A 123,205-nucleotide genomic window follows, 5' to 3' on the forward strand; every position below is an offset into this window, starting at 1 on the left:
CAAGTCAAAGATCATTGCTATAGCATGTGTTTAGGAATCTTTTCCAAAGACAGAAGTCAAAGATATTTCCTATAACAGGTCAGCTCTGCCGTTTTTTAGGGATCTGTTGGAGGAAAAACAAGTCAAAGATCATCCCTCAAACATTACAACTCTGTTTTTAAGAAATCTTTTGTAAAGAAACTAGTCAAAGATCATCGCTATAAAAGGACAACTTTGCCGTTTTTTTAGGAATCTGTTAGAAAAAACAAGTCAAAGTCAAAGATCATCTCTCAAACGTTACAACTCTGTTTTTAAGGAATCTTTTGTAAAGAAACTAGTCAAAGATCGTCGCTATAAAAGGACAACTTTGACGTTTTTTAGGAATCTGTTAGAAAAACAAGTCAAAGTTCATCGCTATAACAGGACAACTCTTCTGTTTTTAGGGATCTTTTGGAGGAAAAACAAGTCAAAGATCATCTCTGAAACTTTACAACTCTGTTTTTTAAGGAATCTTTTGTAAAGACACAAGTCAAAGATCATCTACTTAACAATGCAACTCTACTGTTTATAGGAATCTGTTGGAAAAACACTTGTCAAAGATCATAGCTACAACAGGACAACTCTGCCATTTTTTGGAGTCTGTTGGAGGAACACAAGTCAAAGATCCTCTCTATAAACGGAGAACTGTCATTTTTTTAGGAATATTGGAGAAACACAAGTCAAAGATCATTGCTATAACATGTGTTTAGGAATCTTTTCCAAAGACACAAGTCAAAGATATTTCCTATAACAGGTCAGCTCTGCCGTTTTTTAGGGATCTGTTGGAGGAAAAACAAGTCAAAGATCATCTCTCAAATGTTACAACTCTATTTTTAAGAAATCTTTTGTAAAGAAACTAGTCAAAGATCATCGCTATAAAAGGACAACTTTGCCGTTTTTTTAGGAATCTGTTAGAAAAAACAAGTCAAAGTCAAAGATCATCTCTCAAACGTTACAACTCTGTTTTTAGGAAATCTTTTGTAAAGAAACTAGTCAAAGATCATCGCTATAAAAGGACAACTTTGACGTTTTTTAGGAATCTGTTAGAAAAACAAGTCAAAGTTCATCGCTATAACAGGACAACTCTTTTGTTTTTAGGGATCTTTTGGAGGAAAAACAAGTCAAAGATCATCTCTCAAACTTTACAACTCTGTTTTTTAAGGACTCTTTTGTAAAGACACAAGTCAAAGATCATCTACTTAACAATGCAACTCTACTGTTTGTAGGAATCTGTTGGAAAAACACTTGTCAAAGATCATAGCTACAACAGGACAACTCTGCCATTTTTAGGAATCTGTTGGAGGAACACAAGTCAAAGATCCTCTCTATAAACGGAGAACTGTCATTTTTTTAGGAATATTGGAGAAACACAAGTCAAAGATCATTGCTATAGCATGTGTTTAGGAATCTTTTCCAAAGACAGAAGTCAAAGATATTTCCTATAACAGGTCAGCTCTGCCGTTTTTTAGGGATCTGTTGGAGAAAAACAAGTCAAAGATCATCTCTCAAACGTTACAACTCTGTTTTTAAGAAATCTTTTGTAAAGAAACTAGTCAAAGATCATCGCTATAAAAGGACAACTTTGCCATTTTTTTAGGAATCTGTTAGAAAAACAAGTCAAAGTTCATCGCTATAACAGGACAACTCTTCTGTTTTTAGCGATCTTTTGGAGAAAAACAAGTCAAAGATCATCTCTCAAACTTTACAACTCTGTTTTTTAAGGAATCTTTTGTAAAGACACAAGTCAAAGATCATCTACTTAACAATGCAACTCTACTGTTTGTAGGAATCTGTTGGAAAAACACTCGTCAAAGATCATCGCTGAAACAGGACAGCTCTGCTGTTCTTAGGGATCTGTTGGAGGAAAACCAAGTCAAAGATCATCTCTCAAACATTACAACTCTGTTTTTAAGAAATCTTTTGTAAAGAAACTAGTCAAAGATCGTCGCTATAAAAGGACAACTTTGACGTTTTTTAGGAATCTGTTAGAAAAACAAGTCAAAGTTCATCGCTATAACAGGACAACTCTTCTGTTTTTAGGGATCTTTTGGAGGAAAAACAAGTCAAAGATCATCTCTCAAACTTTTCAACTCTGTTTTTTAAGGAATCTTTTGTAAAGACACAAGTCAAAGATCATCTACTTAACAATGCAACTCTAATGTTTGTAGGAATCTGTTGGAAAAACACTCGTCCAAGATCATCGCTGAGACAGGACAACTCTTGCCATTTTTAGGAATCTGTTGGAGGAACACAAGTCAAAGATCCTCTCTATAAACGAAGAACTGTCATGTTTTTAGGAATATTGGAGAAACACAAGTCAAAGATCATTGCTATAACATTTAGGAATCTTTTCCAAAGACAGAAGTCAAAGATATTTTGTATAACAGGTCAGCTCTGTCGTTTTTTAGGGGAACCCAAGTCCACATGGTTGTAATAACCTTGTAATAACCTTGTAATAACCTTGTAATAACGCGAGAAGACTGACAGGATAAAACTCCAAGGAAGAATTCACACTTTTTGAAACCTTTCAAATCCACGTTTCCCACAGCGAAGAGAGGGGGGGGGGGTTATATTCCCGCCTGGTTTATCAGGACGCTCCACACGTTGAGATGGATCCTCTGATGAAAATGTGTGGTGAAAATGTCAGGCAGATATTAACTCCAATGCATCAAAGTTGTCACCCAGATGATTCTCCCAGCCGCCGCCGCCGCCGCCCCTTCAAGTCGGTAATTTTGCGGCGAGTCCGGCCATTTGTCAGCGGGAAGAAGTAAATAAAGACACAAGTCACTTTCTTTCCCAAGATGAAGATCTGAAATGATGCAGAGAGAATTTCATTAGCGCTCAAATGTCATCCTTCATCCTTCACGTGTCACCGTCTCCTTCCACGTGTCATCCTTCAGACGTCACCGTCTCTGGCGCTCATAAGCAAGTTGAGGCTGAGAGGACTTTCATGGACTTTCATGGACTTTCATGGACTTTCATGGACTTTCATGGACTTTCATGGCGTCTTCATTGTGGGAGGAGCTTCTCACAGGAGCCGGACTTGTTTAAGCCAAGTGCTCCTCATTTGCATGCCCCGGATCAAGTCCTTGACTTGGTCTCTGCTGGGAACTTTGCAGAGCAGACAGTTGGTGTAGCAAGACTGGAAGACATTTTATTTTTAATAATCCATCCATCCATCCATCCATCTTCTTCCGCTTATCCGAGGTCGGGTCGTGGGGGGCAGCAGCCTAAGCAGAGAAGCCCAGACTTCCCTCTCCCCAGCCACTTCATTCAGCTCCTCCCGGGTGATCCCGAGGCGTTCCCAGGCCAGCCGGGAGACATAGTCTTCCCAACGTATCCTGGGTCTTCCCCGTGGCCTCCTACCGGTCAGACGTGCCCTAAACACCTCCCTAGGGAGGCGTTCAGGTGGCATCCTGACCAGATGCATGAACCACCTCATCTGGCTCCTCTCCATGTGGAGGAGCAGCGGCTTTACTTTGCGTTCCTCCCGGATGACAGAGCTTCTCACCCTACCTCTAAGGGAGAGACCCGCCACCCGGCAGAGAAAACTCATTTCAGTACCCGTGATCTTGTCCTTTCAATCATAACCCAAAGCTCATGGCCATAGGTGAGGATGGGAACGTAGATCGACTGGTAAATTGAGAGCTTTGCCTTCCGGCTCAGCTCCTTCTTCACCACAACAGATCGATACAGCGTCCGCATTACTGAAGACGCCGCACCGATCTGCCTGTCGATCTCACCATCCACTCTTCCCTCACTCGTGAACAAGACTCCGAGGTGCTTGAACTCCTCCACTTGGGGCAAGATCTCCTCCCCAACCCGGAGATGGCACTCCACCCTTTTCCGGGCGAGAACCATGGACTCGGACTTGGAGGTGCTGATTCTCATCCCAGTCGCTTCACACTCGGCTGCGAACCGATCCAGTGAGAGCTGAAGATCCTGGCCAGATGAAGCCATCAGGACCACATCATCCGCAAAAAGCAGAGACCTAGTCCTGCAGCCACCAAACCGGATCCCCTCAACGCCTTGACTGCGCCTAGAAATTCTGTCCATAAAAGTTATGAACAGAATGGGTGACAAAGGGCAGCTTTGGCGGAGTCCAACCCTCACTGGAAACGTGTCCGACTTACTGCCGGCAATGCGGACCAAGCTCTGACACTGATCATACAGGGAGCGGACCGCCACAATCAGACAGTCCAATACCCCATACTCTCTGAGCACTCCCCACAGGACTTCCCGAGGGACACGGTCGAATGCCTTCTCCAAGTCCACAAAGCACATGTAGACTGGTTGGGCAAACTCCCATGCACCCTCAAGGACCCTGCCCAGAGTATAGAGCTGGTCCACAGTTCCACGACCAGGACTAAAACCACACTGTTCCTCCTGAATCCGAGGTTCGACTATCCGGCGTAGCCTCCTCTCCAGTACACCTGAATAGACCTTACCGGGAAGGCTGAGGAGTGTGATCCCACGATAGTTAGAACACGCCCTCCGGTTCCCCTTCTTAAAGAGAGGAACCACCACCCCGGTCTGCCAATCCAGAGGTACCGCCCCCGATGTCCACGCGATGCTGCGGAGTCTTGTCAACCAAGACAGCCCCTCAGCATCCAGAGCCTTAAGGAACTCCGGGCGGATCTCATCTAAATGTGTCCTAATCATGCTTTGTATGTGTTCCCTTTACACCACACACACACACACACACACACACACACACACACACACACACACACACACACACACTCACACACACTCGCACACACACACACTCGACTTGTCCAACTTCAAGAATGAAAGAGGGCCTAAAATCCGACTCCCAGACCCAAGTCCTTGTCCTAAGAAGGTTAGACCTGAGTCCTTCTCCTAAGAAGATATCAGAGTCCTTGTCCTAAGAAGATATCAGAGTCCTTGTCCTAAGAAGGTCAGACCCAAGTCCTTGTCCTAAGAAGGTCAGACCCAAGTCCTTGTCCTAAGAAGGTCAGACCTGAGTCCTTGTCCTAAGAAGATATCAGAGTCCTTGTCCTAAGAAGATATCAGAGTCCTTGTCCTAAGAAGGTCAGCCCTGAGTCCTTGTCCTAAGAAGATATCAGAGTCCTTGTCCTAAGAAGATATCAGAGTCCTTGTCCTAAGAAGATATCAGAGTCCTTGTCCTAAGAAGGTCAGCCCTGAGTCCTTGTCCTAAGAAGATATCAGAGTCCTTGTCCTAAGAAGGTCAGACCTGAGTCCTTGTCCTAAGAAGATATCAGAGATGGTCCATCCAGAGTCACCTCCTGTATCTCAACTGTATTTGTCTTCTATTATTGGAGTCTTTTCTTAAGTAACCACCTGTGATTAATCATGACTCATGTGATTAATCATGATTCTTGTGATTAATCATGATTCATGTGATTAATCATGATTCTTGTGACTAATCATGACTAATCGGATTAAAAAATGAATAATTTGACAGCCCTTTTCACCTCCAACTCCATTCTTCTTTCAAAGTGCTAGAAGGTGAACTTTGACGACGTTACGACGTCTGTGTCGAGTGAAATGTTGGACCAAGCAGTTTGTATTTTTATTGCTAGTCACACCTTCTGATCTTACTACTGATCTTCTTCTGATCTTAACTACTAAACTTACTACTGATCTTACTACTAATCTTACTACTGAACTTACTACTGAACTTACTACTGAACTTACTACTGAACTTACTACTGATCTTACTACTGAACTTACTACTGATCTTACTACTGATCTTACAACTGATCTTACTTCTGAACTTACTACTGATCTTACTACTGATCTTACTACTGATCTTCTTCTGATCTTACTACTGATCTTCTTCTGATCTTACTACTGAACTTACTACTGATCTTACTACTGAACTTACTACTGATCTTACTACTAAACTTACTACTGATCTTAATACTGGTCTTACTACTGATCTTCTTCTAATCTTACTACTGATCTTCTTCTGATCTTACTACTGAAATGACTACTGAACTTACTACTGAACTTACTACTGATCTTACTACTAAACTTACTACTGATCTTACTACTGAACTTACTACTGAACTTACTACTGATCTTACTACTGATCTTACTACTGATCATACTACTGAACTTACTGCTGATCTTACTACTGATCATACTACTGATCATACTACTGAACTTACTACTGATCTTACTACTGAACTTACTACTGATCTTACTACTGATCTTACTACTGATCTTACTGAACTTACTACTGATCTTACTACTGAACTTACTACTGAACTTACTACTGAACCTACTACTGATCTTACCACTGAACTTACTACTGATCTTACTACTGATCTTACTACTGATCTTACAACTGATCTTACTTCTGAACTTACTACTGATCTTACTACTGAACTTACTACTTATATTACTACTGATCTTACTACTGAACTTACTACTGAACTTACTACTGAACTTACTACTCAACCTACTACTGATCTTACCACTGAACTTACTACTGATCTTGCTACTAAACTTACTACTGATCTTACTACTGATCTTACTACTGAACTTACTTCTGATCTTACTACTGATCTTACTACTGATCTTACTACTGATCTTACTACTGAACTTACTACTGATCTTACTACTGAACTTATAACTGATTTTACTACTGAACTTACTACTCATCTTACTACTGATTTTACTACTGAACTTACTACTGATCCTACTACTGATCTTACTACTGATTTTACTACTGATTTTACTACTGAACGTACTACTGAACTTACTACTGATCTTACTACTGAACTTACTACTGATCATACTACTGATCTTACTACTGAACTTACTTCTGAACTTACTACTGATCCTACTACTGAACTTACTACTGATCTTACTACTGATCTTACTACTGATCTTACTACTGATCTTACTACTGATCATACTACTGAACTTACTACTGATCTTACTACTGAACTTACTACTGATCTTACTACTGATCATACTACTGATCATACTACTGAACTTACTACTGATCTTACTAGTGAACTTACTACTGATCTTACTACTGAACCTACTACTGATCTTACCACAGAACTTACTACTGATCTTACTACTAAACTTACTACTGATCTTACTACTGAACTTACTACTGAACTTACTACTGATCATACTACTGAACTTACTTCTGATCTTACTACTGATTTTACTACTGATCTTACTACTGAACTTACTACTGAAGTTACTACTGAACTTACTACTGAACTTACTACTGAACTTACTACTGATCTTACTACTGAACTTACAACTGATTTTACTACTGAACTTACTACTCATCTTACTACTGAACTTACTACTGATTTTACTACTGATTTTACTACTGAACTTACTACTGAACTTACTACTGAACTTACTACTGATCATACTACTGATCTTACTACTGAACTTACTTCTGAACTTACTACTGATCTTACTACTGAACTTACTACTGAACTTACTACTGATCTTACTACTGAACTTACTACTGAACTTACTACTGATCATACTACTGAACTTACTTCTGATCTTACTACTGATCTTACTACTGATTTTACTACTGATCTTACTACTGAACTTACTACTGAAGTTACTACTGAACTTACTACTGAACTTACTACTGAACTTACTACTGATCTTACTACTGAACTTACAACTGATTTTACTACTGAACTTACTACTGATCCTACTACTGATCTTACTACTGATTTTACTACTGATTTTACTACTGTACTTACTACTGAACTTACTACTGAACTTACTACTGATCATACTACTGATCTTACTACTGAACTTACTTCTGAACTTACTACTGATCTTACTACTGAACTTACTACTGAACTTACTACTGATCTTACTACTGATCTTACTACTGATCTTACTACTGATCATACTACTGATCATACTACTGAACTTACTACTGATCTTACTACTGAACTTACTACTGATCTTACTACTGAACCTACTACTGATCTTACCACAGAACTTACTACTGATCTTACTACTAAACTTACTACTGATCTTACTACTGAACTTACTACTGAACTTACTACTGATCATACTACTGAACTTACTTCTGATCTTACTACTGATCTTACTACTGATTTTACTACTGATCTTACTACTGAACTTACTTCTGATCTTACTACTGATCTTACTACTGATTTTACTACTGATCTTACTACTGAACTTACTACTGAAGTTACTACTGAACTTACTACTGAACTTACTACTGAACTTACTACTGATCTTACTACTGAACTTACTACTGATCTTACTACTGATCTTACTATTGAACGTGCATGGCCAGATGTATGTGACATAAATATTTATGACTATTGTTTACAAAAACATCTTCATGCTTTTATTTGATAGCTTCAGATGTTTGCTCAAAAGTTGAAACTTGCCTTATTTTCCACGTCCTTTGACTCCAACCCTGGTGGTCCACTGCTGGAAGACCTGGGAAGTAACAAGTCCTGGGAAGTAACAAGTCCTGGGATGTAACAAGTCCTTGGATGTAACAAGACCTGGGACAGGATGACTTGTGTCTTTTTCAGGATGACTTGTGTCTTTCTCAGGATGACTTGTGTCTTTCTCAGGATGACTTGTGTCTTTCTCAGGATGACTTGTGTCTTCCTCAGGATGACTTGTGTCTTTCTCAGGATGACTTGTGTCTTTCTCGCATGCTGCTTCAACTTCCAATTATTCCTGGAAAAGGTTGTGGGGTGCAGGTGATTTCCTCCCACATAACTTCCAGTCACTAAGCAAAGGACTAGACTGCTAGTTAGCAGGAAAAAGCTAATTAATAACTAATTAATACTGCAGTGAGAAATAGGAATGTCCTCTGAAATGATGAGATGAGTTGCTAATTGTGCATGAATGAATGAATGAATGAAAGTTGGCCAGTAATGAAGCAGTGATGCCAGGCAGCGTGGAGCCAAGTGACCAGAGACTGATGGAGCGTCACGATGGACTCAATGAACCCACGCACAGACAGCAGGTGATGGAGCTCTGGCACCACCTGCTGTCTGTCTGACGAACTGCAGCACCACCAAATGAAGCTAAATGTTCCTAAAAGTCCTCGTCAGACTCGTTTTTAAAGACTTTGTTACACTTTTTGTCATGTAAGGATTTTTGTTTTGTTTTTAAGACAAATAATAAAAGATGGACAGTTAGTTGATGCTTTTGTTGCTTGGTTGGTGAGTGAGTGAGTGAGTGAGTGAGTGAGTGAGTGAGTGAGTGAGTGAGTGAGTGAGTGAGTGAGTGAGTGAGTGAGTGGGTGAGTGAGTGAGTGGGTGAGTGGGTGAGTGAGTGAGTGAGTGAGTGAGTGAGTGAGTGAGTGAGTGAGTGAGTGGGTGAGTGAGTGAGTGAGTGAGTGAGTGAGTGAGTGAGTGAGTGGGTGAGTGAGTGGGTGAGTGAGTGAGTGTTGTCTTCCCTTGAAATGATGTTGTTGATAACTTTTGCATTGATTCAAGTTCCGTTTGAAACAAAACATCTCAACTCAAAACGAAAAGAAAATAACTTTTTTATAGGTTTTGCATTATTCAGAAAAATATTAGCAAATAACTTCTATGTATATATGCACACATATATATGTATATGTATGTAAATATATATATATACAGTATATATATGTATATATATATATATATATATATATATATGTAAATATATATATATATATATATATATATATATATATGTAAATATATATATATATATATATATATATATATATATATACATGTAAATATACATATATATATATATATATATATATATATATATACATACTGTATTTTCCGCACTATTAGCCGCACCTAAAAACCACAAATTTACTCAAAAGCTGACAGTGCGCCTTATAACCCGGTGCGCTTTATATATGGATTAATATTAAGATTCATTTTCATAAAGTTTCGGTCTCGCAACTACGGTAAACAGCCGCCATCTTTTTTCCCCGTAGAAGAGGAAGTGCTTCTTCTTCTTCTACGCAAGCAACCGCCAAGGTAAGCACCCGCCCCCATAGAACAGGAAGCGCTTCTTCTTCTACTGTAAGCAACCACCCGCCCGCGTAGAAGAAGAAAAAGCGCGCGGATATTACGTTTCATTTCCTTTGTGTGTTTACATCTGTAAAGACCACAAAATGGCTCCTACTAAGCGACAGGTTTCCGGTTCATGAAAAGACGCAATCTCTCCATCCGCACACGGACTACTATTTCACAGCAACTGCCTAAAGACTTTCAAGAAAAGCTGGCTACTTTCCGTGCATATTGTAAAAACAAGATAGCTGAAAAAAAGATCCGGCCAGAGAACATTATCAACATGGACGAGGTTCCACTGACTTTTGATATTCCTGTGAACCGCACTGTGGATACAACGGGAGCACGTACGGTGAATATTCGCACCACAGGGAATGAGAAGTCATCCTTCACTGTGGTTCTAGCTTGCCATGCTAATGGCCAGAAACTTCCACCCATGGTGATATTCAAAAGGAAGACCTTGCCAAAAGAGACCTTTCCAGCCGGCGTCATCATAAAAGCTAACTCGAAGGGATGGATGGATGAAGGAAAGATGAGCGAGTGGTTAAGGTAAGTTTACGCGAAGAGGCCGGGTGGCTTTTTTCACGCAGCTCCGTCCATGTTGATATACGACTCCATGCGCGCCCACATCACGCTGGTTTTTAATATATTATTAAAGTTTGACTGACCTATCTGACTGTTTTTTTGACATTCCTTTAGCGCAGTTAGATGCGGCTTATAACACGGGGCGGCTTATGGTGCGGAAAATACGGTACATATATACATACACATGCATACACGTACATACATGTGTACATACACACATATATATATATATATACAGTATATATATATATATATATATATATATATATATATATATATATATATATATATATATATATATATATATATATATATATATATATATATATATATATATATATATATATACCATTATACACCTATTTAATAATACCACCTTAACATTTGACAACCAAACAATTATACACCTATTTAATAATACCATTGTAGTCCATTGGGTTGAGTTTTTCCTTGCCCTGATGTGGGATCTGAGCTGAGGATGCCGTTGTGGCTTGTGCAGCCCTTTGAGACACTTGTGATTTAGGGCTATATAAATATACTTTCATTGATTGATTGATATGTTCAGTATATATATATATACACACACACATATACACAGTACATGTGTGTGTGTATATGTACTGTGTATGTATATATATATATATATATATATATATATATATATATATATATATATATATATATATATATATATATATATATATATATATGTATATATGTATGTGTGGGAAAAAAAATCACAAGACTATTTCATCTCTACAGGCCTGTTTCATGAGGGGGTTCCCTCAATCATCAGGAGATTTTAATGGGAGCATTCACATACCATGGTTTATATAGGGCACAGAGTGGGTGGGTACAGGCTGGCGTAGGGGCGTGGTGATTGGCTCATGTGTTACCTAGGAGGTGTTTCCGTCTGTGGCGGCATGCTGATACAATTTCGCTGCGCTTGTTGAGGGATGACAGGTCTGGACGGTAAATAATAAACAGTTTCTCTTTCAAGCATAGGTTGCATCTTTTATTACCACTATTGTAAGGTGTGCTGGATGCAAGAATTTGCCATGTTATTGAATATTCAACATTATTGTCTTTGAGGTCCCAAATGTGTTTGCTGAGTTCTGTGGTATTTCGCAGGTTTTTGTTCCTGAAAGAAGCCTTGTGATTGTTCCATCTGGTTTTGAACTCTCCTTCAGTTAATCCTACATATGTGTCGGATGTGTTAATGTCCTTGCGTGTTACCTTAGATTGGTAGACAACTGATGTTTGTAAGCACCCCCCGTTGAGAGGGCAATCAGGTTTCTTTCGACAGTTGCAACCTTTTACCGGAAGAGCATTTTATTCCTGCCTCCCAACACACTCTTGGCTGGCTTATGTCGGTTATTTTGCTTCTTGTTCTTGTTCTGAACTTTAGCTTCTCCCTTTTTGAGTTTTGTTCTCGATATATTAGCACAATCATTCTTCCAACCTGCCTGACGTGAGGTCTGCGTCTTGGAGAAACCACCAGCACATAAACATGTTCTCTTCAATATCACTAAGCTACATGACTATTATTTGTCACTACTTGATGTTATTTCTCATCTTTCATGTTGTTATTGGTCACTATATATAGTTTATAACACAGTGAGACAATGCACCATTGTTCCTTGTCATGTTTAGTTATATTAGTAGTTGTTATTGGTCACTATATACAATAACAATCTCTGTGAACCTTTTCAATCCGGTTTCAGGGCAAATCACTCTACGGAGACAGCCCTCGCAAAAATGACTAATGATCTACTGCTAACGATGGATTCTGATGCGTCATCTATGTTGCTGCTTCTTGATCTTAGCGCTGCTTTCCATACCGTCGATCATAATATTTTATTAGAGCGTATCAAAACACGTATTGGTATGTCAGACTTAGCTTTGTCGTGGTTTAACTCTTATCTTACTGACAGGATGCAATGCGTCTCCCATAACAATGTGACCTCGGACTATGTTAAGGTAACGTGCGGAGTTCCTCAGGGTTCGGTTCTTGGCCCTGCACTCTTTAGTACTTACATGCTGCCGCTAGGCGACATCTTACGCAAATACGGTGTTAGCTTTCATTGTTATGCTGATGACTATTATGTTAGATCCACTATGGACTGGACTCTTACTATTATGTTGGATCCACTATGGACTGGACTCTTACTATTATGTTGGATCCACTATGGACTGGACTCTTACTATTATGTTAGATCCACTATGGACTGGACTCTTACTATTATGTTAGATCCACTATGGACTGGACTCTCACACTATTATGTTAGATCCACTATGGACTGGACTCTCACTATTATGTTGGATCCACTATGGACTGGACTCTCACACTATTATGTTAGATCCACTATGGACTGGACTCTTACTATTATGTTGGATCCACTATGGACTGGACTCTCACTATTATGTTAGATCCACTATGGACTGGACTCTCACACTATTATGTTAGATCCACTATGGACTGGACTCTTACTATTATGTTGGATCCACTGTGGACTGGACTCTTACTATTATGTTGGATCCACTATGGACTGGACTCTTACTATTATGCTGGATCCACTATGGACTGGACTCTCACACTATTATGTTAGATCCACTATGGACTGGACTCTCACTATTATGTTAGATCCACTATGGACTGGACTCTTACTATTATGTTAGATCCACTATGGACTGGACTCTCACACTATTATGTTAGATCCACTATGGACTGGACTCTCACTATTATGTTAGATCCACTATGGACTGGACTCTCACTATTATGTTAGATCCACTATGGACTGGACTCTCACTATTATGTTAGATCCACTATGGACTGGACTCTCACACTATTATGTTAGATCCACTATGGACTGGACTCTCACACTATTATGTTAGATCCACTATGGACTGGACTCTTACTATTATGTTGGATCCACTATGGACTGGACTCTTACTATTATGTTGGATCCACTGTGGACTGGACTCTTACTATTATGTTGGATCCACTATGGACTGGACTCTCACAATATTATGTTAGATCCACTATGGACTGGACTCTCACTATTATGTTAGATCCACTATGGACTGGACTCTCACTATTATGTTAGATCCACTATGGACTGGACTTTTACTATTATGTTGGATCCACTATGGACTGGACTCTCACTATTATGTTAGATCCACTATGGACTGGACTCTCTCACTATTATGTTACATCCACTATGGACTGGACTCTTACTATTATGTTGGGTCCACTATGGACTGGACTCTCACAATATTATGTCAGACCCACTCGACATCCATTGCATTCGGTGTCCCTAGAGGGGGGGGGTTACCCACATATGCGGTCATCTCCAAGGTTTCTCATAGTCATTCACATCGACGTCCCACTGGGGTGAGTTTTTCCTTGCCCTTATGTGGGCTTTGTACCGAGGATGTCGTTGTGGCTTGTGCAGCCCTTTGAGACACTTGTGATTTAGGGCTATATAAATAAAGATTGATTGATTGACATATTTGAATGTGATGAGACTAGAAGAAATGATGCATGTCAGGCCAGATGTGGCAGTGATTCGTTAGAGAATAGATTTAATCACACGAGGATTAGTTTAATTGCAAGTCAATGAAGAAAAAAATGACCAATCAATCGATTTGATAATTTATTGTGAGAGGAAGACAAAGTGTGGGACATGATTGTGACAGCAGGATCACTACACTTTATACACTAACTAACTATTATGATGCACACACCTTTGACTGCTTCTCTCTCACCTGCACTGGACCCGAAAGACTCCCTGAACCCTATAGAAGACTCACTGGACCCTAAAGACTCACTGAACCCTATAGAAGACTCACTGGACCCTAAAGACTACGTGGACCCTAAAGACTCCCTGGACCCTATAGACTCACTGGACCCTATAGTAGACTCACTGGACCCTATAGAAGCCTCACTGGACCCTATAGAAGACTCACTGGACCCTATAGACTCACTGGACCCTATAGAAGACTCACTGGACCCTATAGAAGACTCACTGGACCCTATAGAAGACTCACTGGACCCTATAGACTCACTGGACCCTATAGAAGACTCACTGGACCCTATAGACTCACTGGACCCTATAGAAGACTCACTGGACCCTATAGAAGACTCACTGGACCCTATAGACTCACTGGACCCTATAGAAGACTCACTGGACCCTATAGACTCACTGGACCCTATAGAAGACTCACTGGACCCTATAGAAGACTCACTGGACCCTATAGACTCACTGGACCATATAGAAGACTCACTGGACCCTATAGACTCACTGGACCCTATAGAAGACTTACTGGACCCTATAGAAGACTCACTGGACCCTATAGAAGACTCACTGGACCCTATAGACTCACTGGACCCTATAGAAGACTTACTGGACCCTAAAGACTCACAGGACCCTATAGAAGACTCACTGGACCCTAAAGACTCCATGAACCCTAAAGACTCCATGGACCCTATAGAAGACTCACTGGACCCTAAAGACACCCTGGACCCTATAGACTCACTGGACCCTATAGAAGACTCACTGGACCCTATAGAAGACTCACTGGACCCTATAGACTCACTGGACCCTATAGAAGACTTACAGGACCCTATAGACTCACTGGACCCTATAGAAGACTCACTGGACCCTAAAGACTCCTTGGACCCTAAAGACTCCATGGGCCCTAAAGACTCCATGGACCCTATAGAAGACTCACTGGACCCTAAAGACACCCTGGACCCTAAAGACTCACTGGACTGGTGTAAAGGACTGATGTAAGGGACTGGTGTAAAGGACTGGTGTAAAGGACTGGTGTAAGGGACTGGTGTAAAGGACTGGTGTAAGGGACTGGTGTAAAGGACTGGTGTAAGGGACTGGTGTAAGGGACTTGGGTAAAGGACTGGTGTAAGGGACTGGTGTAAGGGACTGGTGTAAAGGACTGGTGTAAGGGACTTGTGTAAAGGACTGGTGTAAGGGACTGGTGTAAAGGACTGGTGTAAGGGACTGGTGTAAAGGACTGGTGTAAGGGCTGGTGTAAGGGCTGGTGTAAAGGACTGGTGTAAGGGGCTGGTGTAAGGGGCTGGTGTAAAGGACTGGTGTAAGGGCTGGTGTAAGGGACTGGTGTAAGGGACTGGTGTAAAGGACTGGTGTAAGGGGCTGGTGTAAAGGACTGGTGTAAAGGACTGGTGTAAGGGACTGGTGTAAAGGACTGGTGTAAGGGACTGGTGTAAGGGACTTGTGTAAAGGACTGGTGTAAAGGACTGGTGTAAGGGACTGGTGTAAAGGACTGGTGTAAAGGACTGGTGTAAGGGACTGGCGTAAAGTACTGGTGTAAGGGACTGGCGTAAAGGACTGGCGTAAAGGACTGGTGTAAGGGACTGGTGTAAGGGACTGGTGTAAAAGACTGGTGTAAGGGACTGGTGTAAGGGACTGGTGTAAGGGGCTGGTGTAAAGGACTGGTGTAAGGGACTGGTGTAAGGGCTGGTGTAAAGGACTGGTGTAAGGGACTGGTGTAAAGGACTGGTGTAAGGGACTGGTGTAAAGGACTGGTGTAAGGGACTGGTGTAAGGGGCTGGTGTAAGGGGCTGGTGTAAAGGACTGGTGTAAGGGCTGGTGTAAGGGCTGGTGTAAGGGCTGGTGTAAAGGACTGGTGTAAGGGACTGGTGTAAGGGACTGGTGTAAGGGACTGATGTAAGGGACTGGTGTAAGGGACTGGTGTAAAGGACTGGTGTAAGGGACTGATGTAAGGGGCTGGTGTAAAGGACTGGTGTAAGGGACTGATGTAAGGGACTGGTGTAAGGGACTGGTGTAAAGGATTGATGTAAGGGACTGGTGTAAGGAAGAGTGCAGGTCTAACTGACATACAGTACGTGGAGCCAGAAAGTGCAATTAAAAAGGAGCATGAGACTAATCAAGCAGGTGTGTGAGGACATTACAGTAGGAACACTGTTGAGGTTAAAGGTCAACACGCCGGGGGCGCGGTCACATGGCCACGGAGGCGTCAGAGTCCCGAGGGAGGCTGTGCACCACGTGTTCCAGCTGCCCGGAGTCCGACACGTCGTAGCTGGTCTTGTACTTGGCCAGGATCTTCATCAGTGGGCGGAGCTTCAGCCACCACTGCTCCTTGGGGATCCTGTGACTGAGAGAAGGCACCTCTTCACTGCACCTGCTCAGTCTACCAACTCCTTGCCTGACCTCCAATGGACCAAGAACAATATTATGTTGTGTCTAAAGAAAACATCCATCTTCTTCCACTTATCCTGAGTGGGCTCGCAGAGAAGCCATAAACTTGGGTCTACTATCAGTCGGTGTGTTGCTAAGACTGCGTGGTGCAGACTGAATGTGGTATGAGACTGAGCACTTCACAATCTGAAGCCCATCCATCCATCCATCCATCTTCTTCCGCTTATCCGAGGTCGGGTCGCGGGGGCAGCAGCCTAAGCAGGGAAGCCCAGACTTCCCTCTCCCCAGCCACTTCGTCCAGCTCTTCCCGGGGGATCCCGAGGCGTTCCCAGGCCAGCCGGGAGACATAGTCTTCCCAACGTGTCCTGGGTCTTCCCCGTGGCCTCCTACCGGTCGGACGTGCCCTAAACTCCACCCGAGGGAGGCGATCGGGTGGCATCCTGACCAGATGCCCAAACCACCTCATCTGGCTCCTCTCGATGTGGAGGGGCAGCGGCTTTACTTTGAGCTCCCCGCGGATGACAGAGCTTCTCACCCTATCTCTAAGGGAGAGCCCCGCCACCCGGCGGAGGAAACTCATTTCGGCCGCTTGTACCCGTGATCTTGTCCTTTCGGTCATAACCCAAAGCTCATGACCATAGGTGAGGATGGGAACGTAGATCGACCGGTAAATTGAGAGCTTTGCCTTCCGGCTCAGCTCCTTCTTCACCACAACGGATCGATACAGCGTCCGCATTACCGAAGATGCCGCACCGATCCGCCTGTCGATCTCACGATCCACTCTTCCCTCACTCGTGAACAAGACTCCGAGGTACTTGAACTCCTCCACTTGGGGCAGGGTCTCCTCCCCAACCCGGAGATGGCACTCCACCCTTTTCCGGGCGAGAACCATGGACTCCGACTTGGAGGTGCTGATTCTCATCCCAGTCGCTTCACACTCGGCTGCGAACCGATCCAGCGAGAGCTGAAGATCCTGGCCAGATGAAGCCATTAGGACCACATCATCTGCAAAAAGCAGAGACCTAATCCTGCAGCCACCAAACTGGATCCCCTCAACGCCTTGACTGTGCCTAGAAATTCTGTCCATAAAAGTTATGAACAGAATCGGTGACAAAGGGCAGCCTTGGCGGAGTCCAACCCTCACTGGAAACGTGTCCGACTTACTGCCGGCAATGCGGACCAAGCTCTGACACCGATCATACAGGGAGCGGACCGCCAAAATCAGACAGTCCGATACCCCATACTCTCTGAGCACTCCCCACAGGACTTCCCGAGGGACACGGTCGAATGCCTTCTCCAAGTCCACAAAGCACATGTAGACTGGTTGGGCAAACTCCCATGCACCCTCAAGGACCCTGCCGAGAGTATAGAGCTGGTCCACAGTTCCACGACCAGGACGAAAACCACACTGTTCCTCCTGAATCCGAGGTTCGACTATCCGGCGTAGCCTCCTCTCCAGTACACCTGAATAGACCTTACCGGGAAGGCTGAGGAGTGTGATCCCACGATAGTTAGAACACACCCTCCGGTTCCCCTTCTTAAAGAGAGGAACCACCACCCCGGTCTGCCAATGCAGAGGTACCGCCCCCGATGACAATCTGAAGCCCTGGTTCAGAAAAGAGTCTGAAGGCATAGACCTAGTACACGCTGGAGCAAGAACAGCTGGGAAGTCTGGGCCTCCATGAGACCCGTAGACCCAGCTAAGTGGAAGAAAAGGATGGATGGATGTACGTAACCTCAAACATCACAACACTGCCAGGAGTTTGCCATCATTGCTAACTTCTGTGAGGACTTCACTGAAGTCTTCCAAGACCTGATGTGAATGTGAGATGAATTCAAGAACTGCATGTGAGCCCAGGTCATACGTACACAAAGTCAGTCCGCTCCTTGAGTTGGACCACCGGCTGGAAGATGAGAGCCCTGCGCCGCATTCCCAGCAAGCAGCAGCTGTCCTCGCTGTTGGCAAACACTCGGCCTGCGGGGGCGTGAACACAGAAGTCAACACCCGGCAGAGGATCCGAGCACAGATCTGAGCACAGATCCAGAAAAGGGAGGTTGACACAACAGGAGATGGGTTGTGGTGCAAAGCCAGATGAAACGTGTTCGTGACACAAACCAGCAAAGATGGGGAGATGTTAGCGCGTGATGCTAACTGGAACAACTGCGTGGCCAAAAAGGACAAGATGGAACAGTTACTGCATGAATAAAACTTCTTCCATCCTGACGACACCTTTGGTCAAATTCTGCAAACTACTAAAAAGTTGTGTTCAGAACGCTGAAGTGAGTGTGAATGCTAAAGTTGTGTGCTAGCATCTTCCAGGTAAAAGTGTGTTGACTTTCCTTCGTCTCAATGACAGTCCAAGGTTTCCTTCAGACGATGTAAGGACAACTGGAGACCAAACAGGAACTATGATGATTAAGACTGGTATGTGATTTCAACTTGATGGAAACAGACTGAGAATAAGCCGGGATCTGGGGGCCGCATGTCATTTAAAGATGTTTTAGTCTTTAAAGAATTAAAGAATGATCAACAGAGTTGACATTAAATACATAACACATTCATCCAAATGAATCACTGTGTCTGTTTCAGTCATTATGTTATTTAGTCACTACACATCCACAGGAACCACATGGGTCAGCCTACTCTATACAGTATTTACAACCTTACTAGTGTTCACTTCACAGCCACAATCTAGAACTAAGAAGTAAATGACAATCTAGAACTAAGAAGTGACAATCTAGAACTAAGAAGTAAGTGACAATCTAGAACTAAGAAGTAAGTGACAATCTAGAACTAAGAAGTAAGTGACAATCTAGAACTAAGAAATAAATGACAATCTAGAACTAAGAAATAAATGACAATCTAGAACTAAGAAGTAACTGACAATCTAGAACTAAGAAGTAAGTGACAATCTAGAATCAAGAAATAAATGACAATCTAGAACTAAGAAGTAAGTGACAATCTAGAACTAAGGAATAAGTGACAATCTAGAACTAAGAAGTAAATGACAATCTAGAACTAAGAAGTAAGTGACAATCTAGAACTAAGAAATAAATGACAATCTAGAACTAAGTAATAAATGACAATCTAGAACTAAGAAGTAAGTGACAATCTAGAACTAAGAAATAAATGCCATCTAGACCTAAGAAGTAAGTGACAATCTAGAACTAGGAAATAAGTGACAATCTAGAACTAAGAAGTAAGTGACAATCTAGGACTAAGAAATAAGTGACAATCTAGAACTAAGAAATAAGTGACAATCTAGACTAAGAAGTAAGTGACAATCTAGAACTAAGAAGTAAGTGACAATCTAGAACTAAGAAGTAAATGACAATCTAGAACTAAGAAATAAGTGACAATCTAGAACTAAGAAATAAGTGACAATCTAGAACTAAGAAATATGTGAGAATCGAGAACTAAGAAATAAGTGACAATCTAGGACTAAGAAATAAATGACAATCTAGAAATAAGGAATAAGTGACAATCTAGAACTAAGAAGTAAATGACAATCTAGAACTAAGAAGTAAGTGACAATCTAGAACTAAGAAATAAATGACAATCTAGAACTAAGAAGTAAGTGACAATCTAGAACTAAGAAATAAATGACAATCTAGAACTAAGAAGTAAGTGACAATCTAGAACTAAGAAATAAGTGACAATCTAGAACTAAGAAGTAAGTGACAACCTAGGACTAAGAAATAAGTGACAATCTAGAACTAAGAAATAAGTGACAATCTAGACTAAGAAGTAAGTGACAATCTAGAACTAAGAAATAAGTGACAATCTAGAACTAAGAAATAAGTGACAATCTAGAACTAAGAAATATGTGAGAATCGAGAACTAAGAAATAAGTGACAATCTAGGACTAAGAAATAAATGACAATCTAGAAATAAGGAATAAGTGACAATCTAGAACTAAGAAGTAAATGACAATCTAGAACTAAGAAATAAGTGACAATCTAGAACTAACAAATAAATGACAATCTAGAACTAAGAAGTAAGTGACAATCTAGAACTAAGAAATATGTGAGAATCGAGAACTAAGAAATAAGTGACAATCTAGAACTAAGAAATAAATGACAATCTAGAAATAAGGAATAAGTGACAATCTAGAACTAAGAAGTAAATGACAATCTAGAACTAAGAAGTAAGTGACAATCTAGAACTAAGAAATAAATGACAATCTAGAACTAAGAAATAAATGACAATCTAGAACTAAGAAGTAAGTGACAATCTAGAACTAAGAAATAATTGACAATCTAGAACTAAGAAGTAAGTGACAATCTAGAACTAAGAAATAAATGACAATCTAGAACTAAGAAGTAAATGACAATCTAGAACTAAGAAGTAAGTGACAATCTAGAACTAAGAAGTAAGTGACAATTTAGAACTAAGAAATAAATGACAATCTAGAACTAAGAAGTGACAATCTAGAACTAAGAAATATGTGAGAATCTAGAACGAAGAAATAAGTTACAAACTAGAACTAAGAAATAAATGACAATCTAGAACTAAGAAGTAAGTGACAATCTAGAACTAAGAAGTATGTGAGAATCGAGAACTAAGAAATAAGTGACAATCTAGAACTAAGAAATAAATGACAATCTAGAACTAAGGAATAAGTGACAATCTTGAACTAACAAGTAAATGACAATCTAGAACTAAGAAGTAAGTGACAATCTAGAACTAAGAAATAAATGACAATCTAGAACTAAGAAATAAATGACAATCTAGAACTATGAAGTAAGTGACAATCTAGAACTAAGAAGTAAGTGACAATTTAGAACTAAGAAATAAATGACAAACTAGAACTAATAAATAAATGACAATCTAGAACTAAGAAGTAAGTGACAATCTAGAACTAAGAAATAAATGACAATCTAGAACTAAGAAATAAATGACAATCTAGAACTAAGAAGTAAGTGACAATCTTGTCAGCATTAGATGTTTTTTTAATCCCTGAGACATAGCAGTGATGTCATTTTAATTGACATATTAATTCATCATGTGATCATACTTTGATGTCATCTGAACGAGGCAACTTGTAGGATTATTGTCATGCAGTCGTTTTTGACGTTTGCAGCATTTATCGACTTTATTTTGCAGAATTGTCCTGTTTCTTGAAACGTTTCTGTGTTTGGAGCGTTGGACTAAGTTTAGCGTGTGAACTGGCGCACACCTCAACTCCGTCACAGCGCTCTCGCAACACCAATACTTGACATTCCTTGGTGGGAACAAGGCGTGTCCAATACATTTTTCATTTTGACCAGGCAGAGCGTCCAGAAACAAGTCAAGCTCGGCTATGGTGGTTGTCATGGCAGCACAGATGAGACAGACAAGGACGTGGAGATGATCATGTAGGCAGCGTGAGAAGTAAAACAAACATTTACCTTCATCTTATGTCATCCATCAAGATACGACATACAAGAAAAAGACATTTGGACTTTAGGTGAAGGCTTCACACGATGCAGTGTCACTTGTTTACAGAAATGGATGTGGTGTTTCTTCCCCCACATACTGTGTGACATATTGCTGAATCATGCAGGGAAATGTTTCATTTCTTGACAGCACGTGATGTCAATGGTCCAGAAATAGAATGTAAATACATCAAGATGCTGGATCCACATCCACCAGCAGAGTGAAAGAAGACATGAGGTCTCACCTTGTCTGAAGGTCTCCAGCAGCTTCTTGGAGACCCACTGCATGGCCTTGGCCGAGATCTTGGTCCCAAAGTTTCGGTCGAATGGAGACGGCGCTCCTCCCTTTTAAAGCACAAGTGTGTTCAAGACACATTTTTATAAAGAAATAAATCACATTTCAGCAAATATTCTCATTCAAGGGTCTTTTCCAGGACAAGGACCCCAAAACTGATGGAGATATGGATCGGGGACCCCAACAACACTTGTCCATCCATCCATCCATCCATCCATCCATCTTCTTCCGCTTATCCGAGGTCGGGTCGCGGGGGCAGCAGCCTAAGCAGGGAAGCCCAGACTTCCCTCTCCCCAGCCACTTCGTCCAGCTCCTCCCGGGGGATCCCGAGGCGTTCCCAGGCCAGCCGGGAGACATAGTCTTCCCAACGTGTCCTGGGTCTTCCTCGTGGCCTCCTACCGGTCGGACATGCCCTAAACACCTCCTTAGGGAGGCGCTCGGGTGGCATCCTGACCAGATGCCCGAACCACCTCATCTGGCTCCTCTCGATGTGGAGGAGCAGCGGCTTTACTTTGAGCTCCCCCCGGATGACGGAGCTTCTCACCCTATCTCTAAGGGAGAGACCCGCCACCCGGCGGAGGAAACTCATTTCGGCCGCTTGTACCCGTGATCTTGTCCTTTCGGTCATAACCCAAAGCTCATGACCATAGGTGAGGATGGGAACGTAGATCGACCGGTAAATTGAGAGCTTTGCCTTCCGGCTCAGCTCCTTCTTCACCACAACGGATCGATACAGCGTCCGCATTACTGAAGACGCCGCACCGATCCGCCTGTCGATCTCACGATCCACTCTTCCCTCACTCGTGAACAAGACTCCGAGGTACTTGAACTCCTCCACTTGGGGCAAGATCTCCTCCCCAACCCGGAGATGGCACTCCACCCTTTTCCGGGCGAGAACCATGGACTCGGACTTGGAGGTGCTGATTCTCATCCCAGTCGCTTCACACTCAGCTGCGAACCGATCCAGTGAGAGCTGAAGATCCTGGCCAGATGAAGCCATCAGGACCAAATCATCTGCAAAAAGCAGAGACCTAATCCCGCAGCCACCAAACCGGATCCCCTCAACGCCTTGACTGCGCCTAGAAATTCTGTCCATAAAAGTTATGAACAGAATCGGTGACAAAGGGCCGCCTTGGCGGAGTCCAACCCTCACCGGAAACGTGTCCGACTTACTGCCGGCAATGCGAACCAAGCTCTGACACTGATCATACAGGGAGCGGACCGCCACAATCAGACAGTCCGTTACCCCATACTCTCTGAGCACTCTCCACAGGACTTCCCGAGGGACACGGTCGAATGCCTTCTCCAAGTCCACAAAGCACATGTAGACTGGTTGGGCAAACTCCCATGCACCCTCAAGGACCCTGCCGAGAGTATAGAGCTGGTCCACAGTTCCACGACCAGGACGAAAACCACACTGTTCCTCCTGAATCCGAGGTTCGACTATCCGGCGTAGCCTCCTCTCCAGTACACCTGAATAGACCTTACCGGGAAGGCTGAGGAGTGTGATCCCACGATAGTTAGAACACACCCTCTGGTTCCCCTTTTTAAAGAGAGGAACCACCACCCCGGTCTGCCAATCCAGAGGTACTGCCCCCGATGTCCACGCAATGCTGCAGAGTCTTGTCAACCAAGACAGCCCTACAGCATCCAGAGCCTTAAGGAACTCCGGGCGGATCTCATCTACCCCCGGGGCCTTGCCACCGAGGAGCTTTTTAACTACCTCAGCAACCTCAGCCCCAGAAATAGGAGAGCCCATCACAGATTCCCCAGGCACTGCTTCCTCATAGGAAGACGTGTTGGTGGGATTGAGGAGGTCTTTGAAGTATTCCCTCCACCGATCCACAACTTCCGCAGTCGAGGTCAGCAGAACACCATCCGCACCATACACGGTGTTGATAGTGCACTGCTTCCCCTTCCTGAGGCGGCGGATGGTGGTCCAGAATCGCTTCGAAGCCGTCCGGAAGTCGTTTTCCATGGCTTCCCCGAACTCCTCCCATGTCCGAGTTTTTGCCTCCGCGACCGCTGAAGCCGCACACCGCTTGGCCTGTCGGTACCTGTCCGCTGCCTCAGGAGTCCCATGAGCCAAAAGAACCCGATAGGACTCCTTCTTCAGCTTGACGGCATCCCTCACCGCTGGTGTCCACCAACGGGTTCTAGGATTACCGCCACGACAGGCACCAACTACCTTGCGGCCACAGCTCCAATCGGCCGCCTTGACAATAGAGGTGCGGAACATGGTCCACTCGGACTCAATGTCCAGCACCTCCCTCGTGACATGTTCAAAGTTCTTCTGGAGGTGGGGAACACTTGTGTTTTGTATCAAACTGGTCCTAAAGACACATTTTAAACCTTTGCTTTTTGAGGAAGAGTGTCGGCTTATTCCTCTTTTTCTGGTGTTTTTTTGTCGTGTTACAAATATATAATTTTTCCGATCCAAACACTTGAACTGTACCGAGGGGTCCAAAGAAGAATGCATGGGGGACACGTTGCTACATTTGGTACGTTGAATATGCCAGGACCAAAAATGCAACGTGCTAAGTTTTTTGACACAACAACATCGTTATTCTGGCTTTTATGTCATAGGTGACAAAGTGATAATTATTAGTGCTGTATGTATAGGTATATACGTGTGTGTGTGTATATATATATATATATATATATATATATATATATATATATATATACCGTATTTTCCGCACTATTAGCCGCACCTAAAAACCACAAATTTACTCAAAAGCTGACAGTGCGGCTTATAACCCGGTGCGCTTTATATATGGATTAATATTAAGATTCATTTTCATAAAGTTTCGGTCTCGCAACTACGGTAAACAGCCGCCATCTTTTTTCCCCGTAGAAGAGGAAGTGCTTCTTCTTCTACGCAAGCAACCGCCAAGGTAAGCACCCGCCCCCATAGAACAGGAAGCGCTTCTTCTTCTACTGTAAGCAACCACCCGCCCGCGTAGAAGAAGAAGAAGCGCGCGGATATTACGTTTCATTTCCTTTGTGTGTTTACATCTGTAAAGACCACAAAATGGCTCCTACTAAGTGACAGGTTTCCGGTTCATGAAAAGACGCAATCTCTCCATCCGCACACGGACTACTATTTCACAGCAACTGCCTAAAGACTTTCAAGAAAAGCTGGCTACTTTCCGTGCATATTGTAAAAACAAGATAGCTGAAAAAAAGATCCGGCCAGAGAACATTATCAACATGGACGAGGTTCCACTGACTTTTGATATTCCTGTGAACCGCACTGTGGATACAACGGGAGCACGTACGGTGAATATTCGCACCACAGGGAATGAGAAGTCATCCTTCACTGTGGTTCTAGCTTGCCATGCTAATGGCCAGAAACTTCCACCCATGGTGATATTCAAAAGGAAGACCTTGCCAAAAGAGACCTTTCCTTTCTCGCTCATCTTTTCTTCATCCATCCATCCCTTCGAGTTAGCTTTTATGATGACGCCGGCTGGAAAGGTCTCTTTTGGCAAGGTCTTCCTTTTGAATATCACCATGGGTGGAAGTTTCTGGCCATTAGCATGGCAAGCTAGAACCACAGTGAAGGACGACTTCTCATTCCCTGTGGTGCGAATATTCACCGTACGTGCTCCCGTTGTATCCACAGTGCGGTTCACAGGAATATCAAAAGTCAGTGGAACCTCGTCCATGTTGATAATGTTCTCTGGCCGGATCTTTTTTTCAGCTATCTTGTTTTTACAATATGCACGGAAAGTAGCCAGCTTTTCTTGAAAGTCTTTAGGCAGTTGCTGTGAAATAGTAGTCCGTGTGCGGATGGAGAGATTGCGTCTTTTCATGAACCGGAAACCTGTCGCTTAGTAGGAGCCATTTTGTGGTCTTTACAGATGTAAACACACAAAGGAAATGAAACGTAATATCCACGCGCTTCTTCTTCTTCTACCGGGGCGGGTGGTTGCTTACAGTAGAAGAAGAAGCGCTTCCTGTTCTATGGGGGCGGGTGCTTACCTTGGCGGTTGCTTGCGTAGAAGAAGAAGCACTTCCTCTTCTACGGGGAAAAAAGATGGCGGCTGTTTACCGTAGTTGCGAGACCGAAACTTTATGAAAATGAATCTTAATATTAATCCATATATAAAGCGCACCGGGTTATAAGCCGCACTGTCAGCTTTTGAGTAAATTTGTGGTTTTTTAGGTGCGGCTAATAGTGCGGAAAATACGGTAGCTAATAATTTGTTGCGCCCTATGGTCCGAAAAATATGGTAGTTACTTTTGCGAGAGATTGTATGCACAAATAGGATGAAAATACTGACTGACTCGTCAAGGTTGGGGGATTGTGTGTTGGATAATGGTCTCTTGGGGTAATTCAAAGAAAATGGAGTGCACCACTTGGCTGCAACCAGCAGGGGCGCTGTAGATTGAGTCTCAGTTAGTTTGTCAGCTAAAGAAGAAGAACATGTCGGCTATGGCTACATCCTCAAAGACATCTTCTGCTGAAAACTACACTGGAGTGGCAACATTAGTTCAGAATATTAAAGGTTAAAACTAAATTCAATCCCTGTCTGTATAGGACTTTACATACACATTAAAACCAACATCAATAAAGTTGAATTAGGTAATGTTGACAAACAATATGTATTTGATGTGTCTAACATTTGAATGTTGAAAGGATGCATCTTCAATGAATAATGACGCTACAGGAACATTCCAGAAGGTACCGATGCAGCAAACTGTCTCCCTGCGCTGCTCTCCATATTCAAATGGTCGTACTTGTCAGTTGCAGCCAAAGTTCCCCAAAGTGCTTTATTATTGACTTTCCTGCACCGCTAGCTTGCTGCCGAGACAAGTCTCCCCGAGGATCACCAAAAGCCTGTTTGATCCACTTTTAGCCCGACTAATCTCATGACGCACAAAAGAAAGCAACACAAATGCAACTAAGCTGAGAGGAATGAAGCAAAGTATTGAAATAGCAGCTGGTGTTTCCCTCAAGAAGCTCCGTTTCAGTCGGTTTTCTTTGACATGGTGTGTCAGATCACAGCAGAGGTCATTTAAGGATACTTTCATCAAGAATATGTTCATATCTTCAGATTGAACAAACTCAAAATCAAACTAACACGCACACACTTGTTAGAGGTGACAACACTGGGCAGTAAAACCCTACTGATTAGTGATCAGAAGCAGGTGAGTCTTCAAAACGCAAATTAATGTTACTAATTAGAGATCAGAAGCAGGTGAGTCTTCAGAACGCAAATTAATGTTACTAATTAGTGATCAGAAGCAGGTGAGTCTTCAGAACGCAAATTAATGTTACTAATTAGTGATCAGAAGCAGGTGAGTCTTCAGAACGCAAATTAGTGTTACTGATTAGTGATCAGAAGCAGGTGAGTCTTCAGAACGCAAATTAGTGTTACTAATTAGTGATCAGAAACAGGTGAGTCGTCAGAACGCAAATTAATGATACTAATTAGTGATCGGATGCAGGTGAGTCTTCAGAACGCAAATTAGTGTTACTGATTAATGATCAGAAGCAAGTGAGTCTTCAGAAGGCAAATTAATGTCACTGATTAGTGATCAGAAGCAGGTGAGTCTTCAGAAGGCAAATTAGTGTTAATGATTAGTGATCAGAAGCAGGTAAGTCTTAAGAAGGCAAATTAGTGTTACTGATTAGTGATCAGAAGCAGGTGAGTATTCAGAACGCAAATTTGTGTTACTGATTAATGATCAGAAGCAGGCGAGTCTTCAGATTGCAAATTAATGTTACTAATTAGTGATCAGAAGCAGGTGAGTCTTCAGAACGCAAATTAATGTTACTAATTAGTGATCAGAAACAGGTGAGTCGTCAGAACGCAAATTAATGATACTAATTAGTGATCAGATGCAGGTGAGTCTTCAGAACGCAAATTTGTGTTACTGATTAGTGATCAGAAACAGGTGAGTCGTCAGAACGCAAATTGATGATACTAATTAGTGATCAGATGCAGGTGAGTCTTCAGAACGCAAATTTGTGTTACTGATTAGTGATCAGAAGCAGGTGAGTCTTCAGAACGCAAATTAGTGTTACTGATTAATGATCAGAAGCAAGTGAGTCTTCAGAACGCAAATTAGTGTTACTGATTAGTGATCAGAAGCAGGTGAGTCTTCAGAACGCATATTAATGTTACTAATTAGTGATCAGAAGCAGGTGAGTCTTCAGAACACAAATTAGTGTTACTGATTAGTGATCAGAAGCAGGTGAGTCTTCAGAACGCAAATTAATGTTACTAATTAGTGATCAGAAACAGGTGAGTCGTCAGAACGCAAATTAATGATACTAATTAGTGATCAGATGCAGGTCTTCAGAACGCAAATTAGTGTTACTGATTAGTGATCAGAAGCAGGTGAGTCTTCAGAACGCAAATTAATGTTACTAATTAGTGATCAGAAGCAGGTGAGTCTTCAGAACGCAAATTAGTGTTACTAATTAGTGATCAGAAACAGGTGAGTCGTCAGAACGCAAATTAATGATACTAATTAGTGATCAGATGCAGGTGAGTCTTCAGAACGCAAATTAATGTTACTAATTAGTGATCAGAAGCAGGTGAGTCTTCAGAACGCAAATTAGTGTTACTAATTAGTGATCAGAAGCAGGTGAGTCGTCAGAAAGCAAATTAATGATACTAATTAGTGATCAGAAGCAGGTGAGTCTTCAGAACACAAATTAGTGTTACTAATTAGTGATCAGAAACAGGTGAGTCGTCAGAACGCAAATTAATGATACTAATTAGTGATCAGATGCAGGTGAGTCTTCAGAAGGCAAATTAGTGTTAATGATTAGTGATCAGAAGCAGGTGAGTCTTCAGAACGCAAATTAATGTTACTAATTAGTGATCAGAAGCAGGTGAGTCTTCAGAACGCAAATTAGTGTTACTAATTAGTGATCAGAAACAGGTGAGTCTTCAGAACGCAAACTAGTGTTACTAATTAGTGATCAGATGCAGGTGAGTCTTCAGAACGCAAATTTGTGTTACTGATTAGTGATCAGAAGCAGGTGAGTCTTCAGAACGCAAATTAGTGTTACTGATTAGTGATCAGAAGCAGGTGAGTCTTCAGAATGCAAATTAGTGTTACTGATTAGTGATCAGAAGCAAGTGAGTCTTCAGAACGCAAATTAATGTTACTAATTAGTGATCGGATGCAGGTGAGTCTTCTGAACACTAATCAGCAGCATGTGTGCAGTAGGATTGAAAAACAAGCAGAAGATAACAAGTTAAAAAAATAATAATAATAATAATAATAAAATAAATAAATAAAAATATTAAAAAAAAAAAAAAAATTATATATATATATATATATATATATATATATATATATATATATATATCTTATTTACATGACAGCATTTATGTTTGGTTATGCTGATGTTTATAATTTCTGTTGCATGTGGATCAGCACCTCCAAGTCCGAGTCCATGGTTCTCGCCCGGAAAAGGGTGGAATGCCATCTTCGGGTTGGGGAGGAGATCTTGCCCCAAGTGGAGGAGTTCAAGTACCTGGGAGTCTTGTTCACGAGTGAGGGAAGAGTGGATCGTGAGATTAACAGGCGGATCGGTGCGGCGTCTTCAGTAATGCGGACGCTGTATCGATCCGTTGTGGTGAAGAAGGAGCTGAGCCGGAAGGCAAAGCTCTCAATTTACCGGTCGATCTACGTTCCCATCCTCACCTATGGTCATGAGCTTTGGGTTATGACCGAAAGGACAAGATCACGGGTACAAGCGGCCCAAATGAGTTTCCTCCGCCGGGTGGCGGGTCTCTCCCTTAGAGATAGGGTGAGAAGCTCTGTCATCCGGGAGGAGCTCAAAGTAAAGCCGCTGCTCCTCCACATGGAGAGGAGCCAGATGAGGTGGTTCGGGCATCTGGTCAGGATGCCACCCGAACGCCTCCCTAGGGAGGTGTTTAGGGCACGTCTGACCGGTAGGAGGCCACGGGGAAGACCCAGGACACGTTGGGAAGACTATGTCTCCCGGCTGGCCTGGGAACGCCTCGGGATCCCCCGGGAGGAGCTGGACGAAGTGGCTGGGGAGAGGGAAGTCTGGGCTTCCCTGCTTAGGCTGCTGCCCCCGCGACCCGACCTCGGATAAGCGGAAGAAGATGGATGGATGGATGGATGGAGGAGCGACCGCATTAATTTAACGGGACGTCTTTATTTGAGCATAATTGATGTTCTTGTATGGATTTTCATGACTGAAGTCTGTGGAAAGTGACTTTGAGAGAGCGATGGTGTCGCTTTGGCCATGCACGCGCTTGATGTTTAGCGCCCTCAGGTGTGTGTTCTTCCTACCTGCTGCATGTGTCCCAGGACATTCTTCCTGCAGTCAAACACACCTTTCCCTTCCTCCGTGTACAGCTGGTAGATGAAGTCCGTGGTGTAGTTGTCATTGCAGTTCTCGTTCCTGCCAGTGGGAAGTCACACCGGGTCATTACCAGGAGGGATGGGCACCCAAACATGGTTCCACTGAAGGAACCAGAGCGAAACACTAGTGCCTCCTCATTATGCACCAGTGATGGTTGCATTCATGAACACTGGGAATAATGGGCATCAAACATGACAACTCAGGTTGAGTCTGGGTTTTTTGATTCAGTTTTACTGTACTTGTAGATTCTATTATTTTGGTTCAATTTATATAATTTGAATATTTAAATGAATAATCTGTTCAGCTTGAATACCACAACACTTCATCAAAATAAAAAGGCATTGCTTTTAAGTAGCGTTGGTACTAGTCTTTAGTTCAAATGTAAACAATAGCCATCCTGAATCATGGCTGACATATTGACTGACAGAATAAAGTGTGAGTGTATCACCTGAGCACCAGGCCTCTTTGAATACTTGTCTTCATTTTCTCTGTCAGGTGCTCAACGTTGGCCTGTGGAAGTAACAACACAACACATGTTGGCACAACGCCATCTAGTGGATGACCGAGAAGGAAGAATAATGACCTTGAAAGGGCCACGTAGACAAGAACAAAAGTGGCATATTGCATGGTTGTGTCTCACGCTACATAATAATACTTAATAACCTTTTAAAGTTGTCACCTTGTGTAAATGGTAAATAAAAAGAGAATACAACAAATCCTTTTCAACTTATATTCAATTGAATAGACTGCAAAGACGAGATATTTAACGTTGGAATTGGTCAACTTTATTTTTTGCAAATATTAGCTCATTTGGAATTTGATGCCTGCAACATCCATCCATCCATCCATCTTCTTCCGCTTATCCGAGGTCGGGTCGCGGGGGCAGCAGCCTAAGCAGGGAAGCCCAGACTTCCCTCTCCCCAGCCACTTCGTCCAGCTCCTCCCGGGGGATCCCGAGGCGTTCCCAGGCCAGCCGGGAGACATAGTCTTCCCAACGTGTCCTGGGTCTTCCCCGTGGCCTCCTACCGGTCGGACGTGCCCTAAACACCGCCCTAGGGAGGCGTTCGGGTGGCATCCTGACCAGATGCCCGAACCACCTCATCTGGCTCCTCTCCATGTGGAGGAGCAGCGGCTTTACTTTGAGCTCCTCCCGGATGACAGAGCTTCTCACCCTATCTCTAAGGGAGAGCCCCGCCACCCGGCGGAGGAAACTCATTTGGGCCGCTTGTACCCGTGATCTTGTCCTTTCGGTCATCACCCAAAGCTCATGACCATAGGTGAGGATGGGAACGTAGATCGACCGGTAAATTGAGAGCTTTGCCTTCCGGCTCAGCTCCTTCTTCACCACAACGGATCGATACAGCGTCCGCATTACTGAAGACGCCGCACCGATCCGCCTGTCGATCTCACGATCCACTCTTCCCTCACTCGTGAACAAGACTCCGAGGTACTTGAACTCCTCCACTTGGGGCAAGATCTCCTCCCCAACCCGGAGATGGCACTCCACCCTTTTCCGGGCGAGAACCATGGACTCGGACTTGGAGGTGCTGATTCTCATCTGCGAACCGATCCAGTGAGAGCTGAAGATCCTGGCCAGATGAAGCCATCAGGACCACATCATCTGCAAATAGCAGAGACCTAATCCTGCAGCCACCAAACCAGATCCCCTCAACGCCTTGACTGCGCCTAGAAATTCTGTCCATAAAAGTTATGAACAGAATGGGTGACAAAGGGCAGCCTTGCCGGAGTCCAACCCTCACTGGAAACGTGTCCGACTTACTACCGGCAATGCGGACCAAGCTCTGACACTGATCATACAGGGAGTGGACCGCCACAATCAGACAGTCTGATACCCCATACTCTCTGAGCACTCCCCACAGGACTTCCCGAGGGACACGGTCGAATGCCTTCTCCAAGTCCACAAAACACATGTAGACTGGTTGGGCAAACTCCCATGCACCCTCAAGGACCCTGCCCAGAGTATAGAGCTGGTCCACAGTTCCACGACCAGGATGAAAACCACACTGTTCCTCCTGAATCCGAGGTTGGACTATCCGGCGTAGCCTCCTCTCCAGTACACCTGAATAGACCTTACCGGGAAGGCTGAGGAGTGTGATCCCACGATAGTTGGAACACACCCTCCGGTTCCCCTTCTTAAAGAGAGGAACCACCACCCCGGTCTGCCAATCCAGTGGTACCGCCCCCGATGTGCACGCGATGCTGCAGAGTCTTGTCAACCAAGACAGCCCCACAGCATCCAGAGCCTTAAGGAACTCCAGGCGGATCTCATCTACCCCCGGGGCCTTGCCACCGAGAAGCTTTTTAACTACCTCAGCAACCTCAGCCCCAGAAATAGGAGAGCCCACCACAGACTCCCGAGGCACTGCTTCCTCATAGGAAGATGTGCAACATGCGCAGCGGTTCTTTGAAGGCTCATAAAATCAAAACCGGAGCAGTTAGAAAAATTATTTCGATAACTTTTATTTGGAAGGGTTCAATCTCTCTCCTGTGTTAGTTTGAAGCTGAAACGACAAACGCGCTCAGAGGAGATAATGTTTGAAGAGAAGTGACCGGTTTATAAAAAAAATTTGTTTTGAAGGGGAAATTGCAAACTTCCTGTTGATTTTTGCTGAGGGTTGTCAATCTATGAAATGTAGGTCTAAGTGAGACCTACATAGAGGTTTTTGTTTCATGTCTCTCCGACCTTCCCGGTGGGAGTTACAGGCAGTTTTGTCATTTTTCTTCTTCCGAGGAGCAGTTTTTTCTCCGTTTTATTCAAAAATTGCTCTAGAGCGCAATTTTTAAATTTGGGGTTAGGTTTTTTTATTAGATCGCAATGTTTGCCAGTCCTTATGTGTGCGTTCAGTTTGGTGAGTTTTGAAGCGTGTTAAGGGGGTCAAATTACAGCTCAAAGAGGCAAAAGTTACTGTTTTTAGTACTTTTTTGTCTTGAAGGGGGAATAGCCAACTTCTTGTTGATTTTTGCCCGAGAATATACTATTATGAAATCTAGGTCTAAGTCACACCTACATAAAGGTTTTTGTTTCACGTCTCTCCGACCTTCCTAGTGGGAGTTACAGGCAGTCTAGTTTTTTTTTTTCTAGGGGGCGCTAGAGCGCAATTTTGAGTTTTGGGGTTTGGTTTTTTGATAAAAAAGTTTTGCCGTTTATTACTGATGTGTGTGGAAAATTTGGTGAGTTTTGAAGCATGCTAAGGGGGTCAAATTACAGCGCAAAGTTGCGGAAGAATAATAATAATAAAGAATAAAACCTTACAAATTCAATAGGTCCTTATGTCCCATTGCATAAGGACTCCCTGTGGGAGTCCTTATGCAATGGGCCATGCGGGCCCTAATACGGGGGTCAAATTACAGCGCAAAGTTGCGGAAGAATAATAATAATAAAGAATAAAACCTTACAAATTCAATAGGTCCTTATGTCCCATTGCATAAGGACTCCCTGTGGGAGTCCTTATGCAATGGGCCATGCGGGCCCTAATAAGGGGGTCAAATTAAAGCGCAAAGTTGCGGAAGAATAATAATAATAAAGAATAAAACCTTACAAATTCAATAGGTCCTTATGTCCCATTGCATAAGGACTCCCTGTGGGAGTCCTTAAGCAATGGGCCATGCGGGCCCTAATAAGGGGGTCAAATTACAGCGCAAGGTTGCGGAAGAATAATAATAATAAAGAATAAAACCTTACAAATTCAATAGGTCCTTATGTCCCATTGCATAAGCACTCCCTGTGGGAGTCCTTATGCAATGGGCCATGCGGGCCCTAATAAGGGGGTCAAATTACAGCGCAAAGTTGCGGAAGAATAATAATAATAAAGAATAAAACCTTACAAATTCAATAGGTCCTTATGTCCCATTGCATAAGGACTCCCTGTGGGAGTCCTTATGCAATGGGCCATGCGGGCCCTAATAATAATACATTTTATTTGGTATAGCGCTTTTAGTGTACTCAAAGACGCTTTACGGGATAAAAAATTAAAATATAAAACAGTTCAAAGTTCATAATGAAGCGTCAAATAGCACAACGGAGACCCCCGGACTGTTGAACAACTTAAGCTGTACATCAAGCAAGAATGGGAAAGAATTCCACCTGAGAAGCTTCAAAAATGTGTCTCCTCAGTTCCCAAACCTTTACTGAGTGTTGTTAAAAGGAAAGGCCATGTAACACACTGGTAAAAATGCCTTTTTTGCAATGTGTTGCTGCCATTAAATTCTAAGTTCATGATTATTTGCAAAAAAATAAGAAAGTTTCTCAGTGTGAACATGAAATATCTTGTCTTTGCAGTCTATTCAATTGAATATACCGTATTTTCCGCACTATTAGCCGCACCTAAAAACCACAAATTTACTCAAAAGTTGACAGTGCGCCTTATAACCCGGTGCGCTTTATATATGGATTAATATTAAGATTCATTTTCATAAAGTTTCGGTCTCGCAACTACGGTAAACAGCCGCCATCTTTTTTCCCCGTAGAAGAGGAAGCGCTTCTTCTTCTACGCAAGCAACCGCCAAGGTAAGCACCCGCCCCCATAGAACAGGAAGCGCTTCTTCTTCTACTGTAAGCAACCACCCGCCCCCATAGAACAGGAAGCGCTTCTTCTTCTACTGTAAGCAACCACCCGCCCCCGTAGAAGAAGAAGAAGCGCGCGGATATTACGTTTCATTTCCTTTGTGTGTTTACATCTGTAAAGACCACAAAATGGCTCCTACTAAGCGACAGGTTTCCGGTTCATGAAAAGACGCAATCTCTCCATCCGCACACGGACTACTATTTCACAGCAACTGCCTAAAGACTTTCAAGAAAAGCTGGCTACTTTCCGTGCATATTGTAAAAACAAGATAGCTGAAAAAAAGATCCGGCCAGAGAACATTATCAACATGGACGAGGTTCCACTGACTTTTGATATTCCTGTGAACCGCACTGTGGATACAACGGGAGCACGTACGGTGAATATTCGCACCACAGGGAATGAGAAGTCATCCTTCACTGTGGTTCTAGCTTGCCATGCTAATGGCCAGAAACTTCCACCCATGGTGATATTCAAAAGGAAGACCTTGCCAAAAGAGACCTTTCCAGCCGGCGTCATCATAAAAGCTAACTCGAAGGGATGGATGGATGAAGAAAAGATGAGCGAGTGGTTAAGGGAAGTTTACGCGAAGAGGCCGGGTGGCTTTTTTCACGCAGCTCCGTCCATGTTGATATACGACTCCATGCGCGCCCACATCACGCTGGTTTTTAATATATTATTAAAGTTTGACTGACCTATCTGACTGTTTTTTTGACATTCCTTTAGCGCAGTTAGATGCGGCTTATAACACGGGGCGGCTTATAGGTGGACAAAGTTTTGAAATATGCCGTTCATTGAAGGCGCGGCTTATAACCCAGGGCGCCTTATGGTGCGGAAAATACGGTAAGTTGAAAAGGATTTGTTGTATTCTCTTTTTATTTACCATTTACACAAGGTGACAACTTCACTGCTTTTGGGTTGTGTACGTTCTTCTCGCTGCTGCACAAGAATTAGACAACATTGTGAAAAAAAGTCTCAAGTTGTAGCATAGAAGATCACCTGCAGGTCTCTGATGTCAAAAGGCTCCTCATAGATGTAGGCGGCGTCGGCCCCGGCCGCCAGGCCAGCCACGGTGGCCAGGTAGCCACAGTAGCCCCCCATGGTCTCGATGATGAACACGCGCCTCTTGGTGCCGCTGGCCGACTGCTTGATGCGGTCGCAGGTCTGACACGGGCACAGATGCAATGTTAGTCCCTCACTTGTCTTCAAGATGTTCGGACTGTTCGTCATGTCGCCATGCCAGCTCGTGAGAAGAGAAGAGTAATGAGGTCCAAATGCTGGATTTCAGCATCATAGCAACAGTAATCTACAGGTAAAAGCCAGTAAATTAGAATATTTTGAAAAACTTGATTTATTTCAGTAATTGCATTCAAAAGGTGTAACTTGTACATTATATTTATTCATTGCACACAGACTGATGCATTCAAATGTTTATTTCATTTAATTTTGATGATTTGAAGTGGCAACAAATGAAAATCCAAAATTCCGTGTGTCACAAAATTAGAATATTACTTAAGGCTAATACAAAAAAGGGATTTTTAGAAATGTTGGCCAACTGAAAAGTATGAAAATGAAAAATATGAGCATATACAATACTCAATACTTGGTTGGAGCTCCTTTTGCCTCAATTACTGCGTTAATGCGGCGTGGCATGGAGTCGATGAGTTTCTGGCACTGCTCAGGTGTTATGAGAGCCCAGGTTGCTCTGATAGTGGCCTTCAACTCTTCTGCGTTTTTGGGTCTGGCATTCTGCATCTTCCTTTTCACAATACCCCACAGATTTTCTATGGGGCTAAGGTCAGGGGAGTTGGCGGGCCAATTTAGAACAGAAATACCATGGTCCATAAACCAGGCACGGGTAGATTTTGCGCTGTGTGCAGGCGCCAAGTCCTGTTGGAACTTGAAATCTCCATCTCCATAGAGCAGGTCAGCAGCAGGAAGCATGAAGTGCTCTAAAACTTGCTGGTAGACGGCTGCGTTGACCCTGGATCTCAGGAAACAGAGTGGACCGACACCAGCAGATGACATGGCACCCCAAACCATCACTGATGGTGGAAACTTTACACTAGACTTCAGGCAACGTGGATCCTGTGCCTCTCCTGTCTTCCTCCAGACTCTGGGACCTCGATTTCCAAAGGAAATGCAAAATGTGCATGGTTGGGTGATGGTTTGGGGTGCCATGTCATCTGCTGGTGTCGGTCCACTCTGTGTCCTGAGATCCAGGGTCAACGCAGCCGTCTACCAGCAAGTTTTAGAGCACTTCATGCTTCCTGCTGCTGACCTGCTCTATGGAGATGGAGATTTCAAGTTCCAACAGGACTTGGCGCCTGCACACAGCGCAAAATCTACCCGTGCCTGGTTTACGGACCATGGTATTTCTGTTCTAAATTGGCCCGCCAACTCCCCTGACCTTAGCCCCATAGAAAATCTGTGGGGTATTGTGAAAAGGAAGATGCAGAATGCCAGACCCAACAACGCAGAAGAGTTGAAGGCCACTATCAGAGCAACCTGGGCTCTCATAACACCTGAGCAGTGCCAGAAACTCATCGACTCCATGCCACGCCGCATTAACGCAGTAATTGAGGCAAAAGGAGCTCCAACCAAGTATTGAGTATTGTACATGCTCATATTTTTCATTTTCATACTTTTCAGTTGGCCAACATTTCTAAAAATCCCTTTTTTGTATTAGCCTTAAGTAATATTCTAATTTTGTGACACACGGAATTTTGGATTTTCATTTGTTGCCACTTCAAATCATCAAAATTAAATGAAATAAACATTTGAATGCATCAGTCTGTGTGCAATGAATAAATATAATGTACAAGTTACACCTTTTGAATGCAATTACTGAAATAAATCAAGTTTTTCAAAATATTCTAATTTACTGGCTTTTACCTGTAGTTGCAACTTTTCACACTGTGATTATTGGGTATTGACTGTAGAATTTTTAAGACAAAATATTTTATTCCATTTTGGAATAAGACTAACAACAAATTGTGGAAAAAGTGAAGTGCTGTGAATACTTTCCGGATGCACTGTACCCGATTGAGTTTAAATGACTTTCTTCTGGTCTCTGATTGGCTGAAATGGCCTTACAGTTGATTGTGCTCACACAGCTTACACATCTACATGTTATTTCAACAACATTGTATACATTTTTGAAGAACTCCTACATTTGATATGTGACAGCTCGTTGGCTGCAGATCATTCTCATGAATAACCACATTGGAGGTTCCACTGCCTTACCTCCACAATGGCATTGAGGGCCGTGTCTGCACCGATGGTTAGATCTGAGCCCGGCACATTGTTACTTATGGTGGCAGGCAGCATACACATGGGGATGCAAAACTCCTGGTAGGTAGCACGTTCCTCATACAGCTGCAGCAGACTCTCAAGCGCCTGAAGCGGCAGTGTTTGAACACAAGTTAGAACCTTGCTCGGTCTTTTGGAGATGGAATCTGCCATTCCGGCTCTTTGTATGTCATCGCAGCTATGGCTTCCCTTTGGCAAAGAGTGGCAATGGTGAATGAAGAACGCAGCGGATGACGGAAAAGTCAAGCGGGTGGCGGTCGCATGTGGAGAAGACGAGGAGGGGCTCAGTAATGCCTTCAGAAACAAGCTGACGGCCATATTTGGTGGCCCGCATACGCATAAAGGAAATGGGCGTGCAAATGTGGCAGATGGGGGGCAAAAAAAAAAGATGGAAAAATGCTTCAAATGTAGCATGAATTGCAAGCGACAGACAACTTCATCAGCATGCTTCAGCCTCCGTTTGAATGCTTCCAACACTAACGGACAGGCAGCCTCAATGTCGTCACTGCACTACTTACCTAAGAGAGAATGGAGTCCTGGGCATAATGATCAGGGGTGTCCAAACTACTGTCTTCAAATTGGACCATGAGACGTCATGGGTTTTGTCAGGAATCTTGCCCGCGGGGGAGACTTCATTCCTTTTAAAAGTCTTAACAAATTTGGTGCTACTATTATGTCGCCATCTAGTGGACAACACAATTTTTCCCCGACTCAATGATCTTTTGTTATGCATTTACAGTGGGGCAAAAAAGTATTTAGTCAGCCACCAATTGTGCAAGTTCTCCCACTTAAAATGATGGCAGAGGTCTGTAATTTTCATCATAGGTACACTTCAAATGTGAGAGACAGAATGTGAAACAAAAATCCAGGAATTCACATTGTAGGATTTTTAAATAATTTATTTGTAAATTATGGTGGAAAATAAGTATTTGGTCAATAACAAAAATTCAACTCAGTATTTTGTAATATAACCTTTGTTGGCAATAACAGAGGTCAAACGATTACTATAGGTCTTTACCAGGTTTGCACACACAGTAGCTGGTAGATGCAGATCTTCTCGAGAGCAGTGATGTTTTGGGGCTGTCGCCGAGCAACACGGACTTTCAACTCCCTCCACAGATTTTCTATGGGGTTGAGGTCTGGAGACTGGCTAGGCCACTCCAGGACTTTCAAATGCTTCTTACGGAGCCACTCCTTCGTTGCCCGGGCGGTGTGTTTGGGATCATTGTCATGCTGGAAGACCCAGCCACGTTTCATCTTCAAAGCTCTCACTGATGGAAGGAGGTTTTGGCTCAAAATCTCACGATACATGGCCCCATTCATTCTTTCCTTAACACGGATCAGTCGGCCTGTCCCCTTAGCAGAGAAACAGCCCCAAAGCATGATGTTTCCACCCCCATGCTTCACAGGAGGTATGGTGTTCTTGGGATGCAACTCAGTATTCTTCTTCCTCCAAACACGACAAGTTGAGTTTATACCAAAAAGTTATATTTTGGTTTCATCTGACCACATGACATTCTCCCAATCTTTGCTGTATCATCCATGTGCTCTCTGGCAAACTTCAGACGGGCCTGGACATGCACTGGCTTAAGCAGGGGGACACGTCTGACACTGCAGGATTTGATTCCCTGTCGGCGTAGTGTGTTACTGATGGTAACCTTTGTTACTTTGGTCCCAGCTCTCTGCAGGTCATTCACCAGGTCCCCCCGTGTGGTTCTGGGATTTTTGCTCACCGTTCTCATGATCATTTTGACCCCACGGGATGAGATCTTGCGTGGAGCCCCAGATCGAGGGAGATTATCAGTGGTCTTGTATGTCTTCCATTTTCTGATAATTGCTCCCACAGTTGGTTTTTTCACACCAAGCTGCTTGCCTATTGTAGATTCACTCTTCACAGTCTGGTGCAGGTCTACAATTCTTTTCCTGGTGTCCTTCGACAGCTCTTTGGTCTTGGCCATAGTGGAGTTTGGAGTCTGACTGTTTGAGGGTGTGGACAGGTGTCTTTTATACAGATAACAAGTTCAAACAGGTGCCATTAACACAGGTAACGAGTGGAGGACAGAAGAGCTTCTTAAAAATGAAGTTACAGGTCTGTGAGAGGCAGAGATCTTCCTTGTTTGAAGTGACCAAATACTTATTTTCCACCACAATTTACAAAGAAATTATTTAAAATTCCTACAATGTGAATTCCTGGATTTTTTTTCACATTCTGTCTCTCACAGTTGAAGTGTACCTATGATGAAAATGACAGACCTCTGTCATCATTTTAAGTGGGAGAACTTGCACAATCGGTGGCTGACTAAATACTTTTTTGCCCCAATGCAAACAACCTTCCCTAGTCATGGTAAAAATTTTAAAAAAATCCAACCAACACAAAATGTGAACAGACATGCTCACTGAACTTTGTGGATTCTATAAAAGTCGTCCGTTCACCATAAAGAAAAAAATCTAAATTACACCCACAAAGCACGATGGGAAAAATGCTAAACATTCTCCACATTTAGCCATGTTTGGCGACTTTTAGCTACCAAAGAGGTTCATTAGGTCTTCAAAAAATGATGCAATTTGTTATTCTTCTAGCCAGAGCTGTGTGTTTACTTCCGTACCTGACGGTTTCAGCTACAACTCTTGTCTTCCTCAGATTGATTATAAAACTTTAAAGAGGTCCTCACACAAGTAAACAAGGTAACTTTCACATCCAATTACATGGTTATTTTACATGCAGTATTTTAGCCCAATGCGGCCTCCAAGTGAAAAAGTTTGGCCACCCCTGATCTAGAGGAATGAGTTCTGTATCCAGGTGGCATGTTGTAGGAACAATCTCCCAGATCAAGGTGTGTGTCTTGTGTGTGGCTCTATTCCGTCTGCCAGGCCGTGACTTACAGTGGTAATGGCATTGAGAGCCGTGTCAGCGCCAATGCTGAGGTCTGAGCCCGACACATTGTTGGAGACCGTGGCCGGGACCATGACCATGGGCACACAGAACTCCTCATACTTCTCGCGCGCCGTTAACAACTCCAGCAGTGACAGGATGGCCTGCAGGTCAGAGTCCAGGGCTTTAGTGGGGTGGGGGGGCGGGGGGGGGGGGGTTTGAGCAGCGCTACTTGCCGCCAGGAAGGGAAAACATAAAAGTGGGAGGTGCCAAAGGGGAGGAGCCAAGCCTATCGCGACGGACAAGAGCAGGAAGGCTGAAACCACTCTACATACATTCTGTCATTGATCACAGCACAGCAAAGACAAGCTGATGAGCACTAATTAGGGATTGCATGACACGGGTTCCAAATGAACAATTATTATCTGTACATCTGCACAGATCAGGGGTCGGCAACCCGCGGCTCCGGCTCTTTGATCACTCTGATGCGGCTCAGCAGCTTACTTGCTGAACCCCCCAATTTTCCCGTGAGACTTCCGGATTTCAGTGCCTCTCGCTGAAAACTCCCGGGATTAATATTCACCGATTTTCACCCTTACATCTATAATAAGGGCCTGCCATGATGGTACAACATTTGGCGCCCTCTACAACCTGTATTAACAGCGTGCCAGCCCATCACTTTTTATACAATATACAGGTAAAAGCCAGTAAATTAGAATATTTTGAAAAACTTGATTTATTTCAGTAATTGCATTCAAAAGGTGTAACTTGTACATTATATTTATTCATTGCACACAGACTGATGCATTCAAATGTTTATTTCATTTAATTTTGATGATTTGAAGTGGCAACAAATGAAAATCCAAAATTCTGTGTGTCACAAAATTAGAATATTACTCAAGGCTAATACAAAAAAGGGATTTTTAGAAATGTTGGCCAACTGAAAAGTATGAAAATGAAAAATATGAGCATGTACAATACTCAATACTTGGTTGGAGCTCCTTTTGCCTCAATTACTGCGTTAATGCGGCGTGGCATGGAGTCGATGAGTTTCTGGCACTGCTCAGGTGTTATGACAGCCCAGGTTGCTCTGATAGTGGCCTTCAACTCTTCTGCGTTTTTGGGTCTGGCATTCTGCATCTTCCTTTTCACAATACCCCACAGATTTTCTATGGGGTTAAGGTCAGGGGAGTTGGCCGGCCAATTTAGAACAGAAATACCATGGTCCGTAAACCAAGCACGGGTAGATTTTGCGCTGTGTGCAGGCGCCAAGTCCTGTTGGAACTTGAAATCTCCATCTCCATAGAGCAGGTCAGCAGCAGGAAGCATGAAGTGCTCTAAAACTTGCTGGTAGACGGCTGCGTTGACCCTGGATCTCAGGAAACAGAGTGGACCGACACCAGCAGATGACATGGCACCCCAAACCATCACTGATGGTGGAAACTTTACACTAGACTTCAGGCAACGTGGATCCTGTGCCTCTCCTGTCTTCCTCCAGACTCTGGGACCTCGATTTCCAAAGGAAATGCAAAATTTGCATGGTTGGGTGATGGTTTGGGGTGCCATGTCATCTGCTGGTGTCGGTCCACTCTGTTTCCTGAGATCCAGGGTCAACGCAGCCGTCTACCAGCAAGTTTTAGAGCACTTCATGCTTCCTGCTGCTGACCTGCTCTATGGAGATGGAGATTTCAAGTTCCAACAGGACTTGGCGCCTGCACACAGCGCAAAATCTACCCGTGCCTGGTTTACGGACCATGGTATTTCTGTTCTAAATTGGCCCGCCAACTCCCCTGACCTTAGCCCCATAGAAAATCTGTGGGGTATTGTGAAAAGGAAGATGCAGAATGCCAGACCCAAAAACGCAGAAGAGTTGAAGGCCACTATCAGAGCAACCTGGGCTCTCATAACACCTGAGCAGTGCCAGAAACTCATCGACTCCATGCCACGCCGCATTAACGCAGTAATCGAGGCAAAAGGAGCTCCAACCAAGTATTGAGTATTGTACATGCTCATATTTTTCATTTTCATACTTTTCAGTTGGCCAACATTTCTAAAAATCCCTTTTTTGTATTAGCCTTAAGTAATATTCTAATTTTGTGACACACGGAATTTTGGATTTTCATTTGTTGCCACTTCAAATCATCAAAATTAAATGAAATAAACATTTGAATGCATCAGTCTGTGTGCAATGAATAAATATAATGTACAAGTTACACCTTTTGAATGCAATTACTGAAATAAATCAAGTTTTTCAAAATATTCTAATTTACTGGCTTTTACCTGTACATCTTCTGCTTGAACACGTAGGTGACAGCAAGGCATACTTGATCAACAAGCACACAGGTTACACTGACGGTGACCGTATAAAACAACTTTAACACACTTTGAACCAAAACCAAACAAGAATGACAAAACACATTTCGGGAGAACATCTGCACCTTAACACAACATAAACACAACAGAACAAACACCCAGAATCCCATGCAGCCCTGACTCTTCCGGGCTACATTATACACCCCTGCTACCACCAAACTCCCCCCCCCCTCTCTGTGCGTCGGTTGAGGTGGGCGGGGTTTGGTAGCGGGGGTGTATAATGTATCCCGGAAGAGTTAGGGCTGCATGGGATTCTGGGTATTTGTCCTGTTGTGTTACGGTGCAGATGTTCTCCCAAAATGTGTTTGTCATTTTGTTTGGTGTGGGTTCACAGTGTGGCGCATTATTAGTAAGAGTGTTCAAGTTTTTTTTTATACCGCCACCGTCAGTGTAACCTGTGTGGTTGTTGACCAAGTATGCCTTGCTGTCACCTACGTGAGCAAAGCGGAAGCCCCATACAACGTGTGGCTGATCAGGCACGCTGGTTGTGGTGGATGCTATATTCTGTACCATCACGCTGACAAGCGCCACCCATTTTAACCCGCGTGCCGCACCAGCTGTCAAGGTCCAAATAAAGGTGTGGGCAGCATATCTGAGATCCCTGGTTTATACATAGTACAAAGCAAAGAAAAAACTTTGTATGCAGTGTTAATTCATTTAAAATTCCCCCAAAAATTTTTGCGGCTCCCATTGTTTTCTATCATTTGTGAAACTGGTCAAAATGGCTCTTTGACTGGTAAAGGTTGCCGACCCCTGGCATAGATCAAAGTATTTCTCTGACAGTTCTATAGCATAATAATATTATAATAATATCAACCACAAATGTTGTCGATGAGTCTAATCCGCCTTTTTGGATTTAGCAGAATAAAGCATCTTTCATCACTATTATAAGGGGTGTCCCAGATATTGGCAAGACGTTTTATACCGGTTGAATTTACACGTGCTGACAGTTACCAGCTTGAGGTGTGTCTTTGCAGTTATTTACAAAAGGTAAAGATGGTCGGCTAATGGAGCTAACAGCTAATATAAACAATAACTATGTAGCATAAAAAGTCTCTGAGGCAGTAGCTTAGAAGGTAGCCAGTAACAAACGTATCCACATCATTCACCCTAAATTCATTCATTATCGTGGCTACGAGTTGCCAAAAAAACAATTACCACTCCACTTCAACCTAAAGACAGCAAACAGTAAATGGGTAAATATGTTAGTGTTTTTCATGTTTGAGTAAATGTATTTGATCAAGCTTTTTCTAACATTCACACTATGACATACCTGCCAACTTTTGAAATCAGAAAAACCTAGTAGCCAGGGTCCAAGGACCGCAGGCCCCGGTAGGTCCAGGACAAAGTCCTGGTGGGGGGTTCAGGCTTCGCCCCCCCGACGCAAAATGATTATTAGCATTCAGACAGGTTAAAATGTTGCTAAAACCATCACTTTTCTATCAGTCACAGTGACTTTTCAAAACAAAAATATTACAGCAAAAATCATATGGGTTGATTGACATGTTTATTCTGTAAGCTAACTTCAATAGTTTGAAATTATTTTGACAGTTAATGCCAGTTATCCTGTCAACCTTTCACAAGACTTCAATTTGTTACCGTATTTTCCGCACTATTAGCCGCACCTAAAAACCACAAATTTACTCAAAAGCTGACAGTGCGGCTTTTAACCCGGTGCGCTTTATATATGGATTAATATTACGATTCATTTTCATAAAGTTTCGATCTCGCAACTTCGGTAAACAGCCGCCATCTTTTTTCCCGGTAGAACAGGAAGCGCTTCTTCTTCTACGCAAGCAACCGCCAAGGTAAGCACCCGCCCCCATAGAACAGGAAGCGCTTCTTCTTCTACTGTAAGCAACCACCCGCCCGCGTAGAAGAAGAAAAAGCGCGCGGATATCACCGTACGTTTCATTTCCTTTGTGTGTTTACATCTGTAAAGACCACAAAATGGCTCCTACTAAGCGACCGGGATCCGGTTCATGAAAAGACGCAATCTCTCCATCCGCACACGGATTATTATTTCACAGCAACTGATATTCCTGTGAACCGCACTGTGGATACAACGGGAGCACGTACGGTGAATATTCGCACCACAGGGAATGAGAAGTCATCCTTCACTGTGGTTCTAGCTTGCCATGCTAATGGCCAGAAACTTCCACCCATGGTGATATTCAAAAGGAAGACCTTGCCAAAAGAGACCTTTCCAGCCGGCGTCATCATAAAAGCTAACTCGAAGGGATGGATGGAGAAAAGATGAGCGAGTGGTTAAGGTAAGTTTAAGTTTACGCGAAGAGGCCGGGTGGCTTTTTTCACGCAGCTCTGTCCATGTTGATATACGTATGTTTGTGATTGCACATTTGCGTACATTTTGGGAGTGAACAGAGTTGTTAGAACGCTGGTTTTTAATATATTATTAAAGTTTGACTGACCTATCTGACTGTTTCTATCACAATTATCATACTGTAAACATGGTAAGCTAACTTCATTAAAATTAATAGTCCTGTCAATAGCATGGAATTACAATTCAAATGTAGTTTTTTTTGTAAGCCTTTCAAAAGAATTCAAAATGAATGAAAATGAATTGAAGCCATCAGACACTTGAAAAGTGGCACATCACATCTCTAATGTAATCATTTGAACTTTTCAACAGAAATAGCACTGCAAAAATATTAAGGACATACTTCTTTTATTTTGGTAGTTATGCTGTCAACATTTAACAAGATTTCTTCAACTTGGACTTGAAAGCATAAATAGTATAAACACTTTTAACAGTATAACAGTACTAAACAATTCCAATAGATAACATTGGTGTCATTACCTTTTTGTGGCTAAAATCCGAAAAACGTTGAAAGTTTTCCACTTGTATCGCTAGCAACGGCATTAGACTTGTGTTTTTTTTGTCCCAACGTGGTCTTTTACATCGATAATTCCTCCGTGTCCGATCGAAAAATCTTGTCTGCACAAGGTGCAATTCGCGTAGTTTTCACCCTTTTTTGGAACGGATAATTATTCCCGGATAGGCTTTTGAATATTCTTCACGGAATGACTGCAGTTTTCTTTTCGGTTTAAGACTCGTATGCGATTTTTCTCCGGCTGATTCCACGATCGTTCGCTCGTTTGGAAACAATGGGCAACTGGTGCCTCGTGCTTGGCAGCGGTGCTATAAATAGCCTCGCGCATGGCATTCGGAATGGCTCGATAGGAAGTTACGGGAAGCAGGGTCGATTGTCAAACTTTAAAAAAAAAAAAAATTTTTAATTAATGAAAAACCGTATTTTTTATCACTGCAACCGTAACCCGGAATAGGTTGATGAAAACCGTACTAATTACGGGAAAACCGGAGTAGTTGGCAGGTATGTAATATGTTGATTAGCCAGGGTGAAAAGGTCGGATTGATCATACTGCAAAAATGATATGGTAACTTTATGATAAGTTTACTTGAAGTGGCATAAAACACTGAAAGTGATTGTTCCTATAACCCCTTAGTTTTAAATGTTTTATGCCACTTCAAGTTGTCAAAGACGTGCTGTTGAAATACAGCCGACAGGATTGCGCACCAAACACGAAGCAAGGCCAAAGTGCATGCATGGTGCAGGAGAACAAAGGACTTCTTTCATTTAAGGTTTGTGATAAACCATCAAACTCATTCGTTAAAAGGACTCTATAGTAATATAAAGTGAGTTTTTCTGGACATTATCATGCAAGAAAAGTTTATTTTTGGGACCGCGATCACCGCGTAATGATTTTTAAAGGTTGCATTACAAACATTTAACTGTCCCATGTGATCAGCCAGTGCGATTGGAAGTCCATGCTCAATTATTGCCTCCGTAAATAAAACTTCGGCATTTATCACATCCAAAGAATCTGTTTGGGCGACGAAAAACGTTGAAAGTTTTCCACTTGTATCGCTAGCAACGGCATTAGACTTGTGTTTTTTTTGTCCCAACGTGGTCTTTTACATCGCTAATTCCTCCGTGTCCGATCGAAAAATCTTGTCTGCACAAGGTGCAATTCGCGTAGTTTTCACCCTTTTTTGGAACGGATCATTATTCCCGGATAGGCTTTTGAATATTCTTCACGGAATGACTGCAGTTTTCTTTTCGGTTTAAGACTCGTATGCGATTTTTCTCCGGCTGATTCCACGATCGTTCGCTCGTTTGGAAACAATGGCAACTGGTGCCTCGTGCTTGGCAGCGGTTTTATAAATAGCCTCGCACATGGCATTCGGAATGGCTCGATAGGAAGTTACGGGAAGCAGTGTCGATTGTCATTGTTGTTACGCGATTTCGTGAATAAAACTTTTTTTTAAAAGAATTTTTTTTTAATTAATGAAAAATCGTATTTTTTATCACTGCAACCGTAACCGCGGTTGATGAAAACCGTACTAATTACGGGAAAACCGGAGTAGTTGGCAGGTATGCTATGATTTTTTTTGTGTTTACTGTTTTAATATGCCTGGTTTTACTTGTGTTGAACTTATTTGTCCTATAAAGCCCTTTGTTGTAAAGTGCTCGACAAATAAACCTTGACAATACAACAATGACGTGCAGAAAGTGTATCCAGTACAAATACCCAAGGCCGCAATATCGGTATCGGGACACCCCTAACTACTATATTGTTTCAACATTGCGAGATAAGTAAAGTTAAGTTTGAGACATACCTCAAATCCCCCAATCACAAGCAGTGCATTTATGTTGTGCGTTCGCATCTGCTCGGCTATTTTGCCCACATGCTTTGCGGGGAGTGTTCTAGGGCAGAAAACATCCGTACGGGTTAATATTAGGTTATTGATGTTAGGACAAATCATTCCATTTGCATTTGCAGTTGGACTTTACCTTTTAGTTCCCAGCAGAGATCCTCCCTGTCCTGTCCACCCTCCAACGTCAGCCCATTTGATCTCCTTGATCTGAGGGGACACAACACATCAATCCACCACTGACTTTCTGACATTCTTGTCTTTCCCATTCATGAGGTTCACTCCACTGATCACACCAAAGCATTTTCTATACAAGGGGAGTCATCTATTACTCTCATTTTCTTTGGTTCAGCCGGTTTTCAGAAAGCACCCAACATGAAAAGGATGTTTCATACACCAAATGTCAGAATTGCTACTGACAGTTTGGTTATGTTTGGGTTTAGAATCACTTCCTGCCCTGGTGCTCTTGTTTTGTCAGTGTTTCCTGTTTGGTCTCTGTGTTTTGAACAATCTTTACTTTCTGTTCCATCTCCAGTCAGCACACCTTAGTTCTATTTAGTTCCACCTGGGTCCCTCCTTCAGTGCTGGATCATTCTTCCTCTGAGACTGATGCTGAGTTTGCTGTTTTTGTTTGTTCCTTGTGAGTAGTGATGGGTTGATGAGGCGTCATGAAGCGTTTCGACACATTGCAAAACTGTATTGATACTGTGTCGATACTGTGTCACTAAATACTGACATCTGCTGGACATTAAAAATCCCTACAGGCAACCTATGGACCGACTCAACTGACACTGATTTGATGCCCTAGTACAGGGGTCACCAACCTTTTTGAAACCAAAAACTACTTCTTGGGTACTGATTAATGCGAAGGGCTACCAGTTTGATACACACTTAAATAAATAAATATATTGTCATTTGTAAGTTACACGTAAGTGTGATTTGAACAAGAATAGCTAAATAAATACATTTATATATATAAAAAAATGGGTATTTCTGTCTGTCATTTTTTTTTTTCCTTTTATGGAAGGTTTCTTGTAGAGAATAAATGATGAAAAAACACTTAATTGAACGGTTTAAAAGAGGAGAAAACACGAAAAAATTTAAAATTAAATTTTGAAACATAGTTTATCTTCAATTTCGACTCTTTAAAATTCAAAATTCAACCGACCAAAAGAAGAGAAAAACTAGCTTTTTTAAATCTTTTTGAAAAAATTAAAAAAAAAAAATTATGGAACATCATTAGTCATTTTTCCTGATTAAGATACATTTTAGAATTTTGATGACATGTTTTAAATTGGTTAAAATCCAATCTGCACTTTGTTAGAATATTTAACAAATTGGACCAAGCTATATTTCTAACAAAGACAAATCAGTATTTCTTCTAGATTTTCCAGAACAACAATTTTAACAGAAATTCAAAATACTTTGAAATAAGATTTAAATTTGATTCTACAGATTTTCTAGATTTGCCAGAATAATTTTTTTGAATTTCAATCATAGTAAGTTTGAAGAAATATTTCACAAATATTCTTCGTAGAAAAAACAGAAGCTAAAATATTTATTATTCTTTACAATAAAAAATAAAAAATTAAATTTACTTGAACATTGATTTAAATTGTCAGGAAAGAAGAGGAAGAAATTTAAAAGGTAAAAAGGTATATTTGTTTAAAAATCCTAAAATCATTTTTAAGGTTGTATTTTTTTCTCTAAAATTGTATTTCTAAAAGTAATAAGAAGCAAAGTAAAAAAATAAATGAATTTATTTAAACAAGTGAAGACCCATCCATCCATCCATTTTCTACCGCTTATTCCAAGTGAAGACCAAGTCTTTAAAATATTTTCTTGGATTTTCAAATTCTATTTGAGTTTTGTCTCTTTTAGAATTAAAAATGTCGAGCAAAGCGAGACCAGCTTGCTAGTAAATAAATAAAATTTAAAAAATAGAGGCAGCTCACTGGTAAGTGCTGCTCTTTGAGCTATTTTTAGAACAGGCCAGCGGGCGACTGATCTGGTCCTTACGGGCTACCTGGTGACCGCGGGCACCGCGTTGGTGACCCCTGCCCTAGTATATACAATAATATAAATATTTCATTTAGGATTATTTCATATCTTCATTTAAATAAAAATATATTTGTATCTTTTTTAGATACAGTCAATAAATAATGTGAACATGTATCATAACATGGAAATCTAAGAGAACGTGTTGTGGATGATTGTGGACTGGGAATTGTTTTAATTTTATTTTTTTACACATTTTTAAATTAAAAAAAAGAAAGTTTTTCCGACGTATTACATTTTAGACGCTTTCTCTTCTTAGTTATTATTTCTCCGGCTGTAGAAAAGAGCCGCTCACAGGGCACAGAGGAGGCGTCAGTGCGACACAGTTGGCGTATCGGTCACGTGACCAAAACAGCTCATGATCGGTCACGTGACTTTCTAAAAGCGGTACGCGCACCGACACAGGGTTTTGCTCTATGAGCTCCACGCATGCGCCGATGCATCGGTGTTGCCGGACCCATCACTAGTTTCATTTCCATTCCAACATAAAAATCTACTGTCAAGTTGGTGATGAGGTCAATTCCACACAAAAATGCAGTCAAGTACTTACCTGACCTTTGTAGAAGCCCTCAAATCCGTCGCTGACAGCAAACATCTTGTGTCCCTCAGAGATGCCCACTCTGACGGCTGAACGAACAGCCGCGTTCATGCCGGCCGCGGGGGCGCCCACGTTCAACACCGCCACGTTGAAGTTGCTCTAAGGGCGTACGAAGCACAGCAAAGAAACATACACGACCACACTTTAGATGAATCACAAACTCAATTCAGCAAAGGGTTGCCTTCTAACGACTGAGGCACTGGAGAATGGATCAATAAAGACGGCATGTTCTGCCCCCCAGGTGCACGCTCCACCTGCCTTGATCATTAGCACACATCCAGGAGATGCAACCCCCTGCTGGGAGCCCCCCAGCACCAGTCCACACTTCACCGATTTCCTGTCTCAGCTGCTCCAACAGTCCACATGAACAAGTCCACCTCTCGGCACAGAACCAAGGGGTCATTGATCCATCGCTGCGGTCAATACCGACCAGGCCTTGGCTTCGAAATGACAAACACAGCGGTGCCTGCCTCGCAACATGAAGGTTCCGGGTTCAAATCTCGGCTTCAAGCTCTCTGGGGTTTGCATGTTCTCCCTGGAAGTTTCCTCCCTCCTTGAACTACTCCCGGGTCTACCTCATCTCTACCAAATGAATGAATGAGGTCCCTGTCAGGTAAGGTTGAAACGACGCGTCGACATAGTCGACGTCATCGGTTACGTAAATACGTCGACGTCATTTTTGTGCGTCGACGCGTCGCATATTTACGTCACACTACCGTCATGGCGGAGCGCAAAGCAGACGATGCGAGGGGTGCGAGCGAGGGGAAAAACACGCCAAAAGTCGTCAAAAGTGTGGGAGTATTTCAATAAACGGCCTAATAATGTTGTTGTATGCACACTGTGTCGAGCGGAAATGGCCTATCATAGCAGCACAACGGCTATGAACGAAATTTTGAAAAGAAAACACCCGACAGCGTTCTTGCCATCACCATCAACTAGTCAATGGTCCGCGTGAGTATACGTTGTCATCATTACACAAAAACATGAATGTGTCATTTGTATCTGCGTTGTAAATTCATAAACTAAAGCACCGTTTCGCTCTGAGAGGCGCGTTTGGCGTGCCTGTTCAGTGTTCACAAAGACGCGCTCCTCTTTAACGCTGTGGAGAGGCGGGGCCGGCGAGCGAGCGGCGAGGCGGGGCGCGCCGGGAGCGACGCCGCAATCGTGCCCAGGTGCGCGATCCGCGCACCTGGGCACGATCATCCAATCTCCTCTCGCTTAAGAAAAGGGGAGCAGCAGAGAGACTGGAAGGAGCCAGAGTGAAGCTGACGTGGAGCGAGAGAGGAGGAGAGACAGAGGACGACGAGCGAGCGAGCGAGCGAGCGAGGAAGAGGAGCTGAAAAGCGAGGAAAGAAAGAGAAAAGAGTTGGAAGAGAAAAGACTTTGTGTAAAATTAAAAGATTGTAAACCCGGCAAAGCCGTCTGGCGTTCAGTCTGTCGGTCCTGAAAGAACCCCACGGCACAAGACGTGTCACAAACGCTAACGTTAACTAGTTGTGCAAATACCTTTTACAACATTAACAGTTACATATACTATGTACAAACCAACAATTAACTTTCACTTTAATCATACTATCATTGTTGTGTTATTAAGAAAAATAAGCAATACTTTTACTTTTGTTGAAATGTTTACACTGTTACAGAATATTTCTGTTTTGCACTTTTTTGTATTGGATGTTTATCATTATTTTTGCACATTTTAAAGCAAAATAAGCAATACTTTTACTTTTGAAATGCTTATACTATTGCAGAATATTAAGATTTGCACTGGATGTTTACTTTTATATTTGCACATTAAAAAGCAAATAAGCTACTTTTAATTTTGTTAAATGTTGAAAGTTTTAAATGTTTACATTGTTACAGAATATTTTGTCATGTTGTTGTCAATGTTGACTGAGTGGCCATACTTTTTTTTTTTGTAAATAAAAGCCATGCCTTTTGAAAAAACTGGCCTACATTTATTTTTTCATCTTCATTTTAAATAAAAATAAAAAAATCGGTAAAAGGAAAAATAATCTATAGATTAACCGATTAATCGAAAAAAATAATCTATAGATTAATCGATAGAAAAATAATCGTTAGCTGCAGCCTTACTGTCAGGACATGTTGTGTAACTCACGTGTGGAAGTTCAGACTCTGGCTTGCGATGAGCCAACAGTTTGTACGTCTTCAGGTTGTTCTGGAAACTCCTGAAGTAGAAACCAACAAAAGAGATCATTATTTACTTGTACTGATACTTCTACCATGACTACTGGGACTTATTGTGCAACTTATTGTCTTGTAATTAATGTACATCAGAGATATTCAAATGTTTGTATTTTTTGTATTTAGTATATTAGATTCAGCAACTAGTGTTTGGATCCCACTGTACGCAATATCTGAAGAGCATTTCACTGTGGTGTACTCTGCATGTGACCAATACAACCTTCAACCTTCAACCTATTCCATGCGACACCAGACTGTCGGGCGTGAGAGGTTAAATAAGGACGCATGAGGCAAGATTGGCAAATTCCTCTTTAGATTGATTTGTATTAGAGATGCGCGGATAGGCAATTATTTCATCCGCAAACGCATCAGAAAGTCGTCAACCATCCGCCATCCACCCGATGTAACATTTGATCAGAACCGCACCCGCCCGTTGTTATATATCTAATATAGACGATGCAAGGCATTAGTGAGGTTATAAAGCTTTTGCCTGTTAAAGAAAGGAGACTGATCCAATGCAGCACAGACATTCGCGTGCCACGCTGTCACGACCCAGACGCACACCAGTGCGCAATCATATGGGAGCCGCGCTGAGCGCACCTCCAAGCGCGTCTCGCTGCCGGCGACGGCCGGGTATGGGCCCGACGCTCCAGCGCCATCCATTTTCAGGGCTAGTTGATTCGGCAGGTGGGTTGTTACACACTCCTTAGCGGGTTCCAACTTCCATGGCCACCGTCCAGCTGTCTATATCAACCAGGGTGAGCCCCACCCCTTTCGTGAGCGCACTGCGCGCGGAGTGACCCCTGTTACGCGCCCCCGACAACAGGGGTGGCGGGCAGGTAAGCTGCGCGGGCGGAGCACGCGGAGTGACCCCTGTTACGAGCCCCCGGCCGGGGGTGGCGGGCAGGTAAGCTGCTTACCTGCTGCGCGTGACGCCGGCCGCGGCGAAGGCGGACGAGGCGGGGTGTCGGTGCGGTGGGCCTGGTGACCCTGGACGTGCGTCGGGTCCTTCTCGCGGATCACCTCAGCTACGGCTCCCGGTGGGGCCCTCTCGGGGGAAGGGGCCTCGGTCCCGGACCCCGGCGAGGCGTCCCTTCTCCGCTCCGTAAAAGTGTCCATCTCTTTTCTTTTTTTTTCTTCTGTTGTGGCATATGCTGCAGGTGCCTGCTCGTTTTTCGTATGTGGGTAACAACATTTAACTATGTATATATATTTACCAATTGGTTTAACTGCCACCCGCCTGAATCTATTTAAAATCTAATTTTTTTTTATTTCAACCGCCCGACCCGACCCGACCCGACCCGACCCGACCCGACCCGCGGATAAAATCTAATTTTTTTTCATTTCATCCGCCCGATCCGCGGATAATCCGCGGACTCCGCGGTTGTGCCCGCAAACCGCGCATCTCTAATTTGTATACAGAGACACCTCAATATACAAACCCTTCATTGTACAAACTTTTCCATTTACGAACCACAGACCGAATGAAATAGGCTTTGGTGTTCAAACCTTGTCTCATATGTTGGGACAATTGGTCCCACCCATTGTGTGTCTCACCAATGTGGGCGGGCTGATTGATGTCCGCTGCCCAATTAGCAGTGTTGTCGTTAGCTACTGTGCTATTGCCACAGTACTTAGTCTAGTTTTAGAAGTAGTTCAGCCTTTTTTCTAGCACGTTTCTAGTTTTGCTCGCTCAAAATGAATTAAAAAAATAAAAAGCGACGGACTGGCCATGTGTGGTTTGAAACATGCAGGAAGTATCCACAGCGTCGTCGACACTGCCTCCTTCCCTTACCTTCTGTTGCACACCGAGATTAACCGACAAGGTTATTTTTCTATGACGAATCATTGGTTGTTTAAGTTAAGGATTTTTTGCGATTTCTAACTGAGTGCACCACAGGGCTAGTGACAGCGTGTGTGCGTGCAGTAGAGATGTAAATCGGGACGATTCGATTCGCATCGCAATACATAGCGATCCAAAAACGATTCATTTATAAAACTGAACGATTCTTTGCGATTTGATTTGGTGTATGAATGATCCGATGTGATTCGATTTTTATGAACGATTCGATACGAGTCAATTTAGTGTATGAACAATTCAATTCTATGGTTAACATTTGTTGATTATTTTCTACACTACAAAAGAACAAAAAGCATTCCTTCCTGCGCATGCGTTCCTCTTTATGTTAGAGGATACACATTTAGGACCATGGCACTTTAAGGGCTCAGACTTGATCCATCTAAGCTAAGTCCTAGTTCAATGATGCCATTTCTGTTTGTCATGTATAATTTTGTCTATTTTGTGTTTATCCTTGAATAAACAGGTCAGTTTCTTGTTACCAACCATTGTGTATTATTCAAACTCCCCTAATTCAGCTGGCTAGTTGTTATCAAGAGTACTAAAACCCTTTTCAACATGATTCTGACAACTAAGTAGGCTAAATAACTTTAAACTTTAATACATGCTCGGATAGGCCAGTATCGGTCAGTATCGGTATCGGATCGGAAGTGCAAAAACCTGGATCGGGACATCCCTAATACAAACCTTGACTAAAATATCAACTTCTGTTGAGGCTGGATGCCAATATTCATGCTTTTTGTGGAGAAATGTTCTTCGAAATATAAACTTTTCTACATACAAAACCCTGTTTAAGAACCAATCAAGTATGTAAATGGAGGTGCTACTTGTACCTGATCTTAACGCAATACCAGACCACTACCCCCATCTATCTATTTGCAATATATAAATTGTTGTCGTACCTTCCGCGGAGCTTCACTGCTTCCTCAAACTTTTTTTCATCCATTGCCTTCTGCACCTCTTGAGTCTGTGGAGAAAGAAGCAGAATGACTATTTGGTACCGTGAAGCTGTGCTGCTGAACAAACTGTAAATGCAATCCACATGTCATTCCATCATTCACTTTTCAATATGAAACTAAAAAAAACAAATGACTAATCGTTTTTTTTCATTTGTTGAGGGACAAATGGTAGAAAAGGAATGGATGGATGGATAATCTAAATGGTAAAAAAAAAATCACTCAAAGTAAAAGTCTGTTAAACGCCTTTGAGTGCAGTTACATAATCATCCACTAGATGGCAGAAAGTAGCCAAGGATGTTAGTCACACAAGATAACTTGTGAATTTAGAATCACCAAAGTATTAGTGACAAAGATAAATCCATCCATCCATCCATCCAATCATCAGGAGAAAAATCTCCTGATGATTGAGGGAACCCCTCATGAAACAGGCCTGTAGAGATGAAGTAGCCTTGTGATTTTTTTCCCACACATACATATATATATATATATATATATATATATATATATATATATATATATATATATATATATATATATATATATATATATATATATATATAAATAGATTTGATTTGTATTGCATTTTACATTTGAATAACAAGTCTCATTGATTTGTGGCATCTGTCCTAGCTCTTAGAGACGAGGATGAATCACATTAGATGTTTGCTAGTTAAATCAACACATAGATGAATAATAAAATGTTTTTCATGAGTGTTTGTGTTTTGGTGGTATTATGTGATAAGGCAGGTTGTGTAATGTTCCTCTGTCACCTTGAGAAAATGGCCTAAAGAGGAAGATGGCAATAGAATGTAACTTGGACCGTTGACTACAACTGAATAAATGTTTTGTTGATATTTTAAAGAGAGAGAGAGATTTAGCTTATGCAATAATACGCCTTTTCCAAATTGATTTATGCACTTAAAGGAGAACTGCACTTTTTTGGAATTTTGATGAAGTTCACAATCATCATGAGAGACAAGAAGACCAAAGTTGTCGGGGTTTTTTTTGCATTCTAACACATAAAAATCGGCTGGTTGTAGGTGGCTAGCAATGCAGCTAATGTTAGCAATCAATTCCACCTCTAAATCACTTTAAAAATGCATTCAAAAACCGTCAACAATACTTAATGTACCTTCTGTAACCTGTATAATAACCAAACTGTAGCAACATTGTTATTGTAAGAGTGAACACTGAGGAACTATTTGTCTAGCGTACGAACACATCAGCGTGCTACGGCGTTAGCTGTAAATTAGCTGGCTACGGCGAGAGGTAAGCTAGCAACGGCGTCAACAACTGAATGGCTTTTGCATTTGTAATGCACAACACTGTGATAGGACACTAACTAATCTGTACTGAGTGAAAAACATGAACAATCATATTACAGTATATGTAAAGTATTATTTCATGTTTTGTTTGCGCACAGCTAGCTAGTCAGCTATGTACTGTAGTGTACGGTGATGTGCTGCATGTATCATGATCAATATTATAGTTACCGTATTTTCCGCACTATTAGCCGCACCTAAAAACCACAAATTTACTCAAAAGCTGACAGTGCGGCTTTTAACCCGGTGCGCTTTATATATGGATTAATATTACGATTCATTTTCATAAAGTTTCGATCTCGCAACTTCGGTAAACAGCCGCCATCTTTTTTCCCGGTAGAACAGGAAGCGCTTCTTCTTCTACGCAAGCAACCGCCAAGGTAAGCACCCGCCCCCATAGAACAGGAAGCGCTTCTTCTTCTACTGTAAGCAACCACCCGCCCGCGTAGAAGAAGAAAAAGCGCGCGGATATTATCATTTCCTTTGTGTGTTTACATCTGTAAAGACCACAAAATGGCTCCTACTAAGCGTCAGGGATCCGGTTCATGAAAAGACGCAATCTCTCCATCCGCACACGGATTACTATTTCACAGCAACTGATATTCCTGTGAACCGCACTGTGGATACAACGGGAGCACGTACGGTGAATATTCGCACCACAGGGAATGAGAAGTCATCCTTCACTGTGGTTCTAGCTTGCCATGCTAATGGCCAGAAACTTCCACCCATGGTGATATTCAAAAGGAAGACCTTGCCAAAAGAGACCTTTCCAGCCGGCGTCATCATAAAAGCTAACTCGAAGGGATGGATGAAGAAAAGATGAGCGAGTGGTTAAGGTAAGTTTAAGTTTACGCGAAGAGGCCGGGTGGCTTTTTTCACGCAGCTCCGTCCATGTTGATATACGTATGTTTGTGATTGCACATTTGCGTACATTTTGGGAGTGAACAGAGTTGTTAGAACGCTGGTTTTTAATATATTATTAAAGTTTGACTGACCTATCTGACTGTTTTTTTGACATTCCTTTAGCGCAGTTAGATGCGGCTTACAACACCGGGCGGCTTATAGGTGGACAAAGTTTTGAAATATGCCGTTCACTGAAGGCGCGGCTTTTAACACAGGGCGCCTTATGGTGCTGAAAATACGGTACTTACACGACTTACAGTTATCCGTTTGGTCAAGCTGGCCGGAGACGTTTCCAGTTGATTTGGGTAAGCCCACCATTAATTTGGCATAGCTTAACTCAAAGTTCCAACATTTGCAGTGTGACCAAGTCACACCGACCTACCTCTCTCGGCTTCCGTCTGCTCCAACCTTTCACTTTCTTTGTGCTGGCTTCTAGAAGTAATAGTTCATTCTCAGTATATTCAGCTTCAAAAATATAAAGTTGTGAATCCTTATAGTCGATTTCGTTGCCTGTTACCAAGTCTGCCATGATTAAAAGACACTCGTGTTTGTTTCCAAAACTAGGAACACACATTTGTTGCCAGAAGTCTGCTATGGAAACGGAAATAAAACGCACCGTAGAAAGAAGTTGCTTAAAATGAGTAAAATACAGTAAATATTGGTACCTACCATCTGTACACATTCCAGCAGAGGCAAGCGCACTGACTGGTTCCCACACAGAGACACCACACAGGCGGGTGTGTTGGCCGTGGTCTCCAGCAGGGCAAGAACGGCCTCCACACCCATGCGACTGGCCTGCACCACCAGACAGAAAGATCATGATCATCACCAACACCTGGACTGGCTTCAATCATTCACACTTTCTTATATTTAGCTCGTGGTTTTCTCCTCCCAGTCTTAAAAACCTGACTTTATACACCTGCTCAACGTACAACCTGGGGCCACTTCTCCTACCGCACCGCGGGAGTTCAGGGGTAATGCCCACGACTGCTTGACTTTCCTCTAAGGAGCTGAATGATTATTAAGTTTCTATTTGTAAGTGGTCACAGGTCCAATGACTGGTTCTGCACCTGGGATGGAGGCAAAATGAAGGAAGGGGGCAGCAACTAAAGCTGCGGACATACCAGGATGCGATCAAAGGCGGATGGGGTCCCTCCTCGCTGCACGTGACCCAGGATTGTCACTCGCGTGTCGAAGCCCAAACGTTTGACAACAAGCTAGAGTGATGAAATTCATAAATAAATCTGTAAGTACCAACATACTGATTTCTGATATGACAGATTCTACTACAATATATATATACATATACAATACACAGACATATATATATATATATATTTATATATATATATATATATGTCTTAATAAGGTTATCCAAAAAATAGTGCTCGATACCGTAGTAGAGCGCAATATATGTATGTGTGGGAAAAAAATCACAAGACTACTTCATCTCTACAGGCCTGTTTCATGAGGGGTTCCCTCAATCATCAGGAGATTTTAATGGAAGCATTCACATACCATGGTTTGTATAGGGCACAGAGTGGGTGGGTACAGGCTGGCGTAGGGGCGTGGTGATTGGCTCATGTGTTACCTAGGAGGTGTTTCCGTCTGTGGCGGCATGCTGATACAATTTCGCTGCGCTTGTTGAGGGATGACAGGTCTGGACGGTAAATAATAAACAGTTTCTCTTTCAAGCATAGGGTGCATCTTTTATTACCACTATTGTAAGGTGTGCTGGATGCAAGAATTTTCCATGTTATTGAATATTCAACATTATTGAAATAACAGCTACCAACCATTCACGAAACCCAACACAACACTCCAATACGTGCACCATGACAGCAACCACCCACCCACCACCACGAAAAGAATACCTACCGGAATCAATAAAAGGCTATCGATGCTGTCATCTAGCAAAGCTGAATTTGACCAAGCAACCCCCCCGTACCAAAAAGCCCTTGATGAAAGCGGATACAATTTCACCCTCACCTATGAAACCAGCCAAAAAAGAACAGAAAACGAAACGACATCATCTGGTACAACCCCCCATACAGCAAAAACGTCTCAACGAACATTGGACACAAATTCCTCAATCTGATTGACAAACACTTTCCCAAAGACAACACCCTAAGAAAAGTATTCAACAAGAACAACATTAAATTGAGCTACAGCTGCATGAACAATATACGACAAATCATCTCAAACCACAACAAAACAATTGCAAATGAGCCGTCGACCCCCAGACAGAGCGACTCCAAAACCAACAAAGGATGTAACTGTCGAAAGAAACCTGATTGCCCTCTCAACGGGGGGTGCTTACAAACATCAGTTGTCTACCAATCTAAGGTAATACGCAAGGACATTAACACATCCGACACATATGTAGGATTAACCGAGGGAGAATTCAAAACCAGATGGAACAATCACAAGGCTTCTTTCAGGAACAAAAACCTGCGAAATACCACAGAACTCAGCAAACACATTTGGGACCTCAAAGACAATAATGTTGAATATTCAATAACATGGCAAATTCTTGCATCCAGCACACCTTACAATAGTGGTAATAAAAGATGCAACCTATGCTTGAAAGAGAAACTGTTTATTATTTACCGTCCAGACCTGTCATCCCTCAACAAGCGCAGCGAAATTGTAACAACATGCCGCCATAGACGGAAACACCTCCTAGGTAACACATGAGCCAATCACCACGCCCCTAGGCCAGCCTGTACCCACCCACTCTGTGCCCTATATAAACCATGGTATGCGAATGCTCCCATTAAAATCTCCTGATGATTGAGGGTACCCCCCCTCATGAAACAGGCCTGTAGAGATGAAATAGTCTTGTGATTTTTTTCCCCACACATACATATATTGCGCTCTACTACGGTATCGAGCACTATTTTTTGGATAACCTTATTAAGACATATATATATATATATATATATATATATATATATATATATATATATATATATATATATATATATATATATATATATATATATATATATACATACACATGTATACATACATACATACACACATATATAATATATATAACACCACAAGTGACAAAACAGACACAAGTAGCACTTTAGAAGACTTCATAGTTTACAATTCAGTAAAACACAGTGGAACCTCTGAATATGAATGCCCATATACAAATATACAATTTAGACTTCCACTATGTTCCATTCAGGACGTGGTAAGACTTCAGCTCACATTACCATTGATGGCAAAGAGGAAATGTGCGATGATGACCACAGAACCAAAAATTGACCTTATTGTGATAGCGGTACACATGTCTCAATGTGCAGTTTGGGTCAAATGACACTGTACACCAGGGGTCCCCAAACTACTGGATCCGGACCGCCAGCGTCTAAAATCAGGCCCGGAGGAAGTCCCAAGTATAAATGTTTTAAAAAATTAAAAAAAATTAAAAAATTAAAAAATTCTGTCTTTTCTTATCCACTTTGTACCGCTTGCTACTCACGGTGTCTCCTAGCCGCTCAGGCAAATCATATTGTCTAAAAATGCATTTTCTCATCGATAATGTGACATCATCGCGCACGCGGAAAGTGCGCTATATATATATCTATTATATAAATATATATATATATATATATATATATATATATATATATATATATATATATATATATATATATATATATGGTGTTATATATTATATAGATATATATCTAATATATATATATATATATATATATATATATATATATATATATATATATATATATATATATAAAGCCCAGCCCCCGGCTAAATTGTTTTAACCCAATGCGGCCCCCGAGTCAAAAAGTTTGGGGACCCCTGCTGTACACCTATCATCGTTTTTTAAAAGTTTAATTTTAGTGGCGACAACTTCTATGCAGGCACACTATGTATGACTTTAGGAATCTTAGGTTGCATTTTGTCTTCAAAAGGTCTCCTTTTCCTAACACATCAGGCGTCATCAAGTGTGACAGGTTTTTAGTTATATCTCCGAGTTTTATATTTACAGTGGCTGACTTTGATAAATAAGAATGTTACAATGGCAAAAAAATTGACGGAAAACTCATTCTAAGGGTTGTTAGAATAATTATGTATAAGTTATCACACAACTCTTATGCTTAAAGGCCGTTGCTGTAGTTATTATCAATTGTGCTGTGTTGGAATAATTGTTTGTAAGTTATCACAAAAGAAACGTTGTATTATGAATGCTAACAAGAGGAAGAAGGCTCGTGAAACGCCACTGTGATTTCAACACGGACAGATGGCAGGATCTGCTCAACTTCCAGAGGAACTCTCTTTGAAGTGTTAAACGAACTCTCTCTGAAGTATTTCACAAACTCTCTTCCAACTATTTGGTAACCGAGGTCAACGCTATTTACGACCCGCTGCCCTCTTGAAGTTGCTGTGGTCAGGAGACGGGAGGGGTTATCCATTCTCCTCCAACACCTGCCCCAGCTGGATCCAGGAAGAGCCCAAGCCCGAGAAATCACTCTTCTTGGTCTTCAAAGCGACCGAAAACAATGACTGTTTTACATACTTCCCATTCCTGCTGTGACATGTGTTGGTGCGTGAACATTGAACATCTGAATAAAAGAGGAGACGAAAACCTTCTTCGTCAGAGCGTGGTGCAGGACTGTACAGAGAGTGCAGTGGCCATGTCTCTCCTCAATATTGAGTCCAAATTGAATTCTGTCTCTGTTTGATTCCTTGCCTTTTGTTTAATAGATGTCTTCAGTGTTTGAACGTGACATGCTGAAGTTGTACTTTTCTATCTGTGCAAAGACACAACTTGTGGTCTTGCTTTGCGAAGTTTTCTCTTGTCAGCAAGTTTGTTTCCAGACCCTGCCTGCTGACAGCCAAGGACGGACATCGAGTACCTCGGCGCGGACAGGACAGAGACAGGGCGAAATCACGAGTGTCAGCACATTTCCAGTCTGAATAATCATGTATTGTGTCTACTGGGGGCTGCTTGCAGCCTCAGTGATGTTAACTAGGGACCTCACAAATAAATAGAGGAGCATGTGGGACTGTACCTTAGGGCGTAGGGGGAAACTGTAACTGAGTGTACAGCCCAATACGTCTCTCCTCATGAGTAAAATTATTATTACTATTATTGTGCAGGCCGAGGGTGTGTGACTGTGGGGAAAAGAGAGTTGTTGACAGTAGCCGTGTTTAAACGAGACTGTTGACTTTAAAAAAGTGCTTCTTAGAACGCTACATTTTACCAGACCTTTGGTTACGATAGTTTACCATTTGGAGGGCCTTCAGTCCTCACGTCTGTGTGACGAAAAGTGTCACCCAGGACTGGCATTCCCTGTTAGTGAGGAAAAGAAACTTTGGGCAGTTTTAATAAGAATTATTTTTTCCCGCTTCACTTGGGTAGCTCCACTTGTTCTTTACAAAAATCTCTCATAAGCGCGCCAACAGGTTAGCTTTTGTCCGTCAAGTCTGCACAATAGTCCATTTGAGTGAGAATGGAGGGGAACAGGAATTGTTTGAAAAAGAAGTGCGCCTAATAGAGATGCGCGGTTTGCGGGCACAACCGCGGAGTCCGCGGATTATCCGCGGATCGGGCGGTTGAAATTTAAAAAAATTAGATTTTATCCGCGGGTCGGGTCGGGTCGGGCGGTTGAAATAAAAAAAATTAGATTTTAAATAGATTCAGGCGGGTGGCAGTTAAACCAATTGGTAAATATATATACATAGTTAAATGTTGTTACCCACATACGAAAAACGAGCAGGCACCTGCAGCATATGCCACAACAGAAGAAAAAAAAAAAAAGAGATGGACACTTTTACGGAGCGGAGAAAGGACGCCTCGCCGGGGTCCGGGACCGAGGCCCCTTCCCCCGAGAGGGCCCCACCGGGAGCCGTAGCTGAGGCGATCCGCGAGAAGGGCCCGACGCACGTCCAGGGTCACCACCGCGCCCACCACACCGACACCCCGCCTCGTCCGCCTTCGCCGCGGCCGGCGTCACGCGCAGCAGGTAAGCAGCTTACCTGCCCGCCATCCCCGTGGCCGGGGGCTCGTAACAGGGGTCAGTCCGCGCGCTCCGCCCGCGCAGCTTACCTGCCCGCCACCCCTGTTGCCGGGGGCGCGTAACAGGGGTCACTCCGCACGCAGTGCGCTCACGAAAGGGGTGGGGCTCACCCTGGTTGATATAGACAGCAGGACGGTGGCCATGGACGTCGGAACCCGCTAAGGAGTGTGTTACAACCCACCTGCCGAATCAACTAGCCCTGAAAATGGATGGCGCTGGAGCGTTGGGCCCATACCCGGCCGTCGCCGGCAGCGAGATGCGCTTGGAGGTGCGCTCAGCGCGGCTCCCATATGATTGCGCACTGGTGTGCGTCTGGGTCGTGACAGCGTGGCACGCGAATGTCTGTGCTGCATTGGATCAGTCTCCTTTCTTTAACAGGCAAAAGCTTTATAACCTCACTAATGCCTTGCATCGTCTATATTAGATATATAACAACGGGCGGGTGCGGGCGGATGGCGGGCGGGTGCGGTTCTGATCAAATGTTACATCGGGTGGATGGCGGATGGTTGACGACTTTCTGATGCGGTTGCGGATGAAATAATTGCCTATCCGCGCATCTCTAGCGCCTAATCATTTTCAAAGAGACAATTTGGAGCCCCTGCCCACTTCCTGTGTTTGCCTCATGGCAATTACGCCCCCGGTTCAAATTAGACCAAAAAGAATGCAGAAGATAGAAAAACCAAGTGGGTGACGTTGGTGTCATTCCAGGTTATGAACACACTTCCATGAATGAGTTAGTTCCAAACAAGACATAGGCTGAGTCAAATGTATTGTGTTTAGTTAAGGTTACTTTAGTTTACTTCCCCGGGCATGTCAAAAAGAAGTCCTGAAAAAGACTGCGTTCAACCTCAGAGTTTCCACTGTAATATCTACAAAGACCACGAACACAAACACAATAGAAAAGCTTGAGAGGAGGGGAAACAGCAAAGCACAAGCAAGCCATTCTAATTTTTCAGTCATGTTAGTTAGACCTGAACTCCACATTGCAAAAAATAGATTTGGATACAAATGAAAAGGTTGCATTTAGAGGAGCCACGGTGCAGGGTCAGAATAACACATACATGTAAAAGCCAGTAAATTAGAATATTTTGAAAAACTTGATTTATTTCAGTAATTGCATTCAAAAGGTGTAACTTGTACATTATATTTATTCATTGCACACAGACTGATGCATTCAAATGTTTATTTCATTTAATTTTGATGATTTGAAGTGGCAACAAATGAAAATCCAAAATTCCGTGTGTCACAAAATTAGAATATTACTTAAGGCTAATACAAAAAAGGGATTTTTAGAAATGTTGGCCAACTGAAAAGTATGAAAATGAAAAATATGAGCATGTACAATACTCAATACTTGGTTGGAGCTCCTTTTGCCTCAATTACTGCGTTAATGCGGCGTGGCATGGAGTCGATGAGTTTCTGGCACTGCTCAGGTGTTATGAGAGCCCAGGTTGCTCTGATAGTGGCCTTCAACTCTTCTGCGTTTTTGGGTCTGGCATTCTGCATCTTCCTTTTCACAATACCCCACAGATTTTCTATGGGGCTAAGGTCAGGGGAGTTGGCGGGCCAATTTAGAAGAGAAATACCATGGTCCGTAAACCAGGCACGGGTAGATTTTGCGCTGTGTGCAGGCGCCAAGTCCTGTTGGAACTTGAAATCTCCATCTCCATAGAGCAGGTCAGCAGCAGGAAGCATGAAGTGCTCTAAAACTTGCTGGTAGACGGCTGCGTTGACCCTGGATCTCAGGAAACAGAGTGGACCGACACCAGCAGATGACATGGCACCCCAAACCATCACTGATGGTGGAAACTTTACACTAGACTTCAGGCAACGTGGATCCTGTGCCTCTCCTGTCTTCCTCCAGACTCTGGGACCTCGATTTCCAAAGGAAATGCAAAATTTGCATGGTTGGGTGATGGTTTGGGGTGCCATGTCATCTGCTGGTGTCGGTCCACTCTGTTTCCTGAGATGCAGGGTCAACGCAGCCGTCTACCAGCAAGTTTTAGAGCACTTCATGCTTCCTGCTGCTGACCTGCTCTATGGAGATGGAGATTTCAAGTTCCAACAGGACTTGGCGCCTGCACACAGCGCAAAATCTACCCGTGCCTGGTTTACGGACCATGGTATTTCTGTTCTAAATTGGCCCGCCAACTCCCCTGACCTTAGCCCCATAGAAAATCTGTGGGGTATTGTGAAAAGGAAGATGCAGAATGCCAGACCCAAAAACGCAGAAGAGTTGAAGGCCACTATCAGAGCAACCTGGGCTCTCATAACACCTGAGCAGTGCCAGAAACTCATCGACTCCATGCCACGCCGCATTAACGCAGTAATTGAGGCAAAAGGAGCTCCAACCAAGTATTGAGTATTGTACATGCTCATATTTTTCATTTTCATACTTTTCAGTTGGCCAACATTTCTAAAAATCCCTTTTTTGTATTAGCCTTAAGTAATATTCTAATTTTGTGACACACGGAATTTTGGATTTCCATTTGTTGCCACTTCAAATCATCAAAATTAAATGAAATAAACATTTGAATGCATCAGTCTGTGTGCAATGAATAAATATAATGTACAAGTTACACCTTTTGAATGCAATTACTGAAATAAATCAAGTTTTTCAAAATATTCTAACTTACTGGCTTTTACCTGTAGTTGTACAATAATTAAAGTAACACAATATAGTGACGATATTGCATGAATAAAACTTGTTTTGCTGGGGTCTTAATGCAGAGTAAGAAAAACTGGGTGGGGGTTGTGCTGAAAGCGGCCTTACCCTACGAGTGTCTGACAGAGCATTCCAGAAACACAGGGACAAAGTCAAAGCCACACCAGGGCAGCAAGAAAGTGGAGTAGTAGACACAGCCCAGAAGACCGTACTTACATCCTTAATAGAGTCAGCGGTAATAGGCTTGTTGTTAGCATCAATCGCCCCTTCCGCTACTATTATGATATTCAGCCTTTTCATTTCTGCTCGGTTCTACAAGGAGCGGTGGAGAGACAGCATGACAGAAAAATTGAGAGTGTGGCTTTTACAAGGGCTTTCAGAAGCACAGGGACCGTACGGCGGTGGTCACTTTCATGGTGACAACCAAAAACCCTCTTTTTAACTATCAATTCTCGCCAGACCTTGTTGTTCTGCCACAGTACACTGGATATACAAACTCCGATTAGGATTTTTTGAAGCTGAACCTATGGAGGATGTGGCTTGCTGTGCTTCAGTCAGGGCTCCGTGCTTCTGGCTTCCCCTTTCTTTGCATTTGGGTACTCACATCCTTGACATAACTAGACGTTATAGCCTTCCCATGCTTGTCAATGGCTCCCTCGGCCACTATGATTATATTCAGCCTTGTGCCCCTGGAACGGGTCTGAATCATATCACAATGTCATTTATCCAAAGAAGAAGAATACATTCAATAATTACAGGGGAACTGCACTTTTGGGGAATGTTGCCTATCAGTCACACTCCTTATGTAAGACAAGAACACGTGTTTTTTTTAGCATTCTAAATATTAAAATACATGCGATCAAAAGTATGCTAACAATGCAGCCTATGGTAGACATTCTATTCTGCCTATAAAACCCCTAAAAAAACATCCAAACACCTCCATCGAGGTTTTATATACATGACGTAAGTATATATGTCATGTAGTAACATTCATAATAACATGTAATATATACATGATGTAAGTATATATGTAGTATCTAGTAACATTCATAATAACATGTAATATATACATGATGTAAGTATATATGTCATGTAGTAACATTCATAATAACATGTAATATATACATGATGTAAGTATCACTAATACTTGTTAATATTTAGGTCACAAAATGTAAATTAAAGCTGCAAGCAGCGATGGACGGGACCGACTTTAACGGCACATAAAATCCAAACCGGAGCAGTAATTAAAACTCTTTGGTCAACTTTTAATCAGAAGGGTTCAATCTCTCTCCTGTGCTAGTTTGAAGCCGACACGATAATGTGACATCATCGCGCACGCGGAAAGTGCGCTATATATATATCTATTATATAAATATATATATATATATATACAGAAACGTGTGAACTCGTTGGGAGTTTCCTCCTCTCCCAGCTCGCTAGCCTCAATCTGAACCTTGGTATTTACCGTGATGACGGACTGGCAGTGTGTCGCGCCTCGCCAAGGAGCAGCGAGAATACCAAGAAGCGCATATGCCAAATTTTCAAAGAGAACGGCCTACGGATCACGATTGAAGCCAACAAGCAAACCGTCAACTTCCTTGACGTCACTTTCAACCTGAGAAATAACAGCTACCAACCATTCACGAAATCCAACACAACACTCCAATACGTGCACCATGACAGCAACCACCCACCCACCACCACGAAAAGAATACCTACCGGAATCAATAAAAGGCTATCGATGCTGTCATCTAGCAAAGCTGAATTTGACCAAGCAACCCCCCCGTACCAAAAAGCCCTTGATGAAAGCGGATACAATTTCACCCTCACCTATAAACCCACGCCAGGAAACCAGCCAAAAAAGAACAGAAAACGAAACGACATCATCTGGTACAACCCCCCCATACAGCAAAAACGTCTCAACGAACATTGGACACAAATTCCTCAATCTGATTGACAAACACTTTCCCAAAGACAACAACCTAAGAAAAGTATTCAACAAGAACAACATTAAATTGAGCTACAGCTGCATGAACAATATACGACAAATCATCTCAAACCACAACAAAACAATTGCAAATGAGCCGTCGACCCCCAGTCAGAGCGACTCCAAAACCAACAAAGCATGTAACTGTCGAAAGAAACATGATTTCCCCCTCAACGGGGGGTGCTTACAAACATCAGTTGTCTACCAATCTAAGGTAATACGCAAGGACATTAACACATCCGACACATATGTAGGATTAACCGAGGGTGAATTCAAAACCAGATGGAACAATCACAAGGCTTCTTTCAGGAACAAAAACCTGCGAAATACCACAGAACTCAGCAAACACATTTGGGACCTCAAAGACAATAATGTTGAATATTCAATAACATGGCAAATTCTTGCATCCAGCACACCTTACAATAGTGGTAATAAAAGATGCAACCTATGCTTGAAAGAGAAGCTGTTTATTATTTACCGTCCAGACCTGTCATCCCTCAACAAGCGCAGCGAAATTGTAACAACATGCCGCCATAGACGGAAACACCTCCTAGGTAACACATGAGCCAATCACCACGCCCCTAGGCCAGCCTGTACCCACCCACTCTGTGCCCTATATAAACCATGGTATGCGAATGCTCCCATTAAAATCTCCTGACGATTGAGGGTACCCCCCCTCATGAAACAGGCCTGTAGAGATGAAATAGTCTTGTGATTTTTTTTCCCACACATACATATATATATATATATATATATATGTATATATATAGCCCGGCCCCCGGCCAAATTGTTTTAACCCAATGCCGCCCCCGAGTCAAAAAGTTTGGGGACCCCTGCTGTACACCTATCATCGTTTTTTAAAAGTTTCATTTTAGTGGCGATAACTTCTATGCACGCACACTATGTATGACTTTAGGAATCTTAGGTTGCATAAAATCGATTTGTCTTCAAAAGGTCTCCTTTTCCTAACACATCAGGCGTCATCAAGTGTGACAGGTTTTTAGTTATATCTCCGAGTTTTATATTTACAGTGGCTGACTTTGATAAATAAGAATGTTACAATGGCAAAAAAATTGACGGAAAACTCATTCTAAGGGTTGTTAGAATAATTATGTATAAGTTATCACACAACTCTTATGCTTAAAGGCCGTTGCTGTAGTTATTATCAATTGTGCTGTGTTGGAATAATTGTTTGTAAGTTATCACAAAAGAAACGTTGTATTATGAATGCTAACAAGAGGAAGAAGGCTCGTGAAACGCCACTGTGATTTCAACACGGACAGATGGCAGGATCTGCTCAACTTCCAGAGGAACTCTCTTTGAAGTGTTAAACGAACTCTCTCTGAAGTATTTCACAAACTCTCTTCCAACTATTTGGTAACCGAGGTCAACGCTATTTACGACCCGCTGCCCTCTTGAAGTTGCTGTGGTCAGGAGACGGGAGGGGTTATCCATTCTCCTCCAACACCTGCCCCAGCTGGATCCAGGAAGAGCCCAAGCCCGAGAAATCACTCTTCTTGGTCTTCAAAGCGACCGAAAACAATGACTGTTTTACATACTTCCCATTCCTGCTGTGACATGTGTTGGTGCGTGAACATTGAACATCTGAATAAAAGAGGAGACGAAAACCTTCTTCGTCAGAGCGTGGTGCAGGACTGTACAGAGAGTGCAGTGGCCATGTCTCTCCTCAATATTGAGTCCAAATTGAATTCTGTCTCTGTTTGATTCCTTGCCTTTTGTTTAATAGATGTCTTCAGTGTTTGAACGTGACATGCTGAAGTTGTACTTTTCTATCTGTGCAAAGACACAACTTGTGGTCTTGCTTTGCGAAGTTTTCTCTTGTCAGCAAGTTTGTTTCCAGACCCTGCCTGCTGACAGCCAAGGACGGACATCGAGTACCTCGGCGCGGACAGGACAGAGACAGGGCGAAATCACGAGTGTCAGCACATTTCCAGTCTGAATAATCATGTATTGTGTCTACTGGGGGCTGCTTGCAGCCTCAGTGATGTTAACTAGGGACCTCACAAATAAATAGAGGAGCATGTGGGACTGTACCTTAGGGCGTAGGGGGAAACTGTAACTGAGTGTACAGCCCAATACGTCTCTCCTCATGAGTAAAATTATTATTACTATTATTGTGCAGGCCGAGGGTGTGTGACTGTGGGGAAAAGAGAGTTGTTGACAGTAGCCGTGTTTAAACGAGACTGTTGACTTTAAAAAAGTGCTTCTTAGAACGCTACATTTTACCAGACCTTTGGTTACGATAGTTTACCATTTGGAGGGCCTTCAGTCCTCACGTCTGTGTGACGAAAAGTGTCACCCAGGACTGGCATTCCCTGTTAGTGAGGAAAAGAAACTTTGGGCAGTTTTAATAAGAATTATTTTTTCCCGCTTCACTTGGGTAGCTCCACTTGTTCTTTACAAAAATCTCTCATAAGCGCGCCAACAGGTTAGCTTTTGTCCGTCAAGTCTGCACAATAGTCCATTTGAGTGAGAATGGAGGGGAACAGGAATTGTTTGAAAAAGAAGTGCGCCTAATAGAGATGCGCGGTTTGCGGGCACAACCGCGGAGTCCGCGGATTATCCGCGGATCGGGCGGTTGAAATTTAAAAAAATTAGATTTTATCCGCGGGTCGGGTCGGGTCGGGCGGTTGAAATAAAAAAAATTAGATTTTAAATAGATTCAGGCGGGTGGCAGTTAAACCAATTGGTAAATATATATACATAGTTAAATGTTGTTACCCACATACGAAAAACGAGCAGGCACCTGCAGCATATGCCACAACAGAAGAAAAAAAAAAAAAGAGATGGACACTTTTACGGAGCGGAGAAAGGACGCCTCGCCGGGGTCCGGGACCGAGGCCCCTTCCCCCGAGAGGGCCCCACCGGGAGCCGTAGCTGAGGCGATCCGCGAGAAGGGCCCGACGCACGTCCAGGGTCACCACCGCGCCCACCACACCGACACCCCGCCTCGTCCGCCTTCGCCGCGGCCGGCGTCACGCGCAGCAGGTAAGCAGCTTACCTGCCCGCCATCCCCGTGGCCGGGGGCTCGTAACAGGGGTCAGTCCGCGCGCTCCGCCCGCGCAGCTTACCTGCCCGCCACCCCTGTTGCCGGGGGCGCGTAACAGGGGTCACTCCGCACGCAGTGCGCTCACGAAAGGGGTGGGGCTCACCCTGGTTGATATAGACAGCAGGACGGTGGCCATGGACGTCGGAACCCGCTAAGGAGTGTGTTACAACCCACCTGCCGAATCAACTAGCCCTGAAAATGGATGGCGCTGGAGCGTTGGGCCCATACCCGGCCGTCGCCGGCAGCGAGATGCGCTTGGAGGTGCGCTCAGCGCGGCTCCCATATGATTGCGCACTGGTGTGCGTCTGGGTCGTGACAGCGTGGCACGCGAATGTCTGTGCTGCATTGGATCAGTCTCCTTTCTTTAACAGGCAAAAGCTTTATAACCTCACTAATGCCTTGCATCGTCTATATTAGATATATAACAACGGGCGGGTGCGGGCGGATGGCGGGCGGGTGCGGTTCTGATCAAATGTTACATCGGGTGGATGGCGGATGGTTGACGACTTTCTGATGCGGTTGCGGATGAAATAATTGTGTCAGGTGCAAACACTGTTGACATCTACTAATCAGACAAGAAGCAAGGAATGAATCAGAGACGGAGTTCAATTTAGCTCATGAGGAGACACGTGTTTTGGGCTGTACTCTAGTTACAGATCCAAACTACGTTCTAAAGAAAAGCCCGTGCGCCTCCTCCATTTATTAGGAAATGGCCCTATTACATCACGGTGACTGAGGGAAGGGGGTAATCTCGACAACTCCAGTAAGACACAATATATGATAATACAAAAATGCAAATATGTTGACACTTGGTGATATCGCCCAGTCTCTTCTCTGCTTTGTCTGGTCTTGGAACCAAATATTCGGCCTTGGCTGCCAGCAGGCCGAGTCTGCACACAACACTGATAACGAGGCTAGCAATCTTTTGGATTGCTAGCTCTGCACAAATTGACAATACTTTATAGTATGGCCCTTAAGCATAAAGTTATGATGATAATATATACATAATTATTCTAACATTTCCCTCCTGTTTATCACATAACTTCCCCAGAATCTTCTTATCCCCAATAACTTCTTCTTACGATTTTCAGTTAATAGTTCATTTCTTTAGGGCCAAGTTATGTTTATACTCAGAGTTCAACATCATCATATTTTTATATATATATAGTCACCAGGGTCTGGAAACAGATCAGGAACACCGTCCAGGTAGGTATCCTCGTCATCAGATTCATCTTTCTTGTCGTCCGCCAGAAGGTGCATCTGAACAGTTCTATCATCTGCTGGGCTAATCGCTGTGGTAATCAGACGGTTAAGCAGAGAACCCAGACAGGGAATACAACTACATCCACACAACGTCAGTTTTGCTGAAAACACAGCCATAGATACTAGAATTGATGATACCAAGGACTTGTATTTGCCGAACACATTCAACCATCCATCCCACATAGGTGAGTGCTCTTCCATTTTACCGTTGAGGGTGCGAAGGCCTTCCAGTGCTCTGGTCAGGCTATCTTCTGCATCAGTGTATTTTGGTATGAAGTACAACACTGTTCACCCAATATTGCGCACACATCTCCTTTTTCCGCTAACAACATGTCTGGCGCCATACGGTTTTGAAAGGCCTTAAGGGAGGTTGCGGCGAGTTGATCAGTGACGACTTCAAGTCCGGCCTTTGTCCAATTTCCTAATCTCTGTACGTTGTAGTGGACGTAGTTTATTCTGTCAACATTCTTGTTAATCGTACACCACCAGTAGACGGATGATTCGAATCCAGCTGCAACTTGATTTACCAATTTGTACTCGTCAGGTACACCTCTGGGGACACCTATTGTATCGATATAAGTTGGATCTCCAACACTTTGCCAGTTTCTCTTGTGATATTCTTATTTTACTGTTATATTTTCATTCTCATTGTTGCTTTTTATTTTTATTCTATTATAATATTTTTCTATTTTGTTTCCATTTATACCCCCATTATTTACTTTTTACTTTTTAAACTCAATCTCAATTTTGTACACTGCTGCTGGGATTTAAATTTTCCTGAGGGAACTCTCCTGAAGGAATCAATAGAGTGCTATCTATCTATTACTAATCCGAGCACAGTTCATGACGTCTCGTCCTTGTAAACACTGGACAGACTTCTTATCTTGCAGACATTTATTTCCATTTAGTTTTATTCTCTACATGTAATTCTACATGCTTCAGTGTCACATAGAAATTTGCTTTCTTTGTTATTTATTTCAATTATTATTTCTGGTTTACTTGCTGTCTGTTTACTTAAGTTCTCATAACTTAGTATGTCCTCTGATTAGAATTTGTTTAACGCTGATCTACGTTTTGTTTTTTCTCAGGACAGTCTCGTGCTAAATGTCCTTCTCTGCCACAACGCCAACATGCAGTAGGGTGTAACCGCTGCCGTTGTTGTTTTCTCCTATTTTGGTTATAATAGATTGTAATAGACCATATCGGATCTGCGTTTCTTTGGGTCCCTCTTTCCATTTTGAGAATTTGGAGTAATCCGTCGTACTTTACAGAGCCGAATTTATAAGGATTACTTTTGTCTTTGTTGTAAGATAGTGGTTCAATTTATTATTGTGGTACATGTCACTTCTACTGGAGGTTTTTCCCCCAGTGGAGATGTCTTGCCTGATGCCTCCACAATAACCCACTATTACTTCTCACAACTTTAGTATGGAGTGATCGCCTAGTGGCGATAACTCCCACACACTCTCACGTTCATACCTTTCACACTTGTTTTACGGAAGTTTCAGTACTTGTGGACTCCGACGTCCTTATATGGCCTCTTCTGTTTTAGAATTGTCGGTTTTTACGTGGACTCCGATGTCCTTAATTTGGTTTATTTTCAATGTTGAATCTTACGGAAGTTTCATTCTTTGCGGACTCCGACGTCCTTCTGATTTGTAGGCCTTTTTACCTGTTAGAGCCTAGGATTTACAGGGTTTGTTTTTGCGTCGTAACCCTTAGTCACACGCTTTTTGTATGCGTCGTAACCCTTAGTTACACGCTTTTTTTTCTTCTTCTATGCGTCGTAACCCTCAGTCACACGCTATTTTTCCTTTGTAATTCAAAACGTACTCACTGAAATCTGCGTTCCTTCCTCTTGTCCTCGGTTCCCCGTCAGTCGTCAGATCCAGCCAGGGTGCAGAAAAAGCAGCTCCTCAATGGGAGATGTGGGTGCCATGGTCTTCTGGTTTTACTCACCAGGCTGGAATCGTCAGACGTGTTGGGATCCGGCTCGAAGGACCAAAGAGATGTCAGGTGCAAACACTGTTGACATCTACTAATCAGACAAGAAGCAAGGAATGAATCAGAGACGGAGTTCAATTTAGCTCATGAGGAGACACGTGTTTTGGGCTGTACTCTAGTTACAGATCCAAACTACGTTCTAAAGAAAAGCCCGTGCGCCTCCTCCATTTATTAGGAAATGGCCCTATTACATCACGGTGACTGAGGGAAGGGGGTAATCTCGACAACTCCAGTAAGACACAATATATGATAATACAAAAATGCAAATATGTTGACACTTGGTGATATCGCCCAGTCTCTTCTCTGCTTTGTCTGGTCTTGGAACCAAATATTCGGCCTTGGCTGCCAGCAGGCCGAGTCTGCACACAACACTGATAACGAGGCTAGCAATCTTTTGGATTGCTAGCTCTGCACAAATTGACAATACTTTATAGTATGGCCCTTAAGCATAAAGTTATGATGATAATATATACATAATTATTCTAACAAATTGCCTATCCGCGCATCTCTAGCGCCTAATCATTTTCAAAGAGACAATTTGGAGCCCCTGCCCACTTCCTGTGTTTGCCTCATGGCAATTACGCCCCCGGTTCAAATTAGACCAAAAAGAATGCAGAAGATAGAAAAACCAAGTGGGTGACGTTGGTGTCATTCCAGGTTATGAACACACTTCCATGAATGAGTTAGTTCCAAACAAGACATAGGCTGAGTCAAATGTATTGTGTTTAGTTAAGGTTACTTTAGTTTACTTCCCCGGGCATGTCAAAAAGAAGTCCTGAAAAAGACTGCGTTCAACCTCAGAGTTTCCACTGTAATATCTACAAAGACCACGAACACAAACACAATAGAAAAGCTTGAGAGGAGGGGAAACAGCAAAGCACAAGCAAGCCATTCTAATTTTTCAGTCATGTTAGTTAGACCTGAACTCCACATTGCAAAAAATAGATTTGGATACAAATGAAAAGGTTGCATTTAGAGGAGCCACGGTGCAGGGTCAGAATAACACATACATGTAAAAGCCAGTAAATTAGAATATTTTGAAAAACTTGATTTATTTCAGTAATTGCATTCAAAAGGTGTAACTTGTACATTATATTTATTCATTGCACACAGACTGATGCATTCAAATGTTTATTTCATTTAATTTTGATGATTTGAAGTGGCAACAAATGAAAATCCAAAATTCCGTGTGTCACAAAATTAGAATATTACTTAAGGCTAATACAAAAAAGGGATTTTTAGAAATGTTGGCCAACTGAAAAGTATGAAAATGAAAAATATGAGCATGTACAATACTCAATACTTGGTTGGAGCTCCTTTTGCCTCAATTACTGCGTTAATGCGGCGTGGCATGGAGTCGATGAGTTTCTGGCACTGCTCAGGTGTTATGAGAGCCCAGGTTGCTCTGATAGTGGCCTTCAACTCTTCTGCGTTTTTGGGTCTGGCATTCTGCATCTTCCTTTTCACAATACCCCACAGATTTTCTATGGGGCTAAGGTCAGGGGAGTTGGCGGGCCAATTTAGAAGAGAAATACCATGGTCCGTAAACCAGGCACGGGTAGATTTTGCGCTGTGTGCAGGCGCCAAGTCCTGTTGGAACTTGAAATCTCCATCTCCATAGAGCAGGTCAGCAGCAGGAAGCATGAAGTGCTCTAAAACTTGCTGGTAGACGGCTGCGTTGACCCTGGATCTCAGGAAACAGAGTGGACCGACACCAGCAGATGACATGGCACCCCAAACCATCACTGATGGTGGAAACTTTACACTAGACTTCAGGCAACGTGGATCCTGTGCCTCTCCTGTCTTCCTCCAGACTCTGGGACCTCGATTTCCAAAGGAAATGCAAAATTTGCATGGTTGGGTGATGGTTTGGGGTGCCATGTCATCTGCTGGTGTCGGTCCACTCTGTTTCCTGAGATGCAGGGTCAACGCAGCCGTCTACCAGCAAGTTTTAGAGCACTTCATGCTTCCTGCTGCTGACCTGCTCTATGGAGATGGAGATTTCAAGTTCCAACAGGACTTGGCGCCTGCACACAGCGCAAAATCTACCCGTGCCTGGTTTACGGACCATGGTATTTCTGTTCTAAATTGGCCCGCCAACTCCCCTGACCTTAGCCCCATAGAAAATCTGTGGGGTATTGTGAAAAGGAAGATGCAGAATGCCAGACCCAAAAACGCAGAAGAGTTGAAGGCCACTATCAGAGCAACCTGGGCTCTCATAACACCTGAGCAGTGCCAGAAACTCATCGACTCCATGCCACGCCGCATTAACGCAGTAATTGAGGCAAAAGGAGCTCCAACCAAGTATTGAGTATTGTACATGCTCATATTTTTCATTTTCATACTTTTCAGTTGGCCAACATTTCTAAAAATCCCTTTTTTGTATTAGCCTTAAGTAATATTCTAATTTTGTGACACACGGAATTTTGGATTTCCATTTGTTGCCACTTCAAATCATCAAAATTAAATGAAATAAACATTTGAATGCATCAGTCTGTGTGCAATGAATAAATATAATGTACAAGTTACACCTTTTGAATGCAATTACTGAAATAAATCAAGTTTTTCAAAATATTCTAACTTACTGGCTTTTACCTGTAGTTGTACAATAATTAAAGTAACACAATATAGTGACGATATTGCATGAATAAAACTTGTTTTGCTGGGGTCTTAATGCAGAGTAAGAAAAACTGGGTGGGGGTTGTGCTGAAAGCGGCCTTACCCTACGAGTGTCTGACAGAGCATTCCAGAAACACAGGGACAAAGTCAAAGCCACACCAGGGCAGCAAGAAAGTGGAGTAGTAGACACAGCCCAGAAGACCGTACTTACATCCTTAATAGAGTCAGCGGTAATAGGCTTGTTGTTAGCATCAATCGCCCCTTCCGCTACTATTATGATATTCAGCCTTTTCATTTCTGCTCGGTTCTACAAGGAGCGGTGGAGAGACAGCATGACAGAAAAATTGAGAGTGTGGCTTTTACAAGGGCTTTCAGAAGCACAGGGACCGTACGGCGGTGGTCACTTTCATCGTGACAACCAAAAACCCTCTTTTTAACTATCAATTCTCGCCGGACCTTGTTGTTCTGCCACAGTACACTGGATATACAAACTCCGATTAGGATCTTTTGAAGCTGAAGCTATGGAGGATGTGGCTTGCTGCGCTTCAGTCAGGGCTCCGTGCTTCTGGCTTCCCCTTTCTTTGCATTTGGGTACTCACATCCTTGACATAACTAGACGTTATAGCCTTCCCATGCTTGTCAATGGCTCCCTCGGCCACTATGATTATATTCAGCCTTGTGCCCCTGGAACGGGTCTGAATCATATCACAATGTCATTTATCCAAAGAAGAAGAATACATTCAATAATTACAGGGGAACTGCACTTTTGGGGAATGTCGCCTATCAGTCACACTCCTTATGTAAGACAAGAACACGTGTTTTTTTTAGCATTCTAAATATTAAAATACATGCGATCAAAAGTACGCTTACAATGCAGCCTATAGTAGACATTCTATTCTGCCTATAAAGCCCCTAAAATAACATCCAAACACCTCCATCGAGGTTTTATATACATGACGTAAGTATATATGTCATGTAGTAACATTCATAATAACATGTAATATATACATGATGTAAGTATATATGTCATGTAGTAACATTCATAATAACATGTAATATATACATGATGCAAGTATATATGTCATGTAGTAACATTCATAATAACATGTAATATATACATGATGTAAGTATATATGTCATGTAGTAACATTCATAATAACATGTAATATATACACGATGTAAGTATATATGTCATGTAGTAACATTCATAATAACATGTAATATATACATGATGCAAGTATATATGTCATGTAGTAACATTCATAATAACATGTAATATATACATGATGTAAGTATATATGTCATGTAGTAACATTCATAATAACATGTAATATATACATGATGCAAGTATATATGTCATGTAGTAACATTCATAATAACATGTAATATATACATGATGTAAGTATATATGTCATGTAGTAACATTCATAATAACATGTAATATATACACGATGTAAGTATATATGTCATGTAGTAACATTCATAATAACATGTAATATATACATGATGCAAGTATATATGTCATGTAGTAACATTCATAATAACATGTAATATATACATGATGTAAGTATATATGTCATGTAGTAACATTCATAATAACATGTAATATATACATGATGTAAGTATCATTAATACTTGTTAATATTTAGGTCACAAAATGTAAATTAAAGCTGCAAGCAGCGATGGACGGGACCGACTTTAACGGCACATAAAATCCAAACCGGAGCAGTAATTAAAACTCTTTGGTCAACTTTTAATCAGAAGGGTTCAATCTCTCTCCTGTGCTAGTTTGAAGCCGACACGACAAACGCGCTCAGAGGAGATAATGTTTGAAAAAAGGTGACCGGTTTTTACAAAATTTTTGTTTTGAAGGGGGAATTGCAAACTTCCTGTTGATTTTTGCTGGGGGTTGTCAATATATGAAATGTAGGTCTAAGTGAGACCTACGTAGAGGTTTTTGTTTCATGTCTCTAAGACATTCCTACTGGAAGTTACAGGCAGTTTTGTATGAGTTTTCTTCCTAGGAGAAGTTGTGTCTGTGTTTTCTTCCTCGGGGGCGCTGGTTTTTTTTTTTTATTAGATCGCAATTTTTGCTAGTCTTGATGTGTGTCCCCAGTTTGGTGAGTTTTGAAGCATGTTAAGGGGGTCAAATTACAGCTCAAATAGGCAAAAGTGATTGTTTTTACTCAAATTTTGTTTTGAAGGGGGAATTGCCAACTTCCTGTTGATCTTTGCTGAAGGATGTCAACGTATGAAATCTAGGTCTAAGTCAGACCTACATAGATATTTTTTGTTTCATGTCTCTACGACATTCCTATCGGAAGTTACAAGCAGTTTTGTCTGTGTTTTTTCCTAGGGGGCGCTAGAGGGCAATTTTGAGTTTTGGGGTTTGGTTTTTTTATTAGATGGCAATTTTCGCCAGTCCTGATGTGTGTGTCAAATATGGTGAGTTTTGAAGCAGGTTAAGGGGGTCAAATTACAGCTCAAATAGGCAAAAGTGATTGTTTTTACTCAAATTTTGTTTTGAAGGGGGAATTGCCAACTTTCTGTTGATCTTTGCTGAAGGATGTCAACGTATGAAATCTAGGTCTAAGTCAGACCTACATAGATGTTTTTGTTTCATGTCTCTACGACATTCCTATCGGAAGTTACAAGCAGTTTTGTCTGTGTTTTTTCCTAGGGGGCGCTAGAGGGCAATTTTGAGTTTTGGGGTTTGGTTTTTTATTAGATGGCGATTTTCGCCAGTCCTGATGTGTGTGTCAAATATGGTGAGTTTTGAAGCAGGTTAAGGGGGTCAAAGTTGGGTTTGTCGTTAAAGTCTTTACCCTAGCTTCCTGTGCAATCGGCACGCTTTTCTGTTGTTGTCTTCTTGCCTGATTTATTAAAATAAATCATTTTTTCCTTCCTTCTAGTGATGGGTTGATGAGGCGTCATGAAGCGTTTCGACACATTGCAAAACTGTATTGATACTGTGTCGATACTGTGTCACTAAATACTGACATCTGCTGGACATTAAAAATCCCTACAGGCAACCTATGGACCGACTCAACTGACACTGATTTGATGCCCTAGTACAGGGGTCACCAACCTTTTTGAAACCAAAAACTACTTCTTGGGTACTGATTAATGCGAAGGGCTACCAGTTTGATACACACTTAAATAAATAAATATATTGTCATTTGTAAGTTACACGTAAGTGCGATTTAAACAAGAATACCTAAATAAATGTATATATATAAAAAAATGGGTATTTCTGTCTGTCATTCCGTCGTATATATTTTTTTTCCTTTTACGGAAGGTTTTTTGTAGAGAATAAATGATGAAAAAAAACACTTAATTGAACGGTTTAAAAGAGGAGAAAACATGAAAAAAATGAAAATAAAATTTTGAAACATAGTTTATCTTCAATTTCGACTTTTTAAAATTCAAAATTCAACCGACAAAAAGGAGAAAAACTAGCTAATTTGAATCTTTTTGAAAAAAATTTAAAAAAGAATTTATGGGACATCATTGGTAATTTTTCCTGATTAAGATACATTTTAGAATTTTGATGACATGTTTTTAAATTGGTTAAAATCCAATCTGCACTTTGTTAGAATATTTAACAAATTGGACCAAGCTATATTTCTAACAAAGACAAATCAGTATTTCTTCTAGATTTTCCAGAACAAAAATGTTAAAAGAAATTCAAAATACTTTGAAATAAGATTTAAATTTGGTTCTACAGATTTTCTAGATTTGCCAGAGTATTTTTATTTTTTATTTTAATCATAGTAAGTTTGAAGAAATATTTCACAAATATTCTTCGTCGAAAAACCAGAAACTAAAATATTTATTATTCTTTACAATAAAAAAATAAAAAAAATACTTGAACATTGATTTAAATTGTCAGGAAAGAAGAGGAAGAATTTTAAAAGGTAAAAAGGTATATTTGTTCAAAAATCCTAAAATCATTTTTAAGGTTGTATTTTTTCTCTAAAATTGTATTTCTAAAAGTAATAAGAAGCAAAGTAAAAAAATAAATCAATTTATTTAAACAAGTGAAGACCCATCCATCCATCCATTTTCTACCGCTTATTCCAAGTGAAGACCAAGTCTTTCAAATATTTTCTTGGATTTTCAAATTCTATTTGAGTTTTGTCTCTTTTAGAAATAAAAATGTCGAGCAAAGTGAGACCAGCTTGCTAGTAAATAAATACAATTTAAAAAATAGAGGCAGCTCACTGGTAAGTGCTGCTCTTTGAGCTATTTTTAGAACAGGCCAGCGGGCGACTGATCTGGTCCTTACGGGCTACCTGGTGACCGCGGGCACCGCGTTGGTGACCCCTGCCCTAGTATATACAATAATATAAACCAAGTCATTGTATTTCATTTAGGATTATTTCATATCTTCATTTAAATAAAAATATATTTGTATCTTTTTTAGATACAGTCAATAAATAATGTGAACATGTATCATAACATGGAAATCTAAGAGAACGTGTTGTGGATGATTGTGGACTGGGAATTGTTTTAATTTTATTTTTTTACACATTTTTATTAAAAAAAAAAAAAAAGTTTTTCTGACGTATTACATTTTAGACGATTTCTCTTCTTAGTTATTATTTCTCGGGCTGTAGAAAAGAGCCGCTCACAGGGCACAGAGGAGGCGACACAGTTGGCGTATTGGTCACGTGACCAAAACAGCTCATGATCGGTCACGTGACTTTCTAAAAGCGGTACGCGCACCGACACAGGGTTTCGCTCTATGAGCTCCACGCATGCGCCGATGCATCGGTGTTGCCGGACACATCACTACTTCCTTCCGGATTGTCCGTTTGCATCTTGGGGAAACGACCTGCACATAAACATGCGACCCAGACGTAACAAAAGGTTATTTAAAGGGATTTATGGGCGGAATAGTGGACCTTCCATTACTTGCATTGTACTTGTACTTGTATTTACATTTATTTACAAGTTAGAATCCATTAAAAAAAAAAAAATCTGTCTTCTTGTCTCTCATAATGATTGTGAACGATTCCAAATAAAGTGCAGTTTCCCTTTAAGAGAAACATCTTGTAATCAAAAGTGGATCTTTTTCAAACAGAATCACTGAAAGGTCGAAACAATATAACAAATAAATTGCTGTTCACAAAATAGTCCAACACTTTTGTTTTTGCCCACATTTTCTATGAATGAGTAACTAAACATTTCCATTGAGCAGCATAAAAAAAATGATGCTACAAAAACTGCAATGAAAAACCTATCCTACAGGTAAAAGCCAGTAAATTAGAATATTTTGAAAAACTTGATTTATTTCAGTAATTGCATTCAAAAGGTGTAACTTGTACATTATATTTATTCATTGCACACAGACTGATGCATTCAAATGTTTATTTCATTTAATTTTGATGATTTGAAGTGGCAACAAATGAAAATCCAAAATTCCGTGTGTCACAAAATTAGAATATTACTTAAGGCTAATACAAAAAAGGGATTTTTAGAAATGTTGGCCAACTGAAAAGTATGAAAATGAAAAATATGAGCATGTACAATACTCAATACTTGGTTGGAGCTCCTTTTGCCTCAATTACTGCGTTAATGCGGCGTGGCATGGAGTCCATGAGTTTCTGGCACTGCTCAGGTGTTATGAGAGCCCAGGTTGCTCTGATAGTGGCCTTCAACTCTTCTGCGTTTTTGGGTCTGGCATTCTGCATCTTCCTTTTCACAATACCCCACAGATTTTCTATGGGGCTAAGGTCAGGGGAGTTGGCGGGCCAATTTAGAACAGAAATACCATGGTCCGTAAACCAGGCACGGGTAGATTTTGCGCTGTGTGCAGGCGCCAAGTCCTGTTGGAACTTGAAATCTCCATCTCCATAGAGCAGGTCAGCAGCAGGAAGCATGAAGTGCTCTAAAACTTGCTGGTAGACGGCTGCGTTGACCCTGGATCTCAGGAAACAGAGTGGACCGACACCAGCAGATGACATGGCACCCCAAACCATCACTGATGGTGGAAACTTTACACTGGACTTCAGGCAACGTGGATCCTGTGCCTCTCCTGTCTTCCTCCAGACTCTGGGACCTCGATTTCCAAAGGAAATGCAAAATTTGCATGGTTGGGTGATGGTTTGGGGTGCCATGTCATCTGCTGGTGTCGGTCCACTCTGTTTCCTGAGATCCAGGGTCAACGCAGCCGTCTACCAGCAAGTTTTAGAGCACTTCATGCTTCCTGCTGCTGACCTGCTCTATGGAGATGGAGATTTCAAGTTCCAACAGGACTTGGCGCCTGCACACAGCGCAAAATCTACCCGTGCCTGGTTTACGGACCATGGTATTTCTGTTCTAAATTGGCCCGCCAACTCCCCTGACCTTAGCCCCATAGAAAATCTGTGGGGTATTGCGAAAAGGAAGATGCAGAATGCCAGACCCAAAAACGCAGAAGAGTTGAAGGCCACTATCAGAGCAACCTGGGCTCTCATAACACCTGAGCAGTGCCAGAAACTCATCGACTCCATGCCACGCCACATTAACGCAGTAATTGAGGCAAAAGGAGCTCCAACCAAGTATTGAGTATTGTACATGCTCATATTTTTCATTTTCATACTTTTCAGTTGGCCAACATTTCTAAAAATCCCTTTTTTGCATTAGCCTTAAGTAATATTCTAATTTTGTGACACACGGAATTTTGGATTTTCATTTGTTGCCACTTCAAATCATCAAAATTAAATGAAATAAACATTTGAATGCATCAGTCTGTGTGCAATGAATAAATATAATGTACAAGTTACACCTTTTGAATGCAATTACTGAAATAAATCACGTTTTTCAAAATATTCTAATTTACTGGCTTTTACCTGTATAATATACACGATGCTAATATGCACACCAAAAAATGTCCACAAAAATGTGGTCAATATGGAATTGTAAGCAGTGCACTTTTGACAACATTTGACTATTTCCACAGAGTATCAAGAGGCCTGAGTCAATAACAATTTTTTCTGGACGATATATATTTTTGCCGATAAAGAATAATATTGCAGCATTATTTTGAGGCCAATTTAAGCACGAACGTAATAACATTTATCCTTTCCCGCGATTCAAACGGTTTGTACAGCCGAAAACAACACAAGCATAGGGCAATTTTTCTTTGAGAAAGGCTAAATGGCGCCTAGTACCCACTGAGAACAGCTAGCATGACCACCACCAGTATTTACTGGGCGGGACGTGACGTCAGTAACATCCCAGCAATAGAGAGGTTTGTCAATCCAGGTTCCACTGTACTAAGTGTGTCTTTGACTAGCATACCTGCCAACTTTTGAAATCAGAAAAACCTAGTAGCCAGGGTCCAGGGGTTGCAGGCCCCGGTAGGTCCAGGACAAAGTCCTGGTGGGGGGTTCAGGCTTCGCCCCCCCGACGCAAAATGATTATCAGCATTCAGACAGGTTAAAATGTTGCTAAAACCATCACTTTTCTATCAGTCACAGTGACTTTTCAAAACAAAAATATTACAGCAAATATGGGTTGATTGACATGTTTATTCTGTAAGCTAACTTCAATAGTTTGAAATTATTTTGACAGTTAATGCCAGTTATCCTGTCAACCTTTCACAAGACTTCAATTTGTTCATTGAAAGTATAAACACTTTTTACAGTAAACAAATGGTAAAACAGTACTAAACAATTCCATTTAAAAAAAAAAATTGGTGTCATTATTAACTTTCTGTCCAAGCTTGTATAATCTACTGCCTTGTTCAATTGTAAAAAATATTCTGTGCCTAAAATTCACATTTCTATCACAATTATCATACTGTAAACATGGTAAGCTAACTTCATTCAAATTAATAGTCCTGTCAATAGCATGGAATTACAATTCAAATGTAGCTTTTTTGTAAGCCTTTCAAAAGAATTCAAAATATGAAAAATTCATGAAAATTAATTTAAGCCATCAGACACTTGAAAAGTGGCACATCACATCTCTAATGGAATCATTTGAACTTTTCAACAGAAATAGCACTGCAAAAATATTAAGGACATACTTCTGTATTTTGGTAGTTATGCTGTCAACATTTAACAAGATTTCTTCAACTTGGACTTGAAAGCATAAATAGTATAAACACTTTTAACAGTATGTCGTGCTGTGAAATACAGCCGACAGGATTGCGCACCAAACACGAAGCAAGGCCAAAGCGCACGCGCGCATGGTGCAGGAGAACAAAGGACTTCTTTCATTTAAGGTTTGTGATAAACCATCAAACTCATTGGTTAAAAGGACTCTATAGTAATATAAAGCGAATTTTTCTGGACATTATCATGCAAGAAAAGTTTATTTTTGGGACCGCGATCACCGCGTAATGACTTTTAAAGGTTGCATTACAAACATTTAACTGTCCCATGTGATCAGCCAGTGCGATTGGAAATCCATGCTCAATTATTGCCTCCGTAAATAAAACTTCGGCATTTATCACATCCAAAGAATCTGTTTGGGCGACGAAAAACGTTGAAAGTTTTCCACTTGTATCGCTAGCAACGGCATTAGACTTGTGTTTTTTTGTCCCAACGTGGTCTTTTACGTCGCTAATTCCTCCGTGTCCGATCGAAAAATCTTGTCTGCACAAGGTGCAATTCGCGTAGATTTCACCCTTTTTTGGAACGGATAATTATTCCCGGATAGGCTTTTGAATATTCTTCACGGAATGACTGCAGTTTTCTTTTCGGTTTAAGACTCGTTTGCGATTTTTCTCCGGCTGATTCCACGATCGTTCGCTCGTTTGGAAACAATGGGCAACTGGTGCCTCGTGCTTGGCAGCGGTGCTATAAATAGCCTCGCGCATGGCATTCGGAATGGCTCGATAGGAAGTTACGGGAAGCAGTGTCGATTGTCATTGTTGTTACGCGATTTCGTGAATAAAACCTTTAAAAAAAAAATTTTTTTAATTAATGAAAAAACGTATTTTTTATCACTGCAACCGTAACCCGGAAAAGGTTGATGAAAACCGTACTAATTACGGGAAAACCGGAGTAGTTGGCAGGTATGGACTAGTCACGATAAAAGGCCTTCTATAATGTTAACGTTATCCTATAATAATACCTTCAGTCGAGACTGAGGAAGAACATCACATATTTCAGGAATGACGGTCGTTCAGATTTATCTGGTTTAATTCATCCTCAGCATCCCAAATGTCTTCAAAAGGTGAACAGTGTGTGAATATTGAGGAACTGGAATGTTTTCAGTCATTTTGTATAATATATTCTGTACACCAGGGAGTTCCAAAGTTTCCTGGGGTCCAATTGGGGCCAACAAAGTGCTTTTGAGTTGCCTGTGGTATTTTCTAAAAAAAAATTAATAAACAAACAAAAACCTGCAAAAATGAAGGAAAAAGTTGAAATATTGATTTGCTATGACTTGCCGCGTATATATTTCTTAACACATCTACAGTACATTGGATTGGTTTTAGCCTGTTTACAAAATTAAAAATAGCAACATCTTTTGGACTTTTTAGCATGTGGCCCTCAGTGAAATAATTTTCGACACTCCTGATGTACACTAATAATAATAACAATAATAATTAAAGCTGCAAGCAGCGTTGGTCGGGCCCGCAAACTTGGCAGGTGCTAGTCCTATGTGTCCCAATACTTTTGTCCAGTGTTAGTCCCAAGTGTCCCAATACTTTTGTCCAGTTTTAGTCCCAAGTGTCCCAATGCTTTTGTCAAGTTGTAGTCCTAAGTGTCCCAATACTTTTGTCCAGTGATAGTCATAAGTGTCCCAATACTTTTGTCTACTTTTAGTCTGAAGTGTCCCAAGACTTTTGTCTAGTGTACCTACCTTGTCTGCATTGTGTGGGCACGTTGGTGCTTCCTGCTTTTAAGCAGCCATCTTAAAAAAACAGCAGCATCAGCGCAGCGGGTCTTTGAAGGGTCATAAAATCAAAACCGGAGCAGGTATTAAAACGCTGTTCTGTTATTTTATACACAAGGGTTTAATCTCTCTCCTGTGTTAGTTTGAAGGCGAAACGACAAACGCGCTCAGAGGAGATAGTTTTTGAAGGAAGGTGACCGGTTTTTACAAAAAAATTGTTTTGAAGGGGGAATAGCAAACTTCCTGTTGATTTTTGCTGGGGGTTGTCAATTTATGAAATGTAGGTCTAAGTGAGACCTACATAGAGGTTTTTGTTTCATGTCTCTCCGACCTTCCCAGTGGGAGTTACAGGCAGTTTTGTCAGTTTTTTCATCCGAGGAGCAGTTTTTTGTGCGTTTAATTTAAAAAATTGCGCTAGAGCACAATTTTGAGATTTGGGGTTAGGTTTTTTTATTAGATCGCAATTTTTGCCAGTCCTGATGTGTGTGTTCAGTTCGGTGAGTTTTGAAGCATGTTAAGGGGGTCAAATTACAGCTCAAAGAGGCAAAAGTGACTGTTTTTAGTACTTTTTTGTCTTGAAGGGGGAATTGCCAACTTCCTGTTGATTTTAGCCCGAGAATGTACTATTATGAAATGTAGGTCTAAGTCAGACCTACATAGAGGTTTTTATTTCATGTCTCTCCGACCTTCCTAGTGGGAGTTACAGGCAGTCTATATTTTTTTTTCCCTAGGGGGCACTAGAGCGCAATTTTGAGTTTTGTGGTTCGGTTTTTTTTTAAAAAGGCAATTTTCGCAGGTCCTGATGTGTGGGTCAAATATGGTGAGTTTTGAAGCATGTTAAGTGGGTCAAATTACAGTTTAATGTGGCGGCATAAGGACTCCCTTCGGGAGTCCTTTTGCAATGGGCCATGCGGGCCCTAATAATAATAATAATAATGGATTAAATTTATATAGCGCTTTTCTATCAACTGGATACTCAAAACGCTCACAGAGAAGTGAGAACCCATCATTCATCATGGTGGTAAGCTACACTTGTAGCCACATCTGCCTTGGGCTAGACTGACGTAGGTTTGGCTGCCAATTTGCGCCTCTGACCATCACCTATCATTCATTTGCCAGTGTGAGCAGCACTGGGGGTTATTATTATGTTATTATAATAATATGTTATACTATTACTATTATTATGCTGCAACAAGAGTCAGGAGATACAACTTGTTTGTGTTGAAGTCTCATATCTCTTTGATGTAAGTTGTACATTCATGAAATGGGAGCAAAAGCATGTGTTGCTGTATGAGTCACTATGTCTAAGGTTGTAAGGAACTAAAAACGGTGTTACCGCAGATAGTTTTTCACACATCTTCTCTTCCCATCCATCATCTGGAGGCATCTCAGGGATTAACACCCAGTCTGCACCACAAGCCAGAGCACTAACCAAGGCCAAATAGCTGAGGTACACATAGACAATAAGTAGTAACCAAATCCTTTCTGGCTGCTGAATGTCTTTGATCATTATCTTACCCGCAATGTCTGCCCATGACTTCTAAGACAAAAGTCCTCTGGTGACTGAAAAATAACACCATAATATGTTTCAAATGTATTTCTTTTCACAACACACAATTAATTACACCATGTCACACAAACACAAGCTCTCACCTCTGAGCGGTTGTCATAATTGCATCAACCACCTCAATGATTCGGTGCAGGGCAGAGTCGGTGCCAATCGTCATGTCAGTTCCACAGAAGTCGTTATCGATGGAGCCAACCATCCCGACAATGTGAAGAGCAGAGTAGGTCTGAACGGACTGGGGCTCGATGGATCCTGAAGAGGTTGAGGACACGACGGTCAAATCAACGTCTTTCCGAGTGCATAGTTCTGATACCAGCTCATTTCTTGGTCTGATTCTTAGCCCCAACCTATTTGGCAAGCGTGGATGTGAGTGTACTTCCGGACGGCTTCGAAGCAATTCTGGACCACCATCCGCCGCCTCAGGAAGGGGAAGCAGTGCAGTGTCAACACCGTGTATGGTGGGTATGGTGCTCTGCTGACCTCGACTGCGGATGTTGTGGATCGGTGGAGAGAATACTTCGAAGACCTCCTCAATCCTACCAGCACGTCTTCCTATGAGGAAGCAGGGCCCGGGGAATCTGTGGTGGGCTCTCCTATTTCTGGGGCTGAGGTTGCCGAGGTAGTTAAAAAGCTCCTCGGTGGCAAGGCCCCGGGGGTGGATGAGATCCGCCCAGAGTTCCTTAAGGCTCTGGATGTTGTGGGGCTGTCTTGGTTGACAAGACTCTGCAACATCGCGTGGACATCGGGAGAGGTACCTCTGGATTGGCAGACCGGGGTGGTGGTTCCTCTCTTTAAGAAGGGGAACCGGAGGGTGTGTTCCAACTATCGTGGGATCACACTCCTCAGCCTTCCCGGTAAGGTCTATTCAGGGGTACTGGAGAGGAGGCTACGCCGGATAGTCGAACCTCGGATTCAGGAGGAACAGTGTGGTTTTCGTCCTGGTCGTGGAACTGTGGACCAGCTCTATACTCTGGGCAGGGTCCTTGAGGGTGCATGGGAGTTTGCCCAACCAGTCTACATGTGCTTTGTGGACTTGGAGAAGGCATTCGACCGTGTACCCCGGGAAGTCCTGTGGGGAGTGCTCAGAGAGTATGGGGTAACGGACTGTCTTATTGTGGCAGTTCGCTCCCTGTATAATCAGTGTCAGAGCTTGGTCCACATTGCCGGCAGTAAGTCGGACACGTTTCCAGTGAGGGTTGGACTCCGCCAAGACTGCCCTTTGTCACCGATTCTGTTCATAACCTTTATGGACAGAATTTCTAGGCGCAGTCAGGGCGTTGAGGGGATCTGGTTTGGTGGCTGCAGGATTAGGTCTCTGCTATTTGCAGATGATGTGGTCCTGATGGCTTCCTCCGGCCAAGATCTTCAGCTCTCACTGGATCGGTTCGCAGCCGAGTGTGAAGCGACTGGGATGGGAATCAGCACCTCCAAGTCCGAGTCCATGGTTCTCTCCCGGAAAAGGGTGGAGTGCCATCTCCGGGTTGGGGAGGAGATCTTGCCCCAAGTGGAGGAGTTCAAGTACCTCGGAGTCTTGTTCACGAGTGGGGGAAGAGTGGATCGTGAGATCGACAAGCGGATCGGTGCGGCGTCTTCAGTAATGCGGACGCTGTATCGATCCGTTGTGGTGAAGAAGGAGCTGAGCCGGAAGGCAAAGCTCTCGATTTACCGGTCGATCTACGTTCCCATCCTCACCTATGGTCATGAGCTTTGGGTCATGACCGAAAGGACAAGATCACAGGTACAAGCGGCCGAAATGAGTTTCCTCCGCCGAGTGGCGGGGCTCTCCCTTAGAGATAGGGTGAGAAGCTCTGTCATTCGGGGGGAGCTCAAAGTAAAGCCGCTGCTCCTCCACATGGAGAGGAGCCAGATGAGGTGGTTCGGGCATCTGGTCAGGATGCCACCCGAACGCCTCCCTAGGAAGGTGTTTCGGGCACGTCCGACCGGTAGGAGGCCCCGGGGAAGACCCAGGACACGCTGGGAAGACTATCTCTCCCGGCTGGCCTGGGAACGCCTCGGGATCCCCCGGGAGGAGCTGGACGAAGTGGCTGGGGAGAGGGAAGTCTGGGCTTCCCTGCTTAAGCTGCTGCCCCCGCGACCCGACCTCGGATAAGCGGAAGAAGATGGATGGATGGATGGATGTGAGTGCTGTTACAATACTTGTAACGAACCTTGCTCCACCAGTTCTGTCAACAGTCCACTCCATTCTTCCCTGAAGAGGTTGGCTCCTGTCAGGCTGCCATCCCCCCCGATGACACACAGGTTGGTGATGCCAAGCTTCACCAAGTTGAGAGCAGCCTTCAGGCGGCCCTCGTGGGTGCGAAACTCTTTGCAGCGGGCACTACCAATAACAGTGCCGCCCTGAGAAGTGAAAAACAAAATACACTCTTCAATTTCTTGGAAAAGGGGTAGGATTAAAGAAGCTCTGCTTCTCCCTACTCCTTTTCGAACATGTTGAATAGAGAAAGTGGAAATTGTGATGTATGCATGCATGTTACAAATAAACTCAAACTTAAACTCAAAGTTACAAGGAACACTTAAAACCTTGATAACAAACCCATAAAACATTGCAATTTTCTGAAAAAGGTGTTTAGGAATTCCTGGAGGGACTTTGTAGTATTACAGTACAAGATGATGGTTGCTTGTCACATTTCCTGCTGTTACAACTCACCACTTGAAGCATGCTGGACACACTTTCCCATGTGGCTTCCTTTATGTTCTCCCCACCATCCACCATACCCTGGTATCCCTGGAAATGTATTGGAATAAAAAAAAGAACACGATTTAAATACTGCAACTGGTTAAAGAACTGGATAACTTATTCTTAAAACCTAGACAAACATAGTATATAAATATAGTATATCCCCTTTAACTACTCTGCTGTCTTTAATCAGTTTGAGCAAGTGACTCTGCGGCAGTTACAAGAGTTAACTCATCATATGAAGCCCTCAGGTTCTCCCCATGATGCTGTCCCTCCTACCTTTTTTAATGAAGTGTTTTCTTGCATAGGGCAGCCTGTTCTTAACATTTTAAATAGCAGTCTGTTTTCTGGTGTAGTTCCTACCAGTTTTAAACACGCCGTGGTTCAACCGCTTTTAAAGAAACCTGGTCTGGACAGTTCAGTTTTAGCTCATTTCAGACCCATTTCTAAGCTGCCTTTCCTCTCAAAGATTTTGGAGAAGATTGTTTTTACCCAGTTAAACACTTTTTTAGAGGACTGTGATATTTTAGAAGTCTTTCAGTCTGGGTTTAAACCCCTCCATAGTACCAAGTCAGCTTTATTAAGGGTTTTTAATGACATCCTTCGAGCAACAGATTTAGGTGATCATGTGATTTTAGTTTTACTGGATCTAACAGCAGCATTTGATACGGTGGACCATAATATTTGAATTAGCCGCCTGCAGCATCAAGTGGGCATCTGTGGTACTGCTTTGAGTTGGCTGAAGTCATATTTGACTAACAGGACCTTCTCTGTAAATGTTGCTGGATCTGAATCCTCCGTTGCTCCCTTGACATGTGGGGTCCCACAAGGCTCAGTTTTGGGACCACTTCTCTTTTCTATTTATTTACTTCCCCTGGGCTCAATCCTAAGAAAGCATGATATTTCTTTTCATTGTTATGCCGATGACACACAAATGTATTTTCCATTAAAGAGAAATCATGCCTCTTCAATACAGCCATTACTTGCCTGTCTTGATGATATCAAGGCCTGGATGGCCCTAAACTTCTTAAATTTTAATGAAAAGAAGACAGAAGTAATAGTGTTTGGACCTAGTGGTACCTGTGAGCTCCCCCCTGTTGACTTTGGCCCTTTGGCTTTGCACGTTAAGCCCATGGTCACCAACCTGGGCTTTCGTATTGACTGTGATTTTAAATTGGAGCGTCAGATTGGCACAGTGGTGAAAGCCAACTTTTTTTATTTACGTCAGCTGGCCAAGGTTAAAAACCTTCTTTCTAGGCAACAGTTAGAGACAGTAATCCATGCCTTTATTACATCTCGGCTGGATTACTGTAACTCTTTATATTTTGGAATTAGTCAGTCTTCCCTCTCACGTCTGCAGCTGCCCGACTTTTAACTAACACAAGAAAAAGAGAGCACATTACTCCTGTTTTAGCCTCCCTCCACTGTGTCTTTTAGAATCCATTTTAAAATTATCTTACTCATTTTTAAATCCTTACGTGGTCTTGCCCCACCTTACCTCTCTGAGCTGCTCCATCTCTATGCCCCCACCCGGTCCCTCAGGTCAGCTGATCAGCTGATCCTGGAGGTACCCAAAACAAAGCGCAAGCTCAGAGGGGACAGAGCTTTCTCTGTTGCGGGTCCCAAAGTCTGGAACGATCTCCCTCTCCCTGTGAGACAGGCCCCTTCTTTGGCTATTTTCAAGGCCCTTCTTAAAACCCCTTTTTATTCACTGGCTTTTAACCCAGCATGAGACTTTGAACTGTTTTTAGCTTTTAACTTTTTTAAACTGTTTTTATCTAACAAACTGTTCTTAGGGTAATTTATATTTGCTTTTTAATTGTGTATTTTTATTTCTGTTTTAAATGTTATTTTTTAGTCTGTCCTTTGCCTCTATTTCTTTGTGGTGTACAGCCCTTTGTTTTTCAACTGTGCTTGTTTTTAAAGGGCTTTATAAATAAAGTTGGTATGGTATGGTATGGTATAAATATAAAAAATGGACAGAAAAACTCATCAAGACTAGAAAATATGTCCACATAAAATAGGACTCTATTGATTGGCACTGGAACATGATTTATATACGTAGATTTAACACGGACATGTGGCTATCATGTCTGGTGTATGCGGGAGCAGAGTTCTCATCTGGCCACGCATCAGTTGGTTGCTCCAATTCATCAATGATGTGAGCCTAGAAAATGAGGTCACCTGACTATCGGAATATTAGGGACTGTGCGAAACCTTGTCAGGCGAGGTTATAGAACAAGCCTGCCAAGGAGCACCATCACATACGCAGAGTGAGTGCGGACAAAGGTGTGTGTGTGTGTGTGTGTGTGTGTGTGTGTGTGTGTGTGTGTGTGTGTGTGTGTGTGTGTGTGTGTGTGTGTGTGTGTGTGTGTGTGTGCGCAATGCAGCCCCCTCGGACCTGTGGAGCGGAACTGGACCTCAGCAAATGTAACAGGAATGAGGACTGCAGCATGGACTCACCTCACGTATAAAATAAACTTTTGCTCCTACATATAATCCCATTCGAACCACAGCACGCACAGCAGCATTCATGCCTGAAAGACAAAAACAAGACATTAAGAACTCGTAGGAGAAAAATAAATCACATCTTATTGACAATGTGTGTGTTTATTTATGTGTGTGTTTATTTATGTGTGTCAGAAGTGACTTATATCGCAAGTTGGAACACATGCAGAAGTATGGACCACCTATCCACCAGTTACACTATCCAGCATTCTTTACTTTCTACCGCTTGTCCCTCTGGGGGTCGCAGGGGTGCTGGAGCATATCTCAGCTGCACTCAAGCGGAAGGCAGAAACACCCTGGACAAGGGGCCACCTCATGGCAGGGCCAACACAGATAGACAACATTCACACTCGTTATACAGGTAAAAGCCAGTAAATTAGAATATTTTGAAAAACTTGATTTATTTCAGTAATTGCATTCAAAAGGTGTAACTTGTACATTATATTTATTCATTGCACACAGACTGATGCATTCAAATGTTTATTTCATTTAATTTTGATGATTTGAAGTGGCAACAAATGAAAATCCAAAATTCCGTGTGTCACAAAATTAGAATATTGTGTAAGGCTAATACAAAAAAGGGATTTTTAGAAATGTTGGCCAACTGAAAAGTATGAAAATGAAAAATATGAGCATGTACAATACTCAATACTTGGTTGGAGCTCCTTTTGCCTCAATTACTGCGTTAATGCGGCGTGGCATGGAGTCGATGAGTTTCTGGCACTGCTCAGGTGTTATGAGAGCCCAGGTTGCTCTGATAGTGGCCTTCAACTCTTCTGCGTTTTTGGGTCTGGCATTCTGCATCTTCCTTTTCACAATACCCCACAGATTTTCTATGGGGCTAAGGTCAGGGGAGTTGGCGGGCCAATTTAGAACAGAAATACCATGGTCCGTAAACCAGGCACAGGTAGATTTTGCGCTGTGTGCAGGCGCCAAGTCCTGTTGGAACTTGAAATCTCCATCTCCATAGAGCAGGTCAGCAGCAGGAAGCATGAAATGCTCTAAAACTTGCTGGTAGACGGCTGCGTTGACCCTGGATCTCAGGAAACAGAGTGGACCGACACCAGCAGATGACATGGCACCCCAAACCATCACCCAACCATGCAAATTTTGCATTTCCTTTGGAAATCGAGGTCCCAGAGTCTGGAGGAAGACAGGAGAGGCACAGGATCCACGTTGCCTGAAGTCTAGTGTAAAGTTTCCACCATCAGTGATGGTTTGGGGTGCCATGTCATCTGCTGGTGTCGGTCCACTCTGTTTCCTGAGATCCAGGGTCAACGCAGCCGTCTACCAGCACGTTTTAGAGCACTTCATGCTTCCTGCTGCTGACCTGCTCTATGGAGATGGAGATTTCAAGTTCCAACAGGACTTGGCGCCTGCACACAGCGCAAAATCTACCCGTGCCTGGTTTACGGACCATGGTATTTCTGTTCTAAATTGGCCCGCCAACTCCCCTGACCTTAGCCCCATAGAAAATCTGTGGGGTATTGTGAAAAGGAAGATGCAGAATGCCAGACCCAAAAACGCAGAAGAGTTGAAGGCCACTATCAGAGCAACCTGGGCTCTCATAACACCTGAGCAGTGCCAGAAACTCATCGACTCCATGCCACGCCGCATTAACGCAGTAATTGAGGCAAAAGGAGCTCCAACCAAGTATTGAGTATTGTACATGCTCATATTTTTCATTTTCATACTTTTCAGTTGGCCAACATTTCTAAAAATCCCTTTTTTGTATTAGCCTTAAGTAATATTCTAATTTTGTGACACACGGAATTTTGGATTTTCATTTGTTGCCACTTCAAATCATCAAAATTAAATGAAATAAACATTTGAATGCATCAGTCTGTGTGCAATGAATAAATATAATGTACAAGTTACACCTTTTGAATGCAATTACTGAAATAAATCAAGTTTTTCAAAATATTCTAATTTACTGGCTTTTAGCTGTATTTAGCTAGAAACTCTCCACAGATATTTTGTAAGGGCCTGCTATTTGTCTTGTAAACATCCGACCGCAGGTTGCTTGAAGACTGACTTGCTGCTTTTTGCGCAGTTGTTTTAAAAACAAATTACATGGGGGGGGAAAAAAGTTAATATGCTAACGTTAGCATAATGATATACTAATGTTAGCATGCTAACAAAAAAGTAGTTAGGATACTAACACAATGTCACCAAGTACAAGAAAATTATTTTTCAGCACAGACCCGTTGAAGAGCGGACATACTGTACATCAGGGGTGCTCACACTTTTTCTGCAGGCGAGCTACTTTTCAATTGATCAAGTCGTGGGGATCTACCTCATTCATATATATCATTTATATTTACTTATTTATGAAATATATGTTTTTGTTAACAAGTTAAAGGTGTTTAATGATAATGCAAGCATGTTTAACACAAATAGTTAATATTGTTAAAAAAAATAAAGGTGTTTAATGATAATACAAGTATGTTTAATACATATAGTTAATATTGTTAACAAGTTAAAGGTGTTTAAAGATAATGCAAGCATGTTTATCACATATAGTTAATATTGTTAACAAGTTAAAGGTGTTTAAAGATAATGCAAGCATGTTTATCACATATAGTTAATATTGTTAACAAGTTAAAGGTGTTTAAAGATAATACAAGCATGTTTAACACATATAGTTAATATTGTTAACAAGTTAAAAGTGTTTAAAGATAATACAAGCATGTTTAACACATATAGTTAATATTGTTAACAAGTTAAAGGTGTTTAAAGATAATACAAGCATGTTTAACACATATAGTTAATATTGTTAAGTTAAAGGTGTTTAAAGATAATACAAGCATGTTTAACACATAGTTAATATTGTTAATAAATTAAAGGTGTTTAATGATAATACAAGAATGTTTAATACATATAGTTAATATTGTTAATAAATTAAAGGTGTTTAAAGATAATACAAGCATATACTTAATATTGTTTACAAGTTAAAGGTGTTTAAAGATAATACAAGCATGTTTAACACATATAATAATATTGTTAACAAGTTAAAGGTGTTTAAAGATAATACAAGCATGTTTAACACATATAGTTAATATTGTTAATAAGTTAAAGGTGTTTAAAGATAATACAAGCATGTTTAACACATATAGATTCCTTTCTTTCATGAAGACAAGAATATAAGTTGGTGTATTACCTGATTCTGATGACTTGCATTGATTGGAATCAGACAGTAGTGCTGATAACGTCCACATTTTCGAATGGAGGAGAAATAAAAGTCCTCCTTTCTGTCCAATACCACATGAAAGTGGTTGGTTTTTGGCATCTTATTTGTCCAGCTTCCGTACTCCTTTGTATACACTTTACAAGAAATACATTGTCGGCAAACTCCGTAGCTTGCTAGCTTGTGCACGCCAGCTTTCTGAGACTCTTATTTTGTTAGCGCAACTGTGCAGTCGGTCTTTGGAGTTTTGACGACAGGTACGGCGCCAGAGTCTGTTGAAATAAAGTGTTTCTCGCCTTCCTGTCGGTAATTTTAATGAGCTAAATATGTACATAAAGTGTTGTACTTATATTCCAACTCCGCGTTCTTCTTGGTCATCGCCGCTGCCGCCGTCACCCCCCACCCCCCGACCACACCACCACAAATAGATGCCTGTCCTGTGGGAAACACTGCAGACGTTATCTCCTTCTGTTGTTGACTATTTGTTTCAAACGGTGTTGATGTGGAAATGGTTGCTTGGGCATTTTGTGGGCGTGTCACCGAACGGAGATGTTGACATGCACAGTTTCAAGCACTCTTCATTCTCTAGCGGGTGACTTTTCAAACTACTTTTTGTAGCAACGCTTTTGCCGCATACTTGACATAATACGGTTGTCTGTTCAACATCTTCTCGCTTGAAGCCAAACCACCGCCAGACGATGGACCCTGTGCTGTTTTTCTTGGGAATTAATTCTTCTTCTTTCATTTGTTACCAGATTCGCACCTTCTCTCTCTCGTATTACCACTCGCACCACTCCGCTATCACCACAGCTAACTTTATCCATGCCGCTACCTCTCTGCTCGGTGAGGGCGTATGACGTTGCACGCGCGACAGTATGTGACGTATGTAAGAAGGTGCGCTTGTTTTAAGTCTCTGTGAGAAGGAGAGACAAGAAAGAGTGATAAAAGCCTGCAGCTAAAAGCAACGGCGTGAGAACGTATACTCCATATCACCATATAGTCATTTTCTATATCGCACAGAGACAAATCTGCGATATATCCAGTATATTCCATATATGGCCCAGCCCGATGTGGTAGCATGTTTTTGTCTGCCTCTTTTCTCTCTTGCGAGCAACCATTTCTGCTTCTCTGCTCCTCATGCAGTGTCTAGCCACTACGTTGGTGTTCAGTGCAAATGAGGTGTGAGTTGAATGCCAATGTCAGCTTGGTTAAAACATGTCAGAGTTGAGATCAGAGGTGGGACCAAGTCATTGTTTTGCAAGTCAGAAGTAAGTCTCAAGTCTTTGCCCTCAAGTCCGAGTCAAGTCCCGAGTCAAGACAGGCAAGCCCCGAGTCAAGTCCAAAGTCAAGACTGGAAAGTCTCAAGTCAAGTCCTAAGTCCTGCATTTTGAGTTTCGAGTCCTTTCAAGTTCTTTTAACCACAGACTAATATATTAACACAGATTGTGTATGCTTTTCAAACGCTGTATTTATTTATTAAAACAAGTGCATTTTAAATTGCAGGAAAGAAAATTGTGCTGACATTGCACTTTATAATAGCACTATTAACCAGTCATTTTAAACATTAACTCATTCCTTTACAGAACAAACACATTGAAAAATAAAGTGCAAATGTACTTATTTGTACAAAAGTGTTAACATTGAAAAAACATGACATATATGTGAACATAACAAAAAAGTTGTACTTTTTATATGTCAGGGCCCTATGCTGCATTGCATTTGCAAAAGACCAAATTAGCCAAGAGTCTGTCAGTCATTTGTGCACGATGGGGGCGTAGTATGATGCCACCATGGCTGAAAACTCGCTCCACTGGAGCACTGGAGGCAGGCACTGCCAAGACTCTCATGGCCACTCAGAACAGTGAAGGAAGAGTCTTCATGTTCAATGCCCAGAACAAAAGGGGGAGAAAGTTTTTTTGGGTTGGTGCACTACTTGTAAATGTATCTTGTGTTTTTTATGTTGATTTAATTTTTAAAAAAAAAATATATATATATATATATTTCTTGTGCGGCCCGATACCAATCGATCCACGGACCAGTACCGGGCCGCGGCCCGGTGGTTGGGGACCGCTGAGGTAAACAACCAACAGTATGTCAGAAAGCTAGCTAAAACGGTACACATATTCATAATATAGTATACATTTTAACTGACCTTTATTTTACTATTTTTGTCTTTTTTTTAGGTGGCTAAAATACGCGGTGCTGCTGACCGCCGTCTAACGTTACGTGTGATATATTGACTAACGTAACCCTGCTTAAAAAAAATCACTGAACAAAAAGTATGAATAAGGTAGTGAACTGCAACAGATTCCCGTGTTTGCAATAACGTTATAACGTTAGCAGTGAGTTTACAGCCTCTCTGATTTAACTACACAGCAAATAAAAGTCACGTTACTTAGCCAATAAACGTTATCTTACATTCAAAACTTACCGTTCTTTGTGCAACTTCAAATGCCGGACGAAGTTGGAAGTTGTTGCCTCTCCATCAGTCATTTTGGAACCGCATGTGTTGCATACTGCAAACCGTTTTGTGTTGACCACCTCGTAATTTTTATACCCAAACAAAATTATTTTAGGTATCATTTTTTGTTCACTGGCGTGTGGTTTGGACATGTCTTCTTCGTTGGTTGTCCTGCAATTTGATTGGATGAATGCTGTGTGATGAAAACAAAGTAGATCTAATTTGATTGGCTGTTGTACTGAGAGCACACCAGCTGACACACGCAACGCTGATAGACAAGTACACAATGAAAAATACGGAGCGCTCCCGAATAACTTTTTCATCTTTGGGTTTTGGGGAAAGTAGCAAGTCATGTCAAGTCATGTCAATTCAAAAGGCTCAAGTCCAAGTGAAGTCACAAGTCATTGATGTTAAAGTCGAAGTCGAGTTGCAAGTCTTTTTACATTTTGTCAAGTCGAGTCTAAAGTCATCAAATTCATGACTCGAGTCTGACTCGAGTCCAAGTCATGTGACTCGAGTCCACACCTCTGGTTGAGATCATTCAGGAACTGAGAGGAACGGGGAGGGGATACAAACAAGTGACACTGGAGCCTTTTCCCCACCGGAATTGGCTTGGGTTGTGGTTACTAAGCAACACAGAAGTCATTAGGGCAATAGAGAACAGGAAAGGACAAACTGGAATAGTTAAAAACCCAAGACAAATTGAAAGGGTAAGTTAGTGGTTGTCATTGTGCAGGAATGACATTGTCTGGTGCAGCGTTGGAGACGTAACGCCCTCTGACACCGTGTTCATCTCAAGGCAGGCATGCATGTATCCTCATTCTTTCTACTGGAAACTAGAGGACAAGGGACACTTAATCATGGTTTTTGTGCGCAGTACCACCTAAAAAAGGGAGTGCAGAAGTGTTACTCCAGTGATGTCACTCTCAGAATATTCAAAATGGCTGACTGAATTTGTGGCATTTTGTGATGCTTAAACAGTTTTTTCACATACTTTGCGAATTGTAAATACAATATGGTTTAATGGCTATAATGAAACACATTAGCCTTCCCGGTAAGGTCTATTCAGGTGTACTGGAGAGGAGGCTACGCCGGATAGTCGAACCTCGGATTCAGGAGGAACAGTGTGGTTTTCGTCCTGGTCGCGGAACTGTGGACCAGCTCTATACTCTGGGCAGGGTCCTTGAGGGTGCATGGGAGTTTGCCCAACCAGTCTACATGTGCTTTGTGGACTTGGAGAAGGCATTCGACCGTGTCCCTCGGGAAGTCCTGTGGGGAGTGCTCAGAGAGTATGGGGTATCTGATTGTCTTATTGTGGCAGTTCGCTCCCTGTATGATCAGTGTCAGAGCTTGGTCCGCATTGCCGGCAGTAAGTCGGACACGTTTCCAGTGAGGGTTGGACTCCGCCAAGGCTGCCCTTTGTCACCCATTCTGTTCATAACCTTTATGGACAGAATTTCTAGGCGCAGTCAAGGCGTTGAGGGGATCTGGTTTGGTGGCTGCAGGATTAGGTCTCTGCTATTTGCAGATGATGTGGTCCTGATGGCTTCCTCCGGCCAAGATCTTCAGCTCTCACTGGATCGGTTCGCAGCCGAGTGTGAAGCGACTGGGATGAGAATCAGCACCTCCAAGTCCGAGTCCATGATTCTCGCCCGGAAAAGGGTGGAGTGCCATCTCCGGGTTGGGGAGGAGATCTTGCCCCAAGTGGAGGAGTTCAAGTACCTCGGAGTCTTGTTCACGAGTGAGGGAAGAGTGGATGGTGAGATCGACAGGCGGATCGGTGCGGAGTCTTCAGTAATGCGGACGCTGTATCGATCCGTTGTGGTGAAGAAGGAGCTGAGCCGGAAGGCAAAGCTCTCGATTCACCGGGAGATCTACGTTCCCATCCTCACCTATGGTCATGAGCTTTGGGTCATGACCGAAAGGACAAGATCACGGGTACAAGCGGCCGAAATTAGTTTCCTCCGCCGAGTGGCGGGGCTCTCCCTTAGAGATAGGGTGAGAAGCTCTGTCATTCGGGGGGAGCTCAAAGTAAAGCCGCTGCTCCTCCACATGGAGAGGAGCCAGATAAGGTGGTTCGGGCATCTGGTCAGGATGCCACCCGAACGCCTCCCTAGGAAGGTGTTTCGGGCACGTCCGACCGGTAGGAGGCCACGGGGAAGACAGGTTGGGAAGACTATCTCTCCCGGCTGGCTTGGGAACGCCTCGGGATCCCCCGGGAGGAGCTGGACGAAGTGGCTGGGGAGAGGGAAGTCTGGGCTTCCCTGCTTAGGCTGCTGCCCCCGCGACCCGACCTCGGATAAGCGGAAGAAGATGGATGGATGGATGAAACACATAAGTAAAGTCAACTTGTTTTTACCCTCTAATTCTACTTTAAGGACCCTTAATTTAGAGAGTCTCTTATTTTCCCCTTTTTTATCTACAAAAGCCAAAAGCAGTGAAGTTGTCACGTTGTGTAAATGGTAAATAAAAAGAGAATACAACAAATCATTTTCAACTTATATTCAATTGAAAAGACTGCAAAGACAAGATATTTCATGTTCACACTGAGAAACTTCATTTAATTTTTGCAAATAATCAATTCCTTTTAACAACACTCAGTAAAGGTTTGGGAACTGAGGAGACACATTTTTGAAGTGGAATTCTTTCCCATTCTTGCTTGATGTACAGCTTAAGTTGTTCAACAGTCTCCCTTCTCATATTTTAGCCTTCACACATTTTCAATGTCTGGACTACAGGCAGGCCAGTCTAGTACCCGCACTCTTTTACTATGAAGCCACGCTGTTGTAACACCTGGCTTGGCATCGTCTTGCTGAAATAAGCAGGGGCGTCCATGATAACGTTGCTTGGACGGCAACATATGTTGCTCCAAAAGCTGTATGTACCTTTCAGCATTAATGGCGCCTTCATAGATGTGTAAGTTACCCAGTGTTTCCCACACATTCATTTATTTGTGGCGGCCCGCCACGAAAGAATTACATCCGCCATAAATGGATTTTTCGGCTTTTGACTCGCTCGACCGCTCATAAAAGCAATGGGACTCTGTCTGTGAATGTACCTTGTAGTTACAACTCCGGTGCAGTAGGTGGCGGTAGCCTACTATGCATTGTAACTCCCCTAATAGCACTTAATTCACCTGGTGGGCCAGAAGAAGAAGAATAAAAAGAAGAAGAAGACGGCGGAGTAAAAGAACGGACCGACCGGATCAAAATACGAGGGTAATATAGGTTGTAGGTAGATAAGTTATAGCTGCATCGCTCGCGGCTCGTTATATATTTAACGTTAATCCGCGATTTCACCGAGCGTTTCACTGACGGTGAGCAGCCTGACGCTGCTTCATTAACACCGCCGCTGTTGTCACGTCACGTGTTACCATACCGACAAGCTAACGTGTCCAGGTTATAACCCTGTTGTCAATAAACACACGTGGAGACGGTGCATCAGATACTGCATTAATAATGAAGCTAAATTGTCCACTGTCCACTGCAGCATGTGAATGCAATGAAAAGAATAAAATCTGAGCCAACCAGCTGTTAAAATATTGTCCAGGTTAATGTTTTGGCCATTAAAAGGCCCTTCATTTCAAGATTTCAACTGTGATCGGGCTTTAAACAGGTGGCTGACCTGTTCAGATGGGTGTAACTCAGGGGTGCTCACACTTTTTCTGCAGGCGAGCTACTTTTCAATTGATCAAGTCGTGGGGATCTACCTCATTCATATATATTTTTTTTTTTTACTTATTTATGTAATACATGTTTTTGTTAACAAGTTAAAGGTGTTTAATGATAATGCAAGCATGTTTAACACATATAGTTAATATTGTTAATAAATTAAAGGTGTTTAATGATAATACAAGTATGTTTAATACATATAATTAATATTGTTAACAAGTTAAAGGTGTTTAAAGATAATACAAGCATGTTTAACACATATTGTTAATAAATTAAAGGTGTTTATGATAATACAAGTATGTTGATTACATATAGTTAATATTGTTAACAAGTTAAAGGTGTTTAAAGATAATACAAGCATGTTTAACACATATAGTTAATATTGTTAACAAGTTAAAGGTGTTTAAAGATAATACAAGCATGTTTAACACATATAGTTAATATTGTTAACAAGTTAAATGTGTTTAGAAATAATACACGCATGTTTAACACATATAGATTCCTTTCTTTCATGAAGACAAGAATATAAGTTGGTGTATTACCTGATTCTGATGACTTGCATTGATTGGAATCAGACAGTAGTGCTGATAACGTCCGCATTTTCGAATGGAGGAGAAAAAAAGTCCTCCTTTCTGTCCAATACCACATGAAAGTGGTTGGTTTTTGGCATCTTATTTGTCCAGCTTCTGTACTCCTTTGTATACACTTTACAAGAAATACATTGTCGGCAAACTCCGTAGCTTGCTAGCATGGGCACGCCAGCTTTCTGAGACTCTTATTTTGTTAGCGCAACTGTGCAGTCGGTCTTTGGAGTTTTGACGACAGGTACGGCGCCAGAGTCTGTTGAAATAAAATGTTTCTCGCCTTCCTGTCGGTAATTTTAATGAGCTAAATATGTACATAAAGTGTTGTACTTATATTCCAACTCCGCGTTCTTCTTGGTCATCGCCGCTGCCGCCGTCACCCCCCGCCCCCCGACCACACCACCACAAATAGATGCCTGTCCTGTGGGAAACACTGTTACCCATGTCTTGGCCACTAATACACCCCCATACCATCACACATGCTGCCTTCTACACTTTGACCCTAGAACAGTCCGGATGGTTCTTTTCCTCTTTGGTCCGGAGGACACAACGTCCACAGTTTCCAAAAACAATTAGAAATATGGACTCGTCAGACCACAGAACACATTGCATCAGTTTCTGGGTGTTGTTGATAAATGGCTTTGGCTTTGCATAATAGAGTTTTAACTTGCACTTACAGATGTAGCGACCAACTGTAGTTACTGACAGTGGGTTTCTGAAGTGTTCCTGAGCCCATGTGGTGATATCCTTTACACACTGATGTGGCTTTTTGATGCAGTACCGCCTGAGGGATCCAAGGTGCGTAATATCATGGCTTACGTGCAGTGATTTCTCCAGATTCTCTGAACCGTTTGATGATGTTACGGAGCGTAGATGGTGAAATCCCTAAATTCCTTGCAATAGCTGGTTGAGAAATGTTGTTCTTAAACAATTTGCTCAGGCATTTGTTGACAAAGTGGTGAACCTCGCCCCGTCCTCGTTTGTGAACGACTGAGCATTTCATGGAAGCTGCTTTTATACCCAATCATGGCACCCACCTGTTCCCAATTAGCCTGATGAGCATTTCTCAACTTTTTTTACCACTTGTGCCAGCTTTTTTGAAACATACTGCAGGCATCAAATTCCAAATGAGATAATATTTGCTAAAAATAAGAAAGTTTCTCAGTGTGAACATGAAATATATTGTCTTTGCATTCTATTTAATTGAATATAAGTTGAAAAGGATTTGTTGTATTCTCTTTTTATTTTCCATTTACACAACGTGACAACTTCACTGCTTTTGTAATGATGTTAGTCTGGATCGTTAGTGTGAAGTAATATAATTATTTGACACAGCCCTTGTGCAACACCCACAAAGGCATTACTGTAGCAATAACTCTGCCAGTCAGACACTAAGACGAGAGGGAGTGTGCACGTGACCAGGGTTTCCTCTCTGACGTCATCACCATCACGTACACAGGATACACCACAACACCATCACGTACACAGGATACACCACAACACCACAGGCACACTCGGGAATTGCAAAGCTCAAGTGGAATCCACCACAAGGGTAAATATTGATATTTCAAATATTTTTAGAAGCGTGTTTTTCCCCCACAACTCGCAGCTGTTTGCCAAAAACAAAACCCGCAGTGCTGTGTTTTATATTTTGAACTAGGGGTGGGATTGAACAGTCACTTGGTGAAAGGCAACACAAATGTCACCACATTATCACTAGCAAGATAGCATCTCCATGTAGGGATGATGTTTGATAAAACATTATCGAGTTCGAGCCCATTATCGAATCCTCTTATCGAACCGATTCCTTATCGATTCTCTTATCGAATCCAGATAGGTTGTTGTATATGAAAAAAACGCAATATTTGGTTTAACAAAAGCTCACTTTTATTTTATAAGAAAAAAATAAAATGAAATAAATAAATAAATATTGACTGTTACCCCCTTTAAAAAATATGTATATATATTGAAAATCATTTTTTACCTTGAAAAAATAATTTTACCTTGAAAATTTTGTTTTACCTTGAAAATCATTTTTTACCTTGAAAATCATTTTTTACCTTGAAAAAAAAATTTTACCTTGAAAAAAAAATGTTACCTTGAAAATCATTTTTTACCTTGAAAATCATTTTTAACCTTGAAAAAAAAAATTTACCTTGAAAATCATTTTTAACCTTGAAAAAAGAATTTTACCTTGAAAATCATTTTTTACCTTGAAAATCATTTTTTACCTTGAAAATCACTTTTTACCTTGAAAATCATTTTTTACCTTGAAAAAAAATTTTTACCTTGAAAATCATTTTTTACCTTGAAAATCATTTTTTACCTTGAAAATCATTTTTTACCTTGAAAAAAAATGTTTACCTTGAAAAAAAAATTTTAACTTAAATTTTTTTTTTTCCCTTGAAAATCATTTTTTACCTTGAAAATCATTTTTTACCTTGAAAATCATTTTTTACCTTGAAAAAATTTTTTTACCTTGAAAATCATTTTTCACCTTGAAAATCATTTTTTACCTTGAAAATCATTTTTCACCTTGAAAATCATTTTTTACCTTGAAAATCATTTTTAACCTTGAAAAAAAAATTTTACCTTGAAAATCATTTTTTACCTTGAAAATCATTTTTTACCTTGAAAATCACTTTTTACCTTGAAAATCATTTTTTACCTTGAAAAAAAAATTTTACCTTGAAAATCATTTTTTACCTTGAAAATCATTTTTTACCTTGAAAATCATTTTTTACCTTGAAAAAAAAATTTTTACCTTGAAAATCATTTTTTACCTTGAAAATCATTTTTTACCTTGAAAATCACTTTTTACCTTGAAAATCATTTTTTACCTTGAAAAAAAAATTTTACCTTGAAAATCATTTTTTACCTTGAAAATCATTTTTTACATTGAAAATCATTTTTTACCTTGAAAAAAAAATTTTACCTTGAAAAATTTTTTTTACCTTAAAATTTTTTTTTTACCTTGAAAATCATTTTTTGCCTTGAAAATCATTTTTTACCTTGAAAAAAATTTTTACCTTGAAAAATTTTTTACCTTGAAAAAAATTTTTACCTTGAAAAAATTTTTTTACCTTGAAAATCATTTTTCACCTTGAAAATCATTTTTTACCTTGAAAATCATTTTTAACCTTGAAAAAAAAATTTACCTTGAAAATCATTTTTCACCTTGAAAATCACTTTTTACCTTGAAAATCTTTTTTTACCTTGAAAAAAAAATTTTACCTTGAAAATCATTTTTTACCTTGAAAATCATTTTTTACCTTGAAAATCATTTTTTACCTTGAAAAAAAATTTTTACCTTGAAAAATTTTTTTTACCTTAAAAAATTTTTTTTACCTTGAAAATCATTTTTTACCTTGAAAATCATTTTTTACCTTGAAAAAAAATTTTACCTTGAAAAATTTTTTTTACCTTGAAAATCATTTTTCACCTTGAAAATCTTTTTTACCTTGAAAATCATTTTTAACCTTGAAAAAAAAAAATTACCTTGAAAATCATTTTTTACCTTGAAAAAAAAATGTTTACCTTGAAAATCATTTTTTACCTTGAAAATCCTTTTTTACCTTGAAAAAAAATGTTTACCTTGAAAAAAAATGTTTACCTTGAAAAAAATTTTTTACCTTGAAAATCATTTTTCACCTTGAAAATACATTTTTACCTTGAAAATCATTTTTTACCTTGAAAATCATTTTTTACCTTGAAAATCAATAAATAAATATTGACTGTTGTTACCCAATGTATATTAAGTGGGATTTTTCAGAAAAACAAATATATACAGTAACACAAAAACAACCTGTTTCTGTGATCACTATTGGTGAATAAATAATAATATAGTGTTAAATAAAATCAGTCCCTTGGGCACAAAACTGAAAAAAATACAGCTCTCCAAAAAGTGCACTTCTGCTGCTATTGGAACATACTAACTACACACACTATGACAATAAGAACACCACAGTCATCAATCAACAATTCTTCTTCCAAAAAATTAATTTGATGGTGGAAATACACGACTGCCAGCCATTTTAAGACCTCAAAACATCCATTGAAACAGTGCACAAAAATCGTTTTTCAATAAACATCTTAGTATCAAATTTAACCACTTACCACCTTAATATTGAGTTACATAAACAAGTTAAACGGTTTACTTACAGACTTATCTTTTCCAAGGCTTGTAAGAGCTAACACAACTTGTCTACTTCTCAATTGTCTCATGAACTGAACTGACGTTGCCAACCCAGAAGTGCCCAAACTAATGGCGCGTAGTATTTTCATATCGCCACAAGGAGTCAGTAAGAGTCTACAATCAAATGGGCATAACATTCGTTCCCAGGGATTCGAATAAAGAACCAACTCTTTTTCTTTACTATAGTGGCCTCGATAACGGGAACCGGTTCTCAAAAAGGGATTCGAGTCCATGGAATCGGTTCTTTTCTTATCGAACAACTGGGAGAACCGGTTCCGAACATCATCCCTACATCCATGACACTTTATATGTAGCAACATAGCACCTCCATGACACTTTATATGTAGCAACATAGCACATTCATGACACTTTATATGTAGCAACATAGCCCATTCATGACACTTTATATGTAGCAACATAGCACATTCATGACACTTTATATGTAGCAACATAGCACATTCATGACACTTTATATGTAGCAACATAGCACATTCATGACACTTTATATGTAGCAACATAGCACATTCATGACACTTTATATGTAGCAACATAGCACATTCATGACACTTTATATGTAGCAACATAGCACATTCATGACACTTTATATGTAGCAACATAGCACATTCATGACACTTTATATGTAGCAACATAGCACATTCATGACACTTTATATGTAGCAACATAGCACATTCATGACACTTTATATGTAGCAACATAGCACATTCATGACACTTTATATGTAGCAACATAGCACATTCATGACACTTTATATGTAGCAACATTGCACATTCATGACACTTTATATGTAGCAACATTGCACATTCATGACACTTTATATGTAGCAACATAGCACATTCATGACACTTTATATGTAGCAACATAGCACATTCATGACACTTTATATGTAGCAACATAGCACATTCATGACACTTTATATGTAGCAACATAGCACATTCATGACACTTTATATGTAGCAACATAGCACCTCAATGACACTTTATATGTAGCAACATAGCACATTCATGACACTTTATATGTAGCAACATAGCACAATCATGACACTTTATATGTAGCAACATAGCACATTCATGACACTTTATATGTAGCAACATAGCACCTCTATGACACTTTATATGTAGCAACATAGCACATTCATGACACTTTATATGTAGCAACATAGCACATTCATGACACTTTATATGTAGCAACATAGCACATTCATGACACTTTATATGTAGCAACTTAGCACATTCATGACACTTTATATGTAGCAACATAGCACATTCATGACACTTTATATCTAGCAACATAGCAACTCCATGACACTTTATATGTAGCAACATAGCACATTCATGACACTTTATATGTAGCAACATAGCACATTCATGACACTTTATATGTAGCAACATAGCACCTCCATGACACTTTATATGTAGCAACATAGCACATTCATGACACTTTATATGTAGCAACATAGCACATTCATGACACTTTATATGTAGCAACATAGCACATTCATGACACTTTATATGTAGCAACATAGCACATTCATGACACGTTATATGTAGCAACATAGCACATTCATGACACTTTATATGTAGCAACATAGCACATTCATGACACTTTATATGTAGCAACATAGCACATTCATGACACTTTATATGTAGCAACATAGCACCTCCATGACACTTTATATGTAGCAACATAGCACATTCATGACACTTTATATGTAGCAACATAGCACATTCATGACACTTTATATGTAGCAACATAGCACATTCATGACACTTTATATGTAGCAACATAGCACATTCATGACACTTTATATGTAGCAACATAGCACATTCATGACACTTTATATGTAGCAACATTGCACATTCATGACACTTTATATGTAGCAACATTGCACATTCATGACACTTTATATGTAGCAACATAGCACATTCATGACACTTTATATGTAGCAACATAGCACATTCATGACACTTTATATGTAGCAACATAGCACATTCATGACACTTTATATGTAGCAACATAGCACATTCATGACACTTTATATGTAGCAACATAGCACCTCAATGACACTTTATATGTAGCAACATAGCACATTCATGACACTTTATATGTAGCAACATAGCACATTCATGACACTTTATATGTAGCAACATAGCACATTCATGACACTTTATATGTAGCAACATAGCACATTCATGACACTTTATATGTAGCAACATAGCACATTCATGACACTTTATATGTAGCAACATAGCACATTCATGACACTTTATATATAGCAACATAGCACATTCATGACACTTTATATGTAGCAACATAGCACCTCTATGACACTTTATATGTAGCAACATAGCACATTCATGACACTTTATATATAGCAACATAGCACATTCATGACACTTTATATGTAGCAACATAGCACATTCATGACACTTTATATGTAGCAACATAGCACATTCATGACACTTTATATGTAGCAACATAGCACATTCATGACATTTTATATGTAGCAACATAGCACATTCATGACACTTTATATGTAGCAACATAGCACATTCATGACACTTTATATGTAGCAACATAGCACCTCCATGACACTTTATATGTAGCAACATAGCACATTCATGACACTTTATATGTAGCAACATAGCACATTCATGACACTTTATATGTAGCAACATAGCACATTCATGACACTTTATATGTAGCAACATAGCACATTCATGACACTTTATATGTAGCAACATAGCACATTCATGACACTTTATATGTAGCAACATAGCACATTCATGACACTTTATATATAGCAACATAGCACATTCATGACACTTTATATGTAGCAACATAGCACCTCTATGACACTTTATATGTAGCAACATAGCACATTCATGACACTTTATATGTAGCAACATAGCACATTCATGACACTTTATATGTAGCAACATAGCACATTCATGACACTTTATATGTAGCAACATAGCACATTCATGACACTTTATATGTAGCAACATTGCACATTCATGACACTTTATATGTAGCAACATAGCACATTCATGACACTTTATATGTAGCAACATAGCACATTCATGACACTTTATATGTAGCAACATAGCACCTCCATGACACTTTATATGTAGCAACATAGCACATTCATGACACTTTATATGTAGCAACATAGCACATTCATGACACTTTATATGTAGCAACATAGCACATTCATGACACTTTATATGTAGCAACATAGCACATTCATGACACTTTATATGTAGCAACATAGCACATTCATGACACTTTATATGTAGCAACATAGCACATTCATGACACTTTATATGTAGCAACATAGCACATTCATGACACTTTATATGTAGCAACATAGCACATTCATGACACTTTATATGTAGCAACATAGCACCTCCATGACACTTTATATGTAGCAACATAGCACATTCATGACACTTTATATGTAGCAACATAGCACCTCCATGACACTTTAATATCCATATGAATACCCCATCGGACCCTCAGTGCGTGGCGCTCCAGACTATAATTGATAGCTGTGGTCTTACACAAATAATAAATGAACCTACGCATCGCAACGGCAATACGATAGATCTAGTGCTGGTCAGGGGTGTCACCACCTCCAAAGTTATGGTACTCCCGTATACTAAAGTAATGTCCGATCATTACCTTATAAAATTCGAAGTTCTGACTCATTGTCAACAAACTAATAATAATAATAACTGCTATAGCAGCCGCAACATTAATGCTGCCACAACGATGACTCTTGCTGACCTACTGCCTTCGGTAATGGCACCATTCCCAAATTATGTCGGCTCTATTGATAACCTCACTAACAACTTTGACAATGCCCTGCGCAAAACCATTGATAGTATAGCACCGCTAAAACAAAAAAGGGCCCCTAAAAGGCGCACCCCATGGTTTACAGAGGAAACCAGAGCTCATAAATTATCATGTAGAAAGTTGGAACGCAAATGGCGCGCGACCAAGCTTGAGGTTTTCCATCAAGCATGGAGTGATAGTTTAATATCGTATAAACGCATGCTTACCTTAGCTAAAGCTAAATATTACTCAAATCTCATCCGCCTCAACAAAAACGACCCTAAATTTTTGTTTAGTACAGTAGCATCGCTAACCCAACAAGGGACTCCTCCCAATAGCTCCACCCACTCGGCAGATGACTTTATGAATTTCTTTAATAAGAAAATTGAACTCATTAGAAAGGAGATTAAAGACAACGCATCCCAGCTACAACTGGGTTCTATGAACACAGATACAACTGTATCTACGACGGATACTGCAATACAAATTTATATGTAGCAACATAGCACATTCATGACACTTTATATGTAGCAACATAGCACATTCATGACACTTTATATGTAGCAACATAGCACATTCATGACACTTTAAATGTAGCAACATAGCACCTCCATGACACTTTATATGTAGCAACATAGCACATTCATGACACTTTATATGTAGCAATATAGCACATTCATGACACTTTATATGTAGCAACATAGCACATTCATGACACTTTATATGTAGCAACATAGCACCTCCATGACACTTTATATGTAGCAACATAGCACATTCATGACACTTTATATGTAGCAATATAGCACATTCATGACACTTTATATGTAGCAACATAGCACATTCATGACACTTTATATGTAGCAACATAGCACATTCATGACACTTTATATATAGCAACATAGCACATTCATGACACTTTATATGTAGCAACATAGCACATTCATGACACTTTATATGTAGCAACATAGCACATTCATGACACTTTATAAGTAGCAACATAGCACATTCATGACACTTTATATGTAGCAACATAGCACATTCATGACACTTTATATGTAGCAACATAGCACATTCATGACTTTATATGTCAGGTTAGCATGCTAGCTTGTTCACAATGAATGAATATATGCGTCACACTACACTTGCTTACAGTAGCTGCTGCGCACTTGTTAATATTCAGACGAAAACGTCGCTATTTGACGAGGTTTGAAATGTGAATGTGAACTACATTTTTAGACTACAATGTCATATTTGATGGAGTTTACCTTGAGCATCACCTCCGCTCGTCAGCACCGCGATGGCTTTTCCCGCGCCAGACAGGTTCTCAAAGAAGATCTTCTTCGTGTCGGTCTGCGCCATCATTACACTTGACACGTATATGGTCAGAAATAGGGCCGTGAAGGCCAGCGATCCAGCAGCCGATGAGCCGTCTGTCCTTCGCTCTGTTCCGCATCTATTCGCTCATTTGCATGGATTGAATGACCGCCATGACAGACACCTGCTCCAGCCAATCACATCTCGAGTTGAGGATGCGCAACTGTGTCTAGACCAATAGGAGAGATGATCGGGGATGTTGTGGGCGGGCCTTTAGGATCCGCTGAAGCCTGCTGTGACTTTGACAATGCAGTCCTCTACTTTCTGTGTTTACATTCAGGACTTTCACATCAATGTACATTTTAACTATAACATACGTATTTCTAAGATACCACTTAGTAACGTGACTCGCTTCTGGTAAAGTGCAGTTATATAACACTGCAGTAGTAAACATGTTAAAGTACTAACCATACTTGCCAACCTTGAGACCTCCGATTTCGGGAGGTGGGGGGTGGGGGGCGGGGGCGTGGTCGGGGGCGTGGTTAAGATATATATATATATATATATATATAAATACTTGACTTTCAGTGAATTCTAGCTATATATATACATATATATTTTATTATATACATATATATATATATATATATATATATATATATATATATATATATATATATATATATATATATATATATATATATATGTGTGGGGAAAAAAATCACAAGACTATTTCATCTCTACAGGCCTGTTTCATGAGGGGGGGTTCCCTCAATCATCAGGAGATTTTAATGGGAGCATTCACATACCATGGTTTATATAGGGCAAAGAGTGGGTGGGTACAGGCTGGCGTAGGGGCGTGGTGATTGGCTCATGTGTTACCTAGGAGGTGTTTCCGTCTATGGCGGCATGCTGTTACAATTTCGCTGCGCTTGTTGAGGGATGACAGGTCTGGACGGTAGATAATAAACAGTTTCTCTTTCAAGCATAGGTTGCATCTTTTATTACCACTATTGTAAGGTGTGCTGGATGCAAGAATTTGCCATGTTATTGAATATTCAACATTATTGTCTTTGAGGTCCCAAGTGTGTTTGCTGAGTTCTGTGGTATTCCGCAGGTTTTGGTTCCTGAAAGAAGCCTTGTGATTGTTCCATCTGGTTTTAAACTCTCCCTCGGTTAATCCTACATATGTGTCGGATGTGTTAATGTCCTTGCGTATTACCTTAGATTGGTAGACAACTGATGTTTGTAAGCACCCCCCGTTGAGAGGGCAATCAGGTTTCTTTCGGCAGTTACATCCTTTGTTGGTTTTGGAGTCGCTCTGTCTGGGGGTCGACGGCTCATTTGCAATTGTTTTGTTGTGGTTTGAGATGATTTGTCGTATATTGTTCATGCAGCTGTAGCTCAATTTAATGTTGTTCTTGTTGAATACTTTTCTTAGGGTGTTGTCTTTGGGAAAGTGTTTGTCAATCAGACTGAGGAATTTGTGTCCAATGTTCGTTGAGACGTTTTTGCTGTATGGGGGGTTGTACCAGATGATGTCGTTTCGTTTTCTGTTCTTTTTTGGCTGGTTTCCTGGCGTGGGTTCATAGGTGAGGGTACCCCCCCTCATGAAACAGGCCTGTAGAGATGAAATAGTCTTGTGATTTTTTTTCCCACACATACATATATATATATATATATATATATATATATTTATATATATATACATATATATATATATATATATATATATATATATATATATATATATATATATATATATATATATATATATATATATATGTATATATATATATATATATATATATATATATATATATATATATATATATATATATATATATATATATATATATATATATATATATATATATATATATATATATATACCTTCTACCATCCTAGTCACGTCCGTTGTGCCCTTGGGCAAGTCACTTCACCCTTGCTCCTGATGGCTGCTGGTTAGCGCCTTGCATGGCAGCTCCCGCCATCAGTGTGTGAATGTGTGTGTGAATGGGTGAATGTGGAAATACTGTCAAAGCGCTTTGAGTACCTTGAAGGTAGAAAAGCGCTATACAAGTATAACCCATTTATATATATATATATATATATATATATATATATATATATATATATATATATATCTCTCTATACCTACAGCCTTTCTTCCATTACAAAAATCAAATGGTTAAAAGTTATATCACAATTAAAATAGCTAAGTGTTAGATTGACCCCCAATTGTTATAAAAATACAATCCTCGGTCAAAGAAACGTACGTTTTAATTACGTTAAAATTTGTTATTTTGCATACACACACAAAACTAACCAATGTATCTCCCATGAATTATTTTTTTGTACAAAACATGGAGCTAATTAAATTCAAGTTTTATATTTTTAAAAGAATAAAAACGTGTGAACATTTTTTTTTGTAATTGGGGAGGGGCTCCCAAATAAAATTCTGTTTTGTGCCCCCAAACTAGCCATGGACGCTGCAGGGGAAACCATGTTAGATTTAAAGTTGGAATACTTTTGAGTGAAGTTTTCATGCAGGATTTGCTTTCTGTTGCTGCTCCTGAAGATTTCTCCTGCCTCCCCAAACCATGCTTGGTGGGTCAGTTCAGTGGTTGCCAAACTTGTATTTTCTCCGCATCTAAACCTTTTTTTTTTAATCGGTCACCAAAGACATCGCCAGAGATTTTGGTCAGAAACTCTACAAATCCTGTCGCTTGGCAACTCCATGTTTCCACTCTCTTCACAGACTGTCAAAGGAATTCATGTCCAGAAACTGGCTGAAGGCCTCTCAAAGATTGTAATGTGCTTCTTCCTGGTTGCCGAGGCAGCATGTTCTGGGTCAGGAAGACCCGGTCTTTTGGCAAGAGTCCTTGGTACAATCTGTAGTCTTTGTGTAGCCATGTGGGGATGGCCTTCTGGTGGTCATATTCAGCATTGATTGACCTCCAAACAGTTGATTGGATGCCAAATAACTTATCTGACTAGTTCACGTTCTTCCAAGCCTTGTTCATTTTCTTTTTTGAACACATTTTTAATCAATCACGTATACTTACCTGAAAAATATTTTAAAAAAGTTGTATTCAATCAACCAATCAAGCTTTATTGAAGACTCCAACATCCACATATCACATACAGTACACAAAACACAAAAATACAGTATAAAAGGCATTATCACATAATATTAAAAGAGTGCTTGTGCATATTCAGTAAAAGGCATCTAACAAATAAATAAAAGCAGCACTAAAAACAATATTAAATACTTTGTCTACACATTGTATAAAAGAACATATACAAATGTTCCATATATATTATTGGTACCTAACAGAACTACTATAGGATTGGTTATCTGTATAATAAGATCATTATTACTTTTGATTATAGCAAAACAAGGACCTCCAACAAACAACCATGTAACGTCCATCCATCCATTTCCTACCGCTTGTCCCCCATGTAGCGTTGTTCAGTCAAAGCAGTTCAATACATTTTATCTGAGAATATAAACATGAACCAGGAGTGGATAAAAATAAATGAAAATGATCCTAGACATGTTGTAAGGGTACGCAGCATGGAGCGCTACTGCCAACTGGCGCTGACGAGACGCGGGGCCGCCATCTTGGAGTGGTGATCAGTGCAGGAGCAATGAACTGTCAGCGCATTTAATTCATCTTACCTCACTGAATACCACTGATTTTCACCCGCTTTTTTCTCATAGGTGTAGCTATGATAAATGACACATGTTTTATTATTCATAGTTTGCTTAACAGTAATAGAATATTCTTATATGCTATAAGTGACCAGACGTCCGAGATCAAAACTGGGAATATAATCCCAGAGAAGGGGTGAAAAGTCTTTATATCAACTAAAACCACCAATCTGTTTCACTGGATTCAGAATTAAAGCAAATTCTGTCTTACCCAACAATGTTAGTATTTGAATATTGTTACTTGAAGACTTATTCCTGGTTACAATTATACTGTTAAGAAAGTATTGTCTTCTACTTTGCCTAAAATGAGAATGCATCATACTCAGTGGCGGCAGGTGGATTTTGTTTTAGGTGGGGCTGAAAGTTTGTAAACCAAACCCCACAAATGAAGCATTCTGGTGCATTCTGACAAAATAATGAAGACAAAATAGAACATCTTTGTTTTCTACCTGTCAACTGTCAGTTTAGCATCTTTGTTTTCTACCCGTCAACTGTCGGTTCAGCATCTTTGTTTTCTACCCGTCAACTGTCAGTTTAGCATCTTTGTTTTCTACCCGTCAACTGTCAGTTTAGCATCTTTGTTTTCTACCCGTCGACTGTCAGTTTAGCATCTTTGTTTTCTACCCGTCAACTGTCAGTTTAGCATCTTTGTTTTCTGCCTGTCGACTGTCAGTTTAGCATCTTTGTTTTCTACCTGTCAACTGTCAGTTTAGCATCTTTGTTTTCTACCCGTCAACTGTCAGTTTAGCATCTTTGTTTTCTACCTGTCGACTGTCAGTTTAGCATCTATGTTTTCTGCCCGTCAACTGTCAGTTTAGCATCTTTGTTTTCTACCTGTCATATGTCAGTTTAGCATCTTTGTTTTCTACCTGTCAACTGTCAGTTCAGCATCTTTGTTTTCTACCCGTCGACTGTCAGTTTAGCATCTTTGTTTTCTACCCGTCAACTGTCAGTTTAGCATCTTTGTTTTCTACCCGTCAACTGTCGGTTTAGCATCTTTGTTTTCTACCCGTCAACTGTCAGTTTAGCATCTTTGTTTTCTACCCGTCAACTGTCAGTTTAGCATCTTTGTTTTCTACCTGTCAACTGTCAGTTTAGCATCTTTTTTTTCTACCCGTCAACTGTCAGTTTAGTATCTTTGTTTTCTACCCGTCAACTGTCAGTTTAGCATCTTTGTTTTCTACCCGTCAACTGTCAGTTGAGCATCTTTGTTTTCTACCCGTCAACTGTCAGTTTAGCATCTTTGTTGTCTACCCGCCAACTGTCAGTTTAGGCTGCTCGCCGGCGCTTCGTCACCACTTCAAGATGGCGGCCCAATTTCTCGCGTCACAGCAGCCAATGCTGCGTCTACTTAGAACATGTCTATGCCTAACCCTATGAGAAAAAGACTGAAAATGATTTTTACCTTTACAACCTCATTATAATATTGGCTAAGTTTTATATTCATAAATATAAGTTTCTCAATACCCGACCTCTTTTTGTGTGCCTTTAAAAAAGTAATTAGAACTTTACTTTAAAACGCTTTGTACCTCTAACAAGCAAAAAGCTGTGACAACTATGATGCTGTGCTCCAAATGTGGATTATTTACGGAACTTGTGTGAGCCTATGGCTTTACACTTCTATATATTGCATTCTATTTGAGTTACTTTATTGAGTTTACAACCCGCTGGCGCTGTTTTTTTACTGTTTTCTTCATTATTATTTCAGCAACAGGAAGTGACGTCAGACGAAAAGATGAGAAAGACGTCGGGTGTGTAAAAATGTTCCCGCGTCCTCTAGTGGCCGGTGGTGGTACTGCAGCTGCAATGGACTCCTATTCAAGCCCGCTAACATGAACATGAACATGAACATGAACATGACTCCTTCATGAACCGCCACAAAGCTGACACTCGGCACTCTTTCCGTGCTATTAAGTCTTCTCCTGGAAGGACTGCCGCTCAACTCAGGGTGAGTTTGTCCCACACTTTAGTGCACCGTTGTGTTCCCACTCGTGCTAGCCTACTAGCTCAACTCGGCTACAATCAAATCTAACATTCCTGCGTGACAAGACTGGAAATATTTATTTTCCTCATTCGTCTTCACGACGTAACGCCACAAGTCTCCTAAACTGTCCTAAGTTCATCTTTAATATAATGTTGATACGATTGGCGCTGCCTATATGCCAATAGAAGGTCCTCGATTCCGCTCGTAAAATCGATTCCGCTCGTAAAATCGATTCCGCTCATAAAATCCAATAAAAAACAATACTCCTTTTACATTTGGTGACTTGAATATCAACAAGTATTAGTGATATTGTCAGAGGTGGGACCAAGTCATTGTTTTGCAAGTCACAAGTAAGTCTCAAGTCTTTGCCCTCAAGTCTCGAGTCAAGTCCCGAGTCAAGACAGGCAAGCCCCGAGTCAAGTCCAAAGTCAAGACTGGAAAGTCTCAAGTCAAGTCCTAAGTCCTGCATTTTGAGTTTCGAGTCCTTCCAAGTCCTTTTAACCACAGACTAATATATTAACACAGATTGTGTATGCTTTTCAAACGCTGTATTTATTTATTCAAACAAGTGCATTTTAAATTGCAGGGAAGAAAATTGTGCTGACATTGCACTTTATAATAGCACTATTAACCAGTCATTTTAAACATTAACTCATTCCTTTACAGAACAAACACATTGAAAAATAAAGTGCAAATGTACTTATTTGTACAAAAGTGTTAACATTGAAAAAAACATGACATATACGTGAACATAACAAAAAAGTTGTACTTTTTATATGTCAGGGCCCTATGCTGCATTGCATTTGCAAAAGACCAAATTAGCCAAGAGTCTGTCAGTCATTTGTGCACGATGGGGGCGTAGTATGATGCCACCATGGCTGAAAACTCGCTCCACTGGAGCACTGGAGGCAGGCACTGCCAAGACTCTCATGGCCACTCGGAACAGTGAAGGAAGAGTCTTCATGTTCAATGCCCAGAACAAAAGGGGGGAGAGAGGTTTTTTGGGTTGGTGCACTACTTGTAAGTGTATCTTGTGTTTTTTATGTTGATTTAATTAAAAAAAGAAAAGAAAAAAAAAATTATTTCTTGTGCGGCCCGATACCAATCGATCCACGGACCAGTACCGGGCCGCGGCCCGGTGGTTGGGGACCACTGAGGTAAACAACCAACAGTATGTCAGAAAGCTAGCTAAAACGGTACACATATTCATAATATAGTATACATTTTAACTGACCTTTATTTTACTATTTTTGTCTTTTTTTAGGTGGCTAAAATACGCGGTGCTGCTGACCGCCGTCTAACGTTACGTGTGATATATTGACTAACGTAACCCTGCTTAAAAAAAAATCACTGAACAAAAAGTATGAATAAGGTAGTGAACTGCAACAGATTCCCGTGTTTGCAATAACGTTATAACGTTAGCAGTGAGTTTACAGCCTCACTGATTTAACTACACAGCAAATAAAAGTCACGTTACTTAGCCAATAAACGTTCAAAACTTACCCTTCTTTGTGCAACTTCAAATGCCGGACGAAGTTGGAAGTTGTTGCCTCTCCATCAGTCATTTTGGAACCGCATGTGTTGCATACTGCAAACCGTTTTGTGTTGACCACCTCGTAATTTTTATACCCAAACGAAATTATTTTAGGTATCATTTTTTGTTCACTGGCGTGTGGTTTGGACATGTCTTCTTCGTTGGTTGTCCTGCAATTTGATTGGATGAATGCTGTGTGATGAAACCAAAGTAGATGTAATTTGATTGGCTGTTGTACTGAGAGCACACCAGCTGACACACGCAACGCTGATAGACAAGTACACAATGACAAATACGGAGCGCTCCCGAATAACTTTTTCATCTTTGGGTTTTGGGGAAAGTAGCAAGTCATGTCAAGTCATGTCAATTCAAAAGGCTCAAGTCCAAGTGAAGTCACAAGTCATTGATGTTAAAGTCTAAGTCGAGTTGCAAGTCTTTTTACATTTTGTCAAGTCCAGTCTAAAGTCATCAAATTCATTAGTAGTTATTTCCCCATATTTCTGCACAATAACTCAGATATGGTAACACTAGCGAGCAGTGTATATATGCATAATTGTATTTCTGTGTATATTTTTACATTTTATATTATATATCTTATGTCAAAAATATATTTTTCTAATTTCAAATACACTAATTAGGGCCCGCATGTCCCATTGTATAAGGACTCCCAAAGGGAGTCCTTATACAATGGGACATAAGGACCTATTGAATTTGTAAGGTTTTATTCTTTATTCTTTATTCTTCCGCCGCCACATTAAACTGTAATTTGACCCACTTAACATGCTTCAAAACTCACCATATTTGACCCACACATCAGGACCTGCGAAAATTGCCTTTTTTTTTAAAAAAGCCGAACCACAAAACTCAAAATTGCGCTCTAGCGCCCCCTAGGGAAAAAAACAACTAGACTGCCTGTAACTCCCACTAGGAAGGTCGGAGCGACATGAAACAAAAACCTCTATGTAGGTCTGACTTAGACCTACATTTCATAATAGTACATTGTCGGGCTAAAATCAACAGGAAGTTGGCAATTCCCCCTTCAAGACAAAAAAGTACTAAAAACAGTAACTTTTGCCTCTTTGAGTCTCTTAACACGCTTCAAAACTCACCAAACTGAACGCACACATCAGGACTGTCAAAAATTGCGATCTTATAAAAAACCTAACCCCAAATCTCAAAATTGCGCTCTAGCGCAATTTTTGAATAAAACGCAGAAAAAACTGCTCCTTGGAAGAAAAAAATGACAAAACTGCCTGTAACTCCCACTGGGAAGGTCGGAGAGACATGAAACAAAAACCTCTATGTAGGTCTAACTTAGACCTACATTTCATAAATTGACAACCCCCAGCAAAAATCAACAGGAAGTTTGCTATTCCCCCTTCAAAACAACATTTTTGTAAAAACCGGTCACCTTTCTTCAAACATTATCTCCTCTGAGCGCGTTTGTTGTTTCGGCTTCAAACTAACACAGGAGAGAGATTGAACCCTTCTGATTAAAAGTTGGCGAAAGAGTTTTGATACCTGCTCCGGTTTTGATTTTATGACCCTTCAAAGAACCTCTGCGCTGACGCTGCTGTTTTTTCAAGATGGCTGCTTAAAAGCAGGCAGCACCAGCGTGCCCACACAATGCAGACAAGGTAGGTACACTAGACTAAAGTATTGGGACAATTCGGACTAAAAGTAGACAAAAGTATTGGGACACTTATGACTACCACTGGACAAAAGTATTGGGACACATAGCACGAAAACTGGACAAAAGTATTGGGAC

The 123,205-nt window shown here is 41.3% G+C and overlaps 1 protein-coding gene across 3 annotated transcripts; it reads right to left on the bottom strand.

Annotated features, from left to right (window-relative positions):
* Positions 1–16,493: 16,493 nt before the first annotated feature.
* On the bottom strand, positions 16,494–114,273 carry pfkpa (phosphofructokinase, platelet a). 3 transcript variants are annotated; one of them, XM_061964861.1, is made up of 23 exons: positions 114,153–114,273; positions 94,890–94,963; positions 92,397–92,474; positions 91,897–92,086; positions 89,815–89,980; positions 89,680–89,724; positions 89,498–89,606; positions 78,536–78,631; positions 59,788–59,880; positions 59,333–59,458; positions 56,382–56,446; positions 53,536–53,605; positions 51,369–51,515; positions 48,900–48,970; positions 48,725–48,812; positions 41,700–41,852; positions 38,751–38,903; positions 36,504–36,668; positions 31,370–31,431; positions 30,849–30,960; positions 22,507–22,606; positions 18,713–18,818; positions 16,494–16,799 (listed from the first exon to the last, which is right to left on the bottom strand). In XM_061964861.1, exons 1-23 carry the CDS (start codon positions 114,247–114,249, stop codon positions 16,643–16,645), a joined length of 2,523 nt encoding a protein of 840 aa, XP_061820845.1. In that variant the 5' UTR covers positions 114,250–114,273; the 3' UTR covers positions 16,494–16,642. The 3 variants fall into 3 exon arrangements, with proteins under 3 accessions (XP_061820845.1, XP_061820844.1, XP_061820843.1); XM_061964860.1 differs by lacking the exon at positions 41,700–41,852; XM_061964859.1 differs by lacking the exon at positions 38,751–38,903.
* Between the last annotated feature and the right edge of the window lie 8,932 nt (positions 114,274–123,205).

This window comes from Nerophis lumbriciformis, linkage group LG07 (genome assembly GCF_033978685.3).
Source record: "Nerophis lumbriciformis linkage group LG07, RoL_Nlum_v2.1, whole genome shotgun sequence".
NCBI classification, from domain to species: domain Eukaryota; kingdom Metazoa; phylum Chordata; class Actinopteri; order Syngnathiformes; family Syngnathidae; genus Nerophis; species Nerophis lumbriciformis.

What these genes read in the sequence shown, in the direction of transcription:
- pfkpa (XM_061964861.1), bottom strand. Translation starts at nt 114,249, where the DNA reads ATGATGGCGCAGACCGACACGAAGAAGATCTTCTTTGAGAACCTGTCT. An exon ending in GAGCGGAGGTGATGCTCAAG is followed by an intron (nt 94,964 to 114,152) that starts GTAAACTCCATC and finishes TTTGTCTTTCAG; the next exon opens with GCATGAATGCTGCTGTGCGT. An exon ending in CAAAGAGGCCTGGTGCTCAG is followed by an intron (nt 30,961 to 31,369) that starts GTGATACACTCA and finishes TCCCACTGGCAG; the next exon opens with GAACGAGAACTGCAATGACA.